Source organism: Eptesicus fuscus, chromosome 15, assembly GCF_027574615.1.
Source record: "Eptesicus fuscus isolate TK198812 chromosome 15, DD_ASM_mEF_20220401, whole genome shotgun sequence".
In the NCBI taxonomy this organism is placed as follows: domain Eukaryota; kingdom Metazoa; phylum Chordata; class Mammalia; order Chiroptera; family Vespertilionidae; genus Eptesicus; species Eptesicus fuscus.
The window spans coordinates 4,209,368-4,353,546 of NC_072487.1; the positions used below are offsets into that span (position 1 = coordinate 4,209,368).

Below are 144,179 nucleotides of genomic sequence, written 5' to 3' on the forward strand. Positions count from 1 at the left end.
TTTTCTCTTTGTGTTGGCATACAGGTGACTTTCCCCTTTAAAAATTCCATATTTTCTAAATCACCTATAATGAAACTATTCTTTTGTGATCCAAAATAGATATTGATAATAAAAAAGTGTCCTCTTCAAGGACTGAAAAATTTTTAATGTGGGTGAGGACATTCATATTTATAGCTTATAATTTATTTTTTAAGTATACCAAGTATTATTAAAGAAAACACATTTATCAAGTTTTGTTTGTCAAGGAAATAAAAGTCAGTTCATTAAGCACATTACATTCTCACTTCTGAGAGTTTAGCTCTCTCACAATATCACTAATTTAGAACAAAGATGAAAATCAAGAAAAACCCTGACAACAATATAAGCCCTGAACCAGCAAAATAAATAGCAGAGGATCTGCACTGAACCTCGTACATTTTCTTATTTAAAGGGCCCTCAGCCTTCTCTCGGTGCCTTTGTCTGTCTGTTGTTTGTCTGTGTAAACTCTCTCCTGTCATTCTGCCAGCAGGGGCCTGAGGGCCACCCTCCACGTGCTCCCTTTTTCTGGTCTTCGCATTCCACAGTCAGGTTTCCCAGGCTGTGCCCAGATGATGTGGGAGGTCAGAGGGAAATTCAACCACTGTGTCTCTTACTTGACTCACTGAATGTTTCTGAACTGGTCTCCTCCTCTCTAGTCTTCATCTCTTCCACTTCACTCCCTCATCCCTCGTCCCACCCCCTCCATACCTGTCAGCTGAAATTCATCAAGACTTGGCATTGCTCCGGAGACCAAACTGCAGGCTGGGACTGCCTCCCAGACCTTCCTGGTGTGGTCCCTGCTGAAAGGTTTGCGATGCAGGAAACAAGACAGTCCAGGCGATGAAAAGGGGGAGAGGTTTTAATCTTGCGCTCCCGGGCGAAACTCACTGGTCCAAGAGTGGGCCAGGGAAGTTCGCGCCAAAAAGGGGGCTTAGGTACTTCCTTTATACAGATGTTTAGTGAGGGGAGGGTGGAGGGCATGAGAGTGTGGAATTCCTGCCTCGGGCAAGGGTCTGGGAAGGCTGGCAAGGGTCTGAGAAGGTGCCAGTTATCTTTGTCACCATCTACCTTGCAGATGCTTGCATGGGCTCTGGACTTCCTCCCTGCCTTGACCTAACACCTGCCTGCTTCTCCAGCTTCATCTCTGCTCGCTGTCACACACGCTCAGCTGAAATCACAGCACACACTCCTTCCCGTTGCCTACATTTCTCACATTTGCTTGCTCACTGGCCTTTCCCAAGACGGACCTCTGCCTTGAACACACTCATCTCCTCTGCCTTTTCACCCGTGAGCTTTTAAGCTGCTCATCCTTTGGGGCTCAGCTTAGACATCTTCTTTGAGAGGCTGTGCTGATCACCCAAGGCAGGAGCCACTGACTGCCACCCGCTGCTTCACACCCGCTGTTGCTCAGATCACAGCACTGACTGCACATTAGTCTCTCAGAGGCTGTCTGCTCTCCCCTTAATTATACTCCCAAACCAGCTGAGCTACTTCATTTCCAAGCACGATGTGAGGAGCACCAATTATAGGTGAGAGTAAAAGCCGTTATCGGCAGATGCACAGACTAAAGTAGAAATGAACAAGCTAGAGAGGAGACTTAAAATAAGGAACTGAAAAGTCTTGGTATCTTTTAGGTAGAAGCAAAGTCCTTAAAAGTTTCACTATTGATAGAGTGCAAGACAATGTCCAAAAACAGTAACTCAGGGAGGGGCATGTCAAGTCAAAAAGAATGAAACTATATTTGAAATACCAGCAAAATGGTTGAAATAACATTTGATCGATATTACATTTGATAATTGCTCTAGTGAATTATAATTACTTCAGTGTCACCTGGTAATCCACAGTGGTCATTTCTGCTCTAAGTGTGCCTCTCGTGTTTCCTTCCTCATTGCAGGATGATAAATTATAGTAAATGCAGTTCTGTATACATGTAATTGATAAAATATTTTTAAAATATGCAGTATATAGAATTAAACAGTTTGAAGAATTCTTCAGATAGGATTGATTGAACTGGTAAATTACTTTACTGTCTTTGCCGACTTTTGCGAAGCCTTTGTATGTAATAAAGCCGACGTTGTTACATTGATAGATGCAAATCTACTGCTTTGATGTGGACCAATGCTCAAGGTTTAAGGAAGCAGTTAAAGGAAAAGGGAAGATAAGAGCTTACCCGTTCCATTTGAGGTAATCATTACAAATAGCTTAAACACCAACTTCATTCCTTTTTAATCACATGAAGTATTGATGTGAAATACCGAAACAAGCTTTGGAACAAATACAAGCGCTCACAAGTAGAATGGTAACTGGTGGTCGTTTCCAAAGAGAACAAACCCTTGGCTGGGAAGCAGAAAGGGACGCTTGCATGTGTTTGCTGGGCACCTCACTCCCAGCTGGAGCAAACCCTTCTGAGTGCACCCATTTGCCCATTGTATCTGCCACGTGTCACAATGACACGGCAGTGATGTGAATCAGGACATTTAAAATGTCCTTGTCTTGGTGCGAAATTTTAAAAATTTAATAAGTGATCATTTGGAGGGCATTACTTTTGAATGATTAAAGTGAAAATTCCTAATATTTATATTTCATTGAACAATTAATTGAATATTTTGCCTCATTTTAAAAATGTCATTCTTTTTTAACAGGTTGTAATAGAAAAAAATTTGGATTACCAAGCAATCATTGATGGAGTCGGGAATGTTAGTCACTTTGGTAAGCAAGCTATTTGTAGAAATGTCCTTCCAGATTTGGACGCATATGAATTGTTATAATATTACAAAATCAGTTGTTCCAAAAGAAGAAAGGAGCGACCTCTCACTGTTCACACTTGATGATTGATACATTGCACACAAAAGAACCACTTATCCATCATTTTTGTCTATAATTCCACATATTAGCAATACATGTCCCAACTCCTACTAGGCAAGATACAAAGGCCTGTTCTACAGAGGTTCCTCCTGAAAGGCAGAAGTCGGAGATATTAAGAACATTTTTTGCTGAATACACCCAGATATTTTCATCTCTTCTGGATGGAATTAAAGTGGTCAAGAGCCCTATTACAGTGAATGTTGCCTTCGACAGACGACCTCGAGGTGCTCCCGGGGTCCAGTCACCCATTCTTCCCCTCTGGGCCCTCTTCCCTCTGGTGTGATGGAGCCAGGGCTTCACCCCTGCCAGCTTCTGAGCAGGTGGAGTGGTGAGATGCACGTCTCAGGGTCCTGTCCATTTTTCCTCCAGATGGCCCGTCGTCCTGGCTCTGCTCCTGTCTGTCTAACTGCCTATCACACACCCCCTCACAGATCTTGGCAATTAATTCTTTCAGAGAAAAGGGGTGCAGATCTCTTCTTTTTTTTTTTTTTTTTTTAATTTAATTTCTTTATTGATTAAGGTGTCACATATTTGTCCTCATCCCCCCATTCCCATCCCACCCCTCTCCCCACGCATGCCCCAATCCCCTGTTGAACTTAACCGTTGGATAGGCTTATATGCATGCATACAGGTCCTTTGGTTGAACTCTCCCCCTCCCCCCATCCTCCCCCTACCCTCCCGTATCCTCCCTCTGAGGCCCGATAGTCCGATCGATGCCTCCTTGCTTCTGGTTCTGTTCTTGTTCCTCAGTCTATGTTGTTCATCATTTCCTCTAGATGAACGAGATCAAATGTCACTAGATATATACTAATAAGAACTGAATGTGAGACGAGCAATAATATTTATGCTGACAGGCAAATGAATCAATCTGTAGCGAGCTTCCCCCTGGACCAACAGTTCTTTTGAGACCCAATTTCGATGTCCAGTAGTTCCTTATGTGTACATGTCAGCACTGACCCCTCAGCTCTGGATGGTGGACAAATGGTGGTAATGGAGGTCTGACTCCCTCTGGTTTGGTCTCGGCCGATCCCAGGGGCACGGCGTCACCTGGACTAAGGGGCACGTGGCCTCACCCATACCCAAGGGGCGCGTGGTCTCACCCGGGCCTGGGACCCAGCCTCACCCGGATGGATCCAGGGGCGCACGGCCTCACCCGGACCCAGGATCTGGCTTCACCCGTACCCAAGGACACTTGGCCTCTCCCAGACCCAGGGGCACGTGGCCTCACCCGGGCTTAGTTGCACAAGGCCTCACCTGGATCCAGGGACACATGGTCTCTCCCGGACCCAGGGAGGCTTGGCCTCTCCCAGACCCAGGGCCACTTGGGCTCACCCGGGCCTAGGTGCACGAGGCCTCATCCGGATCCAGGGACGCATGGTCTCACCCGGACCCAGGGACGCTTGGCCTCTCCCAGACCCAGGGGCACGTGGCCTCACCCGGGCCTAGGTTCACGAGGCCTCACTCGGATCCAGGGACACATGGTCACACCCAGACCCAGGAACGTTTGGCCACTCCCAGACCCAGGGCCACTTGGGCTCACCCGGGCCTAGGTGCACGAGGCCTCATCCGGATCCAGGGACACATGGTCTCACCCGGACCCAGGGACGCTTGGCCTCTCCCAGACCCAGGGCCTCTTGGGCTCACCCGGGCCTAGGTGCACGAGGCCTCATCCGGATCCAGGGACGCATGGTCTCACCCTGACCCAGGGACGCTTGGCCTCTCCCAGACCCAGGGCCACTTGGGCTCACCCGGGCCTAGGTGCACGAGGCCTCACCCGGATCCAGGGACACATGGTCTCACCCGGACCCAGGGATGCTTGGCCTCTCCCAGACCCAGGGCCACTTGGGCTCACCCGGCAGATCTCTTCTATAGCTGCTTCATACTGAGGAGGGACAAAGTTTGCCTTCAGAGCCGAGACCCTTTCTCTCTGTCAGAGGGACGATGAGGCCTGGACACGAAGGAGGTGGCAATAGTGTCTAGAGGTGGTATCCCTGATTATGAGTAGGGCTTGTAACCTAGTGGAGACAAACTGTTACAAATTTTAGTAATATTGGGTAAAAGCCAGCGATAAATTCAGGATCCAGTTCAATTCATAGATGAAAAATAAAACTTTGAGTCTAATATTCACAACTGTGTAGTATAGAGTCTACTGAAACACAATTTTCCCCCTAAAATTATCCTCATTTTTATTACGGAGCCACATTAAGACCAATTTATTTACTGTATTAAGTCTAGTTTCAATTTGGCCTGATTGTTTTCAAGAACACAGAAAGAACAGCAGTTAATCGTATAGGCTTTTAAAAAATATGCTTTGGGCCCAGCCGGCATGGCTCAGTGATTGAGTGTCGAACTATGAACCAGGAGGTCACAGTTCAATTCCCGAAAAGGGCACATGCCCAGGTTGCGAGTTTGATCCCCAGTAGGGGGTATGCAGAAGGCAGCCAATCAATGATTCTCTTTCATTGATGTTTCTAGCTCTCTCTCCTTCTCCTTTCCTCTCTGAAATCAATTTAAAGTGGATATTTGAAAATATGCTTTGCTGGAATTTCATGATTGAGCTTTCATTAGTCCCTAAGGGCAAAGAAGTTGAGTCATATAGCTGCCCTCAGGTATGTCTGCAATACCAGTAGACTTGGGAGAACTCCTCATGTTCTTGAGGTTTCCAAAAATGTCTTGAGATTCCTTACTTGCTTTCCTTACCTGGAAAGACTTTGAAGCTCTTATTGGCTTCAAAGAGAGTCTTCATTCCTTAAAGCTTTCTACTTCTATTTGTTCCAAAAGCTTTCAGACATGACATTTTAGTGAAAGTCTTGGTTAATAAAACTATAATAGGAAACTAGACTTATTGAAATTCATGCTAAGAAACATTTTGTCATGACTCACTAATTAAGAATTGCCAAATTCTGGAGGGGTCAGGTAGGGAGAAAAATATATAATTTACCAAAAAAACAAGTTTCCTTATGTCTGAATAACAGAAAGATTAAAAATCAGCAATACTTTCCACAAAAGTTACAAAAACTATATAATTATTATTAGTTCATTCAGTCCCATAATCAATTTTTTTGTTTCTCCTGATTTTTCCTGCCCACTACTATAAAACAGATAATTCTATAGAGTACTAATAATTTTCATCCAGTTTGAAGGGGATGATCTGAAAATGTCAGAGTCTTTCCCATGGATCCCTCAGAACATGTAACATTTTTCCAAATGCATTATAACAAAACAGTGACTGTCTCTAAATGACAAGAAGAAATTTAAAATAAGATGTTTATGGATTTGATTAGAATGCAAATGACAAGGAATCTTGTTCTTTCTGCAAAACAGAATATTCCAGAATAACAATTACAGTTATAGATAAAAGCATATCAGAATCTATTTCAATAATATGCACATATAAATAAAATATAGTTATTATTTCTTTATTTGACAAAGCTTCCCATGCACCTTAAGCAGAAAATTTTCCTTCATAAGGAGAGAAAACAAATCCTTGAGGCATTCCATGGCCTATTGCAATGACCTAAAGCCAATTCTAGGTCAAGAAAAAGTTTCTTAAAATTCAAACCCTGGGAAGGTTGTCAAACTTATTTTACAAAATATCATATTATCATTATTATTTTTATGAAACAATATTAGACTATTCATTTAAAGTGACAAAGGGGTATAAACACAAATATATGCTAGCAAAACTTCAGTTCCCATAATTAAGAAGATGGCTTTTTTTAAGTAATCAAGTGCCTGATTAATATTCATAATATATAACCATTTCAATAATTTATAGAACTTTTGCTTCCTGGGCAAAGCAGGAAAAACTTTTCCTCTTTTAATAGACTAGAAAAGGACTAAACAAATTCTGCATTAGCTTACTTTAGATTAATTTGTCTAATTACATTTATTATTCAAACTACTTATAATTTCATTTTAAGATTTCTCTTCACAACCCTTCTATAACTTTCATAAGCCTTCTTACCCATTCAGAATAACCAGCTTTAGGAGTTACTATTTTTCTCTTCAAAACGCATCTCCATGCCTCATGCCTTCTATTGCAACCACCATTCTCTGGAGCATTATCCCAATCCGTTGAGATTTTGCTTCCTGGCAATTGTCGACAGTTTGGGTCAAATAAACTCAAAAAAAAAAAAAAAAAAAAAGATTTAGTGACTCCATATATTAATTTGGAGAAAATCAACACCTTCATAACACTAAACCTTCCTACTCATGAACATGGTATTCCTCATTATTTGAAAGTTTTATCTAATTCTCTCAAGAAGTTTTATAATTTTAAATGTAGATGTTTTGTACACATTAATTGTTAGATTTACTTGTTTGATTTTTTGTTGCTATTTTAAGTTATATTGTCTTAAAATTACTTTCTATTGTGTGATATATTATATGGAAATAGAATAAATTTTTGTATATAGGTCTTGTGTGCGGTGACTTTACTGAATTCACTTATTAATTCTAATAATCTGTAATTTTTTCTTTTTTTAAAACAGATCATGATTATATTTAACACACAACATCGGTACACCAAAAAAGTAAAACACCACTGAAAAATAATAACAAAAGACAAGGTATTTCATTTGCAATGCATGAGAAATGGTTAACATTTTCAGTAATAAACAAACTCTTAGAAACCAGTAACAGAGACACTATAATGCAAGGAAACTGGAAAAAAATAAACTGAAATAATACAAATGACGATTAAGCGTTAAGCATATTGATGATTGCGCTGAGCAGTGACGAAGAATAATTTCTCTGCAATATGACACTGAACGGAATAAAGACACTGACACCTATTGTTCTTCAGTGTTGAACAGTGTTGTACAGTTTGAAGTCTCATACAACATTGATGAGTATCAACAGTTAGGGGGAAAGCTGGTTTTGAATCAAAATATAAATTTGAATATCCTTAGCCCAAGCAATTAAATTTATTGAAATTATTTCAACAAATTAGTTGAACAAATTCAAAAGGAGTGATATAAAAGCATATAAAGGTGATATAAAAGAGAAAAATATGTAGCCAGTATAAGCACCTTAAAACACCACTTGCCTTTCAATTTATCAGCACAACCCCAAAGGGTGTGCACAGAATCTATTGGTAGTAATTGATAGCGTAGGGAGTATAGTCACTAAGACTGTTAAGTACATATAGGCCTGGTGAGTACCTGAAATTGAGGGAACACTTTGCAGCACACCTGAAACTAACCCAAAACAATATTGAACCAATCCTATATAATAAAAGCCTAATATGCAAATGGACCAGTAGGTGGGGGGCGGGGCTGGCAAGTGGGCAGAGGGAGGGGACGGCGATTGGGGTGGCGGCAGGGCAATGGGGGGCGGGGCTGGCTGCTTGCCTGCCGGCGCTGTCCCCCATTGGCCTGCGGGTCACCTCCCACAGAGGGAGGTCAGACTGTTGGACATCCCCCAAGGGCTCTTGGTCTGCGAGAAGGCACAGGTCAGGCTGAGGGACCCCCTCAAGTGCATGAATTTTCATGCACTGGGCCTCTAGTTGAAAAATAAAATGAGACATAACATGAGGGACAGGGGGAATATTCAAATTAAAAGAAAAAAAAGGTACGTAAAGTAATGCTATATACTTAACAAATTTCTATGTTGTCTAAAAACTTAAATAAATACTATTTTTAATGAATACATTTTAAATCTACCCCACGATAAGTAAAATCAGAAATATGTGGGAGCCGTGGAGGAAGGCCTCGCAATGGCGCGTCCCAGGCTTCTGGGTGTTACCGTGGCCAGCACCCGTCTCCTGGGATGCAGTCCAGCAGCAGCAATGGAGACAGTCAGCATGCTGCTCACGGTCCTCTCCATGCCGCCCTTCAGGTCGCCTGGGAACAGGAGCTTCCTCACTCCTGTGTTCCACGTCGGCAGGGAGTGTCCGTGGCAACGCACAAAGGAGGCCTCTCCACGCCTTCCTGACGACGGTCCTTGGGTTTGCAAGAGGGTGGCAGGAGCCGTGGCAGGTGTTCCTGTTCAGTCATCACAATCACATCGCCAACAGGTTGTAATTTTTTCAGTATTTCATATGCACAATCATGTTATTTTCAAATTGTGATGTTATCATTTATTCCTATCAAGTCTTTTTTTCTTTATCTGACTTTGTTGCATTGGTATACTCTTTAGGATCATCCATGCTGCACAAAAGTAAGATTTCTTTCTTTTTTATGGCCACATAGTATTCCATTGTGTTAATGTACTACAGCGTCTTTATCCACTCTTCTATTGATGGGCACTTGGGCTGCTTCCAGATCTTGGCTATTGTAAATAACACTGCAATGAACATAGGGGTGCACATATTCTTTTGAATTAGTGTTTCAGGATTCTTAGGATCTATGCTCAGAAGTGGGGTCGCTGGATCAAAAGGCAGTTCCATTTTTAACTTTTTGAGGAAACTCCATACTGTGTTCCACAGTGGCTGCAGGAGTCTGGAGGATGAAAATAGAGGTTGCTTGGGGCGATGGCTCAAGATGCAGTGAGCAGGTGATGTGTCATTGAATTGTACACTTGAATGCTGCATGGTTTTGCAAACCAATGTCATCCCCAAAAATTCAATTAATAAAGAAAAAAGAGGGAGAAACCAAGATGGCAGCATAGGTAAACACTTAAACTGATGCCTCGCACAACAATTTCAAAACTGCAACTAAAAGACAAAACGTCTATCACCCAGAACCACAGGAAAGCTGGCTGAGTGGAAGTTCTACAGCTAGAAGGAAAGAGAAAAGAGCATTGAGACGTGCACAAGCACTGAAAAGCTGAGGTACGGAGGCGCGCAAACCGGGCTGGCGGCAGGGGTTGCTTTTTTCAACCCGAAGGGAGACAAGCTCCCAATTACTCTGAAATCCAGTTTCTGGGGAGACGCTTGGGGACCCAAACTCCTACGGGGAGAAGCTGGACTGTCTGCCATCAGGTCGGAAAGTGAGGGTGGCTTGCTTGCAGAGCTGCGCGCAGGATTCATTGTTTACTGCACTGGGGCACGAGATATGGGGACGTGGAAACTCGGAGATGCAGAGACGGCTGACTGGCAGCCATCACTGTTTGCCACGCCCTAGCCTAGTGACTCCCTGAGAGCTCGCCCCGCACAATCTACAAACCCACCCAAGCTCCGCGCAGCGGTTTTTGCATATGAATGGCCTGCCCTATTGCAGCTGAACCTAACAAACTGCAGCTCTGGTCAGACAGCTCCAAAACCTCCAAACCCCACGCAAAGAGGAGAAAACTGTAGTTCTTGCTGTAGCTCCTGCTGGGTGGCCTCAGACAGTAGGCCACCTTTTGTGCTGGCCGCAGACTCTCAGTATTGTGAGCAGAGGACATACACTTGCCATGTTTACCCCCTCTACCTTTGCACCCCCGCCTGTCAGCATCATTTGTTGATAAGAATACACTTTCCACATTGCATTGCCTTGGCACCGCTGTGGGAAATCAGCTCGTAAACTATGTATGGCTCTATTTCTGGACTCTGTTCACTTCCTCTGATCTTTATTAATCCTTTTGCTAATACCATATTGTCTTGATGAGTATCTCCTTACAGTAAGTCTTGAAAACAGGTAATGTAAATCTTGCAACTTTGTCTTTTTAAAAGTTGTTTGGGATATTCTAAGTCCTTTGTTTATAGAAAGTTTTTTTCTGTCAAAAAGCCTGCTGAGCTCTTCATGTGATTGCACTGAATCTGTAGCATCTATAGTCTGCATCAGTTTAGGGAGAATTCAGATTGGTCATGCTGAGTGTTCCAGTTCATGAACACAGTATCTCTCTCCACTTAGGAAGGTGAGTTGGAGGGTTTGAGGGTTTGGGTTTTTATCCATTTGTGTGGAAGGGATGGTGTTGACTTACAGTTTAGGAGAATAACCCTGTCTGGCGTTGCAGACCGACGCCAGCAGGGCAGGGATGGAAGCTGGAGCACATGGGAGTGTGTTTCCGCTATCCTAGCGGGAAATGATGGTCACAGGGTGGTAATGTTACTCTGAAACGCCCAGATTCTGCCTTTAATACGAGGGAGAGCCAACCACCTGAGAGTGCCAGTTCCTTTCCCACAACCTTGCAAATAAGAGCAATCGGTCAAGGTTTTGAATTCGTACCGATGTAATCTTAACCCTTTGCACTCGCTTTTTTCTCGATTCCTTTATCCTAATGCTAACCGTGTCGAGTCACACTCGACATCCGAGTGCAAAAGGTTAAAACTTGTTTCATATTTTTAAATATATATATTTTTTATCGATTTCAGAAAGGAAGGGAGAGGGACAGAGAGAAAGATCAATGATGAGAAAGAATCATTGACCGGCTGCCTCCTGCACACCCCACACTGGAGATCGAGCCAGAAACCAGGGCATGTGCCCTGACTGGGAATCGAACTGTGACCTTGTTCACAGGTCGAAGCTCAACTACTGAGCCGGGCCAGGCGGGCTCCAGTGATCGTTATAGCCCCTTTTCGTGATATACATTGCACTGTTGTCCTACAGTTTTTATATTTTTGCCTCACTCATGATTTTTCTTTTCTTTTTCCTTTTTCTTTTTCCCCCATGAAGACATTTGATTTTTGTGTCATCAGATGTAGCCACTTTTTCTTTTATGAGTCCTGGACATTGTCATGGCTGGGCATTTCCGCCTACCATTGTAAAAGAAGTGTTCTGTGTAGTCTTCTAGAATATGATGTTATATTTTTCATTTAGATCTTGAATGCTCACATTGTATGTTATCCTGCTCTGGTGTGAGAGATGGACCTAACTCTCTTTTCCCAGATGACCATCTAGTTATCCCTGTGATATCTGCGTCCCGCCTTTCCTCACTCATTTGAGATGTCATCTCTGTTCAGATAGGAAATTTACTTTCCTAACATTCCTCACACTGCACACTTTGTTCCGGTCTATGCATGGTGTCTCAAGTGGCAAGATTTCATTTTGTTATGGCTGAATACTATTCTATTGTGTGTTTATAGGTATGGATAAAGAATATGTCACATATTTTTAAATTTTTAGAGAGAGGAAGGGGAAGAGAAACATCGATGTGAGAAACGTTGATCATCTGCCTCCAGCGCGTGCCGATGGAACCTGCCACCTGGGTGTGTGCCGTGACCAGGAATCAAACGCGCCACCTTTCTTTGGTGTGTGGGACAACGCTCCAACCACCTGTCTGCACCGGCCGGGACTCTCACATCTTCTTGCTCCATATCTTTTGTTAACGAAAAAACCATTGAAACCTGTAAAGAATTTTAGTGAGTTTATTTGAGCCAAAATGTCGACATATGCCGGGAAGCAAAACCTCAATGAATTGAGATAATGCTCCGGAGAATGCAGGGTTACATCTATATTTATACATTGAAATCAAAGAAAAGGGACGTAGGTGAGTTACATGAAATCCATTGGTGACAGATTAGGGAGGTGGGACAAAGCAAAGAGGGGAAACCTCTGGGATAGGGTGAAAAGTGAAATGATGGACATGTGCTTCTCTTACAGAGATAGATACAGGATACTTTAACGTAATTAACAGTTGACAATTAACTTGATAACAATAACAATAAGGGAATGTCCCGGTGCCATTTGTTGTGCCCTGAGGGGTCCGGGGTAAAAGGAAGTTACAAGTTACCCAGACATCTCACAGATATGTTATCTTAGAGGCAAAAAGGCAAATGGGCTCAGTAAAGAAGATCTAAGTTGACCTTTGTCAGGGAAGATATCGGCCTAGGACATGACTGCCCACTATAACCTGTTTGTAGTTAAATATTTAATTTTCAAACCATCCTTTGTGGTTATTTCAGGTCTCTGAGTTTGCAAGACTGCCACATAGGCCTCCCCTGAGCTTGTCAGGTTAGCATGTGGCTCCTTCCGTTCACACATTCCCCTTTTGGTCATAAATCAATCCAAAGGATGCATTGATGACCAACCTTTTGGTTGGATAATGGAGTCCCACGGTGCTAGGAAGGCTCATTCCTAGGATGTCTCAGTGTCAGCATGTCTCGCTGAACAGGTGGACCACTGGGGATGGGGCAAGACCATAACCTTAGATGGCATTTAAGGTCGAATTACATATATATTTTAAAAAGGCAGGTAAATGGGAGGCAGTCAGATCCTATATGTCCTTGTTAAAAAGTATTCTGGATCATTTCTAATTTTGAGCCACCATGATCCGAGTCTTTTTGCTGTTTGTCTTACATTCTGCTTTTCTGCATCTAATATAACATTTACATATCATGAACAAAAGTAACAATAGTAAACCAATAACACTGATTAGGAACAGAAAATGTCTAATACTAGACAAGGAAAAGTCTAAGGGGAACAAGCATCACAGCCAACTGAAAAACCCTTTACATGTATTATCATAATTTTTATTAAGCTAATTATATGTTTTCCTCCTTCATCCACTGTTATTCGTACCTTATGATATGTTTGGCCAAATGAATTAAGACTCCACTATTTCATTATCTAGAAGCTCTAATTTTCTTCTGGCCAATTAGTTCCCATAAAAATGGCCTCATGGGGAGGAGTTCAATTTCCCAATACATTGGTTTTTCAGTATCAATATTATCATAGGTTTTATGAACCTCAGGCAAAGTTATTTTGCCTATAATTTCAGTATTACACCATATTCCAGTATTATTTAAAGTAAACGTGGTGTTATTACAGTAAAAATCAGTTATTATAACAGAAGAGTTTTTTAACCCTTCCCAGCAAAACGCCCCTTTCCCATATACCATATGTTGTTATTCATGGGGGTAGATACAATAGGCCAGGACTGGGTGAATTCAGTATTCCCTATGGATTGAGGGCATAACCATTCACCTTTCTAATTTTCACTGACAGTGAGATGGGTTCACATTGTTTATTATTTTTAAATATGGCCCATCAACTTCCCATTGGAAGTATTCTAGTATTATAGAGGATAGTCCTTACGCCAGCCAGTTGAACTACTGGGAATTTTAAGCTTAGGATTTAACTCACACCTGGGCTTTTAAAAACACAATATCGTAGATCACATTTCCCATTTAAATTTTTCCAAATTCCTGGGGAACCATATGAGTCCCATTAAGTGTCTGGCCTGGGCTTCTGCAGCCATTATAGTTGGCCATTGTTGCATAGCCACTTCAGATTCTTTGCATTAACATAGACAATAGGCCCTGTTGAGTTAGGGCACAGGCACGTTCCCATTGTTGGGTTTGTGCATAAGTTTTTAGAGTCTGTTCTATCCATGAAACTAAGGCTTTATTGTCTTTCCATGCTGCTTCCCCCTGTTTTTCCTTCTTCCGGAAACAGCATTCCCTCTAGATGACCTATTTGAGATAAGAATCCTTTTCTAATGAATGATGTTCTTCATTAGCTGCAAGTTCAGCTTGTCCCAGGATACCAAGGCCAGCCCCTACTCCTCCAAGTATTCCCCTTTTGCTTCTTTTAGGGAGACCAATGTTGTTGGATCCACCAGAAATATTGTTGCCATTGGGTAGCTATGACTTGGGAGCAGTTAGGGTATACTGAGTGGAGCCAAAAATGCTGAGTTTCCCATGCCATAGTTAAATGGGTGAAGGAGACTCCCAAATGAGCTAGAGTTTGAGTATTTATAGGGCTCCTCAAACGTCCAGGACACAAGGACGGTGGGGTAATTATAAACATATCTACCCACCAAATGATGTCAATAATTTCTGAAATGGGGACCCATTGATTTCTTTCTTATTTCACAGACATCCAGCCATAAGAGCATGGCTGGTGAGTCTGAGGACATGATATGCTATGACAGATAGCACAGGCTGCTGCAAGCTTTTGGCCATTATATAAGGGTGTTTTTCTTAGTTATTCATCACCCATCTCTATAGCCATACAATATTCATCCAGATTACATCCATATACAGTTCTACCATTGGAATTATCAGGGAGATATTCTTGGAGGTATTTGCCTAAGGTGGGTCCTTTATAATAGATAGAGCCAGAAAACAACAACCACCAAAGCTTATATTGATAGTAGGAGAAGACCAATGTATGCCAACAAGGCATTAATTTCACTATCATACCTGATAATCAGAACATCATTGTATACTAGGTGGGAAAGATTAGCAGGCATCCAAGTTAAATTTTTCATATCTAATAAGGGAGGAGGTCTGGGGAGGCAGATACTGTTTCCACTAGGGAACCATAAGGAGGATAATAATAATATGAAAATCATTTTATATACATTCAATCAATAACAATCAGATGGTATAAAACAAAGTTCAAGCAGTATCAGTTTGTGATCATACAGGCCTTGTTGATGTCATCTTGGGATAGCTGTCTGCCTCTGTGGTCGGCGACTTCTCGTCCTCGAAAGGTCTCAGCTGTTCCTTATCCTTGAAAAGTCTTTGATCTCCGCTGCAGACGGAGATGGGGTCAGAGATGGGAGTAGACGTCCATTCATAGTCAGATGCCTTTTTTAAATGAGAAATGTGAATCCATGAGCTAACTCCTTTAAGTTTAGTTGCACATGGGTTAGTTAGTAATACCTGGTAAGGTCCCCTCCAATGAGGTTGGAGAGTCTTTTATTTGGTGTCTTTTCCAAGACAGCAAATCTCCTGGTTGTAAGCCATGATCTTTGAACCCTTCGTCTCCCGGGAGCGCACTGTGAAATGAATCTGTTACCAATTTGTTAGTTCCTACAATGCAGAATGTCTGCTCTTTACTTTTCCCTATATTCAGGAAACAAAAGATTTAAGAGTCAACAATATTTTAAATAGAATCATAAGAATAATTATCCTCAATTCATTTAGTCCCATAGTTGTTTTTGTTTATTTATTCCTTGAAGTTCTATAAATCTTCATCCAGTTCAAAATATGACCTTCTTAGAAGCCTGCAAGTTAGAGTAAATCCGAGTCCTTTTCATGGATTTTTCTAGACATATATATATACCTACAAATGCATCAGAATAAAGCGGTCCACAAATGACAAAAATTTAAAAGTAGCATGGTTATAGATTTGATAAAAACCTTGCTTTTCTATAAAATATAACATTCCAAGACAACAACTTCTTGGTAAGTAATAATCCCTGTAAAATGACATAGAGAATAATATAAAATTTGTATACCTTTAGATTCAATTATAACTTTAACATATAAAGAATAATATGCAAGATTTTAAAATGAGGCACAAGGCTTATTGCAAGCAGTGTATTGAGCATTGAAAATAACACATAAACTCCCAATATGTGAAACGCAAATTCCCAGAGTATCACTGGCAGACGCCCCCACAGGGAATCATGACTCTTGGCTTGCCGGTGTCCCTGACTGGACACATGCTACCCTCCTAAAGTTTCCTGTTTGAACTTGGCTCTGAGAATCTTTGCAAGTTTCTTTCTGAAGCAGAGTGCCTTAGCAACGCACGTGACCTGTCCTTGCTCTTGATTGGAGCTCAGGCACACAGTCTTTCCTGATTGGCTAATTCAAAGGGAGGGGGTTGGCCCTTGCTCTTTCAAGGGGAGCATCAAGCCATGCGGCCAACATGGCGGCTGCCAAGTCACAGTCCAAAATGGAGGCTGTCTAAACTATTCTTAGACAGAAAAGATGATTTGTTTATTCTCACAACAAAGGAAAGAGCAAACCGAAATCCCTAAGAGATAGACAGCCACAATTATATTTCAGACAAACAGACAGAAATCTCACTAGCTGTTTTTGGAAGCTGAACCCTGAGAGGGAGAGCAAGAAGAGCCCCCAAGATTAAGAATTCTTGGCAGCTGCTGGGACGTTCTTGCAATCTCTCTCACGCTTTCAACCCCACCACACACAACTAGGCTTCCCCGAAGTGGGACTTGCCTTTTCTTTCAGACAAACTAAACAACAACAGAGACACAAAAACATCAACAATGTTATACAGGCGCGCAGAAAACACACTAAGAATTTACACCAGAGAATGTCTAGCATTAAAATTACCAAAGCAGTGTCTTTGTCCCCGGTTTGGGAACTGCCCCTCTCTAGAATTTCAGTCCACTCCCAAAGGACTATTCAAAAATGGCTGTAGACATTTGTTAACTTCAGAACAGTTCTGAGACAGTCTCTGAAAATCTTTTTATTAATTTCCATCTATAGGAAGAAAAAAAAAATTTTTTTTCTTAGAAGCTTCTAGTTTCCAAATCAAGATACGCTTCCCATATACTCATTCACTTTAATTTCAGAGCCGGCATTTTTTTTTTTTTTTTTTAATTCCTGCATGCAAAATATTAACATAGGTACCCCAAACAAACTGCATTTTTTCTTTCTGGCCATTCCTCAGCTAATATGTTCTAGTTAAATTTTCTCATTTCTGTTAAGTACTTGCAAGTAAAGGCTTCTTATCAGGAGTATTAAATGAGGGCTGGGGTCTTGGGAGCTTCTAGCCTTGGAGGCATAATTTCCCATGTTAATTTTTTTATTTTTTTGGATATCTGTAGTCTGAGCAAACTTTAGATATGTTATGTAGTAGGTCAAATGTGGCCTCAGTTTCTCTCCCGGCTGTCTAAAACCACAAAAAAGAGTTTTTTTGGGGGGCCCGGGCAGACCAAGCCTTTAAGGTGGCCCCCTAGAAAAGCCATTTAGTTAATTACAGTCGGAACTTCCAGACGGGGCTCCTGCATTTCTGACACTTCCACAAAATTCTTAGTCACCTAAGGACACCTCAGAATCGGACTATTCTTTAAAAATAAAAAAGTGTTGCCCCTTTATCTTCGGAGCTGAATGAGTTCAGCTCATTTATACGGCGAAGGTTATTTTTGCTCAGACTCTCAGCAATTCCAATTGAAAAGCCAAAATCAAAACCAGCCACCCATTTTTCCTCCAGTCCTGCCTAAGCCTGGGTTCTGCCAACCCTTAACCTGGGGTTTTGTCAACCCTGGTTCCACCTCGAGGATTTTAAAACACAGCTCAAATAAAGTCAGAGACCCTCTACCAAAACAAGGGGACGGTCCTGGATCCAAGAGAAAAACTCACCCACGTTCACCCAATGGGCGGAGAACCGGTGGGCTCAACGGGCCCTTTGCTGGATCCTAGCTCCAAGTCCAAGTCCAAAGGATGATCCCGGGTGAGTTTTCTTTGGAATCCTGCCACGACTACGCCAAAAATGTTAACGAAAAAACCATTGAAACCTGTAAAGAATTTTAGTGAGTTTATTTGAGCCAAAATGTCGACATATGCCGGGAAGCAGAACCTCAATGAATTGAGATAATGCTCCGGAGAATGCAGGGTTACATCTATATTTATACCTTGAAATCAAAGAAAAGGGACGTAGGTGAGTTACATGAAATCCATTGGTGACAGATTAGGGAGGTGGGACAAAGCAAAGCGGGGGGAAACCTCTGGGATTGGGTGAAAAGTGAAATGATGGACATGTGCTTCTCTTACAGAGATAGATACAGGATACTTTAACGTAATTAACAGTTGACAATTAACTTGATAACAATAACAATGAAGGAATGTCCCGGTGCCATTTGTTGTGCCCTGAGGGGTCCGGGGTAAAAAGGAAGTTACAAGTTACCCAGACATCTCACAGACATCTCACAGATATGTTATCTTAGAGGCAAAAAGGCAAATGGGCTCAGTAAAGATCTAAGTTGACCTTTGTCAGGGAAGATATCGGCCTAGGACATGACTACCCACTATAACCTGTTTGTAGTTAAATATTTAATTTTCAAACCATCCTTTGTGGTTATTTCAGGTCTCTGAGTTTGCAAGACGGCCACGCAGGCCTCCCCTGAGCTTGTCAGGTTAGCATGTGGCTCCTTCCGTTCACACTTTCAATAGACACCGAGGTGCTTCTCCATCTTGGCTGTTATAAACAATGCTGCGATGAACATAGAGGTCCACATAGCTTTTCAAATTCGTGCTTTCATTTTCTTCAGATAAATACCCAGAAGTGGTATTTATTTTTAATTTTATGAGGAACCTGTGTAGAGATATTTTTGATTATCACAACTGGATGCTACTGTCATCTAATCAATGGAAGACAGGGATATTGATAAACATCCTAAAATACACAGGACAGTCTGGCACAAAAATAGTGTGATCTGGTCCACAGGCCAGTACCCCATGGAAGAAATCCTGCTCTAGGGCACTGCTCCTGAAATGTAAATCTGGTGGCGTGGCCTGGCTGTGGCTCGGTGGTTGGAGCAGCATCCCGCACACCAAAAGGTTGCTGGTTGGATTCCTGGTTAGGGCACATACCTAGGTTGTGGGTTTGATCCGGGTTGAGGCCGGTACTGGAGGCAACTGAAGCAACCAATTGATGTTTCTCTTCCTCATTTTAAAGGACCTAGGAGCATTAATAAAATGTGCCGGAAACCGAACATTGTCACTAGTAGTTAAATGTGAAAAGGGAATCCGGAAGGCTGGTCAACTTTAATTGCTCTGAATGGTCAGAGGTATTCACTCATTGTTTAGTTGAGACATTGGTAGTTAAAGCAACCTCCACCTGTTAGTCATATGTAAATTCTTGCTGATTGTCTATTATTGGAGTTTCCTGCCTAAAGGATATGGGTGTTTCCCATAGCCTCAATAAAAGGGATGGCAAGGCCAGAGCAGTGGTAGTCCTCCCCCTAGAGGTGGACTCCCACCTGGCCCCCCATTTCCCAAATTAACTCTTTTCCAGTCTCTCTTCATTTGTGTGCGGCCTTCTCCAGAACACGGAATCCTGAACAGGAACCCCAAACCACATGGGACGTGGAAGGGGCTTCCACAAAAATGTAAAAGTATTTTAGGCAAATGTCAACAAATTCCACAAAGCAGAGATATTATTGTTCATAAAACAAAATTGCAAATATGAGAAAAATTAAAATCCCTCTATCTTAAATCAATAAGGCATGTATATCTTTTTCAAAAAACCTATTTTATCAAAAAGTAAATCAATATTGTACAATATCCAGAAATTGTTTTAAATGAAAAACATTTATTTAGAACTTTTAGGCTATCAGATAAGGCAGTGCTTAGAGGAAAAATTTCAGTTTCACATACTTATTTTAAAAACCTGGCAAATACTAAAGCAAGAAAGTAGATGGTAACAAAAACAAATATTTTATTCAATTACTAGCTCATCATTAATCTTCTTGAGAAACAAAAGTATTTGATTTTTAAAAATTAAACATGCACTTTGATTTTATTGTAATTCTTGTTGCCCCAACTGTTCATTACAGAAGGCTTACAACACGTGTCCTCACTGGGTTCCTTGGTCTATGGATGGGTGTGATAGTAGCCCATTCTTGCACTGCTGTAGCCCATTCTTGCACTGCTGTAGCCCATTCTTACACTGTTGTAGCCCATTCTTGCACTGCTGTAGCCCATTCTTGCACTGCTGTAGCCCATTCTTGCACTGCTGTAGCCCATTCTTACACTGCTGTAGCCCATTCTTGCACTGCTGTAGCCCATTCTTGCACTGTTGTAGCCCATTCTTGCACTGCTGTAGCCCATTCTTGCACTGTTGTAGCCCTTAGGCATAAGTCACAGGTTGTACTTTATGACATAGCCTTTAACTCTCCACTGCAAGGCCTTGGAGTTGGCCAAGGACTAGCCTTCTCTAATTCCTGGGATGGGCACAATCCTAAGGGCAGCCCATGGCGTCAGTGCATGCTCCTCAGCCTAGTGTCAGCCTGCTGGAGTTCTTCACTTTCTTATGAACTCAGCTTTAAAAATGATGTTGTTTCTTCTCTGTAAAATGAGGATGATGATGATGATAATAACAATTCTATAAAGCTAATATATGTAAAGCATATAGTATCTGTCAAATAATTAGCACCATATAAGTGCTAGATGTTATTCTTTTATCCAGTATTCTATGTACTTATTGCAGGAAGGTTTTAAGATATTTTGAATCCAGTATATTATTGGATGTGGAGCATCCTATATAATAAAAGCCTAATATGCTAAGTGTCCGGTCAACAGGTCAGCCATTCAACCAAAGCGTAATATGCTAATGATATGCTAAGGCTACTCAACTGCTCACTATGATGTGCACTAACCACCAGGGGGCAGATGCTCCAACTGGTAGGTGAGCTTGCTGCTGGGGTCCTGCCAATGAGTGAGCGAAATGAGATGGGCCAGACACACCCTGGAGCCCTTCTGCAGTCCCTCCCTGGCTTACCAATTTCCTGCGTCCCTCCCTGGCCCTGATCATGCACTGGTGGGGTCCCTCAGCCTGGCCTGCGCCCTCTCGCAATTCAGGCTGAGGGACTCCCTGCCCCTCATCCCCCAAGTGCATGAATTTCGTGCATTGGGCCTCTAGTGCTTATATATTTTATAACACCTATTGTAAGTTTAAACATTTGTTTGGGTAGGCAGTTTACCACTGTATTGTAAATGTAACTATACCTCCCTAAAGTCACATAAAGAACATTTATATATTTTAGAAAAAATGTGTACATTTGTAAGTATATAAATTTTGTGTAAGCTATGACTCCGCAGTTTTAAGTCTAAAATCAGCAAAGGGATCTGGGTTACCACCAGTCTTTCCTTACTATAAAACATAGCACAAAATTGCTTAATTTTCAATTTTATGAGCAATTTTATTTTTATTAAGAACACTAGAGGCCCAGTGCACAAAAATTTGTGCACTTGGGTGGGTCCCTCAGCCAGGCCTGCACCCTCTTGCAGTCTGGGGGCCTTCAGGGGATGTCTGACTGACAGCGAAGGCCTGCTCCCTGAGGGGAGCGGACCAAGGCTGCAGTCTGGCCTCCCTCTGCGGGAGGTGACCCCAGGGGGCCAATCGGGGAATGGCACTGCTCCCCGCCCCCACTCCGATCGCTATCCCCTCTGCCTGCCTGCTGGCACCCGCCTTGGCTGGCCTGGCACTGCCTGATCGCCAGCCCCTCCCCCCCCGACTGGTAGGTCCTCCTTTCAGTCAATTTGCATATTACCCTTTTATTATATAGGATGATTGTGCATGTATATGTACATGAAAATAATTCAAATATTTGGATACTTTAAGTATATATTTTTGTGTGACTTCATATGCTAGGTAAAATAAATTGTAAATTCAATGCAGTATTATACTTGCTAATAATTACCAATATAGGACGGGGCAAAAGTAGGTTTACAGTGGTGAGTATACAAAACAGAGTTTATTATTTGTTAATTATTGTATTCTTTTCCATATGAGTAACTATAAACCCCTACTTTTGCTCCACCCTGTATTTTGACTTTGAGATAATTTTTATCAGAATTTCTGGGATACTTCATATTAAGATTCTAGAAAAAATAAAGGATGACAATCCACTAAATAAAAGCAATTTGGGGGTAAGAAATGGAAGCTGTCTAGAAAGTAAACAAATCACAGTATACGTTTAAGTTATAAAGTATTTTTAGTTTAACAATTTTTTCCTGTTTTTTTTTTTTTTTTTTTATTGTTGTTAATCCTTACCTGAGGATCTCTTTCCACTGGTTTTAGAGAGAGTGGAAGGGAGGGAGAGGGAGAGAGAGACATCAATGTGAGAGAGACACATTGACTGGTTGCCTTCCTCATGCACTCTGACTGGGGCCAAGGATTGAACCTGCATCCCAGGTATGTGCCCTTGACCAGGAATCAAACTCGCCACCCTCGGTGCTTTAACCACTTAGCAAACCAGCCAGGGCTAAGCAATTCTTAAAATTCCCTTAAAAAAAAAAAAAAAAAAAAAAAGCATGTCCACCATATTTTAAATATGTACCTTAAATATCTAAAATATATTTTTCTCCCCCCGCCCCTCCCCCCAAAAAATCCTGAGGGATGAATTTCTGAGGTCTCCATTCATATGTAGGAACTTGAATTTAATGGCAAGGCACTATGAATAACAGGGAACAACGAACTATTCAATAAGTATTCTGGACCAATGCTCACTATAGAGAAAATAAAATTAAATCCCTATCTCAGAGCACACACAAAGTAAATCTCACATGCATTAAAGACCAAATGTGGAAGAGAAGTGTAAAATCTTAAAAAGAACACAGAAGAATATTTTTGTATAGAGAGAGAATTCTCACATAAAACAAAAATACCCATAAATCATAAAGGGAATTATTCACGATATTAAAATTAAACCTGGCAAATACTAAAGCACATTCCAACCAAGTGAGAAGACAAGCTGCAGACTGAGCGGAGATGTCTGCAGTGCCTGTTCCTGACACACAGTTAGGGTCCAGGATGTGCACAGATTTACAGATCAGTAAGGAAAAGTCAAACGACCCAGGAGAAAACTGAAATGGATGTGAATGGGTGATCCACAGTGAAATGACCTGAATGTCCAAAAGCTTATGGACAGATGCTCAACTCCAGTGATAACCAGAGAATTGCCCCCACCCCCAAAAAAGGTCCCAGTGAGGTGGATAGTGTGTGTGGGTGGCAAGGTGCTTGGAATGGACTATAGGAAAGGTGTGGTTTGCCTTATTTCCTCCGAGTAGAGCAATTACGATAGAAATATATGGCCTTGCAGCCTATATAATGGCACCGTTGAGGACCTGGCGCTTGTTGCGTAGGAATGTACTATCCTTCATGTAATTTTTAAAGACCTTTCCCTGGCCAAAAATGAATAATGCTCACTATGTAATAGTTGGGAAATATAGAACAGTGTAAAAAAGAAAATAAATCCTGCCATACAGAGATACCTACAAGCAAGATTCTGGTGTGTTGCCCTGGCTGGCGTTGCTCAGTGGTTAGAGCGTCATTCCAGGCACCAGAGGGTCTTGGGTTTGATTTCCAGTCGAGGACACATACCTGTGTTGCAGGTTTGCTCCCCAGGCCTGGTTGGGCACATGCGGGAGGCAACCAATCGATGTGTCTATCTCACATTGATGTTTCTCTCTCTCTCTCTCTCTCTCTCCTCCTCCTCCTCCCTTTCTTCCACTCTAGCTAAAAAAGCAATGGAAAAATATCCTCGGGTCAGGCTTAAAACAATAAATTTTAAAAAGATTCTGTTTCTTTTTTTCTAAGCATACAAAAATATACATATAAAAATGTGATTATGTTATATAACAGGTAAGAATTTAATATCCTTTTTTTACTTTTTCCACTGGATAAAACTGTGTTGAATTGCTTAACTTTCCCCTTATATGTTCTTCATAAGGATTTATGCTTTTATGCCCCCCCAAAAAAAACCTTTCATTGAATGGATATATAAGAATATAAGATAAAGAATATTATTTACTATTTTATGGCTTTTAAAATTTTATTTTGGCTCTAGCCAGTTTGGCTCCGGTAACAGAGCATTGGCCCACAGACTGAAGGGTTGAGGTTCAATGCCGGTCAAGGGCACATACTTCGGTTGCAGGCTCGATCCCCGCCCAGGGTCAGGGTGCATGCGGGAGGCAACCAATCAATGTGTCTCTCTCAATTGATGTTTCTCTCTCTCTTTCTTTCCCCTTCCATACTACTCTCTCTGGAAATCAATGGAGAAAATATTCTCAAGTGAGGAGTAACAAAGAAAAAACACAAAAAAGTTGTATTTTGTATAAATAAAAGTTTGTTTAAAACTTTAAAAGCCATAAAATTATAAATACACATCACATTTTTGACAATCAATGCCTCTCAGCATGCGGTTCAACTGGTACATGTCTCTATGTTTTCAGAACTCCTCAAAGGCTGACAAAGTAGACACTACACAAGGATATACACTCCGACATGTCACGCCACATCGCGAGGGTCCGTCTGAAAGTGGCAGTCTGTCTGTCACACATGGATAACTGAAGGTCTGCCTGTGAAGTCCACCTGCTGGACTCCCACAAGCTGTAAAACAGAGTTGATGGGTTTGTGATCCAATCTATTCCTGTCACGGTGTATAAAATGGATGTAGTGACCTAGAAGACAATAAGAGTAAAGGCAGAGGTTGGCATACATTATTACCTATTGGATTTATTGCTTACTAGAATCAAGAACGCTTGTCAACTTTTAATTAGTCCACAGGAAAAAATTAATCACCCAGAGTACATTATATTCAATGTGTAGTGCCATAATAATTTTAAATTAAGGTAATAAAGCATGACAAGGATATGTTTAAATAAGAGTGATACTTAATGTTTGAGATCCAAGGGGCACGATTCTTAAATTATGACCTCCTATTAGGTTATAATTAAATAAAATACCCTGTCAAACAGGCAGAAAATGGAACTGACATAGATAGCAAGCTGGAAAATCACATCTGTTTCTTAAATGTAATAATGGAATAAATCACTCGCTTAAAAAATTCACTCCCAAATACTGATTTAATAGGCTGTCTGCACATTGGCCGGTGTAACTCGGTTGGTTGGGCGTTACCCTGTGCACTGAAAGATTGCCCATACTATTCCCAGTCAGGGCACAGACCAGGGTTTCAGGCTCGGTAATGGGAGTACAGGGTAGCCATTGATATTTCACTCTCACATCTATATTTCTCTCTCTATTCCTCTTTCTCTAAAAATAAAAAAGGTATTTTTCTTTTCACTTTGCAAGTATCTTTTTATTGTTTTGTTATTTTTATTTATTAAAAATTTTTAATGTTGACATTATTGTAGGTGTTCCCCTCCTTTGTACATCTCCACCCACCCCCAATAAAAAATATTTTAAAAAAAGGCTATATGCATTATAACTGTAGACCAAAAGGAGCTGAAAATAAGGACATTAAGACAATCAGTTAGGATACACTTAGATGTCCACAATTCTTTTACTGCTCAAATATAAGTAAGTCATAATTTATAGTCCAGTTCTGTTTACTTATATTCTTGGGCTCAAGATGAGAATTTTAACTTAAAACAGTAGATTAAGGAAACATTATTAGAGGCATGTTTTCTGCATTGTACTTATCTGCTGTCTCTAGTCATCACTATAGATTTAATATCATAAACTGGCTTATCTAATCTAATAATAGACAAATATGCAAATTGACCGCACCTTCGCTACACCTAAGCCACGCCCACCAGCCAAGCCACGCCCACCAACCAATCAGGACGAGTATGCAAATTGCCCCAACAAAGATGGCGGCTGATTTGCATATCAAGACAGTGTCTAAAGAAGCCAAGAGCTGCAAAGGGGAGTAAAGCTTTGAAGAAGCAAGCAAGCCAGGGGGGCGGGGGGAGGAGAAGGGAGGAGCGAAGTCAGGGCCGTGGGCGAAGGGAAACGAAGGCGGGCTGGAGGAGAAGGCGGGGCCGGCGGCAAGGGCGGAGCGGAGGCGGGGCCGGGGCCGAAGGGAAACGCGGGCGGTCTGGAGGAGAAGGCGGGGCCGGTGACAAGGGCGGGGCGGAGGCGGGGCCGTGGGCGAAGGGAAACATGGGCGGGCTGGAGAAGGCGAGGTGGGCGGCAAGGGCGGGGCGGAGGCGGGGCCGGGCGCGGAGGCGGGGCCGGGGGCGAAGGGTAAAGCAGGCGGGCCGGAGGAGAAGGTGAGGCGGGCAGCAAGGGCGGGGCGGGGCGGAGGCGGGCGACAATGGCGGAGCAAAGGGAAATGCGGGCGGGCTGGAGGAGAAGGTGAGGCGGGTGATAAAGGCAGAGCGGAGGCGGGGCCGGGGGCGAAGGGAAATGCGGGAGGGCCGGAGGAGAAGGCGAGGCGGGCGGCAAGGGAGGAACGGAGGCGGGGTAGAGTGCAGCAGGAAATCCCATTGCAGGAATTTTCCTGCAACGGGAAAGCTAGTTATCAAATAATACAAATAAGGCAAATGAACTACTGGCTTAACCATGATATAGATGTATATAAATACACACACCCGGCTTTTTCCTTAGAGGAGCTCTATTTCCTCCAGGAGGTGGTATCAAAATCTCCTAGTAAGTGGGTTCCCAACTTGGACACAAATGACACTCTCGCTGCGCTCTCCATCCCTACACAACTGGACGTGTGGTCCGGTGGCACCGAGACGTGGAGGTGAGGGGCTCAGAAGAACACCGTCCAATCTGAGGATGGAAACCAGTCCATCGGAAAGGTGGCTAATGTTGTTCCGGGCGAATTACAGGACTCCTTCATAAAACATGGCTGCTTCTCGCGGGTCTAACTGGTGTACACTCGAGAGGGAAAGGGAGCTTAAGTAACAGAGTTTAGCTTGTTGTAGTGTTCCACACGCAACAGGCCCCAAAGTCATAATGTTTGGTCAAAATCCTCTCTAAGTTCCTTCTAGCTATCGGGAATGGATTAAAGTAAATGTAAATTATATAACTCTTAGAAGCTACACACTAACGTGGACCATTTTAAAGAGGAAGAAGAACCCAAAAACAGTTTACAGCTGCTTTTTGGCACTGTCAGTGAGTGTTTGTCCCTGACTGCAGTCCTGGGAGGTGGCAGAGATTCAGCACTCAACCACTGAGCAGAGTGGGGCCAAAGGAGTTTAGGTGCTCCGAACTGGTCAATAAAGCCATGGAAAGCATGTGGCTTTTATGATTGTTATTGAATGAGCTGTCCCTGGGGCCGACGTGCTTTCTGAACTGCGCAAATCTCCTTGTTTTGTTAGAGAGAACTACCTAGATTGATTCATCTATTGACCCCAAAAAAGTGCTTGATGACTTTCTCCTATTTGGAATGTTCACTTCCATTGAACTTCTTTTTGTTTATTTGTTTCAATCCTCACTCAAGGATATGTTTTTATTTTTTTTTTTAAATGCTTTTATTGACTTTCAGAGAGAGGAAGGGAGAGGGAGAGAGAGAGGAACAGTAATGATGAGAGAGAATTATCAATTGGCTGCCTCGTGCACACCCCCACTGGGGATAGAGCTCAAAACCTGGGCGTGTGACCTGACCTGGAATTGAACCACGACCCCCAGGTTCATGGTTCCACGCTCAACCACTGAGCCACATCGGTGAGACCAAGGATATTTTTTTATTGATTTGAGAGAGAGAAATATCAATGTGAAAGGGAAACATCCATCAGTTGCCTCCCATACACGCACCGACCAGGGATAGAACCCGCAACTAGGTATGTGGCCTGACCAGATATCTAACCCGCAACCCTTTGGTGTACAGGATGACGCTCCAATCAACGGAGCCACCTGGCCAGAGCATCCATTGAATTTTTTTCAAGTGTTATAGCCACATACAGTCCACCAAACCACCGCTGACTTCCTGTCGCAAATACCTGAAAACCCTCGGGCCTGGAATGATGGGCACATTACATCCAATGGACAGACATCAAAATACACACAAGCCTTTGAAAACACAAGGGGCCCCCTGAGAAAGCACAGCATCCTGACTGCCACAATGTCAAGCTGCCCATTTTCACGTGGTCGCTATTTTACAAAGAAAGCAGGTAGCCCCTGGACTTCCAAAGCACATGAAGTGTCCTCAGGGCCTGGGCTTTGATGCTTACCTGGACCTAAAACGAGGGTCCCACCTTGCTGAACTGGATCTCCTTGAAAATCAAAAAGCGGGCCGGTCACCGCCCGCCACAGGCTCCAAATGCTTCCTGAGAGTATGTTTGACTTTATATGGGGGCTCGGTCCTGAAATATTAGAAAGTGTCTTTAGATGCTATCATTTTATATTCGATTAGATATTAAAAAGGTAACGTTACTCCTCCTCTTTCTTGTGTGTCATCTTAACTTTCGACTTGTCTATTTTTCCTTCAAAGAACCGTTTCTCAGCCTTCCACTACTGATGCTTCAGACGAGATCATTCCTTGTCCTGTGCAATATAGGGTGCTTAGTAGCACCCTTGCCCTCTACACCCACTAGATGACATGGCACCTACTACCCACCAAGTTGTGATGACTAAAAATTTCTCCAGAATGTCAAATGTCCCTGGGGGCAAAAGTGTCCCTGGTTGAGGATATCTTTTAAAAAAATTTTTATTTGTTGACTTTAGAGAGGAAGGGAGGGAGGAAGGGAAAGAAGGGAGGGAGAGAGGGAGGGAGAGAGAGGGAGAGAGAGAGAGAGAGAGAGAGATTATTCCACTTACTCATGCATTCATTGGTTGATTCTTGTATGTGCCCTGACCAGAGGTCGAACCTGCAACTTTGGCATATGGGGACGATGCTCTCACCAGCTGAGCTACCCAGCCTGGGCGAATTGCCTGATTTCTTAATATTCCCAGAAACTTGTTATTTTCCTCCATCTCGTGAACTCCTCTATTTCTTTCATGTTTATATTAGAATGCAGTCATCTTACCAAGAAACAAACACAGGTGCATTCACTTGGAGACATGGGGAAAATACTAAATTTTACTGTTTTATAGGATTCTTCACCTACAATAAATATTCAGAAATCCAAACTATCTCCTCCTGTCCAAGAAGAGGTCATTTGATAATTCTGAAATGTTAGAACTTCAACTGAAGGAGATTTCACAGCCTAGAATTTAACAGTCTCTGCTGAGAAGCACACTCCTTGGGAGGCAACCAATGGATGTGTCTCTGTCACATCAATGTTTCTCTCACTCTCCCTCTCCCTTCCACTCTCTCTAAAATCAATGGGGAAAAAATGTCCTCACTTCTCAGGTGAGGATTAAAATAATAACAATAAAATAAATTTATAGCTGTATAGTATTATTTAGTGTGTTGATCTCAAGGAGGACTATTTTGAGACTGAGATTTATACTGTTTCAGGAAGGAACTTTTAAAAATTATTTTATAAGAACCTAATATTTTCTGTTTGGGAATACAGTACTTTAACACAGGTCAAAGAGGCTTAAAATATGTGACTATCCCCTCTCTTATAATCACAAGGATATATTTTGTCTAGAATTCAAATCCTTATCTTTGGTGCGGCAATGCATGGTGAGGTGCTACTGAAGTGAAACTCACAGTTTACATCTAAAGTGCTAAGTGAGACAGAGACCGTTCACACACTGAGACTCCGTTGCAGAACCGGAAATCAGCCTATCAAAGAGTAAGTCCACACTGGCACCGCTGAAATTTCCTACACTAAAGAGAGAAAAAGCGCGAACTCAGTGTTTATGCCAGCTCACCAACAGCTTTAGTAAAGTTTAAGTTGCTTTCTTTAAAAACATTAGAAATGGGTCATGTTAACTCGCTCATAAATAGCTCCCCAATAGTACTGGAAGTATTAGCTATCGCAATTAGGCAAGAAGAAGAAATAAAAGGCATCCAAATTGGAAAAGAAGAAGTGAAGCTGTCCTTATTTGCAGATGACATGATATTGTACATAAAAAACCCAAAAGATTCCATCAAAAAACTAATAGGCTTAATAAATGAATTCGGCAATATAGCGGGATACAAAATTAATGCCAAGAAATCTATGGCTTTTCTATACACCAATAATGAACTTACAGAAAGAGAGACTAAAAAAGCAATCCCATTTACCATCGCACCAAAAAAAATTAAGATACCTAGGAATAAACTTAACTAAGGAGGTAAAAGACCTATACGCAGAAAACTACAGGACACTGAAAAAAGAGATAGAGGAAGACGTAAACAGATGGAAGAACATACCATGTTCATGGATTGGTAGAATCAACATCATTAAAATGTCCATACTACCCAAAGCAATCTACAGATTCAATGCACTTCCCATCAAAATACCAACAGCATATTTCACAGACCTAGAAAGAACTCTCCAAAAATTCATCTGGAATAAAAAAAGACCCCAAATAGCCACAGCAATCCTGAGAAAGAAGAATAAAGTAGGTGGGATCTCAATACCAGATTTCAAGCTGTATTACAAAGCCACTGTTCTCAAAACAGCCTGGTACTGGCACAAGAACAGACATATTGATCAATGGAACAGAATAGAGTCCCCAGATATCGACCCAAACCACTATGCTCAATTAATATTTGACAAAGGAGGCATGAACATACAATGGAGTCAAGACAGTCTCTTCAATAAATGGTGTTGGGAAAACTGGACAGATACATGCAAAAAAATGAAACTAGATCACCAACTTACACCATACACAAAAATAAACTCAAGATGGATACAGGACTTAAACATAAGACGGGAAACCATAAAAATACTAGAGGAATCCACAGGCAACAAAATCTCAGACATATGCCAAAAGAACTTCTTCACTGACACTGCCCCTAGGGCAATGGAAGCTAAAGAGAAAATTAACAAATGGGACTACATCAAAATAAAAAGCTTTTTTACAGCAAAAGAAACCATCAACAAAACAACAAGAAAGCCCACTGCATGGGAAAACATATTTGCAAATGCTATCACTGATAAAGGTTTAATCTCCAACATCTACAGGCAGCTTATGCAACTTAATAAGAGGAAGATAAATGATCCAATAAAAAAATGGGCAACAGACCTAAACAGAATATTTTCAAAAGAAGACAGAAGGAAGGCCAAGAGACACATGAAAACATGTTCAAAGTCACTTATTATCCGAGAGATGCAAATCAAAACAACAACGAGGTACCATCTCACACCTGTCAGAATGGCTATCATCAACAAATCAACAAACGACAAGTGTTGGCGAGGATGCGGAGAAAAAGGAACCCTCGTGCACTGCTGGTGGGAATGCAGACTGGTGCAGCCACTGTGGAGAACAGTATGGAGTTTCCTCAAAAAACTGAAAATGGAACTCCCATTTGACCCAGTAATCCCACTCCTGGGAATATATCCGAAGAAACTAGAAACACCAATCAGAAAGGATATATGCACCACTATGTTCATAGCAGCACAATTTACAATAGCTAAGATTTGGAAACAGCCTAGGTGCCCATCAGCAGATGACTGGATCGGAAAACTGTGGTACATCTACACAATGGAATACTATGCTGCCATAAAAAAGAAGGAATTCTCATCATTTGCAGCAACCTGGATGGAATTGGAGAACATTATGCTAAGTGAAATAAGCCAGTCAATGAAAGAAAAATACCAAATGATCCCACTCATTTAGGGATAGTAAAGATCATTATAAAGTGATGAACAAAAAGATAGATACAGAGACAGTAAAGCATCAAACAGACTTTCAAATTACAGGGGGAAAGCTAGGGAGAGGTGGGGGAGTTATGAAATCAAACGAAGGACTTGTATGCATGCATATAAGCATAAACAATGGACGCAAAACTCTGGGGGGGGGGGGAGGGCATGTGTGGGGGTGGGGTGGGGGTGGTAATGGTAAGATATGTACACATATAATACCTCAATAAAAAAAATATTAAAAATAAATAAATAAATAAATAAATAGCTCCCCAATCCGTCCCCTCCTGCCAGCCACCCCTAGGACTTGAGGCCTGTCATTTCTTTCCCGCCCTTCATTACAACCTCCTCACTAATTTCACTGCCTCTGGTGATGGGTTCCAATTCCTCCTCCACCCTGGATTGTGACTGTGTCATAACTTGTCCACTTTAAGTACTTGTACGAGCCCCACCCGCACACTGCCTCCAGAACAGACCCAAACTCCTTGGCATGTCACCCCATACTCGGCATGAATTGGCCACAACCTGTCCCTTGGCTCACCCCAATTCCCAAACTGCTTTATAGACTCTGGCCAGATGCAGGGACCTGGACTTCCCCAAGAGTGAGCTTAGCCTGGCCGGTGTGGCTCAGGGGATTGAGCTTCCTCCCATGCACCAAGAGGTCACTGGGTCCATTCCTGCAAACTGACTGGGTACTGTCATGAAAGCTATACCTGGGTTGGGGGCTTGATCCCTGTAGGGGGCGTGCAGGAGGCAGCCAATCAATGTTTCTATATCTCACTCCCTCTCTCTTTCTCTCTCTCAAAAAAAAAAAAAATCAATAAAAACCTATTTAAAAAGTGAGCTTAGACGCTACCTCCTCTGAGAAGCCTTCTCAGATACACTCTCCCCTTGCTTTTCTGGCTCAGGTATCCCCAGCACATGCTTTCCTCTCTTACAAACCCTTCACCCTGGATCGGAATGAGCTGTTTGCTTCTGGCTCTCAGAGTAGAGGATGTGCTGGGAGGGCAGGGCTGTGTCTGTCATCTATCACTACCTCCCGGAGCGCTCAGCACAGTGGTTGTCACTAGTGAGAGCTCAATAATGTTTGTGGAGATGAATGATCTGAGTTCGAGTTCTCTTACTGGCATCTCAGAGCCAAGTTCTTCCCACCTAAACCGCAGATTAGCAGCTTACCTGGAGCTGACTAAGCTCTATTAATTATAAAGAATTGTGCTAAGGGCAGGGAATGTGGACCACGTAATGGTGAATAAAACATCAAACTCTTCAACTAACTACACTCCCAGCCACTTTACGCGCAATAACTAAGTATACAAGGAAGTACAAGGTGCTGTTAAAATACAGCGAGGGGAGCATTTACTCCTGATCGAAGAGCTATTAAGAGCCCCTTTGAGTTGGGCTTCAAATGAAACCAAGATTTCATCAATGAAAGGACATAAACCATTCAAAGTCATGAAGATAAGGTATCTATATATATAAAACCCTAACATGCAAATAGACCGAATGGCGGAACAACTGAACCACCAAACAACCATTCGCTATGATATGCACTGACCACCAGGGGGCATGCGCGAAACATGGTGGGCATTGGCGTGGTGGGATGGTGGAGCAGGTGAGCGGGGACACCAGACCAAGGTGGGGCACCGGTCGCTGTCATCAGGGTGAGCCTCTGGTGGTTACTGAAAATTCTTTGCTCCCACGTGCCGTGGTCCCACCAGGTGCTCACATCTGCTGTCAGCACCGACCCCGCTCGCACCCGCTGCTGGCACCCGCTGCTGGCACCCACTGCTGGCACCCACTGCCAGCACACAGCGCCGGCCTCAATTGCTCGGCACCATCAGCAGGTGTGTGTGGCAGCTGCTGGCCCCAATTGCCTCTGAAGGGCTTCTCCACCTCCCCCTGCTCCTGAGGGGTGATCGGGGCATCCACCACTCACTCCTGCTGAAGGCGCCAGCTCAGCTTGCACCCGCTGCTGGCACCAACCCCAATTGCTCTGCGCCATTGGCGGGTGTGAGCAGAGCCAGCACTGTCAGCCCGTGGGAGCGGTGGTGGCAGGAGCGGGGCTGCCGGCAGACAGGGGATGGGGGCCACAGCGGGAGGAGCTGGGGGCGCAGAGGATGGGCTGAGACTCACCCCTGTGCCCACCACAGCCTCGCGGCCCACAGTTCCTTTCAAGGTGCATGAATTCGTGCACTGGGCCCCTAGTAAAAGTATATTAGCTTAAGCAATAATTTTCTTTTAATCATAAAAGTAAAATGTACTCATTTTAAAAACACATAAAATACATTTTTATCACTTCCATTAGTTGGGGTTAGCACTGCAATATCTTTTTTTAAAAAATATATATTTTATTGATTTTTTACAGAGAGGAAGGGAGAGGGAATAGAGAGCTAGAAATGTCGATGAGAGAGAAACATCAATCAGCTGCCTCTTGCACACCCCCTACTGGGGATGTGCCCGTAACCAAGGTACATGCCCTTAACCGGAATCGAACCTGGGACCCTCCAGTCCGCAGGCTGACGCTCTATCCACTGAGCCAAACCGGTTTCGGCTGCAATATCTTTTAAAATCTTTTTCATCACACACACACACACCCATACCCACACTACAGCTCTTTATGTTTAGTACTTCGTAGCTTTCCATGTCATTACACCCCCAGAAAGGAATCTTTTAGGGTCTGGTGCATCTGGACTGCTTACAGGAATCATAAAAAACAGTCTGAATTATTAACTTACCATTTATTCCCCTAAGCATATAGATTCAAATGTAAAAATACATCAGTGTTTTCTATTTGAGACATGTCATGTGTAAGTTACCTGAGGATGTAACTTCTTCACCTCTTTTCATTCCCAATCTTTTGTAAATTTCTCTCTCAGGATCAACGTAGATTTCATGACAATACCCAGTCAGTTTGCAGAAAGGCTACGAAAAGAGAATATGTGGGATCTTTATAAGAAAAAAATGAGAGAAAAATAATTATAGTCTAACTTAATTTCAATAAATATAACCTACACTTAGTGGTTCAAATCATATTCTTGCTTTGTCTGTTAGTTTTAATCTGTTAATTTTTCAACTTGTTATACATTTACCTCAATATGATGGTAGGATGACTGTCCAATCACTATAAGGGTGACATCTGCCTCCTTTAGGAGAAAAAAACACACATGTAAATACTATTAGAAATTATGTTTCCTACAACTTCCCCTTATCCATTCCATTCCAAAGCCATCTATAGGCTTCTGGAAGAATGGAATAAATGGGAAAAGTGTGTGAGTCAAAGCAAAGAAATGTATGGTAAAATGTTTCATTCTGATGATCTTTTGCTAAGTAAGAACTTTAATATAGTCAATAATTCTCTACACTCCCCCCAAAAGTGTACTTTAAAAAAGAATAGTCCTGCACAGTTATCTGGGTGGTGTCCTAAGCACCAAAAGGCTGTGGGCTCAGTCCCCGCTAGGGGGCATGCAGGAGGCAGCCTATTGATGTTTCACTCTCACATGAGGTTTCTCTCTCTCCCTCTCCCTTCCCCTCTCTCTAAAACAAATCAATAAAAATATTTTAGCAAAGAATAAAAATGATTAAAGTAGTATTATTCCATCAGTTTTATTTTTTCACATCCCAATGGTAAGGTCTGGGGAACACAGATCTGAGTTTTACAAAGGCTGCCCAATGGCTTCACTCGAAAGCTCACCTGGGGACAAATCTCCATGTATGTGCCTGACGAAAAACACATGTGTTTGGTTGTCACAGGTATGTGGAATGTGTACGCCATTACAAATACAATTTTTCACCTTTAAGATATATTAGTATTTTCCTATAATAAGCAACTATCTGTAGTGTTTTTATTACAAAATTAAGGAAAGAAATACCCATAATTGCCAGCATTTGTGTTTTTGGTCATTGTCATTCAACATTTGTGAATAGGCAGGTTACTAGGTAACATCAAAAGTATTACTGCGGTTAGTATGTTTATAAGCTGCAGTAACCAATATATGAAAACAGGAATGGGTCTCTAATGCGCCCCTCCCTTTTAGGAGGAGCTGGAGAGGTGCGGGAAGGTGATAACCTGGGTCTAAGGCAGCTCCTCACCGACCCCCACTGCACTGCTTATAGAAGTGGGTGACTTGCACAGGGTCCCCTGAGGCAGGCACGCTGCTGTTCACGCTCAGGAAACTTACTTGTAAGAAACTCTTGGGGATTTTGGCTAGATCTTCCACGTACTCCTTGCAGGTGTAACACAGGAAATGCTGAAACCCCAACCGGCAAAAAGAACAAGTTAGCGACGGACACCCTCCGGGTTCAGCAAAGACCAAGTGCTTCGTTTCGCAGGACGCTAACCCAGCACCCCAGTTGGGTGGAAAAGGGTATTGCAGTGCCCAATGCGCTTTAAAGCTGGGCTGCACCCTCCTCGCTGCGGAGAAAAGGGCCTCGGCTTGCGCGTTCCGGGCGCCCCTAGTGGGCGGCCACGGGAAGGGCCGGGCGGAATCCGCCTTCCACCCGACCCTCCAGGGCCCCGAAGTGTCTCCCAGCTGCGGGCGAGGTCCCTGCCCCGGTCGCCCCGCCGCCCGCGCTCACCCGCACGAAGACCACGACGGCCCGGCGCTCCCGGAACAGCTCGCCGAACGGCACCCGCCTTCCGCTCGAGTCCAGCACGGGAAGCTCGGCCACGGCGTCGGCCAGTGGTTGCCCGCGCGCGGAGCCGCTCGGGACCAGGGCAGCAGCGGCGGGGCAGCTCGGAACCGGGACTGTGGCGGTGCGGCCGCTGACCTGCCGCGTGATCGGGGCCAGGGCCGGGGCGGCCATCGCGTCCTGACTTCGCGGACCCGAGTGGGTGGGACACACAGGCGCCGAGGTGGGCGCCAGGGTCACGGGGAGGCGGGGCTCAGCGGAGGGCGGGGGTGGGCGGGGCTTTGGGAGGCGGGGCTCGGCGGAAGGGGGTCTTGGGAGGCGGGGCTTGTGGAGGCGGAGCGTGCGGGAGGCGGGGCTTGGGGGAGGCAGGGCTTGTGGAGGCGGGGCTTGTGGAGGCGGAGCGTGCGGGAGGCGGGGCTTGGGGAGGCGGGGCTTGGGGAGGCGCAGGGCGCGGGGGAAGCGGGCTGCGCAGAGTGCGGGTCACTGGATTGAGCTTCTCGCGCCCAGCGGCTCCGAGGTGAGGATGTGCGGCTCTCGGTTTCCACCCGGCTCCGCAGGTCTGGATGTCTGTGCGTTGCTGACAGAAACACTCCTGGTCGGAAGAGTGAGGTGGGTCCGAGGCGAGAAAAGTGTTATTTGGGAAGAAAGCAGTCTCTTGGGCTGACCGGAGTTCTCACTCAGGAGAACCAGGTGCCGCGGATTTTCTCTCCCAGGACAACCATATATCGGATCCAATAGCATTGCTGTTGTGTTAGCTTATATTCCGTTTTTAACCCAGCCCCTGCCGCTTTCTTTTCCAAGTAATCATTAACGGTGTACTATACAGATCTTAAGTGTAGAGTTACATTTTTAAAATATACATATATATTTTTTATTGATTTCAGAGAGAATGGGAGAGGGAAAGAGACATAGAAACATCAATGATGAGAGAATCATTGATCGGCTGCCTCCTGCACGCCCTAGCAACCCCGCATGTGCCCTGTGGGGGGATCAATCCTGACCTCCTGGTTCATAGGTTGACGCTCAACCACTGAGCCACATCAGCCCGGCCAAGAGAACCTTTTCATTCTTTCTTTAAAACTTGCCAGTCCGGGTCATTGAGTGTTTCTTTATGAAATTAGTAAGTAGTAAACAATAATTTAGTAAACAGATGAAGAAATAATTTTCATCAGTTATGTAAAAGCCAGTTTGAAATGCAGGAATTTTTGGATTTAGGAAACATTCTCATTTCATGTTGAATTGCAATCTGGTTGTTTGGATTGTTGGGAAAGCCATCGCTGAAGAGAAGTCATGATGGTGAGTCTATTTGTTTACTCACTCATCCATTTAATAATCAACACTCACTTATTGAGCACCTACTATGTCCTAGGCCCACTGAACTCTTCTGTTTGAAAAAACTGGACAAACTGAGAGAAAACCACAAAGTAGGAAAGTAAGTTTTGACTCTAGTATGAGCCTTTTTGTTGGCTAATTCAATTGTAATATAATCCCTTAATTGAAAAAATAAACATAAATGAACATAGCTGTATTCCAAGCTGATGGCATATCCACATATTCAAGAGCTATTTCAAATGACTCTAAAACATGGCATTTTTACTCTACATCCATAAAAGGGTATTTTGATTAAAAAAAAGAATAATAAGAAATCTTAAAGTCATTTTAATAGTATTATTATTAGTAAATCTATTTTTATATTATTATTATTTTTAAATTTAGTAGTCTTGTGATTTCAAGACTATTATATGTCTTCTGCAGGATAAAGCAAAGAAGTAATCAAAATTTTCACATAAGGAAAAGAGAGAATAAATAAATAAATTGAACAAAACCCCTGCTACCTGTTATATAAGTGGGAAATAAAAAAATATATATATTTTTAGCCAAAACCGGTTTGGCTCAGTGGATAGAGCGTCGGCCTGCGGACCCAAAGGTCCCGGGTTCGATTCCGGTCAAGGGCATGTACCTTGGTTGCGGGCACATCCCCAGTAGGGGGTGTGCAGGAGGCAGCTGATCGATGTTTCTCTCTCATCGATGTTTCTAACTCTCTATCCCTCTCTCTTCCTCTCTGTAAAAAATCAATAAAATAGCATAAGAAATCTATCTCCTGTCATAAAATATTAAAAATATATATATATGTATATATATATATATTTTTAAAATAGGCTGTATTTTTTAGAGAAGGTTTAGGTTCACAGCAAAATTGACAGAAAATAGGAAGAGTTGCCCATCCCTGGTCCCTGTAAATGCACAGTCTTCTCCAGCATTAACATCCCGCACCCGAGGGTGCATTTGTTACAATCAGTGAACCTGCACTGATCCATCATTATCACCAGGTCTGTAGTTTACATTACCATTCGCTCTTGGGGCTGTATTCTATGGGTTTTGACAAACGTATAATGACATGTACCCATTGTAGTATCATACAGCATAGTTTCACTGCCCCAGAAATTCTATGTGCTTCATCTGTTTCTCTCTCCCTCTTAGCCAACTCTTATAACCACTGATTTTTTATTGTCTCCATAGTTTTGCCTGTTTCGGAATGTCATATGGTTGGAATCATACAATATGTAGACTTTGTGGGTTGTCTTCTCTCAGTTACTACAGTTGATTCTTGAACAATGTGGAACTTAGGGTCCTCCCCCCCCTCAATGCAGTGGGAAATCCTCCCATAACATTGACTCCCCCAAAACTTTATCCTCAGTATCCAAGGAGGGGTTGGTTCCAAGACCCCCGCAGATACCCAAACCTGCAGATGCTCAAGTCCCTTAGATAAAATGGCATAGATAAATGCAGACAGTCAGTCCTCCATATCCACTGACTTCCAAGTACAGATCATGGCCCTGGCCGGGTAGCTCAGTTGGTTAGAGCATCATCCTGATATGCCAAGGTTGTGGGTTTGATCCCCAGTCAGGGCAAATACAAGAATCAATCAATGAATGCATAAATAATTGGGACAAAAAATTGATGTTTCTCTCTCTCTCCCTCTCTCTCCCCCCTCCCTTCCACTCTCTCTAAAATCAATAATAAAAAAAGAACAAAATACCCCAGTAGAGGTATTTATTGAAAAAGCCTGCATATAAGTGGGCCCACGCAGTTCCAACCCATGTTGTTTGAGGGTCAACTGCCATAAGTATTTCCGATTCCTCATTGTCCTTCATGACTTCTTTCTGGTGCCAAATAGCATTCCATGGTCTGGATGCTGCACAGTATTTACCCATCAACTACCTCAGGGCATCGTGGTTGCTTCCAAGTTTGACAGCTGTGACTAAAGCTGATGTAAACATTGGTTGCAGTATTTTTTTTCATTAAATTTATTGGGGTGACATTGGTCAACATGAACATAGAGGTTTCAAAGTGTGCGTTTCTATGTTAGACATAAGTTTTCAACTCCTGTGTGTATGATTGCTGGATCATATGGTAAGAATATATTTAGTTTTGTAAGACACTGCTCAATTTTCTTCCAAAGTGGGCCTGTTGGGCCAAGAAATATTAAAAATTACATTTTGTCACCAATGGTTGGCCTGACATCTCAAGAAAACTGCAAAGGTAGAGTCTGGAAGAATAGAAGTGTAGGAAGCTGTTAAAAGAGGTTCAGAAAATCTATGTACATAAAAATAAGAAAGGCAAAAACAGAAAACTAACATAATGTTACACGTTTTAATTCGCCTGCTTTTAGTTTTTATCACAGAAGGTCTCTTGTACTTTGTTGAAGGTATATTTTCTTGAAAGTAAAAGTGCATTTAAAATGTGTTCATAAATGTAAAGCTAAGAAATGCTGACTGTTTACTTTTTGGTAATCATGGAAAAATTAAGGTTTCTAAAAGTGAAGAATTCTAATACATTTTAAAGAAAAAAGAAAAGAAAAGGCCAGTACAAGTTGCTGAAGGTGTGACAGAAAGGAAGAATATTAGAGTAGAAATACTTAATGGAATGTCTGAGGCATGGTTTTGCATTTTTGAAGGACATAGAAGGAAGATTTAAAGGCTAATTTGGAAGTGTGAAATTTTTAAAGGTTGTGTATGTAATAAGAAGGAAAAGAGAAATGTTAAAAGGAAATTAATTAAATGTTACAAGCCAGTAAGCCAGGACAAGCAGAACAGGGAAACTAAGATATTTAAACAGCAGTTTTCAACCATCTAGAAAACTCTGTCTTCCCTAAACCAAGGACACTTAAAAGTCAATGATTTGCATTTTGCCTCCCTAAACAGAGAGGGAGACTGATAGAAGAAATCCAGTTAGTGTTATTTGCTGTCCACACCCAAGGACAAATGAAGTTAGGAAATAAGCCTTATTTTGGTCAGTTCTTTTCTAGTAAAATAATTGTTATATTAATCAGGTATTTAATAAAAAAGGACCATCTTTTAATCACAGGAACTGAAGTTTACTAGCCTATGTTCCTGTCTAATATACTTAAATATTTAATCTTTTGGTAAAATCAAGTTTGACAATCCTTCAAGGGTTTGAATTTTAAGAAAAATTTCTCTTGCTCTAGAATTGGCTTTACTAGTAGATCATCCCAATAGGCTCTGAAATGCCTCAAATGTTTGTTTTCTCTCTCATAAAGGAAAATTTTATACTGAAGGTACATGGGAATCTTTGTCAAATACAGTTATAATGAATGGTTATTAGTTATAATATTATAGAATGTTGGGTTTTACAGAAAGGACAACATTCCATGTCTTTTACATTATAATGAAATCCATAACTGTGTCATTTGAAATTTCTTCTTATAATTTGGAGACAGTTACTATTTTGTTATAATACATTTGGTAAAATATTACTCTGAAAAGTCCATAGAAAGGACTGGCAAGAAAAATCAGAAGATCTTAAAGCAGGTCAGTGTATTTTTCTCCCTATATGATCCCTCCGAAATTTGGCAATACTTAATGAATGAATCATGGCATTACATTTCTTTGCATAAATTCAATAAGACTGGTTTCCAATGGTGGTTTTATTGACCAAAAACTTTGACCGGAGTGTCATGTTTTAAAGAGCCCTGTCTGGACTCTGAAGACTTGAAGCCAATAAGAGTGCCATGGAGAAAGCCTGGTATCCTGCTTGGTAGCCCTGAAAAAAGCTGGTGCTGGAGCATCAGGCCCATACCCTGCCATCACTGGCGGTTGGTCAGAGTGGAAGGGGAGCAATGAGGGCACCTCTGTGTCCCTGAGGAACCCCCACGCACTCTGAGCTGCGACAAGCAGGAGGGCTGAGATGGGCCTTGAAGCCTAGGGCTCAGGACTGGGTGAGAGTTGCTGCAGGTGAGGATTCACCTAACTCAGCAGATACTGCAGGCAGGCCTGACGGCAGCTGGATGGCTTGGCTTCCCTGCCCTACGGGGCACATTGAGATTCAATCATGAAATTCCAGCAAAGGTGGTCAGTTACCATTCTTGTTGTGTTTATGCAAATAATCAGGCCAAATTGAATGCAATAGATAAATTGGTCTTAATTTGGCTCTTTAATAAACATATGGGTGATTTTAAGGAGAAAAATTCTATTTCAATAGGAGTTATTAGAACTGAAATGTTTTCTTTCCCTTCCACCAGACCATTTGTTGTAACTCTTGCTGTTCTAATTGCTCAATAATACTAAATTTTATAATACAGTTTGTCTCTGCCAGGTCACAAGCCCACTTCCTTCTGTGCCCAGGACTCATCGTCCCTCTGACAGACAGCAAGGATCTCTTGGTTCTGAAAGAAAACCCCATCCCTCTTCAGCATGGAAGTAGCAGAGGAGCCCACTGACATCCATTTTCCCTGAAAGAATTCAGAGCCAGGATCCTCGAGGAGATATGTTAGGCCGTTAAGCAGACATGAGCAGAGCAAGGACGATGAACCAACTGAAGAAGAAATAGATGGGACCCTAAGGCGTGCTTCTCACCACTCCAACTGCTCTGAAGCCGGAAATGAAGAAACCTGTGCAGACTGCCTCTCCCTTCCTCTAAGAAAGCCAACAGGTTTAGAACAGCTAATAGATAGAATCAGTAAGCCCTGAAGCCCCAGATGTTACTCCAGACCAGGTCTCTGGACTAACATCACAATCCCTTAGGTGATGAAGGTGAAAAACAAAACAAAACGCAAAACTCGAGCTGCTGAACACCCTACTCCCTAGCTTTGAGTCTTCTATTGAATCCCCAACGCTGAATATCAGCTTGAGGATCAAGGGGAGGAGGGATGATGGGGAAAATGAGACATTTTTGGGGAGCTAGCAATCTGAATCTGTGCCAGTAACCTAATGCACATTCTTGTTAGCCTATAGTCTAGTCACTGCCCCGTCTCTAATTATCTGGTCCTGCAAGACCTGTTTACCTAAGCACTACCCCCACTTTAGAGAGGCCATAAACCATGAACAATACACAACCCCCGACGGAGTTATCAGCGCTGGCGCCAGGCCAGGCCTTTAGGTGTGGTCTCACGGCCCCCAGCCCAGCACGCGGGGCTTTTTGCAGAGCCCGCGAAAGGTCTGGAAATCCCATCCATATTTGGGGGACAAAGAAACCAAAGGGTATAAAGAGAGAGCTTCCTCCATATTGGCTTGCTCAGGATTTGGAGAGAAACAGCCTCCCTGAAAATAAATGGGTTTTTCCTGTACTCCTGCGTATTTTTTGGTTGCCAGGTAAATTCTGTAACAGTAGGACGCGTGCAGGAGGCAGCCGATCAATGATTCTCTCTCATTATTGGTGTTTCTATCTCTCCCCCTCCCTTCCTCTTTGAAATCAATAAAAATATATTTTTAAAAAGAACAAATTAAATAGCCAACGTGTATACAAAAAGATTCTCAACATCACTAATTGTCAGGGAAATGCAAATCAAAACTACAATTAACTATCACCTCACACCTGTTAAAATGGCTATTATAGAAAAGACAAAATAAGTGTTGGTAAGGAAATGGAGAAAACGGAGCCCTTGTACACTCTTGATAGGGATGTAAATTAGTACAGCCACTATGGAAAACATTATGGACGTTACTAAAAAAACTAAAAATAGAACTACCATGTGATCCAGCAAATCCACTTAGGGTATATACCCATAGGAAATAAAAACAGGATATTGAAACAATATATATGCACTCCCAGGTTTGTTGCAGCATTATTCACAGTAGCTCAGATATGGAAACAACCATTCAATGGATACATACACACTGAGTGGCCAGATTATTATGATCTCTGAACGCATAATAATCTGGCCACTCAGTGTATATCCTATATAATAAAAGGCTAATATGCAAATTGTCCCCTTGACCAGGAGTTCGACCAGCAGGCAGGCCAGCCAACTGCCCATGTCCCCTCCCCCTGGCCAGGCTGGCCGGACCCCACCCATGCATGAATTCATGCACCAGGCCTCTAATACACACACACAACACACACACACACACACACTGAGTGGCCAGATTATTATGCGTTCAGAGATCATAATAATCTGGCCTCTCTCTCTCTCTCTCTCTCTCTCTCTCTCTATATATATATATATATATATATATATATATATATATCACAAAATTAGGTTGTTTCCATACCTTGTCTATTGTAAATAATGCTGCAGTGGCCCTACCTGGTTTGGCTCAGTGGATAGAACATCAGCCTGTGGACTGAAGGGTCTCAGGTTCCATTCGGGTCAAAGGCACATGCCCGGGTTGTGGGCTTGATCCCCCGTAGAGGATGTGCAAGAGGCAGCTGATCAATGATTCTCTCTCATCATTGATGTTTCTCTCTCCCTCCCCCTTCCTCTCTGAAATAAATAAAATATATCTATAATAATAAAAGCACAATATGCTAATTAGACCAAACGTCCTTCCAGATGACCTTCCGGACGGACGAAGCCGGGGCTGTAAGGGAAGCCCGGGTCCCGGGTGCCTGCCAGTGGCTGGAGGGAAGCCCAGGTCCCGGGTGTCAGAGGGAAGCTGGTGCTGCAGCTGGGGGAAGGAAGGCCTACTCTTGCACGAAATTCGTGCATCGGCCTCTAGTTTTAAAATAATAATGCTGCAGTGATCATAAGGGTGCAGATATCTTTTCCAATTAGTGTTTTTATGTTCATTGGATAAATGCCCTGATGTGGAATTGTTGGATCATATGGTAGTTCTATTTTTAATTTTTTGAGGAGCCTGCTTGGTGTTTTGTTTGTTTTCTAATATGTTTTTATTGATTTTTAGAGAGAGAGAAAAAGGGAGAAGGATAGAGAGATAGAAACATCGATGAGAGAGGAACATCATCAATTGACTGCCTCTGCTTGCCCCCTATTGGGATCGAGCCCACAACCTGGGCATGTGACCTGACAGGGAATCAAACCGGTGATCTCTTGATTTCTGGTTCAACCACTGAGCCACACCAGCCGGGCTGCAAAGTGTTTTTTATAGTGGCTGCATCAATTCACATTCCCATCAACAGTGCACAAGATTTCCCTTTTACCCACATTCTTGCCAACATTTTTTTTATAATAGCCATTTAACAGGTGTGAGGTGATATCTCCTTGTGCTTTTGATTTGCATTTTCCTGGTGATTATAATGTTGAGCATTTTTTCACGTTGGTCATCTGTGTATTATCTTTGAAAGATGTTTATTCAGGTTGTTTTTGCCCATTTTAAAATTATTTTGTACTATTGTCTCTTAACAGAACTAATAAACAAACTCAATAAAGTTGTAGGCCAAAAAAAGCCCATTTTATACTTTGATTTGGAGTTGTGTGAGATATTTATATATTTAGGATGTTAGCCCCTTAACAATACATGATGTGCAAATATTTTCTCCCATTCAGTAGGTTGCCTTTTCATTTTGTTGATGGTTTCCTTTTCTGTGCAGAAGTTTCTTAGACTGATATAGTCCCACTTGTTTATTTTTGCTTTTGTTAACAAAGCTTTTGCTTTTGGTATCAGATTTAAAAAAACCCCAAACACATCGTCAAGACATATGTCAAGGAGCTGCCTATATTTTCTTCTAGGAATGTTATGGTTTCAGGTGTTATGTTTAAGTCTTTAATCCATTTTGTTAAAGACGGTGGTTGAATTTCATATTTTTTTGCATGTAGTTGTCTAGTTTTCCCAGCACATTTATTGAAGAGACCATTCTTTCCTCATTGTCTAGTCTTGGCTCCTTTGTTATAAATTAATTAGCCATGTATGCATGGGTTTATTTTTGGGAATCTCCCTTTTTTATTGTTCTACATGTTTATTTTTATTCCTATACCACACTTTTAAAATATAGTTTGTAATATAGTTTGAAGTCAGGAAGCGTAAACCTGTCAATCTGGCGTTACATGGTCCTCACTAGTGGAGTATTTGGTCTGGTAGCCCCCTGCTGTCCCCTAAAGAAGGTGACCGACCGTGCCACACCCATTTGCTTTTTGTTGGTATGACCTACTTGTTCGGTTCCTTTCTGCCTATGAAAGTATTTTATTTTGTACAGCACCTCAGAATGCCTATTTGCTAGATGGGATGCTGCTTGATTCATGAATAACTGAATAAAGCCAATAAGATCTTTAAAATTTACTCATTGACTTTGTTTTTAACAATTCTAAATTTTTTTATTTTGATGGAGTCTTTAGGGTTTTCTATATATTATGCCATATCATCTGAAAATAGTGAGTTTTACTTCTTCCCAATTTTGGATGCCTTTTATTTCTTTTTCTTGCTTAACTGCTTTGGCTAGGACATCTAATACTATGTTGAATAAAAATGGTGAGAATGGGCATCCTAGTCATTTTTCCTGATCTTAGAGGAAAAGCTTTTAGCTTTTTACCTTTGGGTATAATGTTAACTGTTGGCTTGTCATATTTGGCCTTTATTATGCATTTTTAAAAATTTTATTTTTTAAAACTATAGTTGACATTCAATATTACTTTGTATTAGGTTCAGATGTACAGCATAGTGGTTAAACATTTATATAATTTATCCCTCAGATAAATCTAATGCTCATGTGGCATCATACTTGGTTATTACAATATTATTGACTATATTCCCTATGTTGTGCTTTGAATCCCTGTGACTATTTTGTAACTACCAATTTGTACTTCTTAATATCTTCACCTTTTTCACCCACCCACCTGGTAACCTCCCTTCTATCTGGCAACCATCAGTTTGTTCTCTAGGAGCTGTTTCTGTTTTATTTTATTATTTAGATTCCACATATAATTGAAATCATATGGCATTTGGCCTTTATTATGTTGAAATATGTTCCCAGTGTATCATGTTTGTTGGAAATTTTTGTCATAAATGGATGTTGAATTTTGTCAAATGATTTTACTGTACCTATTGAGATGATTATGTGATACTTTAATTTTGTTAATGTGATGTATCTTATGGTTTGCTTTTAAAATTGTTGAACCATCCTTGCATTCATGGAATAAATCCCATTTGATCATGGTGTATGATCCTTTTAAAGTATTGTTGAACTTGGTTTGCTAATATTTGTTGAGCATTTTTGCATCTATGTTTACCAAGGATATTGGCCTGTAATTTTCTTTTCTTGTGTGTCCTTGTCTGGTTTTAACATCAGGGGAATGATGGCCTCATAAAATGGGTTGGGAAGAGTTCCTTTTGCTTCTTTCTTTTTGGAAGAGTTTTGAGAAGTGTTGGTATTAATTTTTCTTTGAATGTTTGGTAGAATTTACTAGTGAAGCTGTCTGGTTCTGGAATTTATTTCTGATTTAATTTCCTTACTAGTAATTGTTTTCAGATTTTCTATTTTATCATAATTCAGTCATGGTAAGTTGTATGTCTCTAGGAATTCATACATTTCTTCTAGGTTATCCAATTTATTGGAATATAATATTTCATAGTGTCTCTCATGAGCCTTTGTATTTCTGTGATATCAATTGTAACATCTTTATATGATCATTTTTATTCCTGAATTTGGTAACTTGTATCTTCTCTCTTTTGTTTTTGTCATAGTAAATTTTTATCAGTTTTATTTTCAAATGATCAACTTCAGGTTTAATGGGTTTTCTCTTTTTATGTTTTCAGCATCATTGAATCTTGCTCTTATGTTATTCTTTGCTTCTCTTGCTTTGTTTATTTTACTCTTTTTTTTGTTTGTTTGTTTCCTGAGATGAGCTCTTAGACTTGCTGACCTTTCTTCTTTACTAAATGTAAGCATTTAGTGATATAAATTTCCTATCAGCACTGCTTTAACGCCAAGGCACAAATCTACACAAGCTCCCTCACCACACACATTCAATTCAAATTACTTTTTCATTCCCCTTTTAACTTTCTTTTTGTCCCATGTAATATTGATAAGTGTGTTGATTCATTTCCAAATGTTACATTTTTCTGTTATCTTTTTGTTATTCATTTCTAGTTTGATTTCATTATAGTCATAGGACATAATCTGTATATTTTTAAAAATTTACAATTTGTTTTATGATATAATATATGGCCTATCTTAGTGAATGTTTCATTTGTTCTTGAAATGTGTATTCTGTTGCTGCTGGGTGTTCTATAATGGAAATTATATTCATTTGGTTTAGGTACTGTTCAATCCTTTTATATCTTTGCTGATTTCCTATTTAGTGGCATTGCTAATTGCTGAAAAAGGGATATTGAATTTGACAACCATAACAGATTTGTCTCTTTTTCCTTTTAGTTCTGTTTGGTTTCACATGTGGTGATACCTTGTTTTGTACACAGAGGCTTGTTGTATTTTTGGTGGATAGAACTTTTTATCATGTAATGTCACTTTCTACCTTAGAAATAGCCTTTGCTGTGAAGTCTGCCTTTAGTGTCTGGCTTCTTTCACTTTTGCATGTTTTGAGGTTTGTCTCTTTTGTAGTATATATCAGTACTTCTTTTCTTTTTACAACTGAATAATATTTTATTTTACAAACATACCACATTTTCTTTATCCATTAATCTGTTGATGGACAGTTTGGATTGTTTATATCTTTTGGATGTTGTGAACAGTGCTGCTATGACATTCATGTACAAGTTTTTTACTTCTTTTTCAAATCTTTTGGGTATATGTATAGCAGAATTGCCACAACGTCAGGCCACGTAGCTTATTTTATTAATTATGTATTATGAGTCAGTCAGCAGATAGTTAAGCTAATTATATTTTTCTGTCAGTTGTGCAGTCTGATCCACAGAACACCAGAAGATCACTAACATAGCCATGTGGCCAGGCAGTCTAATGGTATTTGGAAACTGTCCAGTCTCCAACAAGAAAACAAACGTGTTTCTCCCTCATTATAGTGTGAAGCTTCCCTAGCAGGACAGAATATATTATTTCTGCTGGGCTTCCGGGGAGACCTACGAGAGAAATTATGTACCTGGCAAGGAAAGACAAGCAAGGGGGCAGTTCAGAACAGGTGTTATGCCCCTCCTTTGGGGGTCAGAAATCTCTCCCAGGAGATAGATTCTTGAACCTGAAAAAATAAAAAACTTCTTGGAGTTGCCAGCATGACAATTTGGAAGTAAAAATTAATGTAACCACTGGTACAATGGATTAAATTGATGGTCCTGAAACCAATTCTTTTGTCTCCCGACTTGGTTGACATTGAAAATCTGATTTACCATTACTGCTGATTTACAATATTACTTGACTTGGTGCTTACAAAGAAAGCCTGAACTCTTAAAATGCTAATAAAAAATGGATAGATACGTAGATAAAATTTTGAATTGGGCATACCAGTTTATTGAAAACTAGAGGCCCAGTGCATGATTAAATCATGCACGTGTAGGGTCCCCTACACACTTTTGCTTTCGATCGCGGGGCAGCTGGGTGCCTGTCCGCTGGTGCACCAGGCCTTTCAGAAGCAGCGGAGGCTTCTGAAAGGCCTGGTGCCGGAGCGGACAGGCACCCAGCTCCCCCACTTTTGATGGTCCGCAGCAGGACGTGAGCTCGCTGCCCCAGAGGCCCCTTCTGTGCCGCAGCACAGCCATGGCGCAGACGGTGAGCTCGCGCCACCGCTGGCAACATGAGCTCAGCATCCCACCGGCCCAATCGGCCACCCCGGCCACCCTGAGTCCTGCCCCCCCCCGCGCCTCCTGGCCAATCGTGGGCATAGTGAAGGTACGGTCAATTTGCATATTTGTCTATTATTAGGTAGGATAACTGTGTGACAAAGATCTGAAGGACAGTAGTGTACACATCTGAATATTAAGAGCAAGTTAAGTATCTTTTAACAATTTTAGAAAATTGTCCAAAACAGAAGTTTTTTGAGGGGGATCTTACAGCAATAATTTCCTTTAACTACAGTAAATGATGAATAATCTAAAAAGAGAATTTGCAGCATCAAGAGGAAAATAAGAGTTCAGATATCATGTTGATAATTCTATCTTCAAGAAATATTTCTGAGTGCCCAGCATATACAGGGACCGTTTCATACACTTGGGATACATTGTGAACAAAACAGATAAAAATTCCTGCCTTCACGGACGCTTTTCATTATTAGCTTGAAGTCCCTTTGCAGGCAGGCAGGCAGTCTCTAGATGAGGCATCCACCTGCTGGAATAAAAGTTCATGATCTGGAAAGGAGACCAACCAGGCGGGGAGAAGAGAGCAGTCACGACTACAGCGTAGCCCAGGGCCTCCAGCTGAGACGTTGCCACCGGCCTCCTCTGAATGACTCAGGCCCCTGGGGTGAATTGGTTCCATCCTGGTGGGTAGATGGTCCTGTACGTGATAGTAAATCCAGTCATAACCCTCAACACTTCTATATAAAAGGGGGAGTTAGGGAGATGATTTTAAGTATCTTAAGAATCCAAGAAAATATTTTAAGAAAGGAAGCTTTCTTTATATTACCAACTATCATAAAAGCAGAGTAAACAATAATCTCTTGATTTTCTGGGAATATAGCACTAACTGGACATTATCTTCTATTGCAGAGGCATATTCTTGGCAAGGCTGCTGGTAGCTCTAGAGTAACAATGTAACAGGTCTGTGATGTTACATTTCCAACCTCCTGGGAGGTATTCTCCTTCTGTAAACTTGATTCAAGCACTCTCCAGTGAAACCTTCTGTATCCACCCAGAAAGATGGGGTAGTTGGGCTCATAAAAGGTAGCCCTGTTCACAAAAGGAGGATCTGTTACTAATCTATATATATAAAAGGCTAAGTGTCCATCTGTCCAACCAGTAGCTATGATGTGCACTGACCACCAGGGGGCAGACACTCGACACAGGAGCTGCCATGATGCACACTGGCCATTTAAAAATAAATGGCACTACAGACTTGGCACCAACAAACCAAGTGGGACACAGGCCCCACCATCACCCTGAAGTGACACCCCACCAAATCGCAGCCAACGCTGCCAAGACCCCCTGGTGCAAAATGCGACCCACAGCCCAGCCCAGCCTGGAAACGGTCGCTGTAAGCACCAGGTAATGACGTCACATAGCAACACCCGGCTTCCTCTCCCTAGCGACTAGCCTCCTTGGAGTTTCTTTAGCCCAGGAACCCAACTTGCTTTATAGCCAGGTGCAAACATTTTACAGTTTAATCAAATGTTTGTGAAGCATTTTCCCATGCCTCATCTCATTTGATCCTCACAGAAGTCCTGGAGTAGGTAGATAGGAGACCTATTTTCTTTTCATTAGCAAGACGTGAATAGCAATATTAAAATATTTCTTCTAGTTAATTTCCTTTCAATGTGCATGAATCTGTGCACCAGGACACTAATATAACAGAATGTAGGAAATGGGTCATGAGCAGCCATATGCAATATCTTTACAAAATGACAAGTTAGCATATGAAGACATTAAAAATCAGTAGGAAAGGGGTGAATTAATCAAATGGTATATTGAACATTGCCTATTAATCCGGAAGAAAGTAAAGTATAGGTTCTAATATCAAATCACATCAAGTGAGGCACTCGATAAACAGAGACCTTTACTTTGTATCTAGTGCATGATGGTGGATGTTTTGCTGTCAGTATGATAGTTGATCCAGGGAGCAATGCTGGCAATCAGGGTAGTGAAGTCTTCATCAACAACTCGATTCCATTCAGTTTTGTCAGAGAATAGTCTCTTAACACAGACATCTAGTTAAACAACCCAGGTGTGATGCTCAGCAGCTGGGACTTTCCCCACAGTTCACAGAACCAGGGGGCTGCTTTTGTCCTTCTGTGGTGTTACATCTGACATGTCAGATAGGCACAGTAGGAGCCCAAGAGTAAATAAAAACACACCGAGTTTGATCAAAGGGAATGCTGGCTAGAGATGAGAACACATCAGGTTTTGGGTCTGCATAGTGACAGGTTGAATAGTCACAGGCTCTGAGTGATTTCAACTAGTCACACCATCAGGGAAACAAGGGCTGCTTAGCGTAACCTCTGTGGATTTAGGGCCCTGCTGAGCCAGCAGCTTTGCTCCAGGCAGCAGCGTGGGGATAAACTTCTTCCCTAAGGGATAGCTACTATTTCATGTACGGCTGATACTGCTGGGACTGGGAGAGCTATGTTCTGAACATACCACGAAGTCCTTTCCATCTTGGTAGTAAGTCTAAGATGATACACTCCAAAATCAAGTCAGAGGTCTGAGAGGCAGACGTTCAGTGTAAGAGAGCTCAAGACTAAGTTAATAGGTACCTAAAAGAAGGGTATACTTGGTAGCTTTGCCAGGGGATCAAGTCAGACCACCCTGTCCTCTCACCCCCAAGGGGCCTCCTTTTGCTGGAAGTTTGAATCAACAAAATCAGTCAGAGAGTTGAAGCCCACTAAGGGCTGTGGGGCCTTAAAGGTATCTTACTTCCTGACTGGGAGAATTCTCTCTGTACCTTATGGGAAGGGGGAGTACAACATATAACAATTTCTTTAAAAAATTATTGATTTCAGAGAGAGGAGGCGAGAGAGGGAAACATTGATGTGAGAAGGTAAATATAAATTATATAAAAATTTATAATATAAATATTATTATATAATAATATATTTATATTACTTATAATATATATATAAATTTATAATGTAAATATAAATTATATATATATATATATATATATATATATATATATATATAAATTATAAAGCCTCCTTTCTTAAAATTGATCAGCTGCCTCCTGAATGCTTCCTACTGGGGATTGAGCCCACAATCCAAGCATGTGCCCCAAATGGGAACCAAACTGGCAACCTCTCAGTGCATGGGACGATGCTCAACCACCTGAGCCACACTGGCCAGGGCAACATTAATTTCAACTATACTTCCAGATACAAAGTAACCACAGTACATTGCACTGGTACAAATGGCCCATTTATTTTATTTTTTTTTAAATCAAAGTGTAATTTATTAAAAAAGAATCAAAACAGAAACTCTAAGTACCAGTGTGTACATTGTACACATTTAAATGACTCACAAGAATGAAGTTTTTGCATATACATTAAGATTACACCACCATGTTATCAAAAGATGTTCAAGGATAAATCTGACTCCAAACTGCATTGCCATCTTAAAGTGACCACATTTCAAACATGCAACAACACCACTGGTAATAAAGCTTTGGAATGGGTGCTCATTCTCTTATTTCACTACAAACATGATAGAAAGAAGATAAGTTGAGAATTTCCTCTAAAATACAATGGGAGGTGTAGTATACACCAGCACTCCTCACTCCTCCGCTGCCATTTTTAGCAAGTACTCCTTGTCGATCTTGAAGAGTCTCCACCCCTCCTCGCTGGACAGATCAGAGGCACCTCTTTTTTCGTAGAAGCTGATAGATGGTTTATTCCATTCTGCCACCAGGAAGTGCATGCTACTGCAGCGACATTTCATCGCAACCTGGCTTAGATTCTTCAGAATTTCTGATCCTATCCCAAAGCCTCTAAAATCACTCATTACGAAGAAGTCCTCAAGATACAAGAGTTTTCCAATCCATGGGTCATAGGTAAAATAGTACATGGTGAAACCGACAATGCTGTGTCCTTCCGGAGTGATGTGCTCCTTGGATACTTCTGCCACCAGGCAGTGGTAGAAGGGATGCTCTCCGAAACCATCCTCCAGCAGATCTTTTTCAGTTATTATTACTTGTTCTTCCATATAGTCATATTTAGCCAGTTCCTTGATCAGGCGCAGGATGTCACTGCAGTCAGCAGCGGTGGCAGGGAGGATCAGGAAGTTAGCCATTTTCGTCTTTTGCTTTTCTTCCCTTTGCGGACTAGGCCTCTGTACTTGAACAACAGGAGAAAGTGGTTCTTCATTCGTTTCCCGGAGCGGCCTCTTCTCAGTCAGGCTGGCACCATGACCCGGGAAGCCTCGGTGAGCAGCTGAAAGACGTGACCAGAGCCCGTGGGGAACTGCCCAAATGGCCCATTTATTGAGAAGGTTACATTCACTTTCCTTCCCTACTGTGAACCCTGCCCTAAGGACAATAACTAAATCTAGGTTACCCCCCTCCTCCCCCCCGCTACCTCCATGGGAACTGGTAAGATGTTGACTTGGGTATCTGTATCCCATAGGACCATAAACACTTTCCTTCCCCTCCCTCAAAGTTCCCCAGAATAACTGGGTGTATGCCAAAGGCCTCAAGTCTCCACTGGAGACAGGAAAACCTCTTCCCCTTAAAGCAGCTGAGGTTGGGGTAGAGCAAAGTGCCAGGAGGTGTGGAGGGAGAGTGGCTTCATGCCGTTAAACAAGCCATGTTTACTTTAGTTGTACGATAGCTGCTCACCATTCATCCAATTTTTAAATCTTCCAACTTTTTTGATTTATCCAAAGCCCAGTATCAGGTGGTATGAACTTACCTCATTATATTGAAAGGATGCCTTTTGTATGAATTCTCTGATGATCTTTGAAGGACCCCTTTGCATATCAACTCTCTAATAAGCTCTGTACCCACTGGCTGATGTAAACTTGGCTTATGCAGTAGTATTCTGCCTCTCCAGCATTGAAATGGTTAAATTATGTGTAGAAACAGAGCTGTACATATAAGCGCTCAACAGAACACAAGTTCAAGTCTTGCTCACAAAATGTTCAAAAGGGAAGATGTGGAAGGAAATTTGATTCCACATAATCCAGGCCCCTGGCTTTCGTCTCGTGCTGTGCCATGCGGATCCATGGCACACCAGGCTGGCCTGGCAGTCATCTCCACGTTACCCTTACAGCAGCCTGGGCACTTATTGGGGAAGTCTTTTGTCAGAACTGGATGTGGCATACAACATGAGCAGCCACATTCCACTAGCCAGTCACAAAGACCCTTTTAGATGAAAGGGAGACTGGGAAATTTAGATTAGCTATGTGCCTAGAGGAAACAATGAAATTCTTACTAGTGAACAAATTACCAGACTGTGTTATTGTGAGAGTTCTAATAAGGCATGACTTCATTCAAAAGGGCTTTCTCCATAGTAGCTTGTGTGACTTCTCTGATATACTCTCAGGGTTACCTGTTGGACAAAATTCTTCCTATGTTCATATTTATATGGTTTTTATCCTATGTGAATTTTCTAATGTCAAATGACTTGGTCTTTAGCCAGAGGATTTTCCTTAGTTGTTATATCAATAGGATTTTCTCCCTCCCTGAATTCTCTGGCCTACATTTAGGGTTGACTTCTTATACAATTTTTCATATTCATTACATTTATAAGACTTCTCCCCACTGTGAGTTCTCTGATGTATTCTGAGGTTTGATTTCTGGCCAAAAGTTTTCCCACATTTATTACATTGAAAGGGTTTCTCCCCCGTGTGAATTCTATGATGATCACTAAGGATTGCCTTCCGGACAAATTTTTTCCCACATTCATTACATTTAAATGGTTTCTCCCCAGTGTGAATTCTCTGATGAACTCTGAGGGTTGATGTCCGGGCAAAAGTTTTCCCACATTCATTACAATTAAATGGTTTCTCTCCTGTGTGTGTTTTCTGATGTTGAATGAGATGGTCTTTTCGCCAGAAGGATTTTTCACATTCATTACATTGATAAGTCTTCTCAGCACCATGAGTTCTCTGATGTATTCTGAGGTTTGATTTCTGGCCAAAAGTTTTACCACATTGATTACATCGAAATGATTTCTCCCCTGTGTGAATTCTATGATGGTCTCTGAGGGTTGACTTTTGAACAAAAGTTTTCCCACACTCACTACATTCATAGGGTTTCTCTCCTGTATGAATTCTTTGATGTCCTCTGAGGGTTGATTTTTGGACAAAAGTTTTCCCACATTCATTACACTTATAGGGTTTCTCTGCTGTGTGAATTCTCTGATGTGTACTGAGATGAGACTTCTGGGAGAAAGTTTTTCCACATTCATTACATTCAAATGGTTTCTCTCCTGTGTGGGTTCTCTGATGTTGAATGAGATGTCCTTTTTGACAGAAGGATTTCCCACATTCATTACATTTATAGGATTTTATGTTAGAGTGAGTTCTTTGGCGTACTTTGTGGGCTGACATCTGGTAGGATTTTCTATTTTCATGATATTCAAAGGATTTATCCCCAGTTTGTGTTTTGTCATTACATATCAATGCATTCTTTTCGGTGACAATTCTCTGAGACTGAGTGAGATGTGACTTCCTGTTGAAATTATTCTCACTGGCATTATATACATAGTGTTTCACAGCCATGTTAACTTTATGGTGTTCCATGACAGCTGACTTCTCACAAAAGGATTTCCCACACTGCTTAAGATTAGAGTATTTCTCTTCTGTTACAGTGTTTTTTTGATCAAAGACTTTTATCTTATCACAGTTTTTCCTACATCCATCATCTTTACAGGACTTTTCTCCTGTGTGAATACTCTTATGTGTAACAAAGGCAGCCTCATCATAGAATTTTTCAGTTGCATTATATGCAGAACCTTTCTCCAAAATTTGACACTTTTGATGCTCAGGAAGATTTTCCTTATAAATGAGGGCTTCCCCATTTTTATTACATTCAAAAAACTTATCTCCAGCATGAGTTCTCTCAAAGTTAATTTTGAAAGACAAATTTTCACAGACACTACAGCAACCTGTTTTTGTTGAATAGGTTCTATTAATGACAGATTGAGAAATATTTTGCAAATTCACTCCCCATGAGTCATATTTACAGGACATTTTTGTTGAAGAAACAGGAGCTATGTGCAGATTAAATCGTTTCCCCCAAATTTCCTCTTCTTTTCTAGTCAAAGGCTTATTATTGATCAGTGTTATTTGCTGCAAGTGTTTGTCTTTTATTTTTTTGTTTCTCTTGATCAGGTCATCATCTCTGTAATGTTCTAATACTGGGGAAAAATGGAAAATATCTTATGAATCTTACTTTTTTTTGCAAGTGGGGCTTATAGACATATACCTTATGTTGCATTTCAGTTTTTGGTTTCTCAAGATTAAATAATGTGCGTGCATACACATATGTATATAGATATATGTATATTCACTCTCTTTTAAAAAATATTCACATAGTGAAAATGAGAGGGGAAACTGGCAATAAATACATATCTATATTTGAATTTTAGATAGATTGGATTTTGCTACCCGGATGGAAAAGGAAAAGATAATAGAAATTGGACTTTTATTGGAGTCCAATAAAAGTTATTTTAGGCAGCAGGAAGACCATATTATGGGATGGATACAACAAGGACTATAAACTTAAGAAATAAGAAAAATAAGAACTTAATGAGCATTAATGGGCTAGGCCCAAAAAGAGAAGGATTTAGCTCACCTTATAGCAGTGAGTCTATATAATAATACAAACAAGAATAAAACCAATGAAACGAAAATCCATTCTTGCAACCAAATTAGATTCTCCTTTGATTTATTCTATCTATCAAAATTGAACAATAAGTGACCCTGATAACTACCTCAGCCTAAATTTCCACATTTTAATTTTATATGAGTAGTGCAGTTTTAAATGGGGTATTATGGAAAGTCTCACTGCAAAGACGACACTTTAGAAAGGTCTAAATTCTTTATGTATTCTGGATGCCCATCATTTCTGGGTTATGTAACCTGTAAATATCATCTACTTTTGACTCATCTCTTAACACTCCATTAAGCAGGAAACATAATTTATATTTGCATCTAACTTATATGTACAATATAACAGTATACAATGAACACTCATGGAATTAGAAATCATGTCAAAAAATAGAACACAAATTGCTCTGCAAAAATCCCTATTTGACCCTCCTGGTTACAGTTTCTTCGTGTTTATGTCTCCTAATGTTTATGTAATAATTTCCTTTGTAGTTTTAGTCAAATATATGACTTCTTAAAAATGTAACTGAGTTTTACCTTTTTCTAACATATAATCATATGTACATATTTGATTTTGAATAGGAACTTTGAAATATATATATATTTTTGTTTCTTTTACTTAATATATTTATAATCAGTGTATAAGATTTTATGTGGCTTTGTAATTCTCCCTAAGGAATACAATTATTTTTTTTATTCTGCTGATGAGCCTAATTTTTGGCAAAAATAAGCAAAATTGCCATAAATATTCTTTTATTCATTCTAGAGCAGCGGTCGCCAACCGGTGGTCCGCGGATCACTGGTGGTCCGTGAGGTCCGAAAGGTTGGCAACCGCTATTCTAGAGAATACAATCAGGTCTTTCTGTAGGGAATACAATTAGGAAAGGGAATGCTTGGTGACAAGGTATGTAAAACTTCAACTTGATTTGATAACATCCTCCGAATTCCACAGTGGTTTTATCAGTTCACATTTTCACTCAGTGGGTGAAGGTATTTAATATTTTACATCCTCAGCAGGACCTGGCATTGCCAGATTTGTTGATCTCACTGCATATCATACATCTCTCTTATCTCACCTCATATATTTTTTGCACTCTGTGAAAACTAATAAGGTTAAACATTTTATGACTTAATTGGCCATTGCAAAGTTCCTATTTAAAGTCTCTAGCCTATTTTTCAACTGGATTGCTACCTTTTCCTATATTGACCTGCAAAAGTTCTTACATTTTTAGGATGCGCATCCTTCTTAGGTTACTTGTACTGTACAACTATTCTGCTACTCTGTGGCTTGTCTTTTCATCCTTTTAATGGTCTTTTATGAACAAAGTTCTCAATTTTAATTTAGTAAAGTGTGTTAATCATTTCCTTCTGATTGGTGCTTTTTGTGCCTTTTAAGAAAGTCTTGAAATACATAGGTGTTCACTACTAAGCTGACCTTCTAGAGTCTAACTAGTGCCATTGAATTCTGTCTGCTGGCGCTCAGTAACTCACCTTGGTGGCTCTGGTTTGAGAATTCTTCCTCTAAGAACCAAGGCTCTTCTCCTTGCTCCAACTTGAAGATGACCTCTGGTTTGAAAATGCAGTTCCCTAGAAGTAGAAGCAATGGAGTACTTAGGGCAGAGGATAAGCGTTTTCGTCTCCAAAAGTGGAAAAAGATGCAGCTTCAGGAAGAGCCTGAAGATCCTCATTTGAATTTATCATCGGGAGTTGACAGCACATTCCTCAACAGGGCTTAGTTACTTTATACTCCTGAATTAAAACTCTAAATAACATTAAAACCTGAGTGAAGTATCCATGTGTACTACTGCATAAAAAGGAAATGCCTTCTAGACAGAGTTACAAAAGTAAGTTATGCTGTATCCTCACCCACTGAGACTAGGTTGTTGTAGTTCTCCAGCGTCACATCTCTGTAAAGGGTCCTTTGAATAGGACCCATGTGCTGCCACTCTTCCTGGGTGAACTCCACAGTCACGTCCCTGAATGACACTGATGCCTGCATACACTTCTTTTCAATCTGAAGGATTCAGAATTAGGTGACATAGAAAAATACATATGAAAACAATTCTTATGTTTACTGTAAAACACAAATGAAAATAAATATGCCTATTTGGGGTCTAATTTTATACTTTGGAGTTAATTAGTAAAAGTATTTATAACTTATTGTATATATTTTTGAGTTGTATACATGTACAATCAATAAGCACATTAGTAAAGATTTTGTTGCTTGAATTTTTTTTAGCAAAAAAATAGCAAGTTCCTACAATTTTTATCCCATACCCTCAATATACAACCCTAGGTATACATACTTAGGCTAGGGTCAGCAAATTATGACCTGTGGCCAATTTCAGTTTGCCACTTTTTCAATTAAGTTTTATTGGGACATAGTCACACACACACCGTTATTTTGTATTGTCCATAGTTGCTCTTGTGCTGAGCTAGCACAGCCTAGTAGTTCTATAAGAGACCTTGTAACTATTAAAGGAAAATATGTACTCTCTGGTCCATTACAGAATAAATTTGCCAACTTCTGGACTAACTAATCCAATTAAAGATTGACAATATTTCACCGGTCTAGTGAGGTGAGGACGAGGCAGGACCCACTCGGTTTGATGGTGATTAGGTCACTGGTGGGTGCAGGTCATGGGTGTGGGAGGAGAGACATCAAGGCCTCATGCAAAGGTGTGAATGGAAAGTGTGGCAACATCTGCCAGAGAAGAGAACTTTAGACTATCTGCTGAACAACTCGCTGATGACAGGTACTTGGGAGAAATATTTATGGAGAAATATTTTAAGGATGTGGCTGTACAGATCATTCATGCTGACCTCCAGCTAGTCGAAGAATGATTTCTGAATTCAACAGGATGTCGGGAAAATATCTAACTTCTGTTTCAGTGACCTGGACACTGTAAGCCCTGCATGGGCACATGTCCTCTGCTTCACTGAGGAGGGAGAAGAAGCAACCTCCTGCAGTTACTGCAGGGATGTTATTAGAAAGATGTGCACGACCACCTCCGTGAGGACCAACCAAGACATTTCTTCCTGACTTGGAGGGTTTTAGGTTCCACCAGGAATGTTTGGCTTACGCTTGTTATCGACACACGTCTTTAAACTAATCTTGTCTGCCCAACCCTGACATGCCTACCGGAAAAGTCAGGAAGAAATCTGCAGCTGCAATTTGGAAAACCTGTGACATTCTGTGACGTGAGGACATGCATCTATCTACATGACAACTCTGCTGTGCTCTTCATCTGCTTTCTCTATCTTCCTTGAGTGATGCCAGTACACTTTCTAGTTCTATTTGCCCACATCAATATACGGTTCTGTAACCACCGATAAAATCCACTGTAAAAAGGGAGTTAATAAGTAACTCACCTGAGGTGTGTTCATTCTCCGCTGCTCTCGGGAGAGTGTAGAGAGCTCTGAAGGATAAACGGGGGTAAGGAAAGAGGAATGGAGTCAGGAGAGGTCTGGAGAGCTTCTGATTTCACTTGCCTAAAACTCTCATCACTCCAGGGGGGAAGGCCTCCCTGTGGGAAAGGTTTCACTGGCCCTTGAGAAGGGGCAGGACGCACCGCGCAGACAGCAGTCCCTGAAATGCGCACCTCTGATAGGATCGCATGGATGTAACCTTAAGTTATGTTACTGTTGATTTTAAAAAAGTATGTTCCCTCTGACTAATGTAATTAATAATATTATTAAATATAACGGTAATACTAATCCTGTTTTGATTTTTTGTTATTTGTTAATATTGTTATTATTTACACCTTGAGTTAGAAAATCAATAGAAAACGGAAAAGAATAATAAGATACATACTGATTTAAAAATGTAAAATCTTTTTGTTCTAATTTGTTGAAATTTCTCAAAAAGCTTTTTTTTTTCTCAGCTAAATTTCCTTCTATTCTCCTCCTGATGCCTAACTTCTTGAGTCAAATTTACTTCTTCCTCTTGAATCTGCTTTGCTTTTGAATTTTTAAAAAACATATTCAATTTATTGGGGTGACATTAGTTAATAAAATTATATAGGTTTTAGGTATAGAATTCTATAATACATCCTTTGTATACTGTATTGAATGTTCACTATTCAAAGTCAAGTCTCCTCCCATCACCATTTATCCCTCCTCTACCTTCTCCTACCTCCCCCTAGCTCCCGAAAGTCTTATTAAAAATAAAAAAGACTTTTGATAGGACACCTCTAGTGACTTACCTGTGGCAGAATGAATAGCACAGTGCTTTGCTCCTAGTTCTGTCCTGGGTGACCAGGGGACATACATCTTAGGTTTGACACTTTTAAGATTTCAAGAGTTGGAAACAGAAATCCCTTCCTACACTATCATTTTGTGATCGTATCTGTTCAGGATAAAGGAAGCTTCAGCATATCTCTGGATGCCACGTGTGATGAACATGATATGAGAGATGCTCGGGATCTGGAAAGAAGGAAGAAGGAAGAGGATGGAGGGCTCCTTCAGAAGAAGACCCATTTCCTTGGCCATGGCTGTGGCTTTTCCTGTGCAGCCTGTAGGCACCCCGCCCTCTCAACCCCAGCTTCCCACCTTCCGCAGGCTGGTCCAATTTCCGCCGTCACCTTGGCTTCCGGATGTGGGGACATCACCACGTCTGGCTGCCTCTGGACAGGGTGACTAAGAACTGCCTCTGGTGGAGCAAATCCGGACCCGCTCCTTTCCGAGTTCCCCAGCAGCTGTTCTGAAGCTCTGGTGAGGCCCAACCGGGCTTCTTCCAGGTGGGACTCCTGCCCTATGGCTCCCTCCTTCTCGCCACACAGAGCCGCTTTGTTCCAGAGATGCAGAGACCCAGACATAGGAAGCAAATCCATTTCCGTTGAAACTTTCATCTAGAGCAGTGTTTCTCCATTTCAGCTGCCGACGCGTGGGGCTGGATAATCTTTATGGGGGGGGGGGGGGGGGGGCGGCGGGCAGTGTAGGCTGCTAGCAGCAATCCTGGCCCCTACCCACCAGGTGCCAGTGGCACTTCTCCTCCCAGCTGTGACAACCAAAAACACCTCTAGAGATTTCAGACGTCCTCTGGGGAGCAAATCACCCTCATGACATGATCGCGTTAAGCCAGGTTCTCTTGGAATTCACTAGAACTGTTCTATCCATTACTGTAGCCACTAGCCACATCCTACTACTGAGCACCTGAAACGTGGCTAGTGCCGCAGGTGAATTAATAACATTCTGCACGTTAAGATAAAGGCAGTACAGTCAGTCCTCGCTGCGCATCATCGATAGGTTCTTGGAAACGGCAGCTTTAAGTGAAATGGCGTGTAACAATCCATTTGAACACAGGCTAATTGAGATAAGCAAGAGTTAAGTTCCTATGGCATATTTCTGGTCATAAAAACATCACCAAACTTCTAAATAAAGGCCCCAAATACCTCCAGTACTACGGAAACACCGACATAAGTGTGAGCTATATGTGTTTTTAAGGCAGATTAATGAAAACAAGTAAGATGATTTTTCTAATAACCTGCTTATTCAGGTTCAGGGTGTCCAGAGCGTCCCAGCAGCTCGGTGCAAGGCAGGACCCCGCTCTGACAGGACCCCCTTCCGTCGCAGGGCAGCTCCTCGGGCTCCTGGCTCGGCCTCTCTCTGCACACCCGCTGGGCGTCAGGTTCCGGTCAGCACCTCCCTCCAGGTTCACGGTCAGCGCTGCCCGGCGCCTCCCTCCAGGTTCAGGTCAGCGCTGCCCGGCGCCTCCCTCCCTCCGCCCTGGCCGGGATTTCCCAGGCCCGCGCGGTGGCTCCCCAACTCCGCCCGCACCCAGCATCTTCCGACCGGACTCAGCCCCACCTGCGCCCCGAGACCTCGGGGCTGGGCCGCCCACCCGCCTTCCCAGGTCTACGTCCAGGCCTGGCCCTCGGAGAGGCGGTGGCAGCCCCCCAAAGCTCTCACCTGCCTGCAAACCCTCAGCGCCAGCGAGCGGGAGCGCGCGGGACAGGACAGTGGGCGGGGTGGCTGCACATGCGCAGAGGAAAGCACAGGCCGTAAGTTCCCACAATGCTGCGCGAGTGTGTGTGTGTGTGTGTGTGTGTGTGTGTGTGTGTTTTGGAGAGAGAGAGAGAGAGAGGGAGAGAGAGAGAATAAGATGCTATTAACCTATTAACATTCTCACAGATTGTGTGTGTGTGTGTGTGTGTGTGTGTGTGTGTGTGTGTGTGTGTTGGAGAGAGAGAGAGAGGGAGAGAGAGAGAATAAGATGCTATTAACAGTCTACTGATAACTGGAGAGCAGATTCTACCAGAGACTCAGAGGTTATGGGTTAAACTTTCACTGACTGGCAAACACAGTGTGCGGTCCTCGGTTGGGTCCTAATTGGAGAAGACAAAACCTTCGGGAACAATGTGGAAATTTGTATAGGACTGGTATTAAGGGAAGTAATCATTCCTTTTGTTTATTCTTATAGTAACATTTGGATTATCTAGGCAAGTTTACTTTCTTCGAGATGCATATTAAAGTACTTAGCATTGTTTTATTTATTTGTAATTAACTAGAAAGGCAAATATAGGAAAATGTTATCATGTTCTACCTCTAGAATATTGGTATTCTCATTTTACTGTTTTGTACTTTTCTATGTGTTTGGAAACTAATATAAAGTTTATGAAGGGAAATTTTTGAACTGTTCAAAGTGTACATTTTAACTCAGAGCTGCTAAAAAGGTAAATATATATGAGTCAAATACCAAAACTAAAACAATCTAGCAATGAGTTTCCTGTGCTCTGTTCAAGGGAGAACAGACCACAGGATGGGGAAGTACATGCCTAGCAAGCAATGGGTCACTCTTCTGATGGGTTTGGGACAAGAGCACCTGTTATAGAGCGCTTGAAGAGGCAACATGGAAACGGCATGATTGCTAAACCAGAGATTTCCTCATGTGGAAGGTCCTAGGGTCTAGGGTAGAGTAAGCTAGCAAAAGCTGAGTTGGAGGGTTGTAATTAATGCGTTAGGTTAGGTTCCTTAACAGATGTTCCGCATAAGTTGTCTGACTTAGTTTAGATTTGTAACATAAGCCCCCTTTCTTATGTTACAAATACAGCTGGGGTCATAATGATTTATCAAGGTCGGCTCATTGGGTGTAACAAATGTACCACTCTGCTGCAGAATGTTCATAGTAGGGAGGGCTATAGGAATTGGGGCGCAGAAAACAGACAGGAACGCTCTGCACTCTGCTCAATTCTGCTGTGAGCGTAAAACTGCCCTAAAAGCCTCTTACTACGGGGAGAAAAGGACATAGAGCCATCCTGAAAGATCTCCCAACGACCAAAGCTGGGACATCTTTAGCAAAATGATAAATCTAGTAATGGATTAGAGCCCAAGGGATGAAATAACCTCCAGGTGCCCATATAAGTAAAACAAAGGAATGAGTGAACAGAAGGGAAGAAGGGACAGAAGCTTCCCAGCAGAACTCCAGTTGATAACTGTGGACCATGTAATGCACTGCAGCCAAATGCCATGAGCAACACACTTGCAATCAAGCAATTTGGATTTCAATAGGGTTGCAATGAGGTCGTTGCATGAAGTGTCTTAGTAAGAGGGTGCTAAGAAGGAATTACAGGGTTTGAGCTTTGGTCAGTTCATTTTGCAGAGGTTCCAAGGCAGTTGAATTTGCTGATCCCCGGGCTCTCATCCGGGGTGCAGGCCCTTCATTTCCACATTAGACCCCGAGGTCCCCCGCTGCACTTACGCAGAAAGAGCCTGGACTCCCCTTCCCAGAGTGCTGGCGGGAGCCAGAAGCTTCAGGACTACACTTCCCATAGGCCTCCACGTCCCCTCTGATGTCACTCCTGCACAGCCTTTAGGCATGTTGAAAGCTGGAGAACGAACTTCGCACTAGTAAGTCTCTGGCCCAGGATATTTTAGAGCCCGAGGAGGTTAAGGTTTTTTGTTTGTTTGGTTGGTTGGTTGGTCGGTTTTTTAATGTCTGTTCTTATTTACTTGTTACTCAGGTAACCTCCTTTTTGACTGGACTCAGACTCAGAGGTAGAAGCTCTCAGAGAGATCAGCCTACGTATGCTTCTCAGAAAAGGTACAAGGTTTGCATCCATCATCCACTTCAATGAGTGTCTGACCCTAGTGGCCAGGAAGTAGGTGTTCAGCTTCATCCTGAAGCAGCCCGCTGCCTTCCAGTAGCCAGGAAACAGGAAGAGGTTACGGTGTAAATTTGAACTCTTCTGGCAAATGCAAGGGGTGGTCCTCTGTTGGCTCCTGGGGGAAATTGTTGTATTGTAAGTCATCGAATGGGATACAAGACGCCTTAATGAGCCAATTAATTAGGAGTCATTTATTTTCGAGCAGCCCAGAGGGAGGTGTCTTTTCCAAGTCTCTGAGCAACCCATAAAAGGAAGTTTTTCCGTATTTATACTTTTCGAGCCTCTTTGCTTGCAGATATTACAAAGGGCTCTGTGTGAGCTATTGTTACAGACAGTTGTAACCTTGAATACATAATGAGTTTGTACTTGGAATTATTATCAGTATTAGTCTATTACATTAAATGGCTAGCTTGCAAGGTCAGACAGTTAAGTTTATCTTTTTCTATTATTTGAACTAAAAAACAAAGTCATTTTACAGAATAACAGACTGTCTTAAAGTGACAGAGTTTATAATGAGTTTATACAGGACTAGGGACTATCTAACAATAGCAGAGAGTTTCAAACAGCAGTTGTTTTTTTTTTTATACAAGATGGAGGTTGCTATGCTTCAAAATAACAGCATTTTTCCATAAGTCATTTGGAGAAAATTGGGGAAATTTTAATTTGGATTGGATATTGAAAATACTAAGGAAAATTACCGTTACTTAAGTATGAAAAATTCTGAAGTTATTTAGAAATAATTGACAGTTAAAAAAGGCATAACAACTGAAGTATTTAGGATTTAAATTGTATAGCTGGTCAAACTATATTAAACAGATCATGTCTCAATCTCTGGGCCCTTCTTACTATTCTTGCTAAATGTTAAAACGTAGCAGTTTTTGCAGGTGCCGCTGTAAACAGGATGAGCTTGACAGGAACTCAACCTGCAAAGAAGAAATCAAGCTGTAGTTGACCAAATAGTATATATAAGAAATAACTAGCTCTCTCCAAGATAGAGTTTTGGAGATGTGTGTCTCCTTTAATGGGTGCAAGTAAGTAAAACTACCTAACAACAACCACGTCTAGTTCTTGAATAGAGCACCCCAAGAAGTGACCGTCTTGATTTCGGTAAAAATCATAATACATTTTAACATAAAAGATCACAAATGGAGAAAAAGTAGTCACTACATATGTTTATTCAACATTTATTGAAAACTTGCTGCTGTGTAATAGACACCATTCTAAATACCTGGATAGCAACAGCAAACTAAATTCCCGCCCAGCAGGCGTGGCTCAGTGGTTGAGCATCAACCTAGGAACCAGGAGGTCAGTGTTGGATTTCTGGTGGGGGCGCATGCCCAGGTTGCGGCTGGATCCCCAGTGTGGGGTGTGCAGGAGGCAGCTGATCAATGATCCTCTCTCATCATTGATGTTTCTATCTGTGTCCCTCTCCCTTCTTCTCTTTGAAGCCAATAAAAATATATTTCTTAAAAAAGATTAAGTTCCCAAAACCCCCATGGAGTTTTTGATTACTTGTTGTGGATACCTATTAGGGTCCCTTCAAGAAATAAGTGCTCACAAATATCACATTAAAACATGCCATTTTAATTCCTAATGTTCAAAAGAAGATGATTAGTAAATTATAGAAGATGATTAGTACATTATACATGCCCAAAAATTCATTGCAAGGCTGATATCAAAGAAGTCAATGTACTTGTAAAGATTTTAAGTCCTAAAAGCAAAGGCCACTTCAACTATTTTTTTTTTACCCTCACCTGAGGATATTTTGTCCCTTTGATTTTCAAGAGAGTGGAAAGGAAAAAGGGAGGGAATGAGGGAGGGAGGGAGGGAGAGAGAAAAAACACACATCAAAGTGAGAGAGACACATCGGTTGTTTGCATCCTGCCCTGACTCTGACCTGGGCCTGGAATCTGGGATGGAACCCACAACCCAGAGCATGCCATACCGGGTGTTGAGCCCGTGACCTTCCCCTGAATGGAACAACACTACTCATGGAACCACACCTCCGGGCTCAACTATCTCTTCCAGAGCCAGTCCATTGAAGGGTGAAATGAAAGGACCTGGCGGTGGAGCATCTGATGGTGTCCTCTGGCCACTTCAAAGGCTCTGAGCGCTGTGCTGGCTTCAAAGGACACAGAGGGCCCAGGAGATGCTCCCCTGCGTCCCCTCCGATGCCCCACAAGGACAGGGATTCCCTCCAAAGGAGGCTCCTGGGACAGACTCACTTCACTCACTCACGAGGCAGCGTGTTTGGGTGCGGTCCCTGCTGGCTGCGGGCTGCTCTGGATGTGGGGGTGCGGCCCCCGGTCAGGTCGGGGCCGCGGTGTCTGGAACAGGCTCCTCATGCAGGGCCAGCAGGTGCCCAGCACCTGCCCCGCAGCTGGAGGCCCAGGTGCTGAGAGTCAGAAGGTGATTGGCCAGTCGTTGAGGCCCCGCCCCTTGCCCTCTGACCCCCCTCCCACTGGACTGGCGCGTGCACCTCTCTCCGTTGACGTTTCCATGGAGACATCAGAGCTCCTGGATGAAGCTGGCTCAGTGCGTGCGAGAGCCCAGAGGAGTAGGAAGCGAAGGAGAAGCTCTCCCCGTTTCTGCTCTGACCTCGGCTCGCTGGGCGCACAGCTGGCTCTCGATGGGCAACTTGCTTTCTAGGTTTCGTCCTCTAATCCGCCGCTGCCGCCGGGCCTTGCCTGGTGCCCGCCGCCCGGCGGCTTTCCCGGTGCGCAGGGAGGACGCCCCGCCTGGCCGCGCCCACCCCGCGGCCCCTGCACCGGCCCTGGGCCCTGGGCACCGGCTCCGCCCCCGGGGCCCTGCACCTGCAGCATCTGGCTGCCACCCAGCGGGGAGAAGGCCGTGTCCTCCCCCCCAGGCCAGGCGCTCCCCGCTGGGGGTCCTCCCCTTGGTGAGGTGGAAGGACCCCCCAAGGAAGCCCCGGCCGTGTTTCCGTGACCCCAGGACCGTCTACATCCCTCCTCCAAGGGGCAGACCTGCTCTCCCCGGGCAGGAAGTCCAGGCTGTGACGCCCAGACCAGCCGCTACCATCCCGCTTCCACAGGACCTGGAGGTGAAGGTCCAAGAAGAGTCCCCAGAAGGGCGGGCACAGAACCCAGACCAGCAGGTACCGAGGAAGGGACAGGGTGACCAGGACAGCCCCTACAGCGCTGGGGACCCCCCGCTCACATCTAGGACCCCGGAGACCACGGGCGTCCTCCCTTCCGGCAAGAGCAGCCCTGGGCCTCTGGCCCTCAGGGCCGAGCGCCCACAGGGCAGCTGCAGCGGGAGCGCCCCGCTGTCTCCCGGGCGCGGCTCCTGCGGCCTCGGAGGCCCGGTGGTCCAGGTGGTCGCCAGCTCAGGCAGCCCTGCGGGCGACGCCCCGCCTGCTCTGCAGCCCAACCCAAGCCCAGGCTGCTTCCTGCGGCCACAGAGGCCCGCAGAGGGAGTGCTGCGGGGAGACCACCCGCCCAGCGGCCCCGCGGCACTACCTCTGTGCGAGGAGATGGAGGCTCCAAAGCCATCAAGGAGCGATCCTCCCCCGGCCTCTGCCGCCAGGAAGGCCTGCAAGAGACCCCTGTCCCTGCCTCTCCAGCTCCCGCTGCCCCCGCTGCGGTGGGACCGAGGGGAGCTGCCCCCGCCTCCCAAGTTGCCCTGCCTTGCAGGTGAGTCAATCCTGGGCGCTGACACAGAGGCCGGGGCTGCCTGCGGTGCCACTCAGGCTGCCCCTGCGTCCTCCCCTCCTGGCTCAGCGATGGCAGACCCCCTGCCCCCGGCCACTCACACCGGGCAGGTCGCCGCTCCCATCACAGCCGGGGGGAATGAAGGTTTCACCTCTCAGCCGACCTCGGATGATGAGGACATTGAAATGGACACCACTCCCCCTTGCTATGCTTGCACCATCATAACTTACCCTGACTCCAGCGTGACATTCCCACCAGTTTACCAAATCCAGTACAGTGTGGAGCACAGGGCCCCTGCGGTCCCCTCACCCGCCCACCTGCCCTGAAGGCCTGCTGCCCTCCTCAGGCCGTCCCACTGGCCCCAACCACCCTCAGCCCACCTGAGGGACTCCTCCTGGTCCCAGAAGGGGCCCTCTCTCCCCAGCGCTCCTGTTAGCGCAGAATTACACACTGTGGCGTTGGCGTTGCCACGGAGATGCTAGACACGGGGAGCAGCAGTTCAGTTTGCGGTACCCCGGCAGGCCCACCTGTGGTTATGGGTCCTGCGGCTCCGTGGACGGTGGGAGCCCTGGGGTCAGTATGTCCACCCCAGGCCCACTCATCCCCAGCATCCAGAGCACCCACGTTAGAGATGGACCGAGGAAGGCGCGCAGCACTGCTTCTGCATCTCCCTTTGGCCATAAGACCAGGGACCATCTGGCCGCAGCCTGGCTGCTGAGGAGGAGGAGCAGGCATCACCCAGTGCGCGCAGACCCTGCTGGTTCCACCTGAACTCCGACCCCCGGAGCCCACCTGTGATTACACAGGCGGTGTGGTGACGGGGAGGGTACCCCAGTCCCAGATGGAGGCGCTAGTGTTGACACTGGCCATCGGTGCCCCTGCGGCCCGCCTGGACATGGAAAACCTCCTGCACTTGCAGCAGCCGCCACCATGGAGAATGAAGGTATGTCCCGAGGCACGTCTGTCTCCACCTTTCCTCAGACCACAGGGGCTTTCCTGGCTGCGCGGCCTCCATTATCCATGCAGGTCCCACTTGTGGTTGCGCTTTCTTTCCAAGCCCTGGGAACCACCTGTGCAGAATGCGGGTGATGCTATGGGCGGGTCCAACACCCCCCCCCCCCCCCTGACGGGCGGGCCTGCTATTCCCACTTTCCATCAGTACAACTGCGGCCCGCCTGGCCCACACACAGGTGGGCGCTCACAGGGAAATGTCTCACCTGTGACGAGAGGCCACCGTGTCACCACATGCCCTCAGATCACTAGCAGCCCCGCTATCCAGTGATGGGACAGCACACACTGCAATGGCTGGATAGGCTTACGGGCCCCCTTCACACTGAGTCCTTGGGCACCCCCGGACCCAACAGTAGTGCTCTGGGGGATAGCACCAGACACTTTTACAGAGAAATGTCTACTCTCAGTCAAACACCTGCCTCCATCCCCCAAGGTGGGGGCCCCTCTCACTTTGGAGGAGCCAGGATGTGTGTGGAGGCGCCTGCTCAGAGCAACGGTGCCCGTGCTCGGGCAGCTGGGGCATCTGCCCAGGGATTCATAAGAGCCACCCACCAATTCTGTCTCAAATCTCAGCAAATCAGGACACCTTCCTCCACAAACTGTGTAACCATGGACTTTGCTCCACTGGGAAGAGGCTTAGCCCCTTCAGGTGAACTTAACCTGCTGGTCCTACATCAGGTCTGTGTGTGGGGGGCAGGCAGCGTTTGAGGGTGAGGGACAAATGAGCCCAGTTGAGAACTACCTGCAACTTAAATCCCTTCAATAGCCCACCAGAAGTTCAAACCCCTTGTTCTGGCATGTGAATCCTCAAGATCTGCTCGCCCTACCCACTCCTCTCCCTGCCCTGCCTTGCATTTTCAGTATCAGCACATGGAACTTCCTGCTGTGTTCCCAAATAGCCATTCTGTGCTCATGCTCTTCTCTCCTTCCAGATTCCTCTGGCCCTGACTTCCTTCCCCACCTTCAATTTGATATTCCATTCCCATCATTTAAGACTTTTCTCAGATATCTTGTCATTCAAAAGTCTTCATTGTCTCTTATCCCATCTGGATTAGGTGCAACTCTTTTATGTCCTTGGAATACCTCAAGCACATCTCTGCTGTCATACTTATCAGATTGTATTATAATTCACACTTGATACATCTTGGGTTCTCTCTAGAACATGAGGTCTTTGATGATGGATGCTGTTTTATTCATCTTTGAATCTTTAAAAAAATATATATATTATTGATTTTTTTATAGAGAGGAAGGGAGAGGGACAGAGAATCAGAAACATCAATGGGAGAGAAACATCGATCAGCTGCCTCCTGCACGCCCCCCACTGGGGATGTGCCCGCAACCAAGGTACATGCCCTTGACTGGAATTGAACCTGGAACCCTTCAGTCCGCAGGCTGAGGCTCCATCCACTGAGCCAAACCGGTCAGGGCCATCTTTGAGTCTTTTGTAACAGATTTATCTTCTATCTCATACTAGGCACTTCATTAAATAGTTGATGCATGTATGAACAAATGAATAAATGAAAGTTGCATTTATTGGAATGAAGTTTTGATGGGATCCAGAGATAATACAAAATATAAACTTCCCAATATAATCAATGGATTTATGGTATCTTCCCATAGCTTTATTTTTTTAATCTTTATTGTTCAGATTATTACAGTTGTTCCTCTTTTTCCCCCCATAGATCCCCTCAATCCAGTTCCCACCCCACCCCATGCCCTTACCGCCCCCCCACTGTTCTCATCCATAGGTATATGATTTTTGTCCAGTCTCTTCCCGCTCCCCCCACATCCCTTTTCCCCCAAGGATTGTCAGTCCACTCCCTTTCTATGCCCCTGGTTCTATTATATTCACCAGATTATTCTGTTCATCTGATTTTTTATTCACTTGATTTTTAGATTCACTTGTTGATAGATATGTATTTGTTGTTCATAATTTTTATCTTTACCTTTTTCTTCTTCTTCCTCTCCTTAAAGAATACCTTTCAGCATCCTATCTAATCATATCTAATAAAAGAGTAATATGCAAATTGACTGTACCTCTGCTACACCCACAAGCCATGCCCACCAGCCAAGAAGGAGCGAGTATGCAAATTAACCCAACCAAGATGGCTGCGGCCACGGAGAGAGCAGGAGGCTTGGGTTTCCCCGGCAATGGAGGAAGCCAAGCTTTTCGCCTGCCCTGGCCTGCCTTGGCCTCCGCTTAAAGTTACAAAGTTTCAATTATAGAAGATAAATAAATCCCAGATACCAGGGCCTCTGCTTGGGTTCCCAGGGGGCATGGCCAGCCTGAAAACTACCACAGGCCCCTCGCCCAGGCCGCCCCATGCTCCAAGGGAACCCCCACCCTGGTCCAGGACATCCTTCAGGGCAAACCAGCCAGCCCCCACCTGTGCACCAGGCCATTATTCAATCTAATCCTATCTAATAAAAGAATAATATGCAAAATTGACCATCAGTCCAACACACAAGATGGCTGCCCCCATGTGGACACAAGATGGCCACCACAAGATGGCCAGCAGGGGAGGGCAGTTGTTGGGGGGACCCAGGCCTGACAGGGAGAGCAGTTGGGGGGGACCAGGCCTGCAGGGAGAGCAGTTAGGGGTGACCAAGCCAGCAGGGGAGGGCAGTTAGGGGTGACCAGGCCTGCAGGGGAGGGCAATTAGGGGCAAACAGGCTGGCAGGGGAGCAGTTAGGCATCAATCAGGCTGGCAGGGGAGTGGTTAGGGGGTGATCAGACTGGCAGGCAGAAGCGGTTAGGGGCAATCAGGAAGGCAGGCAGGTGAGCAGTTGGGAGCCAGCAGTCCTGGATTGTAAGAGGGATGTCCGACTGCCCGTTTAGGCCCGATCCAGGATCGGGCCTAAACGGGCAGTCGGACATCCCTCAAGGGGTCCCAGATTGGAGAGGGTGCAGGCTTGGCTGAGGGACACCAGGCCTCTAGTTTCATGTAATACTGGTTTGGCGGTGATGAACTCCTTTAGCTTTTTCTTATCTGTGAAGCTCTTTATCTGACCTTCAATTCTGAATGATAGCTTTGCTGGGTAGAGTAATCTTGGTTGTAGGTTCTTGCTATTCATCACTTTGAATATTTCTTGCCACTCCCTTCTGGCCTGCATAGTTTCTGTTGAGAAATCAGCTGACAGTCGTATGGGTGCTCCCTTGTAGGTAAGTAACTGTTTTTCTCTTGCTGCTTTCAAGATTCTCTCTTTGTCTTTTGCTCTTGGCATTTTAATTATGATGTGTCTTGGTGTGGTCCTCTTTGGATTCCTTTGGTTTGGGGTTCTCTGTGCTTCCTGGACTTGTAAGTCTATTTCTTTCACCAGGTAGGGGAAGTTTTCTGTCATTATTTCTTCAAATAGGTTTTCAATATCTCGCTCTTTCTCTTCTTCTGGCACCCCATAATTCTGATGTTGGTACGCTTGAAGTTGTCCCAGAGGCTCCTTATACTATCTTCATATTTTTGGATTCTTTTTGCTTTTCTGGTTGGGTGTTTTTTGCTTCTTTGTATTTCAAATCTTTGACTTGATTCTTGTGTTCCTCTAGTCTGCTGTTGGATCTCTGTATATTATTTTTTATTTCAGTCAGTGTATGCTTAATTTCTAGTTGGTCCTTTTTCATATCCTCGAGGGTCTCACTAAATTTATCGGCCTTTTCTAGAAAATTCTTGAAAAACTTTATAACCGTGGTTTTGAACTCTATATCCAGTAGTTTGCTTTCCTCCATTTCTGTCATTTGTGACCTGTTTCTTTGTCTTCGCATTTTGGCTGCTTCCCTGTGTTGATAGAGTGGCTTTGTGTGCTAGGTGTCCTATAGGGCCCAGTGGCTCAGCCTCCCCAGTTACCTGAGGTGGACACTCTTGGTGCACCCCTCTGTGGGCTGTATGCACAATCTTGTTGTAGTTAAGCCTTGATTGTTGTTGGTATCACTGGGAGGAATTGACCTCCAGGCCAATTGGCTGTGAGGATCAGCTGTGTCTATGATGGGAGAACTTCTGTGCTGGAGACACCCTTATGAGGCAAGACTTGCTTCAGTGGGGCTTTGGTGCTCACGGAGTCTGCCCCCTGAGTGTGTCCCTTATGGATCTGAGGAGTTGTAATCTGGATGGTCCTACTCTGACCCCTGGGTACACTGGCTCTTGAATCTCCAAGGAGGTGCTGATTTAGCCTATGCCTAAGGCCACCCAGCAGGAGCTACAGAGAGATCTGCAGATTCCTCTTCTTTGTTTGGGTTTTGGAGATGCCCAGATGAGGCCCAGCTGTGAAGCAATGCAAGCTGCTGTGGGGCCTTGGCCCTTCTTTTGGATGTTCTGGATCTCTCTGACTCAGCTGCAGTTTGATAGGTAAGTTTAGATTTCAAAGGACCAGGCCATTCATATGCAAAAGCCTCTGTGCACAGCTTGGATGGGGCAGAGTCTCAGGGCAGAGCAAACAGCAATGGCTTCCCATCAGCCCTGCTCTAAGAGGCCCCCGGGTCTCAGTGTCCCTTGGTAATCACTGCAAGCACCTCTGAGAGAGAGCCGACCTCGAGTTCCACCCGCTGCCAGACAGTCCATTTTCTCCCCGTATGAGTCTGGGTCCCCAGAGTCTTGCCCAGAACTGGAGTTCAGAGCAGTCGGGAGCTTGTGTCTCCCTCTGGATTGAAAAAGCCAGCCACGTATTCAGTTGCCAGCCCTTTCTGTGCACGCGCCTCCGTACCTCTGCACTTTACTTCCACAGCTCCTCTGAGTCTCAGTGTGCTTTTCTCTTTCCTTCTAGTTGTAGAATTTCCACTTAGCCAGCCTTCCTGTGGTTCTGCATGATGTCCGTTTTGTCTTTTAGTTGTATTTTTGAAGTGGTTGTGCAAGGTGGCAAGTTCAGGTGTTTACCTATCTTTTTATTTTTTAAAAAATATATTTTATTGATTTCAGAGAGGAAGGGAGAGGGAGAGAGAGATAGAAACATCAATAATGAGAGAGAACCATTTATCAACTGCCTTCTTCTTGCCCCCCACCCAGAATCGAGCCTGCATCCTGAACATGTGCCCTGACAGGGAATTGAAACATGACCTTCTGGTTCATAGGTCAACACTCAACTACTGAGCCATGCCAGCCCAGCTTTTCTTAGTCCCTGCATGTGAGCAGTAGCATGCACGGAGGAGATCTGATTTAAGAAACAATCCCATCATAGGTGTATACGGAAAGGAGGAACTGGTGGTTCCATACGGGGATTAAACCAGAATCTTTGGTCTTATAGGCAACATGCTCTTTAACCAAAGCAATAAAACAATTCTGTAGGAAATTTTATCACAAGTCCTATCACAGATAGAACGATATAAGGTGATACCTGTGTCTCAGACGTCAACTCTGAATGTCTGGTCTTTTTATCAAAAGTAGGAAACAGAGCCAAGAGTCAGCCCCATATCAATAATAAGTGTGTGGACAGGAAACCTTGGGGGCATACGCGATGGTGGTGTGACTGTCAGAAAACCCGCATCACCTCTGTGCCATTGCTTCCTTCCTGTGAGAGCCTGGCTCCCAGTTATTGGAGAAGAGGGAAGTTGATGAGCACAGGGGAGTTCACAGGGCCTCTAAGGCACGTTCAGAGCTATTCTACGACAGGTTCCTTTCCTCAAACCACGGAGTCACTTCCAGGGCTTTTTTGGTTCTGTATTTGCTATATCATCAGTGATAGCCAGTCTGCAGCAACAAAGTAAAGAATCTCACTCTGTTTCCCTCTCATCGTTCCACAGGTAGTTTCCTGCCTTTCAGTGAGGGTACTTAACAGCAAACACTACAGAAACGTCCTGCAGATCATCTGCCTGCATTGCCTTCAGTCTGAACCCTGACTCTTCAATCACAGCGGACTCATTTGGAATCACACAAATTAAAAGGTCATGACATTAATCACAGTGTTACCTAATCCCTGAGCCTTTTCCTCCTTTTTAGAAGGGGTGGCTTGTCATGGGGTGGGTGGGGAGAGCAACAAGAACTCTTCATGGTTTCTGCGTCTTGTTCAATTTCAGATGTGTTTTTCCGATTTGATTAGTAAATATTTGATACCAGGCTACAGCACAAATGCTAATTTAGCCAGAGAAAAGTTTCAGACTTGGTCTTGCAACATTTCATATCTTTTAATGACCTTTAAATAAAACATAGCTGTTCTTAGCACTGCTTGGATGCTGGCTACAGAAGGTCCAGTGACATAAGGTTATGAGTGATGGTTCATGGTTTCAGGTCGGGGTGCAGCACAGAGCAGTGTTGGTTTAGAGGATTATTAATTCTGTGGAACAGGTGAGCGGGCATTCACTTCACTGTGAGCCAAATCTTTATAGAAAGCCCTGTTATATTTTTCTTAATGTTAAACAATAAAATCTGGTAGGTTTTATGACCGTAAAAAATGGGATGCGGGGGGTGGGGAGTGAAAGAGATAGTTCAAGGATGTGCTGGCGATTATGTTTTTATGAATAAGACCCTGAGCAGATGGAAATGAAACCACATCATTTAATGACAGGGAGGAGAGGAGGTCTGAAGGGGGCAACCCACATGGAGAGTGCTAGGGAAGTCTGCACCATCATCTGCACACCTTTCAACCTGGAGCCCTGGGGGCTAAGACTCAGTGCCTTATAATACAACGAGGCTTTCTGTTGATTTGGAAAAGTATGATGGCTAAAGAAAGCTGTGATGATCTCTACACTTGAAGTGGTTGTTCTGTTACGGTAGACAGGGAACATGGGGGAGTCTTCCCCCATCGGCCAACATGTGTGGGGGGGAGATTCTTACTCTGTGCATTTCAAAAGCTAGAAAGATGAATGGACAGGGTCTGAGTGAGCCAACAGCTAGAAAATGAATGAGAGCGGGCCCCAGGGCACCAAAAGCTGGAAAGATAACTGGATAGAAAAAAGCCCTCCCATCCCTATCCCTATAAGACCCCCAGCCTTGAGCAGGAAGGGGGAATGGTCTTTGAGACAGAAGTCCACCCTTCTCACAGCACCTGGCACCTGAATAAACCTCTTTCCTTTATCACCAACATCTGTCTCAGGAGTTCGGCTTTCCTTGGGGCAGGCAGCTGAACCTGCATTTTGGTTTCAGTTCGATAGGCCTGTTTTTATAGTGTCTCATAGTAAAACCCAGAACCTAAATCTAGGCATAGTTGTTCTATGAATTGGTTCAAAGATGTGTTCATTTTTCCTACAATTGTACATATTTTAATGTAATGGATTGACTCTAATATAACATTAAGCTTTTGCATGGTAATTTATGAAACTAACTCCTTACTCTTTCCTTTTTTGGGGAGCACTAAATCAAGGAAATTGGAGAAAGAAATAGCCAACATGTTACAGCCCCAAACAATCACCTGTCAACACTGATGAAGATCTTGGAAAAGTAAATGTGAATCAGAAGAAACTTAAATTCCAGAGCTGGGATACAACGCCTTTGGAAACACATTCATTCATAACACTGGTTGGAAAACAGGTAAAATGTCTGCATTTTGTTGGGACTTTAATAGGTTTATTGGACCTAGAGTATATCTGGATTGCTTTTATATGTTTTTCCTTTGAATAATGTACTACGAACTAGATAGAAACTTGATGCAAAAGAAACCAAATAGAACATAGAAAATTGGAAGTTTAGACATTTTGAAAATGTGTACAAAAAATAAAATGACTAAAGTTGTAACATCGTGTTCTCCAATAATATAACAATAATGATGCCTCCACTAGAAGATGTGATAAATATAATGTAATATATAGTTAATGTAATCTAATGATTCCATCACTAGTTAATCACTTACTCAATCAGGATTTTCTTTTCTTGGGCATTATACTTTGATCTTGTCTGCCCAACCTCATATTATATTCAGTAATTGGATATAAAAAAAGCAATGGACTATAATTAAATTTTAAGAAAAGAGAGTACTAGTTCTTGAATATAAAAGTTGAAAATTACTGTATATATATGATCCTTAGGAAGCACTCTCCAAGTGTTTTGCCTTGAGACTATCTTTTAAAAAAAAACCATGCAAAATATAATACCATAAAAAATCTAATAAGTGATAAATAAAATAGTTTTTAAAAATGAACAGCTTTGCTTTTCTAATATGTTTTAAACAAAATTGTATGTATATCAGTAAGTTAGGTAAAAACAATTATACCCATGGGTAAAAGATTGGAAAAACATATTAAAAATTATAGTAGTAGCTATGTTGAGGTGGTTTATTATTAGTGAGTATTTCTATATTTTCCATATTGGGTAATACAATTATTTGAAAGTGGCAATTTAGGTTTAAATCCCATTAGGGTAGGACTTTTTCTACATCACTGCCTGATACATATCAAGTACCCAATAAATATGTGTTGAATGAAACATGAAGACATCTATTACATTATAATATATTCATTAGATTCATTAAAGCATATTATCCCAATCTTGACATTTCCAGTCCCGGCTTTGAAGGCTGTTACCAGGCAGCGAGGCGTGTCCTCCGTGCAGTTCTCAGTGGAGGGAGGCCAGCGCTTGGCCTGCAGAGGCTCACCTCTGAGCTCACCGCTGCCTTAGGCAGTGCAGTGAGGCCTCGAGCAGGTTACTCTCCGTGACTTAATCTCCTCATCCGAACAATAGGTATAACGATGTCTCCTTCCTAGGACTGTGTGAGGATCAAATGTTTCACACATGAAATCTCTTAGTGTAATGCATGCCACACTGTAAGTGATAAGTAAGTGTTGACCATTACTGGTACTGTTAGTGTGTTGTTGATGTTGTTGTTGTTATTATTTTTATTATTAGGGAAGTTTATATCTCTAGTTGTCTGGCCAGTATGTTGTTTTCAGCCTCTAATGCCCACAGTGGTTTCTGCCTCAGGCAACAAAAACCATTTAAGCCTGATTGAGAGAGATTAAAATCTTGCACTAGGCTCTCAAGAGAATCAGTAATCTCCAGATGACTCTTGAAATATGGATATCTGCCTTGGAACTCAAATTAGGAGAATTTAAGAATCTGAAAGTTGTCTCTCAGGGTTCAAACACGAGAGGGCTAAAACCCCTTCAGAATGGGTTTCTGCCTGCCTTGCCGCAGCCTGGGGCAGCGGTTCTGAGCTCAATGAAGCCTGGGGTGACGTGTGGAGGGATAAGGGGGTGGGGGGCAGGAGCAGAAGCCTGAAAAGGGGTAGAAATGAGCTGAAAGTGAGAGGGTGGGGGGCACTCCCTCAGAGAAGACTTTTCTTCTCTCCACTCTGGTCCTCCTCCTCCCTCTGTCCCTCACTGTCATCACAGGCCTTCGGGAAGCAGAGCTCCGGGGGAACCAAACGACAGGGCAGGGCGCTGGCTGGCTGTCTTCTGCTGTGATGGCCCCACAGCATCTAAGGCCCTCGGTCACTTTACATTTGTGGCAGGAAGGTACATTAAGTATGCCAGTATTGTGCAGTCACAATTTCAGCTCCCAAATTGGCAACTTATTTTTTTAAATTTATCAAATAAATGATTTTCTTAATGTACCTTTAAGAAGAGAGAATTTAGTTGAAATCTGTAATTCTGACTTTTAGAAATTTAGATGAAATTTTATTGCCTGCGTGTGTTTTCAGTGGAAATTAATTTCACTAATGACTACGGTCTCAGTGCAGGAGTTTCAGAAATGGTGTTCAAAGCAAACAAGAAAACCTTTCCCTGGAGAAAATGAACTTCATCATCTGATGGACCAGAACACTGTTCAGAAGGACAAAACTCCACTTGAGATAAGTCACGAGTTCCCCTGGTTACTACTGCATTTTATAAATCATTGAGATTTTATTTAGCATATAATTTTATCAATTTGTTATCAAATGTTATAATTTATACACTTATATTTTGTTTACTTTATTAATATCTGCCTTTCTCATTTGACTAAGCTTAGTAGCACCCAAATTTAATTTTTCACTTACTGGTAACAGAATGCTACACTACAGATGATCAATAAATGTTGATGAAAAAAATGAATGAATGAAATTTTTTCCGTATCCCAGTAGGAAAAAAGGGGGGCAGGATTTTTATCAAAATACTAGAGAATGAAAGAAATAAAAAATATGAGAAAAATTCTCAGCTTGAAATTTTTCAAAATAAATATCTATATAATAAAAGCCTAAGCAACTGTTATGGCAGAATGACCAGAATGACTGGTTGCTACGATGCACATTGACCACCAGGGGCTCACGGCTGGCGAGCGCAGCAGCAGTGGCGGGAGAGGCTCTAAGGAGCAGCGAGCTGAGTAGTAAGGAGCAGTGAGCAGGCAGGCAGTAAGGAGCGAGGGGTCGTGGACTGTGAGGGGGCACAGGCCAGGCTGAGGGACCCCCCCTCCAGTGCACAAATGTTGTGCACTGGACCTCTAGTAATAAATAATGAGTGTGGGGTGAAATAAACACTTTCAAACATTTCTGGAGAGAGTATAAATGATAGACTTTCTGGGAAGCAGCTTGCTTGTTTTTTTATCAAGAACTTTAAATATTTCATTCTCAGTACCCACCATTTTAATTTGTAGCAATTTAGTCCAAAACATAATTAAAGACATGCTGAAAAATGTGGAAAGATTTATTTACATTAATATTAAGTTGAAACAAAAGGAAATGATTAGATAGAGTATGTACTATTATATATCTTGTAAAATTAATGTTTTTGAATGATTTAGATAAAATAGTTCAACATTAGAAATTAATGCTTCTTAATTTTTTAAAGATATGAATAGTTTAAAAAACAATATGAAATAGTATACATGATATTATAATTTCAACTTTATAAAATTAATTAGAAACTGAGAGTACAGAGTTGAGTCAAATGGACCAGGTTTGAATAGTGACTATGCCATTTAGTTGTGAGTTAAAGACATGACATTGGCCCTGCACGGTTTGGCTCAGTGGATAGAGTGTCGACTGAAGGGTCCTGGGTTTGATTCCAGTCAAGGGCACATGCCCAGGTTGTGGGTTCAATCCCCAGTGGGGGGCATGCAGGAGGCAGCAGATCAGTGATTCTCTTTCATCATTGATGTTTCTCTCTCTTTCTCTCTTCCCTCTCCCTTCCTTTCTGAAATATATATATATATATATATATATATATATATATATATATATATATATATATTGTTGGCCCAGTGCATGAAATTCATGTGGGGGGCGAGGGGGGGGGAGGAGGGGGTTGTCCCTCAGCCCGGCCTGCACACTCTCCAATTTGGGGACCCTTCGGGGGATGTCCAAGCCTAAACGGGCAGTCAGACATCCCTCTTGCAATCCAGCACCACTGGTTCCTAACCGCTCACCTGCCTGCCTGATTGCCCCTAACCACTCTGCCTGCCAGCCTGCTCACCCCCCTCTGCCCCCCCCCGCTGGCCTAATCACTCCCAACTGCCCTCCCCTCCTGGCCTGATTGCCCCTAACCACCTCTGCCTTGGCCCCGCCACCGTGGCTTTATCTGGAAGGAAGTCTGGAAGGCCTCCCAGAAGGTCTCCAGTCTAATTAGCATATTACCCTTTTATTAGTATAGATTATTAGTATAGAATAGAGGCCTGGTGCACGGGTGGGGGCTGGCTGGTCTGCCCTGAAGAGGGTCCCGGATCAGGGTGGGGGTCCCCTTGGGGGCGGGGCTGGCCTGGGCAAGGGGCCTGGGGCGATTTGCAGGCTGGGCATGCCCCCATCGGAGTGGGGGGGTCCCTTGTGGGGGGCATGGCCAGCCTGGGTAAGGGGCTGAGGGCCGTTTGCAGGTTGGCCACACCCCCTTGAGGGTGAGGGTCCCTGCTGGGGGGCATGGCCGACCTGAGCAAGGGGCTGAGGGCCGTTTGGGGGCACTTTGCAGGCCAGCCAAGCCCCCGGCTTTATCCGGAAGGACATTCGGAAGGTCTCTGGAAGGTCTCCTGGTCTAATTAGCATATTACTCTTTTATTAGTATAGATTTTAAAAAGACATGACATTCTACAAATTATTTAATTTACTTAAGTTTCCATTTTTCTTCTGTAAAATTGACATAATATTAGTAGCACCTGCTTATGAAGTTGTTATGAGGATTAAATGAGAGAATGAGTTATTACTAAGATAAAAATATTGAGGGAAATCAAGAAAACATTAACAATTATGTTTCTCTTTGTGTTGGCACACAGATGACTTTCTCTTTTAAAATTCCCATATTTTCTAAATCTCCTATAATGAAACTATTCTTTTGTGATCCAAAATAGATATTGATAATAAAAAATGTCTCCTTAAAAGACTAAGTTTTTTAATGTGGGTGAGCACATTCATATTTATAGCTTATAATTTATTTTTTAAGTATACCAAGTATTATTAAAGAAAACACATTTATCAAGTTTTGTTTGTCAAGGAAATAAACGTCAGTTCATTAAGCACATTACATTCTCACTTCTGAGAGTTTAGCTCTCTCACAATATCACTAATTTAGAACAAAGATGAAAATCAAGAAAAACCCTGACAACAACATAAGCCCTGAACCAGCAAAATAAATGGCAGAGGATCTGCACTAAACCTCGTACATTTTCTTATTTAAAGGGCCCTCAGCCTTCTCTCGGTGCCTTTGTCTGTCTGTCGTTGTCTGTGTAAACTCTCCCCTGTCATTCTGCCAGCAGGGGCCTGAGGGCCACCCTCCACGTGCTCCCTTTTTCTGGTCTTCGCATTCCACAGTCAGGTTTCCCAGGCTGTCCCCAGATGATGTGGGAGGTCAGAGGGAAATTCAACCACCTGTGTCTCTTACTTGGCTCACTGAATGTTTCTGAACTGGTCTCCTCCTCTCTAGTCTTCATCTCTTCCACATCACCCCTTTGTCCCCCGTCCCACCCGCTCCATACCCCTTAGCTAAAATGCATCAAGACTTGGCATTGCTCCGGAGACCAAACTGCAGGCAGGGACTGCCTCCCAGACCTTCCTGGTGTGGTCCCGCCTGCTTCTCCAGCTTCATCTCTGCTCGCCGTCACACACGCTCAGCTGAAATCACAGCACACACTCCTTCCCGTTGCCTACAATTCTCACATTTGCTTGCTCACTGGCCTTTCCCAAGACGGACCTCTGCCTTGAACACACTCATCTCCTCTGCCTTTTCACCTGTGAGCTTTTAAGCTGCTCATCCTTTGGGGCTCAGCTTAGACATCTTCTTTGAGAGGCTTTGCTGATCACCCAAGGCAGGAGCCACTGACTGCCATCCGCTGCTTCACACCCGCTGTCCCTCGGATCACAGCCCTGACTGCACATTAGTCTCTCAGAGGCTGTCTGCTCTCCCCTTAATTATACTCCCAAACCAGCTGAGCTACTTCATTTCCAAGCACATGTGAGGAGCACCTATTATAGGTGAGAGTAAAAGCCGTTATCGACAGATGCACAGACTAAAGCGGAAATGAACAAACTAGAGAGGAGACAACATAAGGAACTGAAAAGTCTTGGTATCTTTTTTTTAAAATTTCTTTATTGATTACGGTGTTACATATGTGTCATTATTCCCCCATTAACCCCCCAACCCCCGCCCCTCATGCCCTCACCCCCCTGTTGTCTGTGTCCATTGGTTAGGCCTATATGCATGCATACAAGTCCTTTGGTTGATCTCTCCCCCTTACCCCCACCGTCCCCTGCCTTCCCTCTGAGGTTTAATGGTCTGATCAAGGTTTCTCTCTCTCTCTCTGGATCTATTTTTGTTCATCAGTTTATGTTGTTCATTATATTCCATAAATGAGTGAGATCATGTGATATTTATCTTTCTCTGCCTGGCTTATTTCACTTAGCATAATGCTCTCCAGTTCCATCCATGCTGTTGCAAATGGTAAGAATTACTTCTTTTTTACCGCAATGTAGTATTCCATTGTGTAGATGTACTACAGTTTTCTAATCCACTCATCTGCTGATGGGCATTTAGGCTGTTTCCAAATCTTAGCTATGGTGAATTGTCCTGCTATGAACATAGGGATGCATATATCCTTTCTGATTGGTGTTTCTAGTTTCTTAGGATATATTCCTAGAAGTGAGATCACTGGGTCAAATGGGAGTTCCATTTTCAGTTTTTTGAGGAAACTCCATACTGTTCTCCACAGTGGCTGTACCAGTCTGCATTCCCACCAGCAGTGCACGAGGGTTCCTTTTTCTCCGCATCCTCACCAGCACTTGTCATTTGTTGATTTATTGATGATAGCCATTCTGACAGGTGTGAGATGGTACCAGATTGTCATTTTGATTTGCATCTCTCGGATGATTAGTGATTTTGAGCATGTTTTCATATGTCTCTTGGCCTTCCTTCTGTCTTCTTTTGAAAAGTATCTATTTAGATCTGTTGCCCCTTTTTTTTGATTGAGTTGTTTATCTTCCTTTTGTTAAGTTGTATGAGTTCCCTGTAAATGTTGGAGATTAAACCCTTATTGGTGATAACATTGGCAAATATGTTCTCCTATGCAGTGGGCTTTCTTGTTGTTTTGTTGATGGTTTCTTTTGTTGTGCAAAAGCTTTTTATTTTGATGTAGTCCCATTTGTTTATTTTCTCTTTAGTTTCTATTGCCCTAGGAGCAGTATCAGTGAAGAAATTGCTTCAGCATATGTCTGAGATTTTGCTGCCTGTGGATTCCTCTAGTATTTTTATGGTTTCCCGTCTTATTCTTAAGTCCTTGATCCATTTTGAGTTTATTTTTGTGTATGGTGTAAATTGGTGGTCTAGTTTCATTTTTTTTGCATGTATCTGTTCAATTTTCCCAAGACCATTTATTGAAGAGACTGTCTTGACTCCATTGTATGTTCATGCCTCCTTTTTTGAATATTAATTGAGCATAGAGGCTTGGGTCGATTTCTGGGTTCTTTATTCTATTCCATTGGTCTATATGTCTGTTCTTGTGCCAGTACCAGGCTGTTTTGAGAACCGTGGCTTTGTAATACAGCTTGAAATCTGGTATTGAGATCCCACCTACTTTGTTCTTCTTTCTCAGGATTGCTGCAGAAATCTTGGTATCTTTTAGATAGCAGCAAGTCCTAAGAGTCTTACTCTTACTAGAGTGCAAGACAATGTGCAAAAACAGTAACTCAGGGAGGGGCATGTCAAGTCAAAAAGAATGAAACTATATTGGTTGAAATAACATTTGATCGATATTACATTTGATAATTGCTCTAGTGAATTATAATTACTTCAGTGTCACCTGGTAATCTCACAGTGGTCATTTCTGCTCTAAGTGTGCCTCACCTGTTTCCTTCCTCGTTGCAGGATGATAAATGATAGTAAATGCAGTTGTGTATACATGCAATTGATAAAATATTTTTAAAATATGCAGTATATAGAATTAAACAGTTTGAAGAATTCTTCAGATAGGATTGATTGAACTTGTAAATTACTTTACTGTCTTTGCCGACTTTTGCGCAGCTTTTGTGTGTAATAAAGCCGACGTTGTTACATTGATAGATGCAAATCTCCTGCTTTGATGTGGACCAATGCTCAAGGTTTAAGGAAGCAGTTAAAGGAAAAGGGAAGATAAGAGCTTACCCGTTCCATTTGAGGTAATCATTACAAATAGCTTAAACACCAACTTCATTCTTTTTTAATCACATGAAGTATTGATGTGAAATACCGAAACAAGCTTTGGAACAAATACAAGCGCTCACAAGTAGAATGGTAACTGGTGGTCGTTTCCAAAGAGAACAAACCCTTGGCTGGGAAGCAGAAAGGGACGCTTGCATGTGTTTGCTGGGCACCTCACTCCCAGCTGGAGCAAACCCTTCTGAGTGCACCCGTTTGCCCATTGTATCTGCCACGCGTCACAATGACACGGCAGTGATGTGAATCAGGACATTTAAAATGTCCTTGTCTTGGTGCGAAATTTTAAAAATTTAATAAGTGATCACTTGGAGGGCATTACTTTTGAATGATTAAAGTGGAAATCCCTAATATTTACATTTCATTGAACAGTTAATTGAGTATTTTACCCCATTTTAAAAATGTCATTCTTTTTTTAACAGGTTAATAGAAGAAATTTTGGATTACAAAGCAATCATTGATGGAGTCGGGAATGTTAGTCACTTTGGTAAGCAAGCTATTTGTAGAAATGTCCTTCCAGATTTGGACGCATATGAATTGTTACAATATTGCAAAATCAGTTGTTCCAAAAGAAGAAAGGAGCGACCTCTCACTGTTCACACTTGATGATTGATACATTGCACACAAAAGAACCACTTATCCATCATTTTTGTCTATAATTCCACATATTAGCAATACATGTCCCAGCTCCTACTAGGCAAGATATAAAGGCCTGTTCTACAGAGGTTCCTCCTGAAAGGCAGAAGTCGGAGATATTAAGAACATTTTTTGCTGAATACACCCAGATATTTTCATCTCTTCTGGATGGAATTAAAGTGGTCAAGAGCCCTATTACAGTGAATGTTGCCTTCGACAGACGACCTCGAGGTGCTCCCGGGGTCCAGTCACCCATTCTTCCCCTCCGGGCCCTCTTCCCTCTGGTGTGATGGAGCCAGGGCTTCACCCCTGCCAGCTTCTGAGCAGGTGGAGTGGTGAGATGCACGTCTCAGGGTCCTGTCCATTTTTCCTCCAGATGGCCTGTCGTCCTGGCTCTGCTCCTGTCTGTCTAACTGCCTATCACACGCCCCTCACTGGGGGCGCTGCTCCCTCAGAGCCACTGGTGCCACGTAACGCCCTCCCCGAGGACGTGGATTCCCTGGGGGCACTGTTCTGTCTGGACCCTGGCTCCTCCCTAGGAAGCAGCGCTAACCATCTCTGTCACTGGCTGGGACACAGCCTAGTCTGCCCTCCATTCCCCACCTGTCTTCTGTCTCCCTGGCCTGCTTCTTGTGCACCAACTTCCTCCCTCCTCTTTCACCCAAAAATAGAGTCCTCCGTGCCCAGCAGCTCACCACTAGGTACCTAAGGTTTCAATGTGCTCAGCAAGGACACCTAAGGCTGCACAGGTGGCGAGCGGTAGGGCCAGATGTAGAGCCTAGTCTGTCCACCAGGTTTGTTCCCCTATACTGGAGATTCCCATTAGTTACATGTTTCAGAACACACACGGAACATGTCTTACTTTTATTTGAAAGGTTGTTAAATATGATCTGTTTGAACTGAATTTGTTAAGTTCTCCTAAAGTTAATCATTTTTCCATTTTGGGAGTTCTTGGATTCCATGTATTTTAAAGTCTAGAAAAAAAACCCAAAAACACCCAATGCCCAACAGACGGAAGGCTTCCCCATGTGGGCCCCAGACAGTGCTGCTGGGAACCCGGAGGGTTGAAGACATGTTGTCCTTCGACGGTGACTCTGGAACTGCAGCCCAACTGCCAAATCCTGCCCCATATTCTCCAAAGAATGTGAATCACCCAAAACAGCACTTCTCAACCCTCAGCCAGATTATAAATCTGTCTCATTATCATGTGGGCTGGTTGCGCATTTCCTGTTTCTCTCCAGGAGACAAACCCATTTCTCTTTCCTTCCCTCACCCCTGCTTTCCTTCTCTTCCTCTTCCATCCCTACTCTGTGCGGGCATTGTCCGGCCCATGGTGTGGTGAGAGGGAGGGGATGTGGCAGCCATGCAAAGGTGGTGCATTAATATTCCCCAAGCAGAGCCCGTAAAATAGGGAACTGTGGTTGAACTTCCTCAAATTGGGAGGAAGAGCCACACCTCAGAGAGCATCATCGGTGACTCTGAAATGGGAATTCTCATCAGCATGACTTGTGGTGCTTTCTTCCTCACAAATGCAGCCAGGAATGTCTCTATTGAAAAGTCCTCACAGGCGGTGTAATGTAGCTCCATCTTAAGTCTCGTTGTCCTGAGTAATAAGAGCTGGTTTTAAGTATTTAGTTTTAAGTGTCCTTCACTAGTGGTTGGCCCTGGTGTGGCCTTTATCTCTCTACCTCTCAACCTCCTGGTCTTTCCTCCTCCTACTCCCATCCTCCTATGGGAGGGGGATCTGATTGGTTGATTAACCACCAATATACATATATGTTCAAATGAATAGCGATTGAATAAATGAATGATTGTTCACAAATAGAGCAACTTTTTGGCTCAGGCGTGATTCTCTCTTGTATTAGCAATAATGATCTGATTCAGATGAAAACCACATATTTTTGCAAACCCAAAAGAACTGCAGCTTAATCCAATTTACTCTTGTGACAGCGGTGTAATTGTGAAGCATTACTGCAATTGAAAAATCTTGTGATATGCAAGACAGAAACTTCGGACATGCCTGTAAATAAAAAACCAAGAAAAGGTACGAAATAGTTAACACCTTCATAAGAGAGACTAGATGAGTGCTGCTGAGGCTCAGGGACAGGAAGAAGAGATTCCATATTGGGGTGAGGGAAGGAGAAATAAAAAACTATCTTCTGATTCTTTCTTTTCTTATTTCCCCTTTAATTTTTCCCCAATTTTAAGGAAACTCTCTATGATATCATCCCTATTCAGATCTCCCTTCTGCTTCTTTCTTTTTCCTTTTCCCCCTGGCCTCTAGCTCCCCTGGCGCCATTTCCTCTCCACCTCATTTAGCATCGGGTCAATTCTGGCTCCTTCCTCAGTTATCATTTCCACATTTCCACAGAACATTTGTAGACAAATTTTGTCTTCAAAGAAAAAGGAAACATTATAACAACTGATTAAGAAGAAGATTATTTCATCACACATTTTTTTTCAGCTATGAGAAACATAAATCTGAAAGTAGAAAATATTTGCATATTAAATATTTTCCTCAGTTTCAGAGAATTTGGATCTGTGTCAAAATTTTGATATGCTCATCTTGACTTTGGAGGAAAGAAAGACATACTTCTAGAAGTTACTAATTAATCCATGAAACCAAATAGCAGTAGAATATTTTAATGGACTAAAACTAGATTTAGGTTGTATATAGGCAACACTATCAATTTCACCACATAGATTTTTATTTCTAACATTCAGTGTTAAATTCAGCCTGGAAGCAGTTATAGATAAATTTATTAACAACACCTTTTCTTCCTTCAAAATTTTCTGTATTGCAGAACAATTAATATTCAATAATTTAACATTTTTATTTTTTTCCATTTTTTTAAATTAAGGTATTATATGTGTACATATCTTTTTTTAAAATATATTTTATTGATTTTTTTACAGAGAGAAAGGGAGAGGGAGAGAGAGTTAGAAACAATGATGAGAGAGAAACATTAATCAGCTGCCTCCTGCACACCCCCTACTGGGGATGTGCCCGCAACCAAGGTGCATGCCCTTGACTGGAATCAAACCTGGGACCCTTGAGTCCGCAGGCCAACGCTCTATCCACTGAGCCAAACTGGTCAGGGCGATATGTGTACATATCTTACCGCTGCCCCCCCACACACACACTCCACTCCCATACATGCCCTCACCCCCAGTGTTTTGCGTCCATTGGTTATGCTTATATGCATGCATACAAGTCCTTCGGTTGATCTCTTATCTCCCCCACCTCTCCCTAAACTTCCTGCTATAATTTGACAGTCTGTTTGATGTTTTACTGCCTCTATATCTATCTTTTTGTTCATCAGTTTATAATGTTCTTTATTATCCACAAATGAGTGAGATCATGTGGTATTTTTCTTTCATTGACTGGCTTATTTCAATTAGCATAATGTTCTCCAGTTCCATCCAGGTTGCTGCAAATAATAATTTAACTCTTAAATGGAAATTTTCTTTTTAACCTTTCTAGACGTGTTCATTCTTCCTAGAATTTAGAGCTGTGGTAGACTATTAACATCATCTATGTTAGGGTTTTTGGCCTGTGTCATGGGCTGTGAAAGAAGTCACAACTGAGAGAAGAGATAGATGCAGAGAGAGGGAGTTTATCTTTACTTTCCCGAAGGGAAAGGGCTGGTGCATTGCTAACCAGTGCAAGGACAAGCAGCAAACAGCTGCTCCCCCTCTTAAAGCCTGGGCGGCTGTGGCAGGTGACCAGGAAGGGAGGGGATTTCAGGGCTGAAATTCAGAAGACATCAGGGGGTTGTCTTTGAAAAGTTTGTCTTTTTTAGGCGACAGTCCAGGTAGATGTCCTAAGGAGGTGTCTTACCAGTATTTTTCCAAAGCCTGAAAAACATGCATAGAGTCACAGTTATGAAGAGTTCAAAAGAGTCTTGTTTAAAGAGAAGGGGGGAAGGGAACTTTCTATTAACTGTCCCTGAGCTGTAAAAATAGCAGGGGGTGGAGGATGCAAGAATGTAGCCTTGAGAGTAACTTGTCTTGGGGTTTGAAGAGAGGGGCTGTTTGAATCAGAGGTGCTAACTATCTTGGGGTTTAATTACAGGTGCTTCTCGTAATTGTGGAAGGCCACAGCAAAGAAAAAGAAAGGCCTTTCTCTCCTAATAATCTCTTTCCGTCGTTTCATTTCATAATGAGTAAAGTGGGGTTCAAAGGACTGAAATCTTGCAAAGGCTTCAACCAACTTGGGGCTTTCAACCCTGGCTGCATGTTGGAATCAGCTGGGGCACTTTTCAAAAATGCAGATGCTCCAGTCCCCCCACTAGAGATTTGAATTTAAATGGTGAGTGTGGGGCCTGTGACATTGGTATATATTTCTAAGCTCCCCTGATGATGCGAATAAGGGGTGAGTTAGATGCTCTACATTGTGCCACCTCACTTACACTACATTAAGTAGACTTCAGGGACTATTTCTTAATGACCTAGATCACTCACTGGAGCAGAGGACATGAGCAGGGCTGGGTAGTTAGGAGGGTAGGGGATGGAGATATACACAGATCTTGCTGGGAAGCAGATTGCTGCCCACAGGAGTGAGGGCTGGCACACAAACAGTTAAATGACCAAGGCAGTGCTACTGGGAAGATGAAAAACAAAAATGGCACTATTCAAGGAGACAGGGAAGTCAGATTGTTTCAGGATCCTCAGGTCAGATGAAGCACTTAGGAAACCTCCACCAGTGTTTTATATATATACTAGTGGCCCGGTGCATGAAATTCATCACAGGGTGTGGGTTCCCTCAGTCCAGCCTGCACCCTCTCCAATCGGGGACCCCTTGGGAGATGTCCAGCTGCCAGTTTAGGCCTGATCCCTGGGGCCTAAACCGGCAGTTGGACATCCCTCTCGCAATCTGGGACCGCTGGCTTCTAACTGCTCACCTGCTTGCCTGCCTGATCACCCCCAACGGCCCTCCCCTGCTGACCTGATCGCCCCCAACTGCCCTCCTCTGCTGGCCTGATCCCCCTAACTGCTCTCCCCTGATAGCCTGATTGCCCTTAACTGCTTCTGCCTCAGCCCTACCACCATGGCTTTGTCTGAAAGGACATCCGGAAGGTCTCTGGAAGGTCTCCCGGTCTAATTAGCATATTACTCTTTTATTAGAGTAATATGCTAATTAATACATATATATATTATGTATATATATATATATATATATATATATATTATATATGTACTAGAGGCCCAGTGCACAAAACTCATGCACAGGTATGTTCCCTAGGCGTGGCAGGTGTGGCAGGTGATCAGGGCTGATCAGAGCATTCCAGCTGCTGGCCAGCGCCTTCCTTTTTCCATGCCACCCCCTGGTGGTTAGTGCACATCATAGCAAGCGATCGAACACCCGCTCCCAATCAAACTCCCAAGGGGATACTTTGCATATTAGCCTTTTATATATATAAATAATCCAGAATATATTTTTCACTACTTGTCTTGCCTTTTTATTCTCTAAACTAGAGGCCCAATGCATGAAATTCGTGCAAGAGTAGACCTTCCTTCCCCTGGCTGCCGGCACTGGCTTCCCTCTGGCAACTGGGAGTTGGGCTTCCCTTCAGCTGCTGGCAGGCACCCGGACTCCCTCACAGTCCTGGCTTTATCCAAAAGGTCATCCAGAAGGTCATCTAGTCTAATTAGCATATTATGCTTTTATTATTATAGATAGTGACTATTGATAAATAGATCTTGATAGTCACATATTAAAATTTATCATTTATCCTTTATTAGAGGCCCAGTGCACGAATTTGTGCACTGGTGAGGTCCCTCGGTCTGGCAGGCCAGCGGGAGGGACAGTGGGAGGTTGGCTGTGGGAGCACACTGATCACCAGGAAGCAGCTCCTGCATTGAGCTTCTGCTCCCTGGTGGTCACTGTGCATCATAGTAACTGGCTGGTAGTCCAGTCGTCCAGTTGTCCAGTCATAATGGTCACTTAGGCATATATATATATAGATGAGCAATACTATTTGTGTGCCATTGTAGAAATCTTAACCAACCATAAGGTTATAATGATAATTTTCTGTTTTCCTCTAAAAGTTTTTTTAATTCTGTTCACACTTAGATCTATAATCTATTTAGAAGTTGTTCGTGCAATTTATTGAGAGCTGATTTGGTGTGAAGAAGGGAATCAAGATGCACTTTTTTCCCATAAAGACATTCAATCAAGGCAGCACTGTTTATTGAAAATGTTCATTCCACCCACAGAGTAATTTTTTTATGTCATAAATCAAGTGACCATGTATGTGGGTCTGGACTCTGTTCTCTTCAATGTTCCATTTGTTTACTTTTCCATAAAGACCTCACTACCATGCCCTGGCCAGTGCTGCTCAGTGTGTGAGCATCACCCCAGGCACTGAGCTGTCTCCAGTTCAATCCCTGGCTGCCTGGATGTGAGCTCGCAGTAGGGGGCGTGCAGTAGGCAGCCAATAGATGTTTCTCTCTCTAAAAATCAATCTATAATAATAAAAACATAATATGCTAATTAGACCAGATAGCCGAATGACATTCCAGACTATCCTTTCAGATGAAGCCACCAAGGTGGGGACTGAGGCAGAGGTGGTTAGGGGCGATCAGGCAGGCAGGCAAGCAGTTAGGGGAAGTCAGGCAGGCAGGCAGGCAAGCTGTTAGGAGCCAGCGGTCCCAGATTGCAAGAGGGATGTCCAACTGCTGGTTTAGGCCTGATCCCGCAGTTGGACTGGCAGTCAGACATCCCCCGAGGGGTTCTGGATTGTAAGAGGGTGCAGGCCGGGCTGAGGGACCCCCCATCCCATGCACTAATTTCTTGCACCAGGTCTCTAGTAAAGACATATAAAAATATCTCACTATTATGATTTCTATAGCTTTATATAATAGGTCTTCCTATCTAGTACTGAAAGTTTACCAGCTTTGTTATTGTTCAAGAGTATCTTAACTTTTCTTTGTGGCATTTTTTCAATTACATTTTACATTAAATATTGTATTAGTTTCAGCTGTGTACCATGGTGGTTACACATTTATATAACTTAGGAAGTGATCCCCTTGATAAGTCTAGTTCATACCCAACTGGCACCATACATATTTATTACAATATTACTGACTATATTCACTATTCTGTACTTTATATCCCCATGACTATCCTATAACTGCCAATGTATACTTCTAAATCCCTTCAATGAGTTGAAATTGCTTGGGCTAAGGATATTCAAAATGTCAATGAATTTTGTTTTGTGTTTCCTATTAAATTTTAAAATCAGCATGTCAGTTCACACACATGTACACATACATAGAGAGAGACACACTCACACATACACACACAAACACTCCTGGGACATCGATTAAGATTTATTGACTCCATAAATTAATTTGGAGAAAATCAACACCTTCATAATACTAAACCTTCCTACTCATGAACATGGTATTCCTCATTATTTGAAAGTTTTATCTAATTCTCTCAAAAAAGTTTTGTAATTTTAAATATAGTTGTTGTACACATTAATTGTTAGATTTACTTGTTTGATTTTTTGTTGCTATTATAAGTTATATTGCCTTAAAATTACTTTCTATTGTGTGATACTATTATATGTAAATAGAATAAATTTTTGAATACAGGTCCTGTGTTCAGTGACTTTACTGAAGATACTTATTAATTCTAATAATCTGTAATTTTTTTCTTTTTTTAACAGAACATGATTATATTTAATACACAACTTCGGTATACCAGAAAGTAAAGCACCACTGTAAAATAATAACAATAAACATGGTATTTCATTTGCAAGGCATGAGAAATGGTTAACATCTTTAGTCATAAACAAGCTCTTAGAAACCAGTAACAGAGACACTATAATGCAAAGAAACTGGAAAAAAGTAAAATAATACAAATGACGATTAAGCGTTAAGCATATTGATGATTGTGCTGAGCAGTGACGAAGAATAATTTCTCTGCAATATGACACGGAACGGAATAAAGACACTGACACCTATTGTTCTTCAGTGTTGAACAGTGTTGTACAGTTTGAAGTCTCATAAAACATTGATGAGTATCAACAGTTAGGGGGAAAGCTGGTTTTGGTTTTTTTTTTATTTATTTATTTATTTTTAATTTAATAAATCCTTATTGTTCAGATTATTACAATAGTTTCTCCTTTTTCCCCCCATAGCTCCCCTCCACCCGGTTCCCACCCCACCCTCTGCCCTTACCTCCCCCGCACGGTCCTCATCCATAGGTGTACAATTTTTGTCCAGTCTCTTCCTGCACCCCCCATACCCCTTTCCACCTAAGAATTATCAGTTCCACTCCCTTTCTATGCCCCTGATTCTATTATATTCACCAGTTTATTCTGTTCCTCAGATTTTTAATTCACTTGATTTTGGGGTTGACTTGTTGATAGATATGTATTAGTTGTTCATAATTTTTATCTTTACTTTTTTTCTCCTTCCTCTTCTTAAAGAATACCTTTCAGCATTTAATATAATACTGGTTTGGTGGTGATGAACTCCTTTAGCTTTTTCTTAACTGTGAAGCTCTTTATCTGACCTTCCATTCTGAATGATAGCTTTTCTGGGTAGAGTAATCTTGGTTGTAGGTTCTTGCTATTCATCACTTTGAATATTTCTTGCCACTCCTGTCTGGACTGCATAGTTTCTGTTGAGAAATCAGCTGACAATCGTATGGGTGCTCCCTTGTAGGTAACAAACTGTTTTTCTCTTGCTGCTTGTAAGATTCTCTCTTTGTCTTTTGCTCTTGGCATTTTAATTATAATGTATCTTGGTGTGGTCCTCTTTGGATTCCTTTTATTTGGGGTTCTGTGCGCTTCCTGGACTTGTAAGTCTATTTCTTTCACCAGGTAGGGGAAGTTTTCTGTCATTATTTCTTCAAATAGGTTTTCAGTATCTTGCTCTCTCTCTTCTTCTAGCACCCCCATTATTCTGATGTTGGTATGCTTGAAGTTGTCCCAGAGGCTTCTTACACTATCTTCAACCTTTTGGATTCTTTTTTCTTTTTTGCTTTTCTGGTTGAGTGTTTTTTGCTTCGTTGTATTTCAAATCTTTGACTTGATTCTTGTGTTCCTCTAGTCTGCTGTTGGGTCTCTGTATAATATTTTTTTATTTCAGTCAGTGTATGTTTAATTTCTAGTTGGTCCTTTTTCATATCCTCGAGGGTCTGGCTAAATTTATCGGCTTTTTCTAGGAAATTCTTGAAAAAACTTATAACCATGGTTTCGAATTCTATATCCAGTTGTTTGTTTTCCTCCATTTCTTTCATTTGTGATCTGTTACTTTGTTCCACATTTTTGCTGCTTCCCTGAGTTGGTAGGGTAGCTTTGTGTGCTAGGTTTTCTATATGGCCCAGTGGGTAAGCCTCCCCAGTCACCTGAGGTGGACACTCTTGGTGCACCCCTTTGTAGTCTGTGTGTACAGCCTTGTTGTAGTTAAGTCTTTTTTTTAAAAATAAATCTTTATTGTTCAGATTATTACAGGTGTTCCTTTTTTCCCCCATAGCTCCCCTCCACCCGATTCCCCACCCCACACCATGTCCTTACCCCCCACTACTGTCTTCATCCATAGGTGTAAGACTTTTGTCCAATCTCTTCCCACACCCCTCAGACCCCTTCCACCCTGAGAATTGTCAGTCCACTCCCTTTCTATGTCCCTGATTCCATTATATTCACCAGTCCATTCTGTTCTTCAGACTTTTTATTCACTTGATTTTTAGATTCACTTGTTAGTAGGTATGTATTTGATGTCTTTTTGTTGTTCATAATTTTTATCTTTACCTTTTTCTTCTTCTTCCTCTTCTTAAAGAATACCCTTCAGCATTTCATGTAATCCTGGTTTGGTGGCGATGAACTCCTTTAGCTTTTCCTTGTCTGTGAAGCTCTTTGTCTGACCTTCAATTCTAAATGATAGCTTTGCTGGGTAGAGCAATCTTGGTTGTAGGTTCTTCCTGTTCATCACTTTGAATATTTCTTGCCACTCCCTCTGGACTGCATAGTTTCTGTTGAGAAATCAGCTGACATTCATATGGGTGCTCCCTTGTAGGTAACTAACTGTTTTTCTCTTGCTGCTTCCAAGATTCTCTCTTTGTCTTTTGCTCTTGGCATTTTAATTATGATGTGTCTTGGTGTGGTCCTCTTTGGATTCCTCTTTTTTGGGGTTCTGTGTGCTTCCTGAACCTGTAAGTCTATTTCTTTCACCAGGTGGGGAAAGTTTTCTGTCATTATTTCTTCTAATAGGTTTTCAACATTTTGCTCTCTCTCTTCTTCTGGCACCCCAAAAATTCGGATGTTGGTACGCTTAAAGTTGTCCCAGAGGCTCCTTACATTATCTTCATATTTTTGTATCCTTTTTTCTTTTTGTTTTTCTGGTTGGGTATTTTTTGTTTCATCATATTTCAGATCTTTGGTTTGATTCTTGGGGTACGTTGATCTACAGTTGAGTTTCTGTATATTCTTTATTTCAGACAGTGTATGCTTAATTTCTGACTGGTCCTTTTCCATTTTTTTTGGCATTCTCATTAAGGTCCTTGAAGGTCTCATCAAGTTTCTCAGCAGTTTTTAGAAGATTCTTGAGTAACATTATAAATGTGGTCCTGAACTCCATGTTGTCCTGTAGTTTGCTTTCCTCCATTGCCCCCTTTCGCAACATGCCTCTGTGTCTCCGCATTTTGGCTGCTTCCCTGTGTTGATGGAGTGGCTTTGTGTGGTAGGTGTACAGTAGCTCAGCCTCCCCAATCACCCGAGGTGGACAGTCTTGGTGCACACCTTTGTGGGCTGAGTGCAAAGTCTTGGTGTAGTTAAGCCTTGATTGCTGTTGGTACCCTGGGAGAAATTGTCCTCCAGGCTAATTGGCTGTGGGGACCCACTGTGTTTATAATGGAAGAACTGCTGTGCTGGAGACACGCTTATGGTGCAGGACCTGTTTCAGTGGGGCTTTGGTGCTCACTAAGTCTGCCTCTTGAATGTGTCACTTATGGATGTGAGGAGTTGAAATCTGTGTCTCACACTGACCACTAGGTGCACTGGCTTCTGGATCTCCAATGGGGTGCAGGTCAGCTACTGTCTGAGGTCACCCTGCAGGAGCTACAGCAAGAACTACAGTCCTCTCCTCCCTGCTTGGGATTTGTAGATTATGGAGCTGTCTGAATCGGTTTGCAAGTTAGCAGCGATAGTGAAGGCCATTCATATGCAAAAGCCGCTGCTTGGAGCTTGGGTGAGTTTGTAGGTTGTGCGGGGCGAGGTCTCAGGGCGTCACTAGGCTAGGGCGCAGCAAATAGCAATGGCTGGCAGCCAACCTTCCTGTGCCTCCGACCATGTCCCCGCGTCTCGCGCCCCAGCGCAGCAAACAATTATTCCTCCACGCAGCTCTGCAAGCAAGCCCTCACTTTCCGACCCAATGGCAGACAGTCCAGCTTCTCCCTTGTAGGAGTTTGGGTCTCATGCATCTCCCCTTTGGGTTGAAGAAAGCAACGCCTGCTGCCAGCCAGGATCCGCTGCCAGCCAGGATCCGCCGCTAGCCCGTATCGCGCGCGCCCCCGTACCTCAGCTTTTCAGCGTTTGTGCACTGATTGCTCCCCTCTCTTTCCGTCTAGTTGTAGAACTTCCACTCAGCCAGCCCTCCCGTGGCTCTGGGTGATAGACGTTTTGTCTTTTAGTTGTAGTTTTGAAATTGTTGTTCACGGCCGTAGTTTAGGTGTGTTTACCTACGCCGCCATCTTGGGTTTCTGTAGTTAAGTCTTGATTTTTGTTGGTATCACTGGGAGGAATTGACCTCCAGGCCAATTGGCTATGTGTATCAGCTGTGTCTACGCCAGGAGACCTGTGCTGGAGACAGCCTTATAGGAGCAGACTTGCAAAATTGCAAAAGCCTCTGTGCTCAGCTTGGATGGGGCGGAGTCTCAGGGCTGAGCAGACAGTCTTGGCTTCCCGTCAGCCCTGCCCTTGTGCGCTCACCTCCAGACCTCTGCCTTCCATGGCTCCCCTGAGTTTCCACCTGACAGTCCAGATTCCCCCAGGCTTGCCCAGAACTGGGGTTCAGTGCAGTTGGAACTGGGGTTCAGTGCAATCAGGAGCTTCCAACTCCCGCTAGGGAGAGCTAGCGGCAACCTTAGCAGTCTTCTCTGCGCGTGCGAGCCTCCAGACCCCACCCGCTGCGGCTTCCCTGAGTCTTCAAGTCTCTGTATGCCTTTCTCTCTACCTGACCGTCCAGACACCCCCGGATGAGTCTGAGTCCATGGGGTTTTTCCCGGAACTGGGGTTCAGTGCAGTTGGGGGCTTCCTTCCCTCTCCTGCCAGAGAAAGCCAGCCAGGCACTCAGCCACCCTTCCTCTCTGCGCACGTGTCTCTGTACCTCAGTCCTTTGCAGCTCCTCTGATTCTCCATGTGCTTTCCTCTTTACTTCTAGTTGTAGAATTTCCACTCAGCCAGCTTTCCTGTGGTTCTGGATGATGTCCGTTCTGTCTTTTAGTTGTAGTTTTGAAATTATTGTGCGAGGCAGCAGTTTAGGTGTTTACCTATGCCACCATTTGGTTTCTCCCCTGGGAAAGCTGGTTTTGAATCAAAATATAAATTTGAAATATCTTTAGCCCAAGCAATTCCAATTAATTAAATTTTTTTCAACAAATTAGTTGAACAAATTCAAAAGGAGTGATATAAAAACACGCTTAATGCAGAGAAAATATGTAGCCAGTATAAGCACCCTAAAACACCATTTGCCTTTCAGTTTATCAGCACAACCCCAAAGGGTGTGCACAGAATCTATTGGTAGTAGATGATAGCGTAGGGAGTACAGTCACTAAGACTGTGGTAAGTACATATGGGGCCTGGTGAGTACCTGAAATTGAGGGAACACTTTGCAGCACACCTGAAACTAACACAAAACAATATTGAATGTAAACCAATTGAAAAATAAAGAGACATAACACTGGGGGATGGGGGTTAAAATTAAAAGGAAAGCAAAGGTACATAAAGTAACAGATGTCTATGTTATCTAAAAGCTAAGAAAGATTACTTTAATGAATACATTTTAAATCTACCCCACGATAAGTAAAATCAGAAATATGTGGGAGCCCTGGAGGAAGGCCTCGCAATGGCGCGTCCCAGGCTTCTGGGTGTTACCGTGGCCAGCACCCCGTCTCCTGGGATGCAGTCCAGCAGCAGCAATGGAGACAGTCAGCATGCTGCTCACGGTCCTCTCCATGCCGCCCTTCAGGTCGCCTGGGAACAGGAGCTTCCTCACTCCTGTGTTCCACGTCGGCAGGGAGTGTCCGTGGCAACGCACAAAGGAGGCCTCTCCACGCCTTCCTGACGACGGTCCTTGGGTTTGCAAGATGGTGGCAGGAGCCGTGGCAGGTGTTCCTGTTCAGTCATCACAATCACATCGCCAACAGGTTGTAATTTTTTCAATATTTTACATGCACAATCATGTTATTTGCAAATTGTGATGTTATCATTTATTCCTATTGAGTCTGTTTTCATCATCTGACTTTATTGCATTGGTATTGTCTTCCAGTTCAATGTTAGAAGCAGTGTAAGCAGGACGTCCTTGCCTCATTCTTGACCTCTACGGGAAAGTTCAAGAACTCAGTCTTAAATATGATGTTGACTATGGGCTTTTAAAGGTGATCACCATCCTGGGTCCGGGTGAGGCCGTGCGCCCCTGGATCCATCCGGGTGAGGCTGGGTCCCAGGCCCGGGTGAGACCACGCGCCCCTTGGGTATGGGTAAGGCCACGTGCCCCTTAGTCCAGGTGACGCCGTGCCCCTGGGTTCGGCCGAGACCAAACCAGAGGGAGTCGGACCTCCATTACCACCATTTGTCCACCATCCAGAGCTGAGGGGTCAGTGCTGACATGTACACATAAGGAACTACTGGTCATCGAAATTGGGTCTCAAAAGAACTGTTGGTCCAGGGGGAAGCTCGCTACAGATTGATTCATTTGCCTGTCAGCATAAATATTATTGCTCGTCTCACATTCAGTTCTTATTAGTATATATCTAGTGACATTTGATCTCATTCATCTAGAGGAAATGATGAACAACATAGACTGAGGAACAAGAATAGAACCAGAATCAAGGAGGCATCGATCGGACTATCGGGCCTCAGAGGGAGGATAGGGGAGGGTAGGGGGAGGGTGGGGGGAGGGGGAGAGTTCAACCAAAGGACCTGTATGCATGCATATAAGCCTATCCAACGGTTAAGTTCAACAGGGGATTGGGGCATGCGTGGGGAGAAGGGTGGGATGGGAATGGGGGGATGAGGACAAATATGTGACACCTTAATCAATAAAGAAATTAAAAATAAATAAATAAATAAATAAAAAAATAAATAAATAAAGATGATCACCAGAATAAGATTTTAGGGTTTATTTTCCACTAACTGGTACTGACTGTTATCAAATCAGTTATTTGTATTTGGTTGTGTATTTGCTGAGTATTTTTCATATGCAAATACTCTCTCTAGCATCTTGCTGTTGTAAAGATGAAACATCTAACACTATGTAATGATATCTGTAAAAAAAAAATTAGGAGTATGCCAGTTTTATTGCCCTTTTTAAAATATATCTAAAACATTCTTAACATGTCAATTCTGCTGAAATACATGACAAAGCAGAGGTCTCTGTTTATGGAAGTTTGAGCAGCTGAGGTCCAGAGCTGGGCTTCCAGCTGACACGCATGTCATTACTTTTGGGGAAACAGGCTGAACCTCCTGCCAAACTCCACTGACAAGTGTGACACTTACGGTGGCTCATTGACCTCGCCTCCCTGCACGGCCACGGCCACCTGGATTGTTTTCCAAGCTACAGTTATCCTCTCTGAAAGCCGGGTCATCTCGGAAATGCCAACAAATAAAGTAACTTGAAGGAATCTAAAAAGAATGATTTTCTAAGCCTTACTACAGAATATGCTTTAAAGCGTTTACTGATGCCCTTGAAGCAGGAATGTTAAATTATATGTTAAATTACCTTCCTTTTAGTTGGCTGTTTCTGCGAAGTTATTACAATGCAACTGTGGGGAGCCTAATCAAGGCCAATCTGAGTGTGAGGGCCCTGTTCAGAGGACCCGATGCTCAAGGCCAGTTTGCAATACGCAGGTGCAAAAGCAAGGACACAGAGATTGTACTGTATGCACTGCGCAGGCGTGCCTTTCTATAGCCCAAATACTGATGTCACTATTTGGCAAGAAGCCTCTTTTGTCTAAGTTGTATAAAGATGTGCTGCTGACCAGCTGGTGTGTGTCTGCTTGGTTTGTGCTGTATCAGCAAGGCGGCTACCTTGTAAGGCTACTTTGAAGAACCGCTTTGTCTGATGTCTCCTTGTTAGCAATGGCCACTGGCTCCTACAATAAAGACTCTTCTATGCCTGCAACTGCTCATATCTTCTCTGTCTAATATCCGGCGCCCACGGGGGTACAGCCCCTCACAGAGAAGGACCTGTGTTCCCATAGCAATAGTCTCCTTACATCATGCTGATGGACTACTTACAAAACAATTTTTTAGAACAGCAGAACCAGTTTTCTAGGCGGGTGATTTCCTCTTATACTAGAAAGGAAGAGACTCATGAAGCAGGTGTGTATTGAAATATCATTTTTCTACAACTCACAGATTCAATGTTGTAGGAGATAAGTGTGGTACAGTAGGAAACATAAAGACAAACATGTTTAGAAATATTTATTATTATTATTTTTTTTAAATATATTTTTGCTGAGACCGGTTTGGCTCAGTGGATAGAGCGTCAGCCTGCGGACTGAAAGGTCCCAGGTTCGATTCTGGTCAAGGGCATGTACCTTGGTTGCGGGCACATCCCCAGTAGGGGTTGTGCAAGAGGCAGCTGATCGATGTTTCTCTCTCATCGATGTTTCTAACTCTCTATCCCTCTCTCTTCCTCTCTGTGAAAAATCAATAAAATAAATTTTTTAAAAAAAATATATATATATTTTATTGATTTCAGAGAGGAAGGGAGAGGGAGAGAGAGATAGAAACATCAATGATGAGAGAGAATCATTGATTGGCTGCCTCCTGCACGACCCCTACCGGGGATCAAGCCCGCAACCCAGGCATGTGCCCTTGACCGGAATCGAACCTGGGACCCCTCAGTCTGCAGGCTGACGCTCTATCCATTGAGCCAAACCAGCCAGGGCAGAAATATTTTTATTATTAGCTTTGTAGCTGTATACAAACTATTTAACGTCTCTAACTCTCAGTTACCACAGTCATAAAATGGCCATTTAAAAATTGTGTTCTTCCCACATGAGCAACCCTATTTTGTGGATGAGAAACACTGAAATTCAGGAAGCGAGTTCTCTGAAACACAGTAATAGATGGCAAAGCCACATACACACCTCCAAGTTCACGCTATGGAACTCGCCTGTGCTCAGAGCTGTAAGAGAGAAATGAATAAGCGACCGAGGTGTCCGGAGCTTGGAGAGATGGCGTCTGGTTGGGGTGATCAGGGAGCCTCAGCGAGAGAACCACATGTGAGCTGAGCCCTGACATGTGATTTGGGTTGTAAATTATTTGTCTGTGTACACTGCAAACAGATAATTTTCAAATTGAAGGGAATTCTCAAGTGTCCCCCATTGAGGGTGGAAAGAGGTGCAGTGGCATCATATCCTAGGTCCTATTGCTGCAGCCCATCATCCCCTGAGTGTGCTCCTGTCTGCGCATGTCTGTGCATTTCATTCACCACAGGATTCCCGTGAGGTTAGAGTCATTTCAAATGCCCGGTCAATCCTGGGTAAGCAAACTGTGTGCCTTAGAGCTCTTCTTGTTGTACAAAAACACGGGGAAGAATCTTTTAAATCTGTGTTTATACTATTGGAAACATTCCCCCTCCTGTGTGGAAGGGAAGACCTCAGCAATTGTCGGGGGAAGGGTCTTATTCCCTCCCCTGACTGGGTGACACTTCTCTTTCTCCCTTAGTCCTCTCTTCCTCCTCCCCCTCTTTCTCCTCCTCCCCCTCTTTTTCCTCCCCCTCTTTCTCCTTCTTCTCCTCCTCCCTCTCCTTCCTCCTCTTCCTCCTCCCCCTCTTCCTCCTTCTCCTTCTCCTCCCCCTCTTCCTCCCTCCCTCTTCCTCCTCCTCCCCCTCTTTTTCCTCCTCCTCCTCCTCTTCTCCTTCCCCTCTTCCTCCTCCCCCTCTTCTTCCTCCTCCTTCTCCTCCTCCCCCTCTTCCTCCCCCTCTTTCTTATTCTCCTCCTCCTCTCTCTTTTTCTCCTCCCCCTCCTCCCCCTCTTCCTTCTCCTCCTCCCCTCTTCCTCCTCCTCCTCCTCCTCGTCCTCTTCCTCTTTCTCCTCCTTCCTCTCCTCCTCCTCCCCCCTCCTTCTCCTCCTCCTCCTCTTCCCCCTCCCCCCAGCTCTGTCTTTTTCTTCTCCTCTCCTCCTCTTGCTTTTCCACATCTTTGCTCATTCGAGTGGCGGTTATCAGCTCCTGGCACTGCCAAGCGGCCTGGCAGAGCCAGTGGTAAGCCAGGGGTCTTCCTGTTTGTGTCTCTGAGGGCACTGTCCGAAATATACATCACCCCATTTCCTGGTATTCATGGAAAACCCCACAAAATCCTGGGCAGGGAAGCGCAGAGCAGCCCACGTGGGCATGTCCATGACATACCAGACCCCTGCAGGGCCCTACCTGAGAGCAGTTAAGAACCCTCCTGCTGATGACCTGAGAATAAATGAATGGTGGCCCAGGAACTTCTAGGCTGAGACCGAGTTTCAGGTCCAAGCAATGCTAGTCAGTGGTACCTGCTGTAATGAAACCTTTTTTCTAAGCACCCAGAAACCTAGAACTCACCTTGGCAGGGACGCAGGGGGGATGTTTGGTGGCACCTGGGAAAGGGGTGGATAGAGGCAGCATGCGGGGGAGAACTGACCATGGACTATAGCTGCTCAAGTCGGTGCCACATGGATCTGTGTGTGAAACACGCTGGCAGCAGTAACCACCTGGGTCAGATCCACACGGGGTGGACCTGTGGGCTCAGCAAAGAAGGGAAAATCCTGCGTGTTAAATAGTCACCGAGGAATCCTGCTTCCACAACAGATCTATTCAGACTCCAGTTCAATTTTATTCCCAGTTTGACCTGTAAAAAGGGAATAAAAATAGTATCTACTTATATGAGACTAGAAGCCCGGTGCATGAAATTCGTGCACAGTGGGAGGTTGTCCCTCAGCCCAGCCTGTACCCTCTCCAATCTGGGACTCCTGGAGGGATGTCCGACTGCCCGTTTAGGCCCGATCCTGGTCTAAACGGGCAGTCGGGAAACCGGTTTGGCTCAGTGGATAGAGCGTCGGTCTGCGGACTGGAGGGTCCCGGGTTCGATTCCAGTCAAGGGCATGTGCATTGGTTGCGGGCACATCCCCCGGTGGGGGGTGTGCAGGAGGCAGCTGGTCGATGTCTCTCTCTCATCGATGTTTCTAGCTCTCTATCCCTCTCCCTTCCTCTCTGTGAAAAATCAATAAACGGGCAGTCGGACATCCCTCTCACAATCCAGGACTGCTGGCTCCCAGCTGCTTGCCTGCCTGCCTTCCTGATTGCCCCTAACCGCTTCTGCCTGCCAGCCTGATCACCCCCTAACCACTCCGCTGCCAGCCTGATTGATGCCTAACTGCTCCCCTGCCAGCCTGTTTGCCCCCAACTTCCCTCCTCTGCCGGCCTGGTTACCCCTAACTGCCCTCTCCTGCAGGGTTGATCACCTCCAACTGCCCTCCCTTGCAAGCCTGGTCCCTCACAACTGCCCTCCCTTGCAGGCCGGGTGCCTCCCAACTGCCCTCTCCTGCTGGCCATCTTGTGGTGGCCATCTTGTGTCCACATGGGGGCAGGATCTTTGACCACATGGGGGCAGCTATATTGTGTGTTGCAGTGATGATCAATCTGCATATTACTCTTTTATTAGATAGGATACAGGCCTGGTACAGGGGTGGGGGCCAGCTGGTTTGCCCTGAAGGGCGTCCCGGATCAGGTGGGGGTTCCCTTGGGGTGTGGGGCAGCCTGAGCGAGGGGCCTGTGGTGGTTTGCAGGCCGGCCATGCCCCCTGGCAACCCAAGCAGAGGCCCTGGTAACTGGAATTTATTTTCCTTCTACAATTGAAACTTTGTAGCCTGGAGCGGAGCCAAGCCTGCTGCTCTCTCCGGGGTGGCAGCCATTTCTGTGGCAGTTAATTCACCTTCTACAATTGAAACTTTGTAGCCTTAAGCGGGTGAGCCCGGCCAGGGTGTGCGGAAAGCTTTGCTTCCCCTGTTGCCGGCGGCAACCCTGGCCTGCTCTCTCAAGCTCCATTCTGCCGCCATTTGTTTGAATTTGTTTACCTTCTATAATTGAAACTTTGTAGCTTGAGTGGAGGCTTAGGCCTGCAACCGCTATGGAAAGCTTGGCTTCCTCTGTTACCTAGGAAACCTTGCTCTCTCTGGCTGTAGCCATCTTGGATTGGGTTAATTTGCATACTCACCCTGATTGGCTGGTGGGCGTGGCTTGGCTGGTGGGCGTGGCTTATGTAGCAGAGTGATGGGTAATTTGCATATTACCATTTTATTAGAGAGGATTTTTGCAAGGAAAAAAATGACATCGCGTCTTTAAGGTGCTCAGCATTCGCACTTGGCACATTCTGTTAAATCAATGGTGACTATTTGTTACATTTGATTAGAAACACTTGAGAATTCCCTACAAAAGTGAAAGTGAATGCAGCTTCCCAAATGAACTCCAAGGGTCACATCCTGCTGCTTTCTGTTCCTAGTCCCCATGGAGATCTGCCTTTGCCAGTGTCTATGTGCCTATTACATGCGTGTGTGTGTGTGTGTGTGTGTGTGTGTGTGTGTGTCTCCTCCCACACCTCCTATCCCAGACAGAGGAGGTGGGAGGAGGGGATGGAGGGTCACGGAGGGAGTGGGCTGTGGTTATGAATCCAGCTGGGCGGAGTCGGGGGGGGCTGTATTATCTGAACCGCCTCCCTCATATTATTAGCACCAAGAATTGCTACAAAGAACAGAGGATGTGATGTCTCTCCACGACCTATGGAATATGAAGCACAGCTCCTACTGGGAGGGTGGGGCCATTTCTGGGCTTAGCTGTGTGTCAAGAGAATCACATGACTTTGGAATTTTTATTTATTTATTTTTAGAACACAGGGAGGAATTCAAGTTCTGTGGGATGCTGGGTTTTTTCTTTGGCTTTGGTGAGAATAAATAGTATGGGCTTTGGCCTAATGTTGTCTCCTTTTAAACAAAAACTATGGAAATAACCAATAATCTGAAAGAGCTCACACAGGGTTTTACTAAAATGTTGATCATCGCTGCTGGCCCTCACCATCGGCACAGTCATCTGCTGTGCGCAGCCCTTTCTCTCCCTGCCCCTCCTCCCTAAAGCCTTCTTAGCTGGACTCCTTGCCCTTTGCTTTGTTCTTTGGTCTGTTGTGTTGTGAGTTGCCCTATAAATTTCCATCTTGGGTAGCAAGTATCTGTGTGCCCCCAGGTTTGGACAAACCTTCCCTTCTATATGGAAGGTCTGATTTAGAGGTTGCAGTCTGATATAACAGAAACGTATTCCATACCAATTTGGCTAAAAGCTAGCAGTAGTTGGTAGGACACTTCTGGAAGGTGTGAAATCAATATTTGTTAATCCTCACTGGAGGATATTTTTCCATTGATATTTTAGAGAGAGTGAGGCAGAGAGGGGGGAGGAAGAAGAGAGGGAGAGAGAGAGGGAGGGAGGGAGAGAGAGAAAGATTGATGTGAGAGAGACACATGGATTCGTTGTCTTCCCCCACCGGCCCCACTGCAGTCTGGGATTCACCCTGCAACCCAGGTACGTTCCCTTGACCAGGAATTGAACCCAGTCCTGGGGCCGAGCTCTAACCATGAAACTACACCTTCCAGGGCAGTCCCTATATTTCGGTGCCAGCCTTAAACCTAAAAACTAAGGTTTGGCATCCAACTGATCCAGAAAATTATCCTCTGAGAGAAATGACATTTGACTAGCAAATGTACATAGCCATATGAAGAGGGATTGAGTAATGTACTGATGGGGAAAAAGACATTTTTGGGGGGCTAGCAATCTGAATCTGTACCGGTAACCTACTGCACATTCTTTTTTTTTTTTAATATTTTTATTGAGGTATTATATGTGTACATATCTTACTATTACCCCCCCCACCCCACACCCACACATGCCCTCCCCCCCCAGAGTTTTGCGTCCATTGTTTATGCTTATATGCATGCATACAAGTCCTTCGTTTGATTTCAAAACTCTCCCACCTTTCCCAAACTTTCCCCCTGTAATTTGAAAGTCTGTTTGATGCTTTACTGTCTCTGTATCTATCTTTTTGTTCACCACTTTATAATGTTCTTTACTATCCCTAAATGAGTGAGATCATGTGGTATTGTTCTTTCATTGACTGGCTTATTTCACTTAGCATAATGTTCTCCAATTCCATCCAGGTTGCTGCAAATGATGAGAATTCCTTCTTTTTTATGGCAGCATAGTATTCCATTGTGTAGATGTACCACAGTTTTCTGATCCAGTCATCTGCTGATGGGCACCTAGGCTGTTTCCAAATCTTAGCTATTGTAAATTGTGCTGCTATGAACATAGTGGTGCATATATCCTTTCTGATTGGTGTTTCTAGTTTCTTCGGATATATTCCCAGGAGTGGGATTACTGGGTCAAATGGGAGTTCCATTTTCAGTTTTTTGAGGAAACTCCATACTGTTCTCCACAGTGGCTGCACCAGTCTGCATTCCCACCAGCAGTGCACGAGGGTTCCTTTTTCTCCGCATCCTCGCCAACACTTGTCGTTTGTTGATTTGTTGATGATAGCCATTCTGACAGGTGTGAGATGGTACCTCATTGTTGTTTTGATTTGCATCTCTCGGATAATAAGTGACTTTGAACATGTTTTCATGTGTCTCTTGGCCTTTCTTCTGTCTTCTTTTGAAAATATTCTGTTTAGGTCTGTTGCCCATTTTTTTATTGGATCATTTATCTTCCTCTTATTAAGTTGCATAAGCTGCCTGTAGATGTTGGAGATTAAACCTTTATCAGTGATAGCATTTGCAAATATGTTTTCCCATGCAGTGGGCTTTCTTGTTGTTTTGTTGATGGTTTCTTTTGCTGTAAAAAAGCTTTTTATTTTGATGTAGTCCCATTTGTTAATTTTCTCTTTAGCTTCCATTGCCCTAGGGGCAGTGTCAGTGAAGAAGTTCTTTTGGCATATGTCTGAGATTTTGTTGCCTGTGGATTCCTCTAGTATTTTTATGGTTTCCCGTCTTATGTTTAAGTCCTGTATCCATTTTGAGTTTATTTTTGTGTATGGTGTAAGTTGGTGATCTAGTTTCATTTTTTTGCATGTATCTGTCCAGTTTTCCCAACACCATTTATTGAAGAGACTGTCTTGACTCCATTGTATGTTCTTGCCTCCTTTGTCAAATATTAATTGAGCATAGTGGTTTGGGTCGATATCTGGGTTCTCTATTCTGTTCCATTGATCAATATGTCTGTTCTTGTGCCAGTACCAGGCTGTTTTGAGAACAGTGGCTTTGTAATACAGCTTGAAATCTGGTATTGAGATCCCACCTACTTTATTCTTCTTTTTGAGGATTGCTGAGGCTAGTCGGGGTCTTTTTTTATTCCAGATGAATTTTTGGAGAGTTCTTTCTAGGTCTGTGAAATATGCTGTTGGTATTTTGATGGGGAGTGCATTGAATCTGTAGATTGCTTTGGGTAGTATGGACATTTTAATGATGTTGATTCTACCAATCCAGGAACATGGTATGTTCTTCCATCTGTTTACGTCTTCCTCTATCTCTTTTTTCAGTGTCCTGTAGTTTTCTGCATATAGGTCTTTTACCTCCTTAGTTAAGTTTATTCCTAGGTATCTTAATTTTTTTGGTGCGATGGTAAATGGGATTGCTTTTTTAGTCTCTCTTTCTGTAAGTTCATTATTGGTGTATAGAAAAGCCATAGATTTCTTGGCGTTAATTTTGTATCCCGCTACATTGCCGAATTCATTTATTAAGTCTATTAGTTTTTTGATGGAATCTTTTGGGTTTTTTATGTACAATATCATGTCATCTGCAAATAAGGACAGTTTCACTTCTTCTTTTCCAATTTGGATGCCTCTTATTTCTTCTTCTTGCCTAATTGCGATAGCTAATACTTCCAGTACTATGTCAAACAGGAGTGGTGAGAGTGGGCATCCCTGTCTTGTTCCTGTTCTTAGGGGAAATGGTTTTAGTTTTTGCCCATTGAGTATGATGTTTGCTGTGGGTTTATCATATATAGCTTTTATTATGTTGAGGTATGAGCCTTCTATTCCCACCTTGTTGAGAGTTTTTATCAAGAAAGGGTGTTGGATTTTGTCAAATGCTTTTTCTGCATCTATTGATATGACTATGTGATTTTTATCTCTCAATTTGTTTATGTGATGTATCACGTTTATTGATTTGCGGATATTGTACCATCCTTGCATTCCTGGGATAAATCCTACTTGGTCATGGTGTATGATCTTTCTGATGTACTGCTGGAGCCGATTTGCTAGAATTTTGTTGAGGATTTTGGCATCAATGTTCATGAGGGATATTGGCCTGTAATTCTCTTTCATTGAGTTGTCTTTATCTGGTTTTGGTATTAGGGTGATGCTGGCTTCATAGAAGGAGCCTGGAAGTGTTCCTTCCTCTTGAATTTTTTGGAATAGTCTGAGGAGGATAGGTTTTAGTTCTTCCTTGAAAGTTTGATAAAACTCTCCTGTGAAGCCATCTGGCCCCGGGCTTTTGTTTGCCGGAAGCTTTTTGATGACTGCTTCAATTTCTTCCATAGTTACTGGCATGTTGAGCTGTTTAGAATCTTCCTGATTGAGTTTTGGAAGGTTGTATTTTTCTAGGAATATGTCGATTTCCTCTAGGTTGTCCAGTTTGTTGGAGTAGAGTTGTTCGTAGTATTTTGTAACAATCCTTTGTATTTCGTTGGGATCTGTTGTTATTTCACCTCTTTCATTTCTGATTTTGTTTATTTGGGTCCTCTCTCTTTGCTTCTTGGTGAGCCTGGCTAGAGGTCCATCAATCTTGTTTATCCTTTCAAAGAACCAGCTCTTGGTTTTGTTGATCTTTTGTATTGTTTCTTTGGTCTCTATGTCGTTTATCTCCGCTCTGATCTTTATTATTTCTTTCCTTCTGCTTACACTGGGCTTATCTTGTTGCTCTCTCTCTAACTCTTTGAGTTGTTGGGTTAGGTAATTTATTACCATTGTTTCTTGTTTTTTGCAGTAGGCTTGTAGAGCTATGAACTTCCCTCTCAGGACTGCTTTCGCTGTGTCCCATAGATTTTGGATTGTTGTGTTTTCATTGTCGTTTGTTGCCATGATGTTTTTTATTTCTTCCTTGATGTCTTTGGTAACCCAGTCATGGTTTAATAGCATGCTGTTTAGTCTCCAAGTGTTTGATTTCTTTGGGTTGTTTTTATTGTAGTTGATTTCCAGTTTTATGCCACTGTGATCTGAGAAGATACTTGATATGATTTCTATCTTCTTGAATTTGGAGAGACTTTGCCTATGTCCTAACATATGGTCTATCTTTGAAAATGACCCATGTGCACTTGAGAAGAATGTATATTCTGTGGCTTTGGGGTGAAATGTTCTGAAGATGTCGATGAATTCCATCTGTTCTAGTGAGTCATTTAGGTTTGATGTTTCTTTGCTGATTTTTTGTTTAGAGGATTTGTCCAATGGTGATAGTGGGGTATTGAAGTCTCCTACTATGATTGTATTACTGTCAATCTCTCCTTTGACATCTTCCAGGAGTTTTTTAATGTATCTTGGTGCTCCTGTATTGGGTGCATATATGTTTACCAGAGTTATTTCTTCTTGTTGGATTTCTCCCTTTAGTATTATGAAGTGGCCTTCATTATCTCTTGTTATGTCCTTCACTTTGAGATCTAATTTGTCAGATATAAGTATTGCAACCCCCGCTTTTTTTTCATTTCCATTTGCCTGGAAAACCTTTTTCCATCCCTTTACTCTCAGTCTGTATGCATCCTTTTTTTTGAGGTGGGTTTCCTGTAGACAGCAGATATCTGGGTTTTGTTTTCTTATCCAGTCTGTTACCCTGTGTCTTTTGATTGGGGCATTCAATCCATTTACATTTAAAGTTATTATTGATAGGTACTTATTTGACGCCATTTTTATTCTATACCCCTGTGTACCTTCTTTGCTTCCTATTTCTTTCTTTTTTTTTTTTTACAGCAGACCCTTTAGCATTTCTTTCATTGCTGGTTTGGTGGTGATAAACTCCCTTAGTCCTTTTTTGTCTGTGAAGCTCCTGATTTCACCTTCAATTTTGATTGATAGCCTTGCTGGGTACAGTATTCTTGGATTTAGACCCTTCCTTTGCATGACTTGGTATATTTCATTCCATTCCCTTCTGGCCTGATGAGTTTCTGTTGAGAAATCAGTTGCTAGTCTGATGGGGGTTCCTTTGTATGTAACTGTCTGTCTCTCTCTGGCCGCTTGTAAGATTCTTACTTTGTCGTTGGTGTTTGCCAACTTAACTATAATGTGCCTTGGTGTCGGTCTTTTGGGGTTCATTTTGCTTGGAACTCTGTGAGCTTCTTGGATTTGTGTGGGTTTTTTCTTCCCTATATCAGGGAAGTTTTCTGTTATTATTTCTTCAAACAGGTTTTCTATTCCTTGCTCAGTTTCCTTTCCTTCTGGCACCCCTATTATCCTGATGTTGTTTTGTTTTGTATTGTCCCGAAGTTCCCTTACGCTCTCCTCAATCTTTCTAATTTTTGTTTCTAGAAGCTGTTGTAATTGGGTATTTTTTTCCATCTTGTCTTCCAGCTCACTTATGTGGTCCTCTGCTTCATCTAGTCTACTCTTGATGCTTTCTATTGAGTTCTTTACAGCAGCGATGTCATTTTTCATTTCTTCTTGGTTCTTCTTCATTTCTTCTTGGTTCTTACTCATATTGTCGAATTTGTCTTCCATCCTTTTCAGCCACTTTATGACCATTTCTCTGAATTCTTTCTCTGATAGGTTGTTTGCCTCTAAATCGTTTACTTCCTTTTCTGGTGATGCCTGCTTCTCTTTCCTGTGGGGGCTGTTTCTTTGTCTCCTCATGGTCTCTCTTCTCCGGATGTCTGGTTATATAGATTTCTCTCTCTGGCGTTGATTTAAAGGTATAAAATACAACACAACCAGGCACAACAGACAAGGCACTGAACAGAATTGTATTCACGATATTAATAACCTCCAATAAAGGTAACCACCAGAGAAAGACAAATTAGGGAATAGGAGTGGAAGAGGGAGAGTAAAAAGAAAGAACAACAACGAAAAAAAAACCAAAAAACAAAGAGTGTGAATCTGAACTTGGGAGAAGAGCAGAAAGAAAGAAAAGAAAAAGAAAAAACAGAAAAGAAAAAGAAAAGAGAAAAAAAAAGTAAGAGAGACAAGAATGATACTAAGAGAGAAAAGGGGAACAAACTATATATATGGGGAGTAAACTCCACTAGAACAACCACTATTCCCAGCAAATTCCAGCAACACGAGCCTGGAGATTAATACAAACTGCAACAGCAGCTAATATCAAGTGAGGCAAGGGAAAGCAAAAGTAAAAAACAAACAAAAACAAAGCAAACAAAAGAACCAACCAAACCAACAAAAAGAATAATCAAAACAATCTCATAAAAAAGCATAAAAATTCAATCTAATCAACATTCAAGCAAACAACAACAAAAGGCCCGAGAGAAAAATAATTTTTTTAAGGTAGCGTAGAGAGAGGTTTGTATGGATTTGGAGCAGGGGGTTGGGAATTAGATATATAAGTAGGGTGAAGTTTTAGCAGGGAGTAAACTGAAAAAGTAGGGAAAATCTAAAGCCAGAAAGGGTTAAGATAAACTGGGGACCAAGGGGGAAAGGTTAGGAGGAGAGTGATGGCATAATGTTAGCTTTGAGATAGGGTAAAGCAATTGTAAGGGAAAGATGCAAATCGAATGTAGGACACTAATCCAAAAATAAAAGAAAGAGAAAATCAAATGACATTAAAAAAAAAAAAAAAGTAAAATAATAGTAATAATAGTGCTGATTGAAAATAAAAATGTAATAATTAAAAAGGTGAAAATCGAGTGAGGAAAAAGAAAAAAATTAGTTTCTTAAGTAAAAGATGCAAAAAATGAAAATAAAAAATATGAGAATAAAAAATTTAAAAAATTGAAAAAAGAATTGAAAATTAAAAAATAGGAAGACTAAAATGTGCAGTAGCGGCTGTCATTCACTTCCTCTATTATTCTGTTTGGTACGCCTTTTTCCCAGTCTGGGCGGTATTTCAGTTCAGCTTCATTCCAGGGCTCCTCAGTGTTGGAAGCCAGTCCTGCTTTTTAAGCCAGCCGTGTCTTAATTTCTCGTATTTATTTTTGATTACACCAGAGACAATTAGCGTTTCAGCCCCTGGGTGGCAGTGTTTCTGAATTGACTTCCGGGCCTCTCTAGCTCTTTTTTTTTTTTTTTCCCCTCTATGGCACTCACTACCGGTTTGTGGAGGTGTGCGCCTCAGAGCTTGTGGAGGTGTGCGCCTCAGAGCTGCCTCTCTGATGGTCACACGCAGCTCTGGTCCCCAGGTTCCGAAAAAACACCTTCCCCCTGCAGTCTTTCAGGGTTTCCACCTGGGTTTACCTCTGTATTGGGCTTAGCAATCAGAGTCGGAAAGAGCCCAAGTGTGCGGACCGTGGGTCTGTGCACCAGGCTAAGGAGCCTGCACTCCTTTGAAAATTCTTAGTCTGACTCTCCTCGTCAGATTAAAATGAGTTGCTTTCAAGAGGTCACTTCTGTTAGCAGCTCAGAAGACCCCCCTCCTCATTCACGGATCACGGCAGTTCCAACTGCCGCCGATTTTTCTAGGCACAGACCTCCCGGCTCCTGCCGGTCCTGCGGCTGCCGCACTTCCCTCACCCAGCGCTTCCCTCACCCACCGCGGGGATTAGAAACCGCACCTCATTTCAGGCGAAATCTGACCTTTCCTTGGTGCAGTGAAGAGTTTCTTTGAATCCGAATGTTTGCGCTGATAGGGGACCGGTGGTCTGGTGCTCCCAGCAGTTCAGTGTTTGCAGTTGTCGCGGAAAGTCAGGTTTCCACTAAAATCCTCCTTTCCTTGCAAGATGGCGAGGCGCCCGGCCTGCACATTCTTATTAGCCTGTAGTCTAGCCACTGCCCCTTTAATTGTCTGGTCCTGCAAGACCTGGTTACTCCCATTCCAGAGAGGCCATAAGCCATCCCCAGACGGAGTCATCAGTGCTGGTGCCAGGCCAGGCCAGGCCTTTAGTTGTGGTCTCAAGGTCCCAGCACATGGGGCTCTTGCAAAGGGGACCGGAAACTCCTTGTTTGGGAGACAAAGGGCTGGAAAGATATAAAAGGGGAGGGCTTCCTCCATGTTTTTGCTCAGGATTTGGAGAGCAACAGTCTCCCCCGAGTCCTGTGCCGGGACATGTGAAGTGTCTGGAAATGAATGGGTTTTTCCTGTGCCTCTGGTACTCCTGCATATTTTTCAGTCGCCTGGTAAATTCTGTAACAGTACGATATTTATGCTTTAAAAATCTATATAAAATTTATAGTGAGACCCTTGTGAACATTTCATGATTGAAAAAAGTGAGTGGAATTTTGTGATCTGGAAAAGCAGAAAGCTGGTTGAGACAGGTCCAGGTTTACTATAATAGGACAGTGATCTTCAACCTTTTCCACATCATGGCACACATAAACTAATTACTAAAATTCTGTGGCACAAAAAGAAACATATTTTTTGTCCATCAGACCAAAAAAAAAAAAAAAAGTATAAGTTTGATTCATTCACACCAGATGGCTATTGTTGTGTTGGCTGCTGTCATTTTATCTATTTGACAATCGAAAGGAAAAGAGGTCAGTGCCCCGACTAAACAGTCAGGTGCTGGGTGTTTGGGAAATTCTTGCGGCACCACCAGGGTGCCTGCTGTGGACACTGGTTGACAACCTCTGTAATCGGAGGGTGTGCTGTGGGAGGAAACCCTGGGAAAGGGAACAGCACGCTTGGAGCAACAAAATGGTCAGAGGGTCCCAGGTGGGTCAGGGGGTGGTTTATGGCTGTGCTTCTTAGGCCTCTGACACCTGTGGTGAAGGAACATGTTTTGTTTTGTTTTCTTCAATTTCCAATCTGCTGAGACCAATACTTTTATAAAATCCAACAACAATGTATTACTAAAAAATAGTCATGTTATACAAAAATTATACCTATTTTTTTGTCTGATCAGCAAAAAATATATTTTTCTGTTGTGCCACAGAATTTTAGTAATTAGTTTATGTGTGCCATGATGTGGAAAAGGTTGAAAATCACTGTCCTAGTATATTAAACCTGGACCTGTCTCAACCAGCTTTCTGCTTTTCCAGATTGCAAAATTCCACTCATTTTTTTCAATCATGAAATGTAAATGCTAACTTTATATTTCTTTTTTTTATTAATTGAATGTAAATGCTAACTTTCTATTTCTTTTTATTTATTTATTGAATTTATTAGAATGACATTGGTTCGCAAAACCGTACAGCATTCAAGTGTACAATTCAATGACACATCACCTGCTCACTGCATCGCGAGCCATCGCCCCAAGCAACCTCTATTTCCATCCACCAGACTCCTGCAGCCACTGTGGAAAACAGTACGGAGTTTCCTCAAAAAGTTAAAAAGCAGGGAACTGCTTTTTGACCCAGCGATCCCACTTCTGGGCATACATCTTAAGAATCCTGAAGCACTAACTGGGAAGACTGTGTGCACCCCTATGTTCATTGCAGGATTGTTTACAATAGCCAAGATCTGGAAGCAGCCCAAGTGCCCATCAGTAGATGAGTGGGTAAAGAAGCTCTGGTATATGGGATACTACATGGACATACAAAAGAAGGAAATCTTACCTTGTGTGCAGCATAGATGGACCCGAACAGTATTATGCTAAGTGAAAGAAGCCAGTCCGAGAAAGACAAATAACGTTCCATTTCTGTACATATCTCATCTCGGACCAGAGAAAAGCAGTTCCCTGACGGACAACGGGCTGCCCAGCACTCCGAGGAGCTCTTGTTAGGGAATGGCGGAGCTGGCCCTCGAAAGAGGTTGGAGCTAGACCGCCAGGAATCTTGTGCATGATTAAAGAATTCCAAACTTTATGCTCTCAAAACTGCCATATATTATCTTCCTGAATTTACTTGCACTGCAGGTTAACTCGCTTAAGACTTCTGTGCTGAACAGTTGTTTGATAAAACATATATCTAACAACCTATTTGGGCTTTGCAGATATGGATTAGTATCCCATCAGTTGCCCAGCATTTTTTTTCTTTTAAATAAATAACCTTGTTTGTGGAAATTTGGGTTTGTTTGGGTAAGGGAACACTTTATATCATCCCGGTTTCCCCTCCCCGTTTCTCTGTCTTGTATCTGTTATCATCTGAGTAGGTTGGATTTTACATCAGATTTCTTAGGGACCAGGACTGACCTGTGAGCCCCTGCCTTTTGTTTTCCTGAGCTCTTATGACCTCCTTCCAGGCACCAGGTTTCAAGATGCTGCGCGTATGTGGGGCCAGACTGGGCCTGCTGGGGCTCCCCCTCTGCAGAGCTTCACCTCTGTGATGGCCCTGAGGCGGGAGGATGTGAACGCCTGGGCGCCTGGGCGAGGAGGGCACCTCGGGCTCAGGCACATGAAAGGGATCCCACCCTGGGAGACAGCCTTCCAACTGGAGGGCATGCACAATAAGTTAAACATTTTTAATTTTTAAAATATGTGGGAATAAAATGACCCTGTGAGTGAAAATTAAGGAGCATCTGAGTGGGAATAAAATGTCTATGAGAGTCATTTAAATACCACAGGGCAATATTCCTTTACTTTGGTTATAATAAGACTAGAGGCCCAGTGCATGAAATTTGTCCACTTGTGGTGGGCGGGGGGTTGGGGGACTCTCTCAGCCAGGCCTGTGCCCTCTTGCAGTCCGGGAGTCCCGCGATCGATCGCCCCACAGAAGGAAGCCCTGCCCACCCACCACAGTGCCACCAGCCAGGTAGCCTGGGTCTCCCTCTGCAAGGCAATCAATTGTGGGGCTCTGAAATTGATCGCCCCAAAGAGGTAGGCCCCGCCCACCCAGCCAAGGGTCCACCATCAATCACCCTGCAGAGGAAGGCCTCGCCCACCTGCCGCAGCCTGCTGGTCGGTGACCTGGGCCTCCCTCTTTGGGGTGATCGTGGAGGCCCACTGACCAATCACATCGCACCCGCCTTGGCTGGCCTGGCGCCAGTGCATATCATAGTGTGGTCGTCCAGATGGTTGTTCTGCTGTTTGGCCGTTGGGTTGATTTGCATGTTACGCTTTTATTATTATAGATTGCTAGTTGGAATCCTTACCTGAGTCCAGAATTCAACCAGTAAGTATTCTTTTTATCCCATCCCATGCTGTCTCTGACCGAGGGGTGCAGGGCTGCTTTTAGAAGTAGATGACATCCCTCAGTCATTCTCTCCTTTCCTTCATGGTGGCCCTCGTTACAGGCCTGAGGAGACCCGGCCACTAAGGACACCCTGTCTTTGTCTCCTGGGACCTGCCTCTGGAAGTGCTGCACTGAGTAGGGTGTGTTTGTGAGAGTTTGCCTTGCCAGCCCCGTGTGAAGCCTTTGCATTCATCACTCCCTCTACCCTTCACAATGATCTTACTATAGAGGCTTGACTCCTATCTTCATCTGAAAGGTACATGTTTCCTCTCCCTGAACCATTTGGAAATATGTGGCAGACATCATGACACTTCACTCCTCAATGCTCAGTGTGCATTTCAGTATCATTTTCCTGAATAACCATCATATCATTTTCACACTGAGAATAATTCCATCATATCATCTCACATAGTCCATTTCAAATTCCCCATTGTCCCAAACACTTTTATAGCCTTTTATTTTAAGTGAAGCTTAAGCTGGAAATCAATAATAGAAAAATATCAAGAAATTAGTAAATATTTGAAAATTCAAATAACCCATAGGTCAAAGAGACATTAAAAATATTTTGAACTGAAATGAAAGGGAAAATATAACGTATCAAAGTTTTTGTACATTAATTTTTATTTCAATACTAGAGGCCCAGCGCATGAAAATCGTGCATGGGTATCGTCCCTAGGCCTGGCCTGTGATTAGGGCCATCTTCCCCAGCTGCTGGCAGCTGGCCCCGCCCCCTGCCGCCACCCACACCCGGTTCCTTGCTCGCCATTGGGCTATGGGAGCCTAACGGCTGGGAAAGGGACAGAGAGATGGTCAGTGTGCCTCATAGTGACTGATGGAGTGGTTGTTCTGGTCGTTCTGCCGTTAGGGTCAATTTACATATTACCCTTTTATTATATAGGATCTATCTGTACTCCCAGCCTTTAAAACCCCCAAAACCAAGAACCCAGCAGGTGCTCTCCCTTTCCCTTCCCCAAGGGTATGCATCTCCTAAACTCTAAGGGTCCCCATGAGACTTGCCCCCAGGGAAGTAATGAGCAGCAGTAGCTCATTCAGAGCTCACCCGTGAACCTGTCCCAAGGCCCCCCTTTCTCTGACTCTCCAGGGAGCTGACAGAAGCCCCACCTTGGCTCACTTCTTTTTTTTTTTTTAATAGATTTTTATTGATTTCAGAGAGGAAGGGAGAGGGAGAGAGAAACATCAATGATGAGAGAGAATTATTGATTGGCTGCCTCCTGCATGCCCCTTACTGGGGATCAAGCCTGCAACCCTGGCATGTGCCCTTGACCAGAATCAAACCCAGGACCTTTCAGTCAAACCAGCTAGGGTGGCTCACTTCTTTGCCATAGCATTTCCTGGGAGCCAAAGAAGCCCCCCTAGGGTCTCCCCTATTGCTCCTTCTATCCTAGGCCCTTCCTTGTTTCACTGTTCCCAGCTTTAATACATGTCCTCCCAAAATCACTTGGACTTGAGGTTGTGAAATCTTTCCTGCACGAAATCAACAGCCAGCCCAAGGCAGACCAGTCCAGACCTGGTCCCCTTTCCGGTAACAGTAACTTCTATGCTTAGCTTGGTCTTAACTTGAGTAGGCACTCATATGCCAACCTGCAATTAAGGAAACTAAGCTCTAAGTCTAAGAGAAGAACATTGCCCAGGCCCTACATCTAGAAAGTGTGGGGGCTGGACTGAACCCGGCCCCAGTCCTACCTGAGGCTCTTCCCCCTACCCCTCAGGTTTACTCCGATCAGCTGCCTGGCGGACAGCTCAGGAGCCTGGGAGGGGAGGGAGGCAGCTGGCCAGGGAGTTGCTAGTCTGAGTGATACCAGGGGTGCAGAACCTTGGTAAGCCTGCCTTCTAGTGGCATATTCCAAAGCGTTTCCTACTAAATACCAATTCCCTAAAGACCTTCCCCCTGGTGAGGACAAATTTCCTGCAGAGAATATAAAAAATAAAAGGAAAGAGAGAAAGCAAGAGACAGCGCCTTCAGTTCTTGTGCCTCTGCAGGAAGCTTGGGAATGCCAAGGTCTCACTTTAGAGAAAGAACATCCCATAATGGGGGGGCGGGGGCAGGGAGAGGAGACAGATGCAATACTTTAAACAATGAAGAATGTTTTAAAAAGTAGAACACCTGAGCACCTTAGCGCAGGCGTATGGTACGTGGTTGGTGTATTGTCTTTATTGCCCACCACAATCTGGTACATATAAGGGCCAATCAATACTTGTGAATCCATTCCAATGTGGATTGCACACGTCGAAAGGTGTTTTAGAGGCAGAAAGACCTAGTCAGAGGAGAAACCTCGCCCTTGAGGTCAGCTCTCGGCCTTCACTCTGCTCCACCTGACCCAGACAGCAGCTGGCCCCTCCACACAGCCCCGCCCACCTCCCTTCTAGCGCCGGGAAGTCCAGAACATCCTCTCAGGGACAGAAACACCAGTTACCCCCACTCAGTTGAGACTGTCATCAGGGGAAGGAAAAGAGGGGTGGGGTGCCCTGAGATTGTAGGTTAGAAAGTTGTGTACAGATCAACACCCAAGTGGTTTGGATCAAGACCTGCGATGCTACTGTAGACCCAATTTTAGACTCTTGGGGCTGAGGCAGGGGCCAGGGAGCCTCCCCAGGCCTCAGCTGACCAAGGGGGACAGGCAAATGGATGTGGCTGCACCGGAGGCGGCTGCATCGTCACACAGCTGTCCTGACAGCGGGTGGATGCACAGCCTTTCTTCACAGAGGCAGGTAGCAAAGAAGGTGAAATGTGATTGACAGGTCATTTCTGCCAACAGCCGGTGCTCAGCTCCTCGTTTTTCTTAAATGAGCCGGTGCAGGGGAACATTAGCCTCCCCGTGGTTGTCCCTGGCTTACACCAGATCCTTGCGCACAAATCGGGTAAAGCTCTCTGCTTCTCTGTAACCTCGGAAAATATGGTCTCTCAAGTGAATGGAAGAGGAATCACCATCAGGCCTCCTGCCAAGCAGACAGCTTCGGAGCTGGCATGCTCCCCACCGTCTCCCATCTGCCCCCTTCTCTAGGTGTTGGACAGCTCCCCTTCCCCCCAGACTGGCCCTGGAGAGAGTAGATGCGTTTCATGCATTGTCTCCACCTCTCCTCAGACCTGTTCACGTCCCGCCAGGGTTTGCATCAGGCCCTGCAGGGGGCGTGGGGAGAAGAGGGCTGGTTTTGGGGAAACTGCCCAGCAGCAGGCAGCTCAGCACTCAGAGAGAAGCCACACGTGGCCGGACATGGGGAGAGGCGGAAGACCTGGTCACGGAGCGCTGCGAAGGCAGGGCCGAGGGCAGTGGCCACCGCACACAGAGGGAGGACCACTGGAGATGCACAGAGACAACCGAGGTTGAATGTCACGTTTTATTGATGGCCAGATACAGTTCCACACAGCAACCCTCCCCCCGATCCCCCACCCCTTCCTCCAAGGGTTTACAGAGCATTATAAGTGGTCCATATTTACAAGTCAATAAAAGGCAGGACAGACAGATTTTTAAAACACCTTTTCTCCCATCTAAGAAAAGCCCTTAGGTCTTCTGCCCTGAGAGATGCCTGTGAGAGCGCTCCCTACCAGTCCACAAGTCTCCTCCCCCCATACAGTCCACAAGTCCCCCCCATACAGTCCACAAGTCCCCCCCATACAGTCCACAAGTCCCCTCCCCCCATACAGTCCACAAGTCTCCTCCCCCCATTCAGTCCACAAGTCTCCCCCCTCCCGCTGTGCAGTATTAAATGCGCAGAGCAGAGGAACCACGGCTGATTTCCTGTCTCTGGTGACCTCACTCGGCCCATTTCCACTGCTTGCTGCGGTGGCAGCTTCAAGTGCTCCTCCTCGAGCTGCAGGGGGTGGGGGCAGGGTGCCCCAGGGCCTCCCACTAAGGTCCTGACTCCAAGGGATGGATGGAGACTACTCCACATGCCCAGCAGGTACCTCCTCTGCCTTGATATGAAGACGGAGAGGACTTGAATCAGCAAGATCCAGCTCCTGGGCTGGAGCGGGTGGGGGCAGGGGTGACTGCTCCAGGGCCCTAGGATGCTGGGACAGTGGCTCCAGAGCAGGCGGAAGCTGCCAGCCCCCCAATGGCTGCCACTCAGAGGGAGGAGGCTGCCCCCACCCGTGTAGGGCCCAGCCCCCTTGTGCCATGAGTGGCCTGGGGTCCCCCAGATGAGTCCCTATGCCACCAGCCTCCACCTGTGAGAAGGGCTGTTGGAGGGGAGCAGGAAGTAGACCCAGGGCTGCAAGGCTGAAGCCCGAGGACAGAGAGTGATGGAAGCTTCCGGGCTTCCCCAGTGCCCTAGCTGGAGTCTCCAGGTCACAGGAGGCCACATTCATGCTCAGGACACCAGCATGCCCTGAGGAGATTGCTTGGCTAGTAAAACCCCCCACCCCCCAGGAGAACTGGCCGGCATAGCTCTGGAGAGTTCTGTTGGAGTCACGTGTGAGGAGAAGGCCCTGGAGGCCAGAGCAGTGGTGAGGGGCGTAGAATCCACCCTGATGGGGTCCTGGGGCCCCAGCGGCTGCCTTCCCATGGGGCCTCCTCTGGGAGTTCTTTCGCTTCCGAGCTCTCTGATTCTGAAACCAGACCTGGGGTTGGGGGTGGAGTGGAGAGAGGGAGAGAAAGAGAGAAGATATTTTCTAATTAAGCCCAGTACCAAAATTATCACCAAGTAGCCTGTGATCTGAGATTGAACAGTTGTCAAATAAAAGTTCCACTAGAGCTTAAAAGTAAAATCCTTGGCTGATTCAAACCCTTCTCAGTGCGGCCTACCCTACCTTCCGGACACATCTCCCCAGAGTGCTCACCTTGCAGCCAGGTGTTGAGTGAGCACACTTGTACATTCGCACAAACACATGGGTACATGCCAGCACTGGCCCCCACTCCCTGCCCTTGAAATAGCCTCCTTCCAACTCCGGACTAGCTGCTACGTATGCTCCCCAAACCAATACACAGGTTACCTTCTAGCCGGTAACAGCAGCGTCCCCAGCACGCCCGAGCCCCACAGCCTCCCTGCGGATCTGGGGCTTCCATGCCCACCTGCTGGGCCCAGCAGCCAGCAGGGTACTGGGTGCTAGTTTATCACCAGAGTCAATCCTGCTTTCCTCCCTCAGCCCCTTTGCAAACTTGCTTTTCCAGCAGCAAACTTTGCCAGTCCCTCTGGGCCTAATAGTTCCTGCCTCCCAGGTGCCTCCCAGCTGAGCCAGTCAACTTCAGCGTTTCCCATCCTGGTTCCAGGAGCCGTGAGTCGGGCCCACGCACCGTTACTGAACTTGCAAGGCCAGCTCTTTTGCCTGGTCTTGAAGTCGTAACTACCCCTCGGGCTGTGATGAAGTCCTGACAGGCCGCCTGCCCCTCCCTGGGTCCGGTTCCCTGGCCACCTGGTAAGAGCCCACTGCAGGCTTTCGAGTCTCTAACTCAAATATCATAGGCTGTGGACTATCGCTGGTGTCCCAGTTCACTTTGGAAAGTTTGGAGTTGGGGGAAGGCACTGTCGGAAAAATATGGACACTCATTTGGAAAAATTTAGTTCAGGTTACCGCTGCTTCCAAAAATAGGAGGCCCCAAGGCCCGCACCGTCCAAGTGTATCTTTCTGCACGTGCTGGGTGCTGCTGGTGACCCTCCCCCTCTCTGACTGCTTCGTTATTTCTGGGGTTGCATGAAGTTTTTTAAAAGTAAAATTCTCAACAGAGCACCTGACACACAGCAAACCCTCCATGGATGCTCATTCCTTCTCCAGCAGGCCGAGTCCTTCCACCCCTTTCTCAGGCGCCTCGAAAGGGGCTGCGTAGGAAATGGGGGATGGGGCCCTGGGGGTCAGGTGCGCTGCACACGGGAGAAACGCCTGGGGGGATTTTAGAACTACCTGGCCCAGGTGGAATGCCAGGTGTCAATACTGTAAAGCTCTCCAGGTCAGAACAACACTCGGTCCAGGCCAAGGGTGGGTATAGGGCAGGGGGCCAGCATGCTGAAGTCACCTGAGGTTTAGAAACTTCCGCAGGCCCACTCCCAGAGATTCTGAACCTAAGTCAAGTTTTGGGGTGGGGCCCTGATAGTTCCAGTTTGAAAAGCCCTCAGGACAGAGATTTCAATCCTGGTTACACATTAGTCACCTGGGGGCTTCCCAGACAACCTACCAATATTCCGGGCTCCACATTTCATTTCAGGCAGGGGTTCTCAAACTCATCCCGGCTGGTTCCTGGAGGCCGCACCCAGTCCCCTCCTTCACCACTGCCCCCAGGATTACAGTGTACCCTGGGGTGGGGGGCAGGAGTTGAGACCCAGAGGACCAAATGATCCAGAACCTCTGGGATCCCTGACTGCCTTTTGGGGACCCCGGTGAGGTTAGAACCAGTTTCTTTACAAAACCACACTCAGATGTGATCTGCCTTTGCCCTTTGCACTCCCAGTGGCCGACACCTAGAGCAGCTGACACTCCAGTCTCCACTGCCATTCCTCTCACTACATACACTTCCTGGCTGTGAAAATATGGTTACTTTTCTTAAACAGGTTAACATGTCATGTTTTATGATGGTTATATTTAAAAAGTAGTATAGATCCAGAGACTATGAAGCATGCAACAGGCTGGCGAATTTCAGGGTGTGGGATTAACCAAAGAATTTCTATGCATATGGATAACCCACGGACACAGACAAATAAGAGGGTGGGGAAGGCCTGGGGAGGGGGCAGGAGTGGGGTCAATGGGGGGAAAGGGGTGATAAAACTGTAAAACTTTCAACAATAAAGATAAATTTTTAAAAATTAATGAATAGTTTTAAATTTCTCAGTTTCAATTTCTAACATGGTAAATATTTGACAGATATAACCCAGTTAGATTCTACCCCTAGCCAGAGCTGTAATCTAAGCTACTAACCTCTCTGATCTTGAATGCCTACCTCAGAGGGGCATTGAAAGGGTTAATTCAGGTGTGTGTTTAAAGCTTGCGTTTTAAACAGGCTCTCCCTCCCTTCACATTGACACTTTACCTGGATTCTTGACTCAGGAATCTGGATTCGCCTGGCTAGCTCTTGTCTCATAGAGACATCCAGGTATGGCTCCTTTTCAAAGGCCTCGATAAGAACCTTGAGTTGGTTTTTGTTGTATCTGGTCCTCTTGGGCCTCGGGCCTCCTCGGGGCCCTGGGACAGACACACACGCAGCAGAAGAGACATCAGTCTCCGGCCTCACATTCAGATCTGCTAAGACTTGCTCCCTGTCCAGGGCAGCCTGGAGCAGCAGCCTGCCACGCCAAGGAACTTGTTTGCAGGCAGAGGTCTCTGGGCCCTCCTGAGATTCTGCCTCGGGTGCCCTGTACGCTACAGAACCTGCTCCCAAATCGGCCTGAGTGCCCAACAATCTTGGGGGGCGGGGGGGGGGGGCGTGCCATATAAACTATAATCACAACTGATATGCGCCTCCGGCATAGCTGGTCTGCCAAACCTCCACTTGTACTAGGAACCAAAGTCCACCGAAAACCAGATCCCCAAAACCAGAACATGAGGCATTTCCATGTGGGAAAAAACTAACGGGGGGATTTCTATACACTAACAATTGTACTTTCTCTTGTGACCTGGGCAAGCCCCCCAGACCTCAATGTTAGCTTTGGGCCCCTTGAGTCCATCAGAGCTGGGCTCACCATGACTTGTTGATTCAGTTCAAAATGGAATTTCTCAATGGAGAAAAGTGGGCAACATAGGAGGCCCAGGCAAGCCAGGTTTCCCCTCCCCCAGCCCTCCGCTGAGCTCCCAGAGGCTGCAGAGCCGAAGTCTCCACACCTTGACAAATCCCTGCAGCCCCTACCTGGGCGCCTACTGCCACCCAGCGCACCTTCTCTCAGGCAGCCTTTTAGGGTGCTTACCCGCCCCCCCCCCCCCCCGCCCTTTCCAAGTATCAATGGCAAATGTCACAGTGAACTTCAAACCACCCCTGGTCCGACCACCCCTGGTCCGACCCGCCCTTCTGAACCCACAAGGCGTCGCCCAGAGAGACCACCCGGCTCCCCGCAGCCTCCTCAAAGATTTACCTCTGGAGTACATGTCGGGGCTGGGCTCAGCTCACCCACCAGCCAGGACCCAGGTGAGAACTGCCTTCCTCCCAGGGGACTCTGGTAGGAAGTGCAGCACCCGCCCAGTCAAGCCCCTTTAAAGCGCTGGGAGACCCACCCTAATAATAAATAGGGGCAGGATGCTCAGCGCGCAGGCCTAGGCTCTCTCTGCTCCGGCCTCGCCCAGCTGCGGAGAGGCGAACGCACCTGGGTGGGTGGGGCTCAGCTGCAGGACCCATCGCGAAGGTGTAGACCACACACCGTCACCCACGAGGAAGGCCAGACATGAATTACTGACCCAGTTACTGGCCAGGGCAGCAAACTCCCCAACAGCAGAGGTGGGCTGAGACTCAGCTTTCTTACTGAGCGACTAAGGGACCCCCTGCTGTTTCCTCGTGGTACCCTCCACAAAATGAATTTATAGTAAGCAGCTGCACATAGAAGTTGGTGAGTCAAGATTTAGGATTAGGCTTATGCGGTATATCAGAGCCTCCTCCTCTTAACTCTGGATAGTCTGATCAAACCCCAGGGTTTTTAGTAGCATGTAAACCCACGTAAGTAAAAAGAACACTGGATTGAGAATTGCCTGGGGCTACAGGAGAGGAAGGAGTAATAACCCAGGGTGGGAAGCTGCTACCAATTGGCTTTTCTCACTTTGGAGATTAGCAGGGCAGGACATTACTTACAATCACATTTTTTAAAAATTTCAATATGGTTGGTAGACAACATATTAGTTTCAGATATACAATATAGTGATTCGACATTTATATACCCTACTAGAAGCCCGTTGCACGAAGTTTCGTTCAAAAGACCTTCCTTCACCTGGCTGCTGGCACTAGTTTTCCGCCAGCAGCAGTTTTCCTCTGGCCACCCGCTGATCTGGAGCACCGTTTCCTCTGGCCTCCAGCGTGATCGGCCACCCCGAGTTCCTCCAGTGCCGTTTCCTCTGGCCACCTGCCGATCAGAGCGCCTCCGGGATCGGCCACCCTGAGTTCCTCCACCGCCGCGCTGGCCCATGGGTCCTCCCGCAGCGCTGGCCGTTGGGGACGGCAGGAGGAACGGGGGGCGGGGACTCATGAGTCAGCCCAATCGGCCACCCCGAGTCCCGCCCCCAGCCTCCCAACGGCCCAATTGTGGGCATAGCGGAGTGATGGTAATTTGCATATTACCATTTTATTAGGTATGATGATGTGACCACATCGAGAGGTATACAAGTCCAGTACCCGTCTGTCACCTTGTAAATTTACCACAGTATTACTGACTATACTCCCCTCAGCCTTTGTTCACCCATCCTCCCCACCAGAAGGGTCTGGCAACCATCAGCCTGAGCTCTGTTTCTATGAGTTTTTGTTTTGTTTTGTTTGTTACTTTGTTGTGTGTGTGTGTGTGTGTGTGTGTGTGTGTGTGTTGTTTGTTTTGTTTTGTTTTAGATTCCACATATAAGTGAAACCATTGGTATTTGTCTTTCTCTGACTTAGTTCACTGAGCATAATACCCTCTAGGTCCATCCATGTTGTCACAAATGGCAGATTTCATTCTTTTTTATTGCTGAGTAATAGTTCATTGTATATATCTACCACATCTTTTTTATCCAGTCACTTATTGATGGATACCTAATTTGCTTTCATATATTGGCTATCTATCTATAATAATAAAAGCATAATATGCAAATCGACCAAACAGCCAAACAGCAGAACAACCATCAGGACGACCATGCTACAGCACCCACTGGCGCCAGACCAGCCAATGCGATTGGTCGTGGGGCCCTGCCATTGCCCCATGTTTACCCCACAGAGGGAGGGCCAAGCGATCCTCTGCAGGGCAATCAATCAGGGGACTCCGAAATCACCTCAAAGAGGGAGGCCCAAGCCACTGACCGGCAGGTTGCGGCGGGTGGGCGGGGCCTCCCTCTGTGGGGCATAATCAATCACCCCAAAGAGGAAGGCCCAGGCTACCTGGCCAGCGGCACTGCGGCTGGTGGGCAGGGCTCCCTCTGCGGGGCGATCGATTGCAGGGCTCCCAGACTGCGAGGGCGCAAGCCGGGCTGAGGGACCTCTCCCCTCCATTGTGCAAATTTCATGTACCAGGCCTCTAGTCCTACCTAATAAAACAGTAATATGCTAATTGACCGTATCTTTGCTATGCCCACAGCCAATCAGGCGCTATGCAAATTAACCCAGTAAAGATGGCGGCCCCCACATGCTGCCCCGCCCCCCATTGCTGCGGGAACCGGGGCCAGCGGGAGGCGCCAGGGCCTCCCGCCACTCCCATCGCTGAGCGGCTGAGGGAACTGGGGCCGGCAGAAGGTGCCGGGGCCTCCCACCACTCCCTTTGCTGCTGGAGGCTCTACCTGCCCCGCGCCACTGCCGCCCGGGGCCAAGCCCCGACCCTGAAAGAAGGCGGAAGGCGGTGGCCAGAGCCAAGGCCTGGGTCCCTGGTGCCAGCGGAAAACTGGTGCAGGCAGCCAGGTGAATGAAGCTCTATTGCACGAATCTTCGTGCACTGGGCCTCTAGTATATATATAAAAGGCTGAGTGATCAGCCAACCAGCTAGTAGGTATGATGCATACTGACCACCAGGGGGCAGATGCTCAACACAGGAGCTTCCGAGCAACAGCAACTTTGCAGAGTGCCCTCTTATAATATGGGACCCCTCAGGGGATGTTGGACTGCTGGTTTAGACCCGATCCCTGTAGGCAAGGCCAAGGGACCCCACCTGCCAGAGGGACCCCACTCACTCCACAGTCACCCTTCCAGCCCCAGCACTGCCCCAGGTGCAGCCGGCCAGGGAGGGACCATGGGAGGTTGGCTCCAGGGCATGTGCAGCCCATCTCACCCAGTCCCACCCTGCTAGCCACCTTCTAATTAATTTCCTTTCAATGTGCACGAATCCATGCCCCAGGCCTCTAGTTGTAAATAATGCTACAATGAACATAGCGATGTATATACCTTTTCAAATTAGTGTTTTCATTTACTTTGTATAAATGCCCAGAAGTGGAATTTCTGGGTCATAGTATAGATCTATTTCAACAATATTTTTTGGAGAGTTTCCATATTTTTATTTTATTTTTAATATATTTTTATAGATTTCAGAGAAGGGAGAGGAAGAGCCAGAAACATCAATATGAGAGAGAATTGTCAATCAGCTGCCTCCTGCATGCCCCCACTGGGGATTGAGCCTGAAACCCAGGCATATGCCCTGACTGGGAATTGAACTGTGACCTTCTGGTTCATAGGTCAATGCTCAACCATTGAGCCATACCAGCCTGGCTCTCATTGTGGTTTTGACTTGCATTTTCTTATTTTCTTGATGATTGGTGATGTTGAGCATCTTTTTGAGGCAAGATAGTAAGAAGCTGGGAAAATTACTTGGCAAGTGAGATTGGGAAACTGAGACAGGTGCCTGATTCAAACTGGCCCATCCAGCACCCTGACTCACCTGCCTCCTTTTCCCTTGCATGACCACTCCCTAAGTATTAGACCTCAGGACAGTGAGGTTCTGGTGAGCATCAAATAATCTTAGGAACAAAGCCTCAGGTCTGTTGACCACAGAGACAGAGTTTTAGTCAAACTAGAGATAACAGCCTGGCTGGTTTCTCAGTGGTGAGAGCATTGGCCTGGGCATTGAAGGATCTTGGGGGTGATTCCCAGTCAGGGCAGGTACCTACCTGGGTTGCAGGTGTGATCCCTCACCCTCTTTAGGGCATATAGGGAGGCAACCAATAGATGTGTCTCTCTCCTCTCTCTCTCTCTCTCTCTCTCTCTCTCTCTCTCTCTCTCTCTCTCTCCCTCTCTCTCTCTCTCTCCATCCTTTCCATTCCCTCTAAATAAATAAATAAATAAATAAATAAATAAATAAATAAATAGGAAAAATGTCCTGGGTGAGGATTAACAACAACAAAAACAGCAATAACAAACTAGATGTAACATCTAGGTTTCAATGTTTTGGCACCAGACCCAGAGAAGCAGCAAAACCAGATGAAGCAAAGACATGACTCACATCAGAACCAGATACAATGATCAATGACCCCCCCTACCCTAGTCCCAACCAGTCAGCAGAAACCACAACCCTAACCCTATACAATCATTTTGATGAATTTGCATATTAAAGGCACCCCTGAAAAGCTGATGAATATTCTATTGAGATCCTCCCCTGAGACTTCCCCTAAAATTCTCACCTTTAGAAAATAGATAAAAACCCTTAAGGCAAAGGACCCAGTGTTCACTCTCTTTCTAGAGAATGCCTGAGCCTTTCCCCCCTTCTTTCCTAAGGAAGGCACATATCTTTGCTTTCTTTCTCCAAAGGACCTTCTTTTGCCTTGGTAACTTGTTTCCTGAGTCCACAGAGCCCAGCTAACTCACTTCTCCCTCTAAAAGGCTAAATAAACTTCTTCTGGTAGAGTTCTTGTCGGTGAATTCTTTCTTTGCCAAACTCAAGAACCGAGGTCTAACACCACAGCTAACATTTTCCAAGTGTCTATTGGCCATCTGTATGTTATCTTTGGAGAAATGTCTGTTCATGTCATCTGCCTTTTTTTTTTTTTTTTATCAGATTGTTTACTTTTTTGTTTCTGAGTTGTATGAGTTCCTTATATATTTTGGACATCAACGCTTTATTGGATATACATTTGCAAATATATTCTCCCATTCAGTAGATTGTCTTTCTTGGGCTTCATTAAACTAAAAAGCTCTCTACAGCAAAGGAAACCATTCACAACCTCATTTTAGTGACATCCCTTTAAAGTGATAGAGTTCTGTTTTCTTTTGGCTGTATTAATTTGTAAATGAAATGTTACCTCATGAAAACAAAGAAAGAAAAAGAAATAATTTCCATCAAAGTCTGTGCTGAGCTGAAAGATTTAAATATCAAAAGCCTTGACAAGATAAAGGGGTTGAATAGTAGAGTAGGAACTATTCATGAGAGCTGCTGAGAAGACAAACTTGAAATGCCAATATTATGCCTTCCTGATAGTCTCAAGTTATGCCATTTTGGCACAAAAGCCCATGATACAAAAACTAGATTTAATACTTGACTTATTGCCTTTTCAACCTCTCTCAGAAACATAATCTTAATCAACCTGTCTGGAATGTTCTAGTCAACACCAAGGAGATAATCTGTCACATGGTCCCTCTACATCCCTATTTTAATTTTGTTTTATTAGTTTCATTATGAAAATTGCAGAGGAAAATATACAATACAAATGAAGTCAAAAGCCAACAATAATCCCACACAGGTTTAAACAATGATATAAAATTAGAGTCAAACATCACTCTCTTTCCCACAGTCCCCAATACCTGTTCCTTCCATTGTAAACCCAGGGATAACCATTTATATTTTTCTTCCAAAATTTATATTATCTCTGCTACAGAGTTTATCAGTAAGAAAAATAACTCAGTATGATGACATTTTCATAAGTAATATAAACATACATGAATGAAGAAGGGGCTCTGTAATAAATCTGACAAGCTCAGTGACTGAAAATAACCTAGAGGGTATTCTGATCATAAACTTCTAACTGGGCAGGTCATGGTGAGTCATCACGCAGGCTTTAAGCAAGCTGTCTTCATTGTCTTGTGCATCTAGGGTACCACGCCTTTAGAATGTTAGTAGCAATCCTCTTTTGCAGACCCCTTTGAGACAGTAACCAGCCTCATTGGAGCAAATAATCTTGTTAACTACCTGTAATCCAGTTATAGGATTTTCAGCCTGTCTTTTTTCCCACCTTCATGCCATCTTCCTCAGTTCTCTCCTTCATTCCAAATGTATGAAAAGAACCACAAAACTGTAATCTCTGGAGCATTTGAGATCTTGCTTCCTGGCATGTCATCAATTTTGCTCAAATAAACACTTACAAAAATTGGTTTTGCCCTGGTCAGTATGTCGTAGTTGGTTGGAGTGTCACTTCATACACAGAAGGTTGTGGATTCGATTCCCCATCAGGCACATACCTAGGTTGTGTGTTTGGTCCCTGATTGGGATATGTACAAGAGGCAAACAATGAAGTGACTCTCTCACATTGGATAGTTCTCTCTTTCTTGAAGTATGGTAGCAACCATACTTAGGTAAAAACTACTGTTTGAATTGTAACCCTGCTATTCTGGCTTCTGCACGCACTTGCTTGCTTGGACAATAGGGTGGTTACCTCAGCTTCCAGACTGAGGCCTGGAGACTCACAAGGTAATTTTCCTGTGCCTGTGGACCAGGACTACAGGAGATTGATTCCCACTGACTCAGTAGCTCCAGGAGTAGAAACTGTAGATAACCTTTAGAGATTACTGACTCTGCTTGGGTCTGCTTCTGTAAAAACCTGCTTTCCCAAGATAGGGCCACATTCCAATAATGTCCAGCAGGGACTGGGAACCCCCCTGCAGGCTGTTCCCAGACTTTAGAATTTAGAATTTAGAACAAAGGAAAATTTTTGTGATTTGGACCTTTAAAAGGACTGCCTACACCTGGGACAGTGCGGTCGTGTGGACTCCACCTGCGTGTGGTGCTCTCGCAGCCGTCCTGGCCAGTTCAATAAATCCTTGCCTGCTTTTTTTAAATCAATTAGCAGCCTCCGGTGGTCTTATTTTTGATTCCAGGGTTCGACCCCACAACATTTGGAGGCCCCAGCGAGATACCCGAGAGAGAGGTGAGAGGGACCCCCCAGAGGGGGCTGGAGGCTCTCCCGCTCAAGGGAGGTGAGAGGGACCCCCAGAAGTGGCCGGAGGCTCTCCCTCCTGCGAGAGGAGAGAGGGACCCCCCAGTAGGGGCTGGAGGCTCTCCCTCCTTTCGGGGACCTTAGCCAGAGACAGGAGCCACAAGGATTTATTGAAAACGGGGAGACCGGTCTCAGGAGGTAAGGCGCCCAGGCTGAGATCTCAGGGGTAAGAGTCTGTCGGAGGTCTGGACGCGGCATAACCTCCAGATTCTGGTCGGGACACGACGGTGTCCTTGGCCCGGGAGGACACACGGTGTCCTCTGCCCGTAAAGGTGTCCGGACTGGTTGTCTTGTGTTTTGTTGTGTTGGTGTCAGGACTGTTTGTTTTGTCTTTTTGTCTTGTGTTTGTCTGTCATATTTGGGCCCTATGTGTGTATTATTTGTTGAGTTTTGATTTGTCAAGGTTTTGTCAGTTTGTTGTCACTTTGTTGAAATCCTCTTGGAGGACATTGAGTGGTTCTTCCCTTCCTGTTTAATCTTTGACTGTGTGATTGGATTACTGAGCTTTTTATCAAGGTTCCTTGCAAGGTTTTGCCTGTCCTGGAATAACGCTCTGTGTGTAACCTGTCCCTCCCAGATTAAGTATTTTTTTTTCCCCCCCAGGTCAACGCCGGACTGTTGACTGATAACTTTCCCCTCACAGTCCCTGGAATATTAATCTTGTTTCCTTTTTCCAACATGAGTGCCATTTCTGTTTTGCTGAAACATGGGTTGAAAATCCTGTCCTGGGATGTGGGAAAGGGAGGCCCCCATCAGGGGACTTAAAGGCAGTGTTCCTGTTATCTGCTCAGATCCCAAAACTGTAATAGTACTTGTTCACTGAAATGGTGTAAGTACAGACGTTTGTTTGATATTTTGTTTGTCTACCTGGGTACAATTATTTGTTCATGTGTGGAAGTCTGTGAGGAAAAAAAAAAAGAAACATTTAATTTATTTAAGGCTGAGTACTCTGACACATAGCAAATTGCCCCGAGTGGCCACTGGGATTTCTTTTTTCCCAGGGGTGTTTGCTCTCTGTAAGAGGGGGAATCGGCCCGCCTAACAAAATTTCTGTCTATGTTTATTAATTTGAAGGTATAACGTTGTAACAATTGTGGTCCAAGAGGTTAAAAGCAGGGACCAAATTTTAAAGTTAACTATTTATAAGAAGGAAGCTTGAGCTGGCAAAGTCACCAAGTCTGCCCAGCAAGCTCAAAAACTAAATGAATCTTATTTCTGACACCTGCTGCCACCCAGTCTTAATCAGTGGTGGAGAAACGATCTCAGAAGTGTTTGTCTCAATTGGCCATTTAAGTTTTGATATGATTAATGATTACAGTACATTGCAAAATCTTTAGAAGAAAAGGAAAATATTTTGTGGGCCACTTGGTCCTGTGTGTGTGTGTCAACTCTTAAGTTATAGTTTTAAAATCAGTAATTTTAATGGAAACACACTCAAGCAGAGGGGCTTTTCAGAAAGGTCAGGGAGTCTGATTGCAGTGTAGGGGTCACCGGTTCCCCCATGCCACCTTCGTTGGCAAGAGGCAAGCGCTTTTCCCAGGGAGAACAGAGAGAGGATTGCCAGATGAAAATGCCTTGGTGGGAGCCTTCCTTCGCCACCTGGGACTCTCTCTGTGCTCCCTGCCTCCGCCCACCCAGTGTCCATCCCCTCCAGGGGTTATTTTGAGTAGCTGGAGGCAGCTACGAAGAGGGAAATTCCCTTCTGACCCCCTGCGCCCCAATGAGACCCAAGAACCCCCGGCAACTCCTTGGACACTTTTCACCGTGTTCTGTTAGGGGGCTTAAAGGCATGTTCTGTTAGAGGGCTTAAAGAAGGCACAGCTAGTAATTCCCCCATTCCCCTTTTCAGGCTTATCAGAATCTGAGATCCTTATCTGTAGGAAAAATGTGGCATTTTTGAATTCCAAGCGGCTGAAGGCCTGGGAACAGAGTGATGGGCCTGCTCCCTCCTCCCTCTGCCTTTTTCTAAATATTTTAAAATAATAGAAGGTTTGAAAGTTAATTTGAAATTAGGAAGGTTTTTGTAAAGGTTGTACATGTGATGAGAAAGGGGAACAGAGAAAGAAAGAAAAGGCCAGCAGCAAATAGGAAGGAATTAGTATGCCTATTGTAGGAAGCGGGGGCACTGCAAGAGAGAATGTCCTGGCAGGTTACCTAGAGAAGCAAAAGGGGAGACTCAGACTCCAAGGGTCTTTAACTTAGAGGAAGAGAACTGACAGGACCGGGGCTCCTTTCCATTGAGCCCCCAGGAGCCCAGGGTAACCTTACAAGTGGGGGGCAAACCTGTTAGTTTCCTGGTGGACACTGGGGCAGCCTATTCAGTCTTGACAGAGCCGATGGGACCCATAACCTCTAAGAAGACATCAATCCAGGGAGCCACCAGACAAATTGCCTGTTTTCCTTGGACATCACAAAGGACTGTAGACCTCGAAAGGACACGGTAATGCATTCATTTCTGATCATGCCAGAATGTCCATAACCCTGTGTAGACGTGACCTCCTACAGAAACTATTTGGACGTGCCACCGTATCCTTTGAGGGGGACGGAGCAGGAATTCCTACAGGCAGTTGGATACTGCCACCTGTGGATATCGGGGCTCGCGGAGATTGCTAAACCTCTGTACTCAAGTACTGGGGGACGCAGCCACTGAACTGGACTGACGTGGAACAACGGGCCTTTGAGGAGCTAAAGAAGGCTCTAATCTCAGCACCTGCCCTAGCCTTGCCAGACGTCAGGAAGCCCTTCCACCTCTACGTGAGTGAGGTAAGGGGCATTGCCAAAGGGGTTCTCACTCAGACTCTAGGTCCCTGGAAGAGACCTGTAGCCTATCTGTCTAAGAGGCTAGACCCCGTGGCAGCAGGATGGCCAGTGTGCCTCCGGGCAGTAGCCACCACATCATCGCTGGTAAAGGAGGCAGATAAGCAAACTCTGGGCCAGGAACTAGCCCTGACAGCACCCCATGGTGTGGAGGCCCTCCTCCGAGGTGCTCCAGAGAAATAGATGTCAAACACCAGGATCACCCAGTGCCAAGCTCTTCTCCTGGACCAGCCCTGCGTCCGGTTCCATAAGACACTGGCCATCAACCCTGCCAGTCTGCTTCCAGATGATGATCCAGAGGAACCCATTCATGACTGCACAGAGGTAACAGATGCAGTACAAACGGCTCACCCAGACCTGACAGATGTCCCGCTATCATCACCAGACAAGGTACTGTTCATGGTTGGGAGCAGTTATGTTCAGGATGGCATCCGATATGCAGAGCAGCGGTAGTCACCCTGGACTGCACTGTTTGGGCACAGTCCCTGAATTGGGGAACCATGGCACAAAAAGTCGAACTTTTGGCCTTAATCCAGGCCCTTTGATGGGGACACAGTGCCATCCACTGGGAAAGAGGGTTACCAACTGCAGCGGGAAAGGACATTAAAAATAAGGAAGAGATTTTAGCCTTATTAGAGGTCATCTGGTTCCCAAAGGCAGTTGCAATAGTGTACCACAAAGGACATCAGAAAGGGGGAACAACTGAAGCCAGAGGAAATAGAGCCGCAGACCAAACTGCCAAGGAAGCCACCCAAAAACCAGTGGGGCCTTTACAAGTTTTAGTAACCCTGCCAAACCTGGACCTACGCAGACCCCCTCTTACACCAAACAAGAGGAGGAACTGGCAGAACAGAAGCAAGCCATTAAAGGACTGGATGGTTGGTGTACCCTGCCAGATGACAGACTGTTGGTCCCAGAGGCTCTAGGTCGGACGTTAGTTGCCCAGTTACACCAGGCTACCCACTTGGCATCACCAAGACTTCTGAACTTCTGTGAGGCAGATACTACCAAGCTTAGATACGGTAATTAAAAGCATAGTCACTAACGCGTCCCTGGGTCCGGGTGAGGCCATGTGTCCCTGGATCCAGGTGAGGCCTCGTGCACCTAGGTCTGGGTGAGGCCATGCGCCCCTGGGTCTGGGAGAGGCCACGCGCCCCTGGGTCCGGGTGAGGCCATGTGTCCCTGGATCCGGGTGAGGCCTCGCGCACCTGGGTCCGGGTGAGGCCACGCGCCCCTGGGTCTGGGAGAGGCCACGCACCCCTGGGTCCAGGTGAGGCCATGTGTCCCTGGATCCGGGTGAGGCCTCGTGCACCTAGGTCCGGGTGAGGCCACGCGCCCCTGGGTCTGGAAGAGGCCACGTGCCCCCGGGTCCAGGTGAGGCCATGTGTCCCTGGATCCGGGTGAGGCTGGGTCCCGGGTCCAGGTGAGGCCACGCGCCCCTGGATCTGGGAGAGGCCACGCGCCCCTGGGTCCGGGTGAGGCCATGTGTCCCTGGATCCGGGTGAGGCCTCGTGCACCTAGGTCCGGGTGAGGCCACGCGCCCCTGGGTCTGGGTGAGGCCACGTGCCTCTGAGTCCGGGTGAAGCCGTGCCCCTGGGTCAGGCTGAGACCAAACCAGAGGGAGTTGGACCTACGTTACCACCATTTGTCCACCATCCAGAGCTGAGGGGTCAGTGCTGACATGTACACATAAGGAACTCGTGGACATTGAAATTGGGTCTCTAAAGAACTGTTGATCCAGAAAGAAACTCACTACAGACTGATTCATTTGCCTGTCAGCATAACTATTATTGCTCGTCTCACATTCAGTTCTTATAAGTATATCTCTAGGGACACATGATCTCGCTCATCTAGGGGAAATGATGAACAACATAGACTGATGAACAAGAACAGAACCAGAAACAAGGAGGCATCATTTGGACTAGCGGGCCTCAGAGGGCGGACAGGGAAGGTTGGGGGGAGGGGAGAGAGATCAACCAAAGGACTTGTGTGCATGCATATGAGCCTATCCAATGGTTAAGTTCAACAGGGGGTTGGGGCATCCGTGGGGAGGGGTGTGGGATGGGAATGGGGGGGGTGAGGACAAATATGTGACACCTTAATCAATAAAGAAATTAAAAAAAAAAAGCATAGTCACTAGAAGTAATGTCTGTGCATAGGTAAATGCTAAGCAAGGTAAGAGGGTCCCCCTGAGAATTCGAGCCCCACGGAAATTCCCCAGGAGAGCATTGGGGGTGGATTTCACAGAGATTAAGCCACTAGCGTCAGGCTATAAGTATCTGCTAGCTCTCATAGACACCCTCTCGGATTGGTTTGAAGCATACCCCACTAGGACAGAAACTGCCTCTATAGTTGTCAAGAGATTACTCCAGGAGATTATACCTAGATTCGGGCTGCCAGTAGTCATAGGATCAGATAACAGCCCCGCCTTTGTAGCCAAGGTATTTCAAAGTATAGCTCAAGCCTTAGGCCCAGAATCTGGACAGGCATAATCAGGACTCTAAAAAGTACATAAACTAAATTTGTCCTAGAAACCGGTGAAAACTGGACCAACCTCCTGCCCTTCACTATCTTATGGGCCAGGTGTACCCCCTACCAGAAGGGGTTCCCCCTTCGTTTGTGATCATGTATAGTAGACCTTCCCCCATCCTCCCCAGGGTCAGGGAGAAACTGAAAGCTGGAATTCATAACCATTCCCTTCCTCAAGTCCTTACAGGCTCTGCAGTATACCCAGAGAGCCACCCATAAGCTTGTTCGAGATGCACTGCCAGTGCCCACCTGTACATCCCTTCCAGCCCAGGCACTCGGTGTGGGTAAAGACATTCACTGCCCAAGGACTCACCCCAACCTGTAAGGGATGCTACACTGTTATCCTGAGCACGCCCACGGCTGTTGAAGTGGATGGCACCCAGATCTGGCTACACCACTCCCAGCTCCTGCACCAGGAAACGGCCTGGATCCTGGCAACCAGCGGCCTCACCTGTGAGATCCCTAGCCTGGGCTCCACGCAGGCCAGGAGGAGACTCGACATCTGCAGGAGGGGAACTGGACTTCAGTGAGGACAGTACTGATGGGGACTGTGGTACTAGGGGCCTTGGTAACTGTAAGAACATTTTTGCTAGGCAGTGAGAAAGTCCAGGGCTAAGTAAGGCTAGATGTGCTAGGGGACGGGAGAACAGGAACAGAACAGAGAATGCCCTTAAAGGAAGTAAAATGAGTCCATGATTTGACTCATGCACCTAAAACCAGTGGGGAATGAAGTATGGTAGCAACCATACTTAGGTAAAAACTACTGTTTGAATTTTTTTTTAAATAAATCTTTATTGTTCAGATTATTACAATTGTTTCTCCTTTTTTTCCCCCCATATCTCCCCATCACCCGGTTCCCTCCCCCCCGTTGTCCTTATCCATAGGTGTATGATTTTTGTCCAGTCTCTTCCCATGCCCCCCACACAGACACCCCTTTCCCCCTGAGAATTATAAATCCACTCCCATTCTATGCCTCTGATTCTATTATGTTCACCAGTTTATTCTGTTCCTCAGATTTTTAATTCACTTGATTTTTAGAATCACTTGTTGATAGATGTTTGTTGTTCATAATTTTTATCTTTACTTTTTTCTTCTTTTTCCTCTTTTTAAAGAATACCTTTCAGCATTTCATATAATACTGGTTTGGTGGTGATGAACTCCTTTAGCTTTTTCTTATCTGTGAAGCTCTTTATCTGCCCTTCACTTCTGAATGATAACTTTGCTGGGTAGAGTAGTCTTGGTTGTAGGTTCTTGCTATTCATCACTTTGAATATTTCTTGCCATTCCCGTCTGGCCTGCATAGTTTCTGTTGAGAAATCAGCTGACAGTTATATGGGTGCTCCCTTATAGGTAACTAACTGTTTTTCTCTTGCTGCTTGTAAGATTCTCTCTTTGTCTTTTGCCCTTGGCATTTTAATTATGATGTGTCTTGGTGTGGTCCTCTTTGGATTCCTCTTGTTTGGAGTTCTGGGCGCTTCCTGAACTTGTAAGTCCATTTCTTTCACCAGGTGGGGGAAGTTTTCTGTCATTATTTCTTCAAATAGGTTTTCAGTATCTTGCTCTCTCTCTTCTGGCACCCCAAAAATTCGGATATTGGTACGCTTAAAGCCATCCTGGAGGCTCCTTATGCTATCCTCACACTTTTGGATTCTTCTTTCTTTCCACCTCTCTGGTTGGGTGTATTTTTCTTCCTCATATTCCAGCTCTTTGGTTTGACTCTTTGGGTGTGGTGGTCTACTCTGTATATTCTTTATTTCAGACAGTGTATGCATAATTTCTGACTGGCCCTTTTCCATTTTTTTAGTATTCTCATTTAGGTCCTTGAAGGTCTCTTCAAGTTCCTCAGCGGTTTTTAGAAGATTCTTGAGTAACCTTATAACTATGGTTCTGAACACTGTGTCGTCCATTAGTTTGCTTTCATCTATCTCTCCTACTTGTGACATACTCCGATGTCTCCACATTTTGGCTGCCTCCCTGTGTTGATGGAGTGGCTTTGTGTGGTCGGTGACCTATAGGGGCAGGTAGCTCAGCTTCCCCAATCACCCTAGGTGGTCGCTGTTGGTACTCCCCTTTGTGGGCTGAGTGGAAAGTCTTGGTGAAGTTAAAAGCCCTGATTGCTGTTGGTACACTGGGAGGAATTGACCTCCGGTCCAATTGGCTGTGAGGGCCTGCTGTCTATATAACGGAAGAATTGCTGTGCTGGAGACACAGTAGGGCTTTGGTGCTCACTGAGTCTGCCTCTTGAATGTGTCCCTTATGAGTGTGGTTGAAATCTGGTGTCGTCCACACCGACAGAAAAGTCACTCTCACTCTCCGACTGGCCGAGAGTCCCTCCCGTAGGCGTCTGGGTCCCCCGCGTGTCCCCAGAAACTGGAGTTCAGAGTGGTTGGGATTGTTGGTATCACTGGCGGGAATTGATCTCCAAGCCAGTTGGCTGTGAGGATCAGCAGTGTCTCCACTGGGAGAGCTTCTGTGCTCAGCTTGGATGGGGCGGAGTCTCAGGGTGGCGCAGACAAGCTTTGTTTTCCCGTCTGCTCCGCCCTTAGAGGGGCAGTTTCTCCGTGCCCGAATTAATGGCTGCACGCCTCTGAGAGAAGGCAGCTTTTGAGCCTCTCCCGCTGCCTAACAAACCAGTTTCTCCCCAGCTGGAGCTTTGTTTTTCTCCCGAATGAGAAATCCAGTCACTGGGAGGGCTGTGCTCAGCTTGGATGGGGCGGAGTCTCAGGGTGGCGCAGACAAACTTGGTTACCGTCCCGCCGCCCTAAGAGGGCCGGTTCCTCTGTGCCCGAATTAATGGCTGCGCGCCTCTGAGATAAGGCCGCTCTCAAGCCCCGTCCGCTGCCAAACAGCCCAGTTTCTCCCCGACCGCAGCTGGACCTCAGTGCAGTCGGGCGGCCCTGCTTTTCTCCCAAACGAGAAAGCTCGCCACGCAGCGTCAGCTGCCCTCCGTCTCCTCGCGCACACCGCGAGCAAGCCTGCCGTGTATTCAGCCGCCCGCCCTTTCCGCGCTCACGGATCTCCGCACCTCCATAGCTCCTGAGGCTCAGCGTCCCCCTCTCTGTTTTTCTCTAGTTGTAGGATTTCCACTCTGCCAGCTTTCCGGTGGTTCTGGACAGTGTGCACTCTGTTTTCCGGTTGTAGTTTCAAAATTGTTGTGGTAGGCAACAGTTAGGTGTTTACCTTATGCCGCCATCTTGGTTTCTCCTTTCTACTGTTTGAATTTTAACCCTGCTATTCTGGCTTCTGCACGCACTTGCTTGCTTGGACAATAGGGTGGTCACCTCAGCTTCCAGACTGAGGCCTGGAGACTCACAGAGGTAATTTTCCTGTGCCTGTGGACCAGGACTACAGGAGATGGATTCCCACTGACTCAGTGGCTCCAGGAGTAGAAACTGTAGATAACCTTTAGAGATTACTGACTCTGCTTGGGTCTGCTTCTGTAAAAACCTGCTTTCCCAAGATAGGGCCACATTCCAATAATGTCCAGCAGGGGCTGGGAACCCCCCTGCAGGCTGTTCCCAGACTTTAGAATTTAGAATTTAGAACAAAGGAAAATTTTTGTGGTTTGGACCTTTAAAAGGACTGCCTACACCTGGGACGGTGCGGTCGTGTGGACTCCACCTGCGTGTGGTGCTCTTGCGGCCGTCCTGGCCAGTTCAATAAATCCTTGCCTGCTTTTTCTAAATCAATTAGCAGCCTCCGATGGTCTTATTTTTGATTCCAGGGTTTGACCCCACAACATTTCTGTCTTTCTCTCTCCCTTCCTTTCTCTAAAATGGGGTCTCTATGCCTGGCTGGCATGGCTCAGTGGTTGAGCATCGATCTATGAACCAGGAGGTCACAGTTCAATTCCTGGTCAGGGCACATGCCCAGGTTTTGGGCTCGATCCACAGTGTGGGGCATGCAGGAGGCAGCCGATCAATGATTCTTTCTCATCATTGATGTTTCTATCTCTCCCTCTCTGAAATCAATAAAAATATATTAAAATAAACAAATAAAATAAAATGGGGTCCCTAGTGGTTTTCATCGCCCTCAAATGTCATCAGAAGTTTGCTTCTGTCTCAACATTGCCACCAAATCTGGTAAGAAAAACAAAATTAAGTTGAGTAAAATTGAACATCTAATTGGCTTTATTAAATAACTAGAGGCCCAGTACAGGTGGGGTCCCTTGGGGTGGCCTATGGAGATCATGCCCCAGCTCACGCCCCCAGCCTCACAGTCCCACCTTGGCCTGGCGCCGCCCCCTCACCTGTCCCACCATCCCACCTGCAGGGCGATTGATCAGGGCCAGGCCCCCCACCCGACTCCCTCAGTGCCTGGGAGCCAGGCGGCGGCCCTGCCCCCTGCTGCCGCAGGATCGCTGTCATCAGGGTGATCGGCCCCAACTCGGGCCCCCATCCAGGCGGCAGCATCTCCACTGCCACTCGCTGCCAGCACTGCATCACCAATGCTCGCCATGTTCCACACTGCCTCCTGGTGGTCAGTGCACGATATAGTGAGTGGTCAAACTCCCAGTAGGGGCCCCACTCCTGGTCGAAAGGCCACCCAAGGGGACAATTTGCATATTAGCCTTTTATTATGTAGGATTATCTCTTCTTTCTTGTATTTCTACACTTAAGATATTATTTATTTTATAAAAATGTCTGGAAGCTAAATCTATTAGACTGCAACATGTGTTTTCTTTTCTTGGACATCATTTCCAGCAAAGATGCTTATATAATGGCTGCAAAAATTCAGTTGTATAGATTTACTCTATTTTAGTTCACCCTGCCTCTACTAACGGCTGTATACAATTTCTTTTCAATATTTTGGAGCTACACCCCATCCAAGCCACTGAACTTGAAAGTTGTCTGAGAAAGTGAATATACATAAAAATGTAGGGTCCCACAGAGCTCCCTATGATTGGATGAGACCTACCAGTTCTGGAGAGAACTCACTGTTGAGTACTGGTCAGGGTGTTTCACACATTATTCCACTGGATTCTCCCAGCATCTCTGTTAGATGGATAACATTCATCGATATAGGTGGTAAGGTATAAAGGAAATCCCTTGCCATCCTATATAATAAAGATGTAATATGCAAATTGTCATTACACCGTGAAGCATAACAACTGACCATCTAACAACCAGATCACGGATCAGCAGGAGGGTTGGGCAGCAAGCTACAAGCAGGCGTCGGAGAGCTACAGGAAGGGGCAGGGCAGCAAGCTATGGGGGGGGGGGGGGGGCAGGAGGAGCTACAGGAGGGAGGGGCAGTGGGCAGAGAGCTACTGGAGGGTGGCAGTGAACTCCTGGTGAGCTACTGGTGCATGGATTCATGTGCAGGGCTACTAGTATTCATATAATAAATAAGAGGAGGAGAGGGAGGAAAGCGATATAAAGTAAGCGAAAATAAAGTCCAGAGATGAGTAGTCTATTGACATTACTGCTGAAGGACAAGAAGGTATTGGATGAGTCTTGGGCTCCTGAACTGATCATGTCACTGGGACCCAATCACATCCGTGGAGCCAGAGAGGAACAGATAAGCAAAGAAATTTCTGACTACATGTAGCTGGAGGCTGAGTGAGGGAAGGCAGAGGCCTAATGCTGAAGTATTTTTGTGTTGACTCCTGCCATGACTTCTGTCCAGGGATTCAAATTTGCATCAGGGCATGGGGTTTGCTATTCACTCACATTCCTTCACGTTCACACAGACCACCTCTGTCAGAAAGAACCCCTGGACACTGGCTGTGCTGGCTGAAGAAAGGAGCCTGCCTACTGAAAACCTCTCCCCAGTTGTTAACCGACACCTAAGCTAACTGAGCAGAGATTTCAGAGACCACACATAAAAAAAACAACCACACAGACATTGCACAATTAGATTGGGAAATACACTAAACAAACAAGCAAATGGATTACAACAACAAATCCTGAAGATGGAAGATAATCTGATTTCCAGAGTTGGCCAAAATATATTTGGTTTCTTATCTGGCCTCTACTAATATCAAACGGGGTGAATATCTTTGTGTGGACATCAAGACCTTCTTCTGAAATTATTGAAAGAGTGCAATTTCTGAAGAATTAGTAAATTATACGGCTCAAAACTCAAAGAATACAAAGAGGCCCAGTGAAAAGTCTGCCTCCCACCCTGTCCCCAAAGCTTCTAGTCCCACCAGGTAACTACAATCATGAAAACTTGGTATCTTTACAGATATATTGGAATGTATGAACACACATTTATTTTTTATATATGCTTTTTTATTTTTAATTTTTATATATTTTTATTGATTTCGGAGAGAAAGGGAGAGGGAGAGAGAGATAGAAACATCAATGATGAGAGAGAATCATTGATTGGCTGCCTCCTGCATGCTCCCCACTACAACCCCGGGGTATATGCCTTGACCAGAATTGAACCCGGGACCCTTCAGTCCACAGGCCGTTGCTCTATCCACTGAGCCAAACTGGCTAGGGCTATATATGCTTTTATTTATATTCTTTTCTCCTTTTCTTTGACACAGCTAGTGGCATGCTATGCTGTTTTGCATCTTGCCTTTTTAACTTAATATAGTTTAGAAATCTTCCCATTACTGTACCTTAAAAGTTTTCTCATTCATTTTTAAAGCTGCTTAATATTTCATTTGATAGGTGTATCACAATTTAGTCAGTCTCTTATTGATGGACATTTGTGATGTTTCCAATATTTTGTTATTCAGGCAAGGCTTCATTTAACAATTTTGCACATGTCATTTCACATATGTGCTATATATCTATTGGGGGAATTTCTAGAAGTGGGCTTGCTGAGGCTAAGGGGATAACACTCCCAACCAGCAATGTAGGACTGCTTCTGTTTTCCCACAGCCTGGCCAGGCTGTTAGATCTGGAATCTTTGGCCATCAGATAGGTGAAAGTTATACATTATTTTGCATTTATCTTGTGTGTGAGATTGAGCATCTT

The 144,179-nt window shown here is 44.3% G+C and overlaps 3 protein-coding genes and 2 long non-coding RNA genes across 6 annotated transcripts; 2 read left to right on the plus strand and 3 right to left on the minus strand.

The window, feature by feature from the left end:
* Nucleotides 1-1,959: 1,959 nt before the first annotated feature.
* LOC129151779 (uncharacterized) lies at nucleotides 1,960-9,381 on the plus strand. Its single transcript, XR_008558414.1, has 4 exons — nucleotides 1,960-2,202; nucleotides 2,661-2,727; nucleotides 8,725-8,902; nucleotides 9,314-9,381. It is a non-coding gene; the product is annotated as an uncharacterized LOC129151779 (long non-coding RNA).
* Nucleotides 9,382-23,797: 14,416 nt separating this feature from the next.
* Nucleotides 23,798-36,487, minus strand: LOC129151777 (peroxiredoxin-like 2C). Of its 2 annotated transcripts, XM_054727746.1 has the most exons (6): nucleotides 36,179-36,487; nucleotides 35,782-35,850; nucleotides 34,693-34,746; nucleotides 34,420-34,525; nucleotides 28,094-28,225; nucleotides 23,798-24,631 (listed from the first exon to the last, which is right to left on the minus strand). In XM_054727746.1, exons 1-6 carry the CDS (start codon nucleotides 36,404-36,406, stop codon nucleotides 24,504-24,506), a joined length of 717 nt encoding a protein of 238 aa, XP_054583721.1. In that variant the 5' UTR covers nucleotides 36,407-36,487; the 3' UTR covers nucleotides 23,798-24,503. The 2 variants fall into 2 exon arrangements, with proteins under 2 accessions (XP_054583721.1, XP_054583722.1); XM_054727747.1 differs by lacking the exon at nucleotides 28,094-28,225.
* Nucleotides 36,488-49,724: 13,237 nt separating this feature from the next.
* LOC129151722 (zinc finger protein 510-like) lies at nucleotides 49,725-60,234 on the minus strand. The gene is made up of 4 exons (XM_054727615.1): nucleotides 60,181-60,234; nucleotides 58,675-58,822; nucleotides 58,300-58,395; nucleotides 49,725-49,828 (listed from the first exon to the last, which is right to left on the minus strand). The coding sequence occupies exons 1-4, from the start codon at nucleotides 60,193-60,195 to the stop codon at nucleotides 49,725-49,727; spliced, it is 363 nt and encodes a 120-aa protein (XP_054583590.1). The 5' UTR covers nucleotides 60,196-60,234.
* On the minus strand, nucleotides 52,410-53,450 carry LOC103297890 (diamine acetyltransferase 1-like). Its single transcript, XM_054727749.1, has one exon. It carries the CDS (start codon nucleotides 53,266-53,268, stop codon nucleotides 52,753-52,755), a length of 516 nt encoding a protein of 171 aa, XP_054583724.1. The 5' UTR covers nucleotides 53,269-53,450; the 3' UTR covers nucleotides 52,410-52,752.
* Nucleotides 60,235-89,806: 29,572 nt separating the features above from the next.
* On the plus strand, nucleotides 89,807-93,698 carry LOC129151660 (uncharacterized). The gene is made up of 2 exons (XR_008558318.1): nucleotides 89,807-90,036; nucleotides 93,401-93,698. It is a non-coding gene; the product is annotated as an uncharacterized LOC129151660 (long non-coding RNA).
* Nucleotides 93,699-144,179: the final 50,481 nt, after the last annotated feature.

Excerpts from the sequence above, each read along its gene's own strand:
- LOC103297890 (XM_054727749.1), bottom strand. The coding sequence starts at position 53,268 with ATGGCTAACTTCCTGATCCTCCCTGCCACCGCTGCTGACTGCAGTGAC.
- LOC129151722 (XM_054727615.1), bottom strand. Across the intron at positions 58,396-58,674 it reads CAACAACCTAGTCTCAGTGG|GGAACTGCATTTTCAAACCA; the intron begins GTGAGGATACAG and ends TTCTACTTCTAG. Across the intron at positions 49,829-58,299 it reads CTCAAACCAGAGCCACCAAG|GACCATCTACCCACCAGGAT; the intron begins GTGAGTTACTGA and ends TATCACGTACAG.
- LOC129151777 (XM_054727746.1), bottom strand. The coding sequence starts at position 36,406 with ATGGCCGCCCCGGCCCTGGCCCCGATCACGCGGCAGGTCAGCGGCCGC. Across the intron at positions 35,851-36,178 it reads CCGTCGTGGTCTTCGTGCGG|CATTTCCTGTGTTACACCTG; the intron begins GTGAGCGCGGGC and ends TTGGGGTTTCAG. Across the intron at positions 24,632-28,093 it reads GACCCTCGTTTTAGGTCCAG|GTCACTACATCCATTTTATA; the intron begins GTAAGCATCAAA and ends ATTGTCTTCTAG.